Source organism: Onychomys torridus, chromosome 7, assembly GCF_903995425.1.
Source record: "Onychomys torridus chromosome 7, mOncTor1.1, whole genome shotgun sequence".
NCBI lineage: Eukaryota > Metazoa > Chordata > Mammalia > Rodentia > Cricetidae > Onychomys > Onychomys torridus.
Window position 1 is genome coordinate 89,558,110 of NC_050449.1, and position 144,179 is coordinate 89,702,288.

A 144,179-nucleotide genomic window follows, 5' to 3' on the forward strand; every position below is an offset into this window, starting at 1 on the left:
AATTGTAAAAACAAACAAAAACTACATTGAGAGTCCTGATCTTACCCACACTGGCATGTGTATTAATTAGGGTATCTATTGCTGTGAAGAAACACCATGACCAGGGCAACTCTTACAAATGAAAACATTAATTGGGGTGGCTTGCTTACCATTTCAGAGTTTCAGTCCATTATCATCATGACAGGGGACACCGCAGTGTGTGCAGGCAGACATGGTGCTGGAGATGTAGCTGGGAGTCCTATACCTTGCAGGCTACAGGAAGTCAACTGAGACACTGGACAGTATCCTAAGCATAGGAAACCTCAAAGCCCACCCCCACAGTGACTCACTTCCTCTAACAAGGCCAAACCCATTCCAACAAAGCCACACCTCCTATTAGTGCCACTCCCCATGAAATTATGGGAGCCAGTTACATTCAAACTACTGCAGAATGTTGTCAAGAAAACAAACAACAGATGCTAGCGAGGACCGGAAGACGAGAGGACCCTTACACACTGTGGGAATGTAAATCAGTCCAGTCACTATGGCAACCCATATGGAGGTTTCCCGAAACTCTAAAAACAGAACTACCATATGATCCAGCTATAACAATATTCCCAACTAAACCACCATATCACAGAGGCGCTTACACATTTCACTTATTATGGCCATGTCCCAGTGTGTTTCTGTTTCTGTGATTTAAAAAAAAAATCATGACTAAAAACAAATTTGAGCGGGAAAAGGTTTATTTCAGTTACAGTCCATCATGAAGGGAAGTCAGGGCAGACATTCAAGGCAGGAACAGAGGCAGAAACCATGGAAGAAAATGGCTTACTGGCTCGATCTCCATGGTTTGCTCAGCTGCTATTTTATACAACTGGGGACTACCTGACCATGAGTGTCATTGTCCACAGTGGGGTGGCCCTTCCCATATCAATCCCCAATCAAGAAATTGTTTATGCCCACAGGCCAATCTGATGGAGGCACTTTCTCCACTGAGGTCCCCTCTTCTCAGATGACTCTCGCTTGTGTCAAATTGTCAAACACACACACACACACACACACACACACACACACACACACACACACACACTAACCAGCACAGGTCATATTCACAATAGCTGAGTTATGGAATCGGCCCACATGTCCATCAAGAGCTGAAGGGCAAAGGAAATAGGATGGATACATCCAGAGTTTTATCTAGAAATAAATAAGAATGAAATTATGTCATTTCCGGGAAAATGAACAGAACTGGAGACCATCAGGTTAAATGAAATAACCCAGACCAAATATCATGTGTGTTCCCTCACATGCAGAGTCTGGATTTAGAAAACAAAACAAAACATGAACATAGAAAGGGGACTGACTATCTGGGAAGAGGAAGGGTCCATCAAGGCAGGGGTGAGGCAGAAAGATGAGGGAGTGGGGATTTGGGCAAAGCATATGGTACTCAAGTATATGCTCATTAAAAAAAAAAAAAAAGAAAACTAAACAAATACAGAAAGACCCTCAGAGAGTTTCCTCCCTTCTGTCATGAAGGGACATGGTGAGAACATGGGTGCCATAGTATGAAATTTTCAAACTAAAAACAAACAAAAACTATGTTGAGATTCCTGACTTCCCCTTAGTTAGGATAAGAACCATCTAGAAAACAGACAATAGATACTAATGAGGCTGTGGAACAAGGGAACCAGTTATACACTGGGGAATGTAAATTAGTCCAGCCACGTGGCGAATCTGCTAGCCGCTTGATCCTGACTTCTCGGTCTATGGAACTGTGGAATAAATTGAGCATACGCCAGCCAAGACATATATTTGCTATTCTTGGTGTTCTTATACAGATCTGAATTTCTATCTTGTATCATTTTCTTCCACCTAAAGGACTCTGTTGAATGCTTCTTGTATTGATTGGTTAAAAGAATGACAGTGTGAGGTCCCTCAATGCTGAGCCTTTTCTAACACCTGCCTCGCTTCTCTCCTGCTTTGACAGACTGCATGAGTTACCACGGTAACTGCATGGTAACCCACGGGTTACCAGTTCTGCTGGGGCACTAACCAGGCTGGTTCCCACCCCAGACCACTGGCTGAAATATACGTTTCATGCCCATGCAGAAACTTGTTTTCAGGAGCTAGGCTAAGACACAGGTAAGGAAAGAGAGGAGTCTTTTGAGCATGATTTAAGTAACCCTCTTTCTTAGACCATGCTGGGGTGGGTTTTAGTGATGAAGCTGTCTTTGAATCATTTCTGTCTTGTAAGTAAACCCAATAAAATGCAGAGGTTCACCAAGTTGGACTTGTTGGTAGCTGTACTTTGGTCTGTGGTCATCTCTGTCTGGGATGAGTAGACATGTATGTTGTGTCTGCCCAGGAAAAGTCTTGTCACCCAAGGAGAAACCTTCATGTCATTTCACATAGGGAGAATAGCAAAGGCTAACCTGGGTGGCTAAGCTGGGTGGTGGTGGTGCCACACACTTTCAATCCCAGCACTCTAGAGGCAGAGGCAGATGGATCTCTGAGTTCAAGGACAGCCTGGTCTACAGAGTGAGTTCCATGAGAGCCAGAACTACACACATAAACCCTGTTTTGGGGGGGGGGGGAGTAAAGGCTAAAAAAGTTGAGTGACATGCCTAAGGTGACCCAGCAATTTGTTGATTGAATTTATGTAAAATTGAGATAAACTGTGGTTTCCTGGTCCTGTCTGGGACAGATTGCCAGTACAGCCATTAGAAATCAGAATCATGAAGCCTATGCACTATGTGTCATGATTCTTCACCAGGGACCTTTGTGCAGGTCTCAGGTCCCCTGTGCAGGCTGACTCTATGTGACTCTTGCTGCTCAGAGTGGCTATGAGTTGTCATGGTAATGGGCTTGTCAGCTTCCCAGACAGTGATGCCCAAGTGCCCAGAGTGCCTTGTAGATGCTGAGGATCAGTGCGTGTCTTCGAATCGAGTTTCTGTTAATGAATGGCGACAGCGCCATCATGAATATTGATGGATTGAGACTCCAGCTCAGTCTGGACATGAAGCCAGGACTTCTGCCAAGGAAGGCAAAGAAGAATTCCCAATAAGGTGGATGCATTTGAACCCCTATGTACACAAATCTGTGATTGATTCGGGGCATGGGGTACCTCTCTGTTGTCATGGTGACTCTTAGGGGGAAAATGATTGTTCTTTAAAAGCATCCCAGACATCAGGACTCTGAAGTAATAGCCCTTTTAAAAATTGAATCATATTAATAAGCTCTACCCAAATGCACAGTGCCTTTTTTTTTTAGATGCATTATTAACTTGGCTAGCAATAAGACCTCATAAATGCAAAGTGGCCATCCAGTAAGAACACTGCTTCCAGTGTGGGATAGTAAAGATACATACCAGTCACTAATTCAGCAGTCTTGCTGTGTAAAGAGAGACCAAGGAAAGCAAATGTACATGAATCTCCCCCTCCCCCTTTATGGGCATCTTTTGAAGTTTCAAAGAGACCTCACCTCTCTCTGAGGTGGTGTGGTATATCCACCAGAAAAGACTACTCAGACACGGTTTAAGCCAACAGAAAATCTTCATCAGTCAGCCAGCGACTACACTGGGTGTTTGGGACGCCAGTGTAAGCCCTAAGCCTTTCTCAGGATGAGCTTTTAAGCACAAAAAAACCATGTTCTGGATTGACATACTTCAGCTAACAAGAACAGTTAGTCAGAAGCAGAACAGAACTACAAAAGCCAAAAAGCAACATTACTATGTTTTGAGACCTTCCCAGAACTTTCAATGGGTTAAATCTTTGTTTTGGTTTTGGTAGGTGATGTCTACATGCTAGGTTTTACAGCCTGTAAGGTACTTCCATCATGGAGTCAGTTGTGCTAAGGTCTGGGGGCCTACTAAGGTCTGAGGCTCAGTTTCAGAGAGACTATCAACAGCCGATGGTTGCTTGGGGGAAGGGTATAATTTTCCTTGGTAGTGTAACCACTGATAAGTTACCTATGCTCCAGTAAATAATGTCCCACCAGGGTCATGCAAGCGGGCCTCACTAAACTCAATGCATCACACACAGAGAGAGGTGGGAAAGTGCGAGAAGAGTGTTGGGAGGGTAATGAGATTTGATGTGAAGACAACAAAAATTCAGTATATATGTACAAAACTGTCAACAAGCAACAAAAAAAGTCATAAAAAGGAAAACTCGCCCTGCTCTCCATTCATCTCTTCTTCTACTCATTCATCCATTTATTCATTTGCCCATTCATCAAACAATCCATGTTTACCAGGCATTGAACATGATCAGATTCTGTAGTAGAAAACCATAGACAATTTGGATGTAGTGTCTGTCCTTATAGAGTCTAACCTTGGTTCTGCATTAATTTTGGTTCCTGCAATTAGTCACGGCTTGCTAGAGGAACAGAACTTATAGTGTGTGTGTGTGTGTGTGTGTGTGTGTGTGTGTGTGTGTGTGTGTGTATGGGAGTTACTGTGTACATGTACACATATGTACACTTATGTATATATAATCTATATGTGTGAAGGAAAGGCCAATTTCTCATATCTGGAAAGTGCAGTGAGAAGGAGATCTGGCCAACCCAGTGTGAATATGGATTGAGTAGGTGTCATCCAAGCTACCTAAAATGGACAGTGCCCAGGGGCTGATGAGATGGCTCAGAGGTAAAAAGCACCTGCTGCTCTTGCAGAGGACCTGAGTTCAGTTCCCAGCACTGATGTTGGGGATCTTACAACAGCTTGCAACTCCAGCTCCAGGGGGTCCAACACCCTCTCTGTCCCTCTTGAGCAACTCCACTCATGTGGTACACACTCACACACTCACACAGACACACAGACACACAGACACACAATAAAAATAAACACTTTTTAAAAGAAAATGGACAGTGCCTTTCAGAGTCACCAGCGCCTGACCAGGGGCTCAGCTCCCTCAGAATGATGCATTTTGGTGGTTGGCTCATTCTACACACAGTCACTTCAGTGGGGGGCCTGACTCACAGCCAGAGAGTCTTTTTGTTCTTCTCTAATCTCCCCTTCCCTAGGGACAATATGGGAGGAAGGTGAAGCCTTGCTCATTCAGCTGCTTAGGAAGCCTGGCCTAGAACCAGATAGTCCTAAGATGACTTCCCACCCATGGCAGAAATGCCTCGGTAGTGGCAAGACCTCAGACCAGGGCCATTCTTCCTCAAGTTATAGCATCTCTCTGAAGTCCAAGCGTTCTTCACGGCCCGCTTTTCTTCTTCTGCATGTTTCTGGGTCTGGGTTCATGTCCCTGAACCAACTACGGTCTCTTCATAGCTCCAGCCATACCAGGAGCCATCCTTGGTGAGTCTCGTCCACTGGAGCATAGAGTTCTGGGGACCTCACCCAAACCTAAGAGCTTGACTTCAGATAAGCTGAGTATCTTTACATGATCTTAGCCCCTGAGCTGCTGTGACACATTACTGTATACTGTCTGGCTTATAAATGACAACGACTAAGTCGGTCCCTCACAGTTCTAGAACTGGGACGTCCAAAATCAGGCTTCAGCAGCCTTGCTGTCTGGGAATGCCTGTGTCCTGGACATACAGCTTTCTCTTGTGTCCTCACTAGATCTCTTTAGTTCCAGTCAGGGCTCTAATCCATTCATGTAGGCCTTGTTGGCTCATCAGTTCCCAAGGGCAGGTTTCCACATATGTATTTGGAGAGGCTACAAATGTTCAGTCCGCACAACCCCCTTTGGGACATTGGAGTCCAAGCAGGAAAACAAAAGCAAAGGTGGAGCCCTGAGGAGATCAGGTTGGACCAGGATTCTAGTGTGAGCAACATCACAACTGGGGGCAGAAGTGGAGGAACAAAATCTAGAGAGAACCCTGTGTGTGTGTGTGTGTGTGTGTGTGTGTGTGTGTGTGTGTGTACATGCATGTTCATGTAGAGGCCAGCAGACAACCTTGGGTGTTGGTCCTCAGGTGCCATCCACAATTTTTCCTTTTCTTTTTAAATTTTGGACCATGGTCTCTCACTGGCCTGTAGCTCACCAAGTATGGTAGACTAGCTGGCCAATGAGTCCCGGGGATTTGCCTGCCTCTGCTTCTCCAGCACTCAGATTTTAAGCACATGCCATCATATCCATCTTTTTCACCTTTTTAAAAAAAAATTTTTTTTTTTGGCTTTTTAAGACAGAGTTTATCTGTGTAGCCCTGGCTGTCCTGGAACTTATTCTGTAGATCAGGCTGGCCTTGAACTCAGAGATCCTCCTGTCTCTGCCTCCAGAGTGCTGGGATTAAAGGTATGTGCCACCACTGCCGACCTTGGTACCCACCTTTTTGCATAGGTTCTAGGAATCCAACTTGGCTCCCCATGTTCAGCATTTTAACACCTGAAGGCCCTCCCCATACCTTACCACATAGTTCTGGGAACAGCATATTCATGAATCCTTCTAACATGTAGTCACTATTGAGCATGTTTGAAGTTTGCTCCAGAAGCATATTCATGAATCCTTCTAACATGTAGTCACTATTGAGCACGTTTGGAGTTTGCTCCAGAAGCCTTTGGCTGTGTGCATGCATATGTGGTTCAAAGAGTTGCCTGTGAAATATGTGGTGGAAAGCCTTTGGCTCAGCTGTGGGAGACTTTAGGTCACACATAGAGATTCAGGCTTATCAGCTGCAATGCTCTCCACCTCAGAGATGTGAAGGCGGGCCCTGTAAAGGGGGCATGCTTTGAGGAAGTCTTTGGGATTCCACTCCAGAATGAAGAGCAAGCCCTCTACCTGAACAGCCTGCCTCCATGTGCAGCTGCCTTAACCAGGTTCATGAGAAGTGAGGGGGGTGGTTTCTTGAGAAAGGGACCATGATGGCCATTCTTAGTTGTCAGCTTGACTACATCTAGAATTAATCAAAACTCAAGCAGCTGGGTATAGCTGTGAGGGACTTTTTTTTCTTACTTAAATCACTTGAAGTAGGACAATCCAGTTTTAATCTGGACCTTCTGAGATGGGAAGATCCATCTTTAATCTGGGCCATACCTTCTGCTGGCAGCCTTATAAAGGACATAGAAGAAGGAAGCCTGCTGTTCTCTTTGTCTGCTTGCTCTCACTCTCACTGGCAAGTCCATTCCTTCACTGGCATTAGAGCCTACTTCTTCGGGATTCTGTGTACTCAGGACCAGCTGAGACATCAGCCTTGTGTACTGAACAACTGCTAGATTCTTGGACTTTCCATTGTTCCAAGACAGCCATTGTTGGATTAGCTGGACCATAGCCTATAAGCCATTCTAATATATATAAAGTGAATATGAATATATATATACACACTTCTTGTGGGAGATGCCACTTCCATAGGTAAGGCTCCTATGTCATTTATCATTATTTACAAATTAAGTTAAAGTGGAATAATTTTTGAAAACTCAGTATTTATGAAAGTCTAACTGTGTGATTCAGAAATTCAATTTCTAGGTATATAATCAAGAGAAACAAGTAGATATATATGGCAAAAGACTGGTTTATGATTTCATCAAAACCTCTCCTACTATGGCCCCAAACTGACAGTAACCCAATGTCCATCAGTAGAGAACAGATTTTTGATTTTTGAAAGGAGAGATGAAGTAGTACGATACGCAGCAGCATGGACCAATCTTACAGATTTATGATCAGAAGTCGAACCCAAACAGCTACATATAAACAATATGCATATCATCCCACCCACATGACGAACAGGCTCAAATAACAGGGTCAAAGGTCAGAGTACAAGTGACATGACAGTGAATACGGGCTGGGAAGGGACATTTGAGACACATCCTGAGGCTGGGGACAGCCTGTAGCATGATCACATAAAGATGGTCATGTGATTGGCAGCTTGTTTATCCAGTGCTGGGGACAGAATCCAGAGCCTGGGATATGGTGGAAAGTGTCTGTCTGTGAGCTGGATCCTCAGTCCAAAGGGCCACATTTAATATTCATGTACTTTTATTTTTTTGCAGTTTACTGCAAGTTAGACTTTTTCAGCATTGAAAAAGAAATTAAAATAGGAAAGAGTTTAAAATGCATTTAACCCTGACCAAGAGATCAAGTGTGTTTAATTTTCATACAGCCTTACACAGATGGGCTGAATATGAAAGAACCCAGGGGAAGCCCAGTGGAACCTGCTGAGAAGTATGGATGCCAGAAGATTCTGCGCCCTTTGCTGTTCCTGCTCAGGACTCATTTCCCAGACCATGGCCTGAAATCCTTGGTGCATCTGACCAAACTGAGTTGGCTTCTGGCCCATCAAACTGTCCAGAGAAGCCATATCAGCTGCCACACACAGGATCTGCTCCACAGCAGTCCCTCCTCAAATATGTCCATGAGCTCCTTCCCTTTAGGTGGAGACCCTGATGCCACCTTTGCTTTGGCAAAGTGGTTCTCAACCTGTGGATCATGACCCCTACAAGGGTCAAATGACCCTTTCACAGGGATTGCATATCAGATATTTACATTATGATTCATAACAGTTATGAGATAGCAATGAAAATAATTTTATGGTTGGGAGTCACCACACCATGAGGAACTGTATTAAAGTGTGACAACATTAGGAAGGTTGAGAACCTGCTCGAGCTGGTCTCCAACAAAGTCTTTCATTCTTCGGATCCCAGCCCACTTTACTCATTCCTTCTTTCACGGAGTTCTGATTAGAACATCCAACCCCTAGTTCTTTCCGGCACTCTATAGCATTTGCCACTATCCATCTACCCACCTATCTGCTCATCTAGTCATCCACCCATTCACTTACCATTCACTCATCCACCCACTCTCCCATCCATCTACCCACCCATCTGCTCATTTAGTCACCCACCCACTCACCCATCCAGCTACCCACCCATCTGCTCATCTAGTCATCTACCCACTCACTTACCTGTTCGTTCAGCCACCCACTCACCCATCCATCTACCCACCCATTCACCCACCTGTTCATTCAACCATCCACCTACCCACTCTCCTGCTCATTCATACACTCACCCGCTTATTTGCATATCCATCTCTAGTCTGCTGTGTCTTAACCACAGGAGCAGAGGTCACTCATGAAAGTCAAGATCAGCTCTGGAACATTGTCTTCATGGCACTGGGAATAGCTTAACAATTCCTTCGACCATTCTCCACGCCCTGTGCCCTAATCCATCAAGACTTTTTATTTTCTCTGAAACTTAGTAATTCAGTTTGTGACAACTTAATCATTATGTTCAGTGTAATTTTTATCTTGTGAGAGAGGAGAACATCTACTCTGTTGGAGGTGCTTTAGATCCGTTATCTTAATTCAAGTAAAACTTCCAAATGGATATATGCCCATTTACCCATGAATAAAACAAACATTTGAGGGCGTTAAGCTAGTGAATGCTGGAGAGGGGAGTGAGGTCCAGCCATGACAATTTAAGTCATTTCCTAAGCACGCACTTCTTTTCTGGTCTACAAAATGCTAGAAGAAGACACTAGATGGCATTGTCAAGTAACTGCTAGCCTGGCTTCCTTGCTGGGATGATCGTGGAACGCTGAGCCTACGATCCCCATATTCACCACCAGGGGGCAGGCAAAGGAAATAAATGGCTTGGTGCCATCAAAGACCAGAAAGGAACCTCCCTCACCTGGAGGCTGAAGAAGGCTGCGGCCACTCTCTGATTCTATTACTGCAATGTTTTTTTTTCCTGAACACTACAGATTCCAGACATGGTTACTGAACTCTTCTTCACATGTACTAAAACACTGAACCTCAATTTCGGATCTTCCCTGTGACTTAATAAAGAATATAAGCACGGTAGGTAGAAAACACAGAATTCTGGCGTGGGCAACAAAGACCACCACCATCCATTACTTACGGCTGGACAGGTGCTCAGTGTGCATTGTCTCATTTCCCCCGTAGGGTCTTAAGAGATTCAGATGGTGAAGTAACTCACTCACATTTACAAAGGGAGCTAGGAAGTCCGTCCAATCTGCCTGACTTCAAACAGGCCTCTGGGGTCAAATGGGTCAAGTGGGCTTAGTCAAGATAGCCCGTCCCAGGGCTGACCTTGTACAAGTGTGGAGAGTGGCGTGCTCGTGGAGGAGAAAGGTCCCCAAGCACTGTCCCTTCTCCAGCACTGACAGCATTTTCCGTTCTGGTGACGTGTGCTTTCATGTCTATTTTCCACAGGCAAACATTTAGGTCCATATAGGGGGAAAGGATTGGGTTGAGCTCTCTAAACTCCCTAATTCATGAACTAAACAAATCCATCAAAGCCTGTGATCACAGATCAGTCCTGTGCTAGGCACTGTAACACAGGTGACTCCAGTATTGTCATTACCTTTAGGTGCTTGCCAGTTAGGGAAAGGACAGTGCCCTCATTTACCAGCGCCATGCATGTACTCACTAACTCACCCATGAATCCATCTGTCCATCATACACCCATCTATCCACCCACCTATCAGTTTACCCATCCATCCATTCACCCTTCCACCTACCATGTATCTATTTATGAGCAGTGTAGGCCCTCCATCCTGCAGGGGCCCTCCATCCTGCAGGGGGGGGGCTCCTTCCTGTAGGGAGGCCCTCCATCCTGTAGGGAGGCCCTCCTTCCTGAAGGGGCCCCTCCTCCTTCCTGCCGGGGTCCTGTCTTAGGGCATTTGTACTTCCCCACATCACACTGCTGATCCCTCTGGTCATGGTGCTCAGCCCTCTTTCTATATCTCCATCTCACAGAGAGATTGTGTCATGTGACAAAGCCTCCCTTGGGGAGACACAACACACATGCCTACTCACCCCACATAGAGAACCATGACAGACAGAGTACCAACTTGTTTGAATCACTGAGTTTTACTGGGGTTACTTACAGGACCATAGATTGGTAAAGGGTTACTTACAGGAGTGTGAGTGAGGGGTTACTTACAGGAGCAGAAAATTCAAAGACAGTTGCATCACCAAAGTCCACCCCAGCACGGGTGACAGCTCACAAAAGCTGGGATCCTGGAGCACACTGCACAGCCTGAAGACAGCTCAACAGGTTGGAGATTGACCTCCCCAAGTGACAAATCTCTTGCAGGAAGCTCTGTAAGTTTTTGCTTCTTCAAAGTAGCTAGCTGGTCTGTTCTCAGAGTCTTCTTTGCAGCTCAGCTTCCCTCAGTCAAAGGGGAACTCTCAGCTTTTACTCCTTATTCTGTCCAGGAGGGACCTAATGAATCTGGTCAGTTTCAGGGACTTCCTGAAGCTATTCTGAGTTGTTTATCTTCCTGCCTAAGGAGCTTCCCTGAAGGATGGAATGTTTCCATCTCAGAGGAAACTGTTACACAACAGCTCCCTGTGAGAAGGACACCAGTGCATGGGATGTGCTTAGTAAATGCTGTCATGCTCCTTGCCTTGATAGCGTAGACTCACCTTCTGAAATAGTAAGCTCCCAGAAGCTCTTTCTCCTGTAAGTTGCCTTGATCATGGTGTTCTGGGCACACCAATAGAAAAGTTAATTAAGATAGTTGTTAAATAGCAGTGAACATGAGCCGCCCTACTTTCTCTCGGACCTTGCTTTGATCCACATCCTGACAACATGATGGTTGGTTCAATAGGGGGCTTGGAGCCTGGCAGTGCTGAAGCTGACTGTAAGCTGCTATGAGTCAGCCTCATGAACTGGCTCAAGCTGGACTGGCCTGTGAGTGTTCCTAGTCTTGTGTATGAAGCACAGGGCCCAAAGTGGGTGCTGTGTGCTCAGTGTTCTGTAAAACAAGTCACCAGGTTGCTGGATGACACTTTTAAGAGCTACTCTTGCACTTAAATTTTAATTATATAACAAGCACATAATTATCCTCTTCTGCTATTTAATATTCAGAATGATAATGGCAGAGCATGTTGTAAATCCTGCATTGGCTTGGCTCCCAATGGATCTTGAGGAAAGGGTGGAGCTCTAGGCTGTGGAGGAACCGTCTTGGCCCCCATTCTTGTCTGCTGATTTCCATCAGCAACTGCAGAATGTCACTGATGTCAATTTTACAAAAATCAGATTTTCAAACATCAGAATCTTTGTGTAACTTTGTTAGCAGATACCCAGTGATAAAAGTTGTTACTTAATTGGTGGTGACGTACATTTAATATCATCCTCTGAACTGAATATCAAATGACACGTTCTGTTTAGCCAGACAAGAGGGGCAAAGCACAGAGGAAGACAAGGGACTTCAGATATAGGGTGCCTGGCCATCCTGCAGGCCAGGAGGCTGCTGGGCATCAGGCCCAGAGGCAGCTAGTTCAAATGGGCTGATGGAGGGAGGGTAGAGGTTGACTTGTTAACCAGCCTGACTAGTCAGAATGCATCAGTTAAAGCATGTCAGAGTTGGTTGGCATGGTGATTTGAATGTGAATGGCTTCAAAGGCTCAGGTTTGAATGATCCCCACTTGGTGGAACTGTTTGGGAAGGATGAGGAGGTGTGGCCTTGTTGGAGGAGGTGTGTCGCTGGGGGAAGGCTTTGAGGTTCCAAAAGCCCACCCCAACCATTCCCAGTTAGCTCTCTTGCACTCCCTCCCACTTCTGGATCAGGATGTAAGCTCTCAGCTACTGCTCCAGCACCATCCTCCCTGCATGCTGTCATGTTCCTTGCCTTGATAGCGTAGACTCACCTTCTGAAATAGTAAGCTCCCAGAAGCTCTTTCTCCTGTAAGTTGCCTTGATCATGGTGTTCTGGGCACACCAATAGAAAAGTTAATTAAGATAGTTGTTAAATAGCAGTGAACATGAGCCGCCCTACTTTCTCTCGGACCTTGCTTTGATCCACATCCTGACAACATGATGGTTGGTTCAATAGGGGGCTTGGAGCCTGGCAGTGCTGAAGCTGACTGTAAGCTGCTATGAGTCAGCCTCATGAACTGGCTCAAGCTGGACTAGCCTGTGAGTGTTCCTAGTCTTGTGTAGCTATTTCTTCCAAATGGAGACATTTCCTCCTGGAGGGAGATGAGATGCTCACAAAACTCAAGAAATCTGCTCACCAAATATGCAAGACTTGTGAGCCCCTCCCTGAGGTCAGATGAGCAGTAGCCAGCTGTTGGAGGACTCTTCAGTGGAGTTGCCTGCAAGGTACTCAGACAACTCCCATCCTGTGACTTTCGTGAGTGGCCACCCAGGCTAAAGGAGGCTTTTGTGTTTTGTTTTTTTGGAGACAAGATTTCTCTGTGTAACAACTTTGGCTCTTCTGGAACTCACTCTATAGCCCAGGCTGGCCTCGAACTCACAGAGATCTGCCTGCATCTGCCTCCCGAGTGCTGGGATTAAAGGCATGCAGCACCACTGCCCGGCTAAGGAAGGTTTTTGGTTAATGTTGTCTAAGTCACCCACACTCCTGTGAGTAACCCCAATAAACTAGACTTGGAGTCTAGTTTAACTATTTTGGTTGGCTGTCATCAGTCCCTGTCTGTTATCTGGTCACATCTTTGCAGGAAAAGCAAGCAGCACCTGTTTTGACTGGTGTTATGAAGAGCTAGAAAACAAAAGGATGATATGACATAAGTAAATAGCACAAAAGGGAAGGCAAATAGAAACTTCAGAAGAAACAAAAAGCTTGCAAGAGAGGCGTATGCCCACAGCACATTACAGTAGCTGGCTGAGCAGCCATGAATATCTGTCGGTACGACTGCACACTACTTTTTTTCTTCTTTTTATTTATTCTTCTCTCATATATTACATCCTGACAGAAGTTTCCCCTCCTTCCTCTCCTCTGTCTTTCCCCACCTCCCTCTCCTCCTCCTCCATTTCCTTTCAGAAAGAGCAGGCCTCCCAGGGAAACCCACTAAATATGGCATAACCAGTTACAATAAGACTAGACCCAAACCCTTATATCCAGGCTGGATGAGACATCCAGTAGGAAGAAAAGGGTCCCAAGAGCAGACAAAAGAGTCAGAGACACCCCTGCTACCACCGTTAGGAGTCCTACAAGAACACCAAGCTACACAAAAGCAAAAAGACCTACTCGGACATAACAGGGTCCCTGGTTGCCGTTCAGTCTCTGTGAACCCCTTTGAGCTCTGCTTAGGGATTCTGTGGGCCATGTTCTTGTGGTGTCCTTGACCCCTCTGGCTCCTACAATCCTTCTTCCCCATCTCTTGCAGGATTCCCCAAGCTCCGCCTCATGTTGGCTGGCACACTGCTTCTTGACCCTCAGCTGTTATACCAGCCTGCAAACAAAAAGCAGAAACTGATGTCGTGGTCCACTCATTGTTTCAAAAACGTAAAGTAAAGCTAAGGAGCACTGGAAGAAGGGAAACAGTCTACTTTGACCGAGGGAGTCAAGAGACCCATGAAAGGTCACATTTACATTTCTGAAGACACATTTTAATAATGTGCGTGATTATCTGGATTCAGACTAAGCAGGAAACTAACAGATGAAAATCATCATGTCTAAGACGTGTTAAACTCCTGTTGTTTGGAGCAATGACCAGAGGAAGAGAGGACATGGGTCCAGAGAGGCCCTGTTGGGGAAGGGGAAGTGATGGGAATGTCTTTCTGCATGCTGTGGATATATTCGGCTACAGGGAAGCCAGCCCTTGTCCCGTTAGCTGTTCTTTGCCCAGGCTTTCTAATTAGCCATGGGCGTGTGCTTAAACCTCAAAACCAAGAATGGTTTACTGGATTACAGTGAATGAGGTGGAGAATGTTTGATAGCACCCCACCTGCAGGCCGCTCCTGGAATCTTCTGGAAACTCAGACCCCAAGGGGCAGGAAGGACAGAGACAGGTACACAGAGGGTGAGCCACCCAGAGTGCTCCTGTAGGGCAGGGTTGCACAGGCCAGAGGACCAGGGAGAGGGGGTGGTTTAGTCGTGGGAGAGAAACGCTTCTCTAGAGAAGGTGCTGCCTAACCGGAGTTCTGAAGAGGTCAGGTGGGGGGAGAGGCTGCTCTAGATGAAGCTAATGGCATGTAAGAGGCAAACACCAAAGGAAGAATTGGCACACCACACTATCGTGAAACCAGAGGCTGCAGGAGCAAGGGGAGAGGCTGGTTTCTGCCACCCAAAGGTGGCCAGAGTGTTGACTGAAGAACAAATGGACAGTTTTCCTGTTCCCACTGGGCAGCCTCCTCTTGGCTGATTTCTCAAACTCATCTCTTGTGGCTTTCAGGCATTCTGACTTCTGCTTTTAGACACCCCATCCCTCCCCACCTCTGGGTTCAGGGATCCAGTTTGGATGCTGATGGTTCTACTTGCCAGCTTCCTTCTTATATCTGACTCTGAGCTTGGGAACAGGGATGGCCCTGAGCCCATGAAGTGGTTTTGTGTTTCTCTGCAAGAAGACAACATCTGCGGGAATTCACATAAATACGTGTTATTTGGCCTCAGTGGTGGCCTTTGTGAGGTGCTCAACCTCCACAGCCACTCAGGGTGACCCCGATGATATATGCTCAGAGGGTCCTTAAGAGCAGGGAGGGCACCGTACTCACTCATAACAGTTTAGGTCACTCAGTGGGGGTGGATGGATCCCTCACACTCCAACTGACAAAGAGAAAAGGACCCAGGAGTGCAAACTTGGCTTGCCCTACAGTACCAGGGACTCAGGCTGTTTCAGATCTGGGTACCCACCAGGACTGGCTCAGGCCATTGATGACCCCATCTCTGCCCTCAGGTGAGACCCAGCACGGTCAAGTGTCTGAGGGTAGAGAGGGAGTGGGCCTGTCAGATTCTTCTAGTTAAAGGAAGAACAAGTTATGTGTGGGGGTGTGGGGTGCGGGGGGCTCAATCGGGATTAAGCTTACCGAGGGAACGAATAATGAATAATGCAAACATGTAGATCACTTCAGGGCCAGACGGCACAGTCGAGCTTCCCAAATCCACCATGAGCGTGCCCACCAAGCTTCTACTGAGGCCCCTGGGAGTCTCGGGGAGCCCCAGATGCCTGCTACAAGCTTGAGGGTTCTTTGAAATTACCTGCTTCAACTTAAAAATTCATGAGAACTCTGTACTGTACTTCTGGACTCATTTCAATGTAACATTGATGTGTTAAATTACTTTCTGCTGAGACGCCTGGGTTTGCCTGGCTTCTGCCTCCTGCTGCCAGGGCTGAGGGGAGGAGGAGAATGCTGCTCTCTTGTTTTTCCCTGCCCCACCTCCATTCCCTTTCTGGTTGCTGGCCTCAGTTTCCCTTTGGGGGAAGCGGCTTTCTCTGCTCTGTATCCGCTGACAGTCATAATTTAGGTTCCTTTCTTCTGAGCACAGTGGCACCTACATGCTCCAGGCAGAGACTGTGAACATCAACTGGGGCTTTTCTTGCTCCTGGAGCAGAGAAGATCTACTCAGCTGAGATACTGGAAACTCCAAGGCCTTCTGGGAGAGAAAAGCTGCTCGAGAATAAACTGACCCAGAGGAAGCTGAGCTGCAAGAGGGAAAGAGGCAAAACTGCACGACCCTGGCTTTCCCTGAATTTCACGACACTTAGGGCCATAGCACTGAGGACCAAACCAGACACTGGACTGGATGTGCCTTATTCTCCTGGGAACTGACAGCGTGCTGACAATTCACGAGTGGACGCGGGCCCCAGCTTGGAGCACGCACTTAGTGGAAGAGGTTTGGATTTTGCTCAGGGAGTTGGCCGGCTGGATGGGGGTGTTGCTCCATCAGATGCTCCACATCTCACTGTGTGGTTTTAAGGATTGCATTAGGTGATCTTCAGGGTCTCTTTCGGCTTTAAGACTCCCCACCTGTAAGTTTTATAGAGACGTAAAGAAGGTTAAGTTTCCTGTTGGTGTAGAGAAAGATTCCAAGCTGCCCTTTGGAAGGGTCCCCGTAGGGCAGATGTGGGGACCTGTATTTTGAACACAGCAGCATGACTTTGATACACAGCCAGGTGTGGGAATGTATATTCTCCAGTTCGCCTTCCAATGTCAGCCACTCAAGAAGTCACGACAGGAATTTACTGATCACCTACTATGAGTCAGTGACACCTACCTCTGACAAAAACCTCCTTGTAGGGTAGAGAGAGTGACCTCCAGCCCATGCCAGACTTCCTGTCAAGTCCCAACTGCCAGCTCTGAGGAAAAACACACATTCCTGCAACTTCCTGTCACCATTCGATGGCCCCATAAGCGGTGTTTCAAACTTTTATTGATGAATAAGCCATTCAGCATCCAGTCGGCTCCCTTATAAACAGAGCGTAGATGAACGCCAGTCTTTATGTGGCGGTAACAGTTGATGTCTCATTTGGAACCTTAACAAGGCCGTGCCATGGTAACCGTAACTCACACATTGCTAGAATTCAAATGGCTTATTATCAAGATAAACATTTATGATATTAAGGTATGTGATATTAGTGTCATATTTTATACGTGCCTGCTTGTAGCATAGTTCAGCTTGGGGCCAACACCATATTGAATTATTTAAAGGCATCTCTCCCAGGCTTATTAAAAAGTTCAGTAAAATATATATTAGTATATAAAAGTTTAATACAGAGTTCACATTGCAGTGTTTGCAAGCTCTTGGCCTTTGGAAGGAAAAGCCAGGGCAGCGTAGCTGCAAACAGACAACGTCTTGGGAAAGGCAAGCATGTGGGGGAAGACACCACGCGCCCCTTCCCTGGGCCTCAGAGATCACTTCCCTCATTCCGTTTGTTACAGAATAAGGAGACTTGAGGGTCCTTCAGCCCAGTCAGTAATTGGACTCCTGAGCGCAGGGATGGTGGGGGACAATGGCCTTTGCTCTCTAGAACCTGTGTGGATTACTCTATCAGTTACTCATCACAGTGACAGAAATACCACAGGGAACAACACATGGGAGGAAAGGCTTATTGTGGCTTAGGATCTCAGGGACCAAAGTCCTTCATGGAGGGGAGCTCTTCCACCATGGAAGACGAAGCGTGTGTGAAGCCACGTGGCAGATGGCGAGGCAGAGGCAGCAAGAACTTGCTGAGAGGCTTCTCCATCATGGGGGGCCAGGGCTCAGAGAGCTCCGGCTAGAACCAAATCCTGACTCTAATGACCTACTTCCACAAGCCAGGCCCCACCTCCTAAGAGCTACACAGCTAGCTCCCTAGCACCAACAGCTTGGGCGAAAAATGCAAACACGACCTTGGTGGGGTGGGGTGTTCAAATCCAACCCAGGAAAGCAGTTCGTCTGAAGTGTCTCACACTGTTATCAAACCATTTCTCTTTTTAAAATATGTTAATTAATTTTTTTTAATGTGTAAGGGTTTTTGTCTGTATATCTGTCTGTGCACCGTATGTGGGCAGTGCCTGTGTAGGCCAGAAAGGGGCATTGGATCTCCTGGGATTGCAATTACAGATGGTTGTGAGCTGCTATGTGGGTGCTGAGACTTGAACCCTGGTCCTCTGAAAGAGCAACCAGTGCTCTTAACTGCTGAGCCATCTCCCCAGCCCCTCAATCCATTTCTTGAGTGTCCATCTGTCTTCTCCAGACTATACTTGCCCTGGAGGGGCTGGGTGGAGCTGCAGTACATGGATTTAAACATCCTAGCTGAGTTACGGACACCTTGCTTCCTTGCTTCAGTCCTTCTAGATGTGAGCTATAGCCAAGTCATCTCCCAGATATCTGGAGCTCCCAGAGAAGGGTGACCTTGCTGGCTGGTGATTGGTCACACAAAAGTTGCACTATGACCTTAATCTGGAACAAGTTACTACATTCCTGTTTCCCCCCACCAAGTACCTGAGGCTTATGAATGAGATGTGTGGACCCAACTAGGTTCCCCAAGGGCTCATTCCCACACCCTGGATGCTGGCTTCATCTCCTGGGACCCAGATCAGCACCAGCTCCCTACCCTCAACCCCTGCTTCATCCCCTCAAAGGTTAGAATCATGCATTTTTTTTTTCTGAGTCTGGACTCCTTGGCCTCTGGAGATATTGATAGTTTGGGGGTCTCAGCACCCGGAAATGGATGCCTCTAGGAATCCTTCTGTGTCACAGTCCTCAGAGCAGGCTGTAGGTTGAGCATTTGGGTCCTCTGACATGTCACCCTGAAGGCTCAGGTAGGGGAGAAGTGAGATCGGGAGGGAGGAATTTCAGATGGAAAACATGGGCAATGAAAGTCTCAGTGATGAAGACCAAAGATGCTCTCCCAAGGTTCAAGACTGTAGGTCGCATTGGCTGCCTGGAATACGAGCACATCTTTAACCACAAGTTAAACTGGACACTGCCTTGGTACACCAGATTGACCTTGACTCGGGGAGGAAGCAATGCGAGCTTCTTGAGTTTCTGTTGTGGAGCAAATACTAACCCAGTTCTGTAGGTGGAGATCACAGGACAATTCTTAGCATACACAAAGGGACCCTGAAGTGTGGGTACAACTCTGGAAGTGAGCTGCCCTCTGGAAGTCCTGAGGGGCCAGTCCAGGCATTGAACAAACAAGAATCATCTCTGCAGCAAGGGGAGAGAAGAGCAGGGGAGAGGGTGAGGGTGAGGGTGCGGGTGCATCAGAGAGTATTTTTGTTTTGGGGTTTTTGTTGTTGTTACTGCTTGAAACAGGTTTTCTCTGTGTAGCCCTGGCTGTCCTGGAACGTGCTCTGTAGACAAGGCTGGCCTTGAACTCAGAGATCTGCCTGCCTCTCTGCTTCTCCAGTGCTGGGATTAAAAGGATAGCACCATCACTGCTATCCAGCCAGAGGGCGGTTTTTAAAGTCACAATAATAGAAAGAAAACAAAATATTTCTCTTCAACCCTCAAAGATAGGGAGTGTGTGAAATCATTGGAAGGTGGAAAGTCGGCCTGGGATCTGGCGACAGGATCGAGACACATACAGCAACTTTCAGACACAGAGCCAGAAATCTCCATTCCTCCAGGGCCCTTGTCACTTAGAGCACAAGGCTGGGGATAGAGACAAGTGCGAGACAGTCTGGGAGGCCTTTACATTAGCAGTTAGCAGTTAGCAGAGGAGTGTGTTGATTCGGGAGGAGCAGGTTTAAGGAATCCATCTTTGAGGAAGGCCGTTACCCTTACAGAAGCACCAATCAGGGGGCTCTGTGAAAGGGAAGATCACTGCGTCCTGGGTGTCCAGAGCTAAGTACTGCCGAGTGTGCAGTAGGAGATACGAAAACCATACTGCCAGTTAACTCGGCTGTCTGCACTGTGCCTCGCACAAGTGGGATCCCGGAAGCCCCGCCCCCCTCTTTTTTTTCTTTCTCAAATACACGGTCCACTGGGGTAAATGAAGGTATTCCTGGAGGATGTCCACCTGGTATGTAAGAATAAATTTGTCAGTCTGTCGGGGACTCTGATTTATTAGCTTGTCAGACACAAGTCCATCCGTGTCTCAGCTAGCCCTGAGCTAACACGTTAACTCTTGCGTGGCAGAGGTGGTCTGATGTGTCTTTATGGAAGCAGATTCTTGGTGAGAATTGAGAGGACAGGGGGTGGAATCTTCCACCAGAGACAGAGATGAGGTGACAGACCACACACTTGCCGGGACACATTGCCTTGCTGTCTGGTAGAGGGTTCTCTTTATTCAACCTGTACATCCCCTATCAATGTGAAACGTCCCCCACAAACCCCTGGACTTGAACACTTGGTCCCAGCTGGTGGTTATGGGACTCTGAGGATGTGGAGCCTAACTAGAGGAAGTGGGTCACTAGGGGAGGACCTTCAGGTCATACTTTGGTCAGTGCTCCATGCGGCTCAGCCGTGATGTAAGAACAGAAGCCTCCTGCCCCCACCATCATGGGTAGAGCCTCTTCACTTGGCTTTCCCTGCCCTAATGGACTGTGACCCTCTCCTAAATGGCTTCTGCCAGGTCTTTTGTCACAGTGTGAGGAAAGGAACCCAGATCGGGCAGTTCATTTCTTCCAGAGGAAACCGTGAAGGGCAAGCACTCAGCATAGTCTTAGCCCTGGGTGCTCAGCTTCATTTCTCAGTGACTCTGAGCCTTGGCAAGCTTCTAAGCCTCCATTTCACTATGTGACAAGACTCAAGGCATCTGTCTGTAGAGATTGTGAAGGATAAATAAGGTGTCTGTGTACTTAGTGCCCAGCTCCTGGTGGACACCCAGCACACAGAAGCAGCTCTCACTAGAACAGTGGGAGAACATTAGGTTTGTCAGGTGGGGGAGGGCAATACCAGTGCAGGGGGGTGGTGGTGGGGGTAGGGGGGGGGGGTGCTATAAGCCTGAGCACTCCTTCCTGAGGGTCTTCCTTGGCATCAATTGGGCACACCAACTGGACATAGAAACTCCCTCTTGCCAATTTCTCCTTGGTTTCCACAGCTGAGGAGTGTCTGTGGACACCTTGATCCAGGTGCCTACAAGCGGTGAGGTTATTTCAGAATCTCGGGTTGCAGTAGATCTTGGGTCATTATTAAATCATGAAGTGCTGGCTGGCTCCTAGCATTTCCTCAAAGGTTGCAACAATCCACAGGGCTCCAAATGAGCAGGAATGATTAAAAACGACCCCGATTGTTAAGTTTTAAAGAGAGCTACTGTCGTTTTTGCTGTCATCTGTAGTGGGTAGCCATTCCAGCTTTGATCTGGAGGTTCCAACGCCCATTGAGGCTTTGGTAACTGTCACACCTACAAGGCAGGGTGAAGGGAGGACCCTGAAGACCCCAGACCCAGATGCACCAGCTCTCTTAGTTCCTGGACCCTGGACGCTGGAGGTAGACTGAGCAGAGTTCTCCAGAGAACACCGCCGGGCTGCGCCATACCTTTGCCAGACCCTGTAAGCTATCCCTTCACTTGTAAGGTACCCCACAAAATAAACCTCCCTTTTAACTACGTGCAGTGGTCTTAATCATTTCACCAATAGTCATCTGTTCACTTGTATTCAAAGAAACAGGCTTCTAGCCTACGGTAAAAGGAGAAGGTTCAAGAAGCCTGAGAGCATAGGATCAAGAAACAGCTGGGGCATCTGTCTACACAAACGGTGAGAATTCACCTCTTTCCATGATCAGGAGGCTGGGCCTATCTTTATGAGAGCAGAGAATCCGTAAAACACAAACTTGAGAAATACTTGGATATCCTACAGAAACCTTGGCTCTGGCCCAGGACCTGTGTGCTGCATCCCTTGCAGCTACTCTCAAATGGCAGAGTAGTCTGGTGGTTAAGAACAAATCTCCACTCCCGCTCACTCACTGCACATGACCTTGGGCAAGCTCTCTAATCTCCCAAGGTTTCTACTTCCTCACCTTCAAAATGAGGATGAAAATGGCATCTGTTTCATGGGGTTATTGTGGGGGTCAAATAAAAATGAGAGACATTTAGAATTGCACTTGGAGTATAGCAAGTCCTCATCAGATATCAACCATCCCTGCCACCACCACCACTACCATCATCAGGCTACTTCTGCCACCACCATCACCATTGCCACCACTGCCATCACCTTCAGCTCCACCATCATCATCTTCCCCTGATGCCATGGAATATGACTACACCACCAATGCCTGCTGGCCCTGAATGACAGGGCTAAGGCATTTCTTTCATTCATCCATTTGTTCTTCAGCATCTTTTAGACATAGGCCTCCTGTATACTGGTTCTGTCTGAGATGATGCATTCCAAAAAGTTCCTAATAGAAGAGAAAGAAATGAAACGTTTAGGGAGAGATGGCTCAGAGCCTTCTACATTTTTATCTTGCAATTAGTTGATGCATTGGTTAGACATTTGTAGCTTCGGCTGCCCATCAACAGAATCCTCTCCCTGTCTATAGAGAATCCTCTACCAGCAATACTTGGTAGGAAGAGCTTCCTTCAGCCTCAAAATCTTCAAAGATTGGATACTCTTGTCTGCCCACCGCATTCTGGGGCAAGAACCCTGAACGAAGCTCAGTTACTTAGATATTCCTACAAAGAATTTTGAATCTTTAGGAAATAAGGACAAGATACAGGGATGAACTTGGCATCCAGGAGCTGGTGGTATTGATATTAGTATTGACTGTGTTTAATGTTAGCTGAGCTCAGCCTCAATATAGGTCTTCCCTGTAGCAACTGGGGAGTCAGTAGGAGATGGAGCTCTTAGTGCTAAGGAGAAAGCTGGGCAGACAGGGTATGTCAGTTTCAACATTGTGTTCAGTGTGGACAGAGCTGTACAAATGATGTCAGAGAAACCCATAGGGTAGAGGGCAGAGAAGTGCTCCAGGACTGGGCAGGAAGTATGGGCACAAGCACTTCTGGGCACCTGGAGGCTTTACTCCCAAGATTCAGTGGTACTAGCACACAGACAAGGTCAAGTCACAGTGGACCTTATAAGCAGGTTGACTCATAATGTATCACTCCATGGTTTCAGTTAAACTGTTCATGTTGACATAACTGCAGATTCGTGTGCAGTTGTAAGAAATAATGGAGAGGGCCTGTGCTTCCTGGAGCCACTTGGGAAGCTGAAGTCTTCTGTCACCATCAACCTGACACAATACACTCAAGAGATGGAGCATCCCATCACACAGGATGCTGGATGGCACCTTCTGCAGCCACATCCACACACACGCCCACTGCCTACCTTCACCTTACCTCTCTCCTGTTTCTTTTATTTCTTACTTGTGATGCTGAAGATTGACCCAGGGCTCCAACACCCTAAGAAAGGGCCGAGATGCCTCCATGTTGTTGCTTTTGTTTGTTTTGTCTGTTGTTTGGAGACCAGGCTTTGCTACGTGGCTCAGGCAGGTCTAGAACTTGCAGGCCTCCAGCTCCTGCCTCCTTCCTGCTGGGGTCACAGACGTGCACCATCATGTCAAGCCGTTCTCTATTTGTATGACCTTGACATTTAACAATGTTATATACATAGAACTGTGTGTTACAGGACATTTAGGACCGCTGCTCCCACAGGGAAAATTCTCTGGAGAGTCATTCATGTTGCTGCAAGTGGTGGTGTACATTCCTGGTTTCATTGCTAGGTGGTATTCTAGGGCTGTGCCACAATTTGTTAAACCATTCAGTACCATAGGACCCTGGCTTACTTTCCCAACCAAAGCTGGTCTAGTGTTCATATTCAGGGTCTTTTGTTGGCTTGTTTGATTTGTTTGTGTTTTTGTCAGTGTTCAACTTTATTTCTCTGGAGTTAATAGTGCAGTTGCAATGCATTATGGAAGCTTTAGACATGGTTTTTGAGAGACTGCTAAATTGCAAAGAACTTTCATTTTATATTCAAGTTCCTCTACATTCTTTTTTTTTTTTTAAAAAAAAAAAAACAGGATTTTATTTATTTTTATTTTTATTTTTTTGAGACAGAGTTTCTCTGTAGCTTTGGAGCCTGTCCTGGATCTCGATCTGTAGACCAGACTGGCCTCAAACTCACAGAGATCCGCCTGCCTCTGCCTCCCAAGTGCTGGGATTACAGGGGAAAAAAAGGATTTATTTTTATTTTCTGTGTATGAGTTCTTGTCTGCACATATGTATGTGTGTGCCTGGTGCTACAGAAGCCACCAGAGGGCATCAGATTCCCTGGAAGTGAGTTTAGGGATGGTTGGGAGATACCACGTGGGTGCTGAGAACTGGAACTGGATCCTCTGCAAAGCTGCCAGTGCTCTTGCTGAGCATTCCTCCAGCCTCAGTTCCTCTTCATTATTATCAGCATTTGATACTGTTCACATTTTTTAAAGTTGTAGCCATTTTGACAGCTGTGTGGAGACATCTCACTGTGATTTTTACTTTACATGTTTATTTTACTCACTTCAGTGTAATTCTTGATTGATCTTTGTTACTATCGAACTTTTAGAGCTTTATACATATTTCCAAACATGAATCCTCTGTGTATTGTTTGAATATTCTCACTCTGGAGTCTCCTTTGATTCTTAAAAAGGGTTTTTAATAGAGTAAAAGTTTTAAATTCCCCTGAAATGCACTTTGTCAATGGTCCCATCTACAGATCCCACTTCACTGCTTTCCACTAGAGCCAACCAAGACATCCTGAGAACAAATAGGAAAAATGGGGACAAATCACCCTGTGAGGGCAAATCAAGACAAGTGATTACATACCCACAAGGCACTCTTATTGGCTCGTCCTGGGGTGTGAGGTAATGGGAAGTCCCAGAGGTAGATTTATGGAAAATAAACCTGGTGGAAGGAGCCTGTTGAGGGAAGAGGAGTTCTTATTCAGAGAGCTGCAGCGTGTTGAAGGAGGCCTAAGAAATGGCCTGTTTCACCCTCCCCAGTTTACTGATAAAGTATTGAGATCCGAGCCATTTGCTGGCTCAGCATGCAGTCGACATTCATATTCTTTGTATGCTTGAAACATATGTGAAGCTGCTGTTCAGTCTCAGCTCCTATATGTGCCTGTGTGTGCAGGTGCCAGCAGAGACCAGAAGATGGCTTCCAATCTCCTGGAGCTAGAGTTACAGGCAGTTGTGAGTGGTCTAATGTGAATGCTGGGGACTTGGATTCTCTGCAAGAGTAGCAATAGCACTTTAAAAAAAAAATTATTTATTGTGTATACAGTGTCCTGCCTGCATGTGTCCCTGCAGGCCAGAAGAGGGCACCAGATCTCATTACATGTGGTTGTGAGCCACCATGTGGTTGCTGGGAATTGAACTCAGGACCTCTGGAAGAATATTCAGTGCCCTTAACCGCTGAGCCATCTCTCCAGCCTGCAGCAATAGCTCTTAACTGCTGAATTTTCTCTCCAGCCCCCAAATTCTTCCAAGTAGAGTAGGAAATGAAACAAAACAAAACAAAAACCTCCAAAAATTACAATTGAGTTAATTTTGTATTGGTCATCTACTACTGGGCATGGGGCATGTCCTTAAGAGTGGTTGTATACCTGGTCAGACTCCACTGAGGAAAACTAGTTTTTCATCTGTGAGTGGTGGAGATAGCTTCAGGGTTAGGGATGTGGACTCCTGTCCACTTCCACTATCAGCACTGGGACCACATCAGGCCCAGACTGTACATGCTGCCACAGTCTCTGAGAGTTCATATGTGCATTAGTCCTGCAGTTTTTAGAAGGCCTTGTTTTCTTGGTGTTCTCTGTCCCACATTCTTATCAACTGGCTTGTCTTCCTGCACCCCAGAAGGAGATGGCTGACATCTCTCCAAGTGACCATGGCTCCTCTTTCCAGATCTCCAGTGTTCCCTCCTGTCTTTCAAAGGCCTGACATCAGGTATATACACATTTAGAAAATACCATGTGCAGATGGATTTTTTTCTTTGGGCCACCAGCTCACAAATAATGACACAGAGACTTATTATTAGTTGTGAAACTTGGCTTATAGCTTAGGCTTGTCCCATTAGCTCCTGTAACTTAAATTATCCCTTTCTATTTATCTCTGTGTTGTCACATGACTCGTGGCTTTTACCTCTCCTCCTGCATGCCTTCCTCCCTCTGTGTCTTGCTGGTGACTCTGCCTTTCTTCTTCCCCAAGATCTCTCTGCCCCCAGAAGTCCCACTTAACCTCTGCCTGCTTAGCTATTGGCCATTCAGCCCTTTATTAAACCAAGCACAGAGACACATCTTCACACAGTATAAAGGAATATTCCACAACATTCATATCTTTCTGATAAATGGCTTATTTTCCTCTAGGAAATATTCATTTTAGTCTCTGGTCACACACTTTGGTCAGAGACTTATATATTGCATGATATTGCCATATTTGTTTCCCTTTTGTTTCAAAAATTTATATTTATTAATTATTTTGGAAGGAGTGTGGATGCACAGCACAAACTTGTGGGTCAAAAGATGACTTGCAGGCATCAGGTCTCTGCCTCCATCATGTGGGTTCCAGGGATCAAATTCGGGTTATCAGGCTTCCTGGCAAGTCCCCTTACCCACAGAGCTGTCTCAACAGTCTCAAACCTTATGTTTGCTGTATGTGTGGCCTGTGTTCTATTTTCAGTTTCAATCTGTTTCTTCAAAGTGTGGATTTGGTTCTAGAAAATAATTAAATTGCCGTAAAGTCCCTTTCTGTTCTTTTTACTTTGAAAGTCCATTTGCTTTACTTTATGCCTGCTCCCTTTGTTCCCGTGTGTTTCCTTCTGGCAGACCCTTTTCATCTTGGCTAGATGTTATCGTCTACATATAAAACTTTATACACTGTTTTGGTTCCATTCTTTATCTGATTTGTTCTGGAGAGTGGGTTTCAGGTTTTCCCAGAGTCCTAGATCTTACTTTTTAGTTAGAGGGTTTGGCTCTTGTACTTTCCTATACCACAGATGAAAATGATGATCCCAGGAAGGTTAGAGATTTTTCTTAATTGGCTCTATTTGAGTCTATACACAATCGGGTGGGTCCATTTGAAGCACACACACACACACACACACACACACACACACACACATTAAGCCAACACCTTGATCAAGACCCAGAACATGTATGTCCCACCCCCACAACCCCACACTTCCTGGCAATGTGCCCACCAGGCACAGGCAATGGCCACAACTGTTTTTTGTCATTGTGGATTACTTTACATTTTCTATTAATCTCATATTGCGGGAACAATACAAAGTGATTTCCCTTTATATGTGTTTATGTGCATGATCCATATATGTATCGTGTATTTGTATGGTATGTGTATGCATGCACTCATGTGTGAGTGTGGTTACACATGTGTGGAATTTAGAGGGTGTCTTGGGTGTTGGCCCTTGGCTTCTGCCTTGAGACAGGTTCTCTTTGTTACTTACAGCTGTGTATGTCAGGCTAACTGGCTGGAAAGCTTCCAGAATGATCCTGTCTTCACATTCCATCTCAAGCATGGTGTTGGGAACATACACACATTCACTATATCACATGGTGTTGGGAACGTACATACACCCAGCTTTGTGAGGATTCTGGGGTTCAAACTCAGATTCTCACACTTGGGCAGCAAATGCTTTTACTCACTGAGACATCTTCCCATCTCCAAAATGACTTCCTGAGGTGTGATTTTCTTCATTCCACATTTTCTTGCATCAACACTATTTTTCCATCTTTATAGCTGAATAATAATTTTGAGGTTCACCAGTGTTGTCATATGTTATGAATAGTTTATTCATTTTTATTGCTGAGTAAAAATACATTCTATGGAAATATATTATGTATCCCTTGATCAATTAGCTTTTAAATTATTTCCATTTGAGACAAATTATAATTAAAGCTTATATTTGTAACATCTTTCATTTTTCATTTCTCTTCTTGAGAAAATACCTGGAAATTTGTATTAGTCAGTATTTGCTAGGGACAGAATTGACCAAATGAATATGTACTATAAAAGAGGATTTATTAGACTGGCTTACACAGTGGGGCTGAGTAGTCCCACAATGGATCTCTGCACAGCAGAGAGGCTGAGGATCCACTCGTTAGTTTGGATGCCTCAGCAGTTGCAATCTGTCACTGGTGGCCTAGAGTGCTTCGGTGGTCTTCAGTCCTTGTTGGACGCTGAAGAAGATGGGTTCTGGTATCTGTGGAGGATGGCAGCAGCAGAGGCAGCAACAGCACAGATGCACGTGCCAGTAAGGAGTGAAGGTAGGCCAGCAAAAGCAATGCTGTTTCCTCCTCATCTCTCGTTATATCTCCTCCACAGCTGGACAGTGGCACCCATTCTGGGGCCTTCTCTCTCAGCTAATCCTTCCTGGGAACAGCCCTGCAGCATCTGCTTGGAGACTGGTCTCTTACTCCCAACTCCACATTTAATCACATTGACAATTAAGAGAAACAATTACAGAGTTGAATAACTGGATTGTATACTGCCACATCTCACCAGCAGAGCTTAAGAATTTCAAATGTTCCCCATCTTCCCAATGCTAACTGGTTTTTGTAAGCATTCAGATTTTAGCCTTCCACACTGTGGTTTTAATGTACATACCCCAGGGACTAAAAATTAAAGTCCCTGTCAGTGTGTTGATCAGGGTTTTCCTGTGATATAAAGACAGAAGAGAACTGACTCACAAAATCGTGTTCTGACTTCTACATATACACCACAGCATGCTTACCCCATGTCAACATTAATGCACCTTCACGCACAACAATAATACAGAGTGAAAAGCTTAATCATTCTGAAGGGCTTATTTTGACTCACGATTTCAGAGGTTTCAGACCATCTAGAGAAAGCAGAGAGGCTCTCATAGTTGAAGTGGGGGGGGGGGGGGGGGAGGGAATGGGAATGAGGGAGGAGAGGGGAGCAGGGGGAGACTAGGAACCTGAGAGAGCACTACCACATTGCATTCTGTTTAAGAAAGTCTTAAACAGCAACTGAAAGTTCTTTTTATTTATTTATTTTATTTCTGTGCATTCTGGGACCTTTGTCGTTTCTGCTTGTCTATTGTGTTTAGGTTTACAGACAATTTCAATTTAATTTTTGTCTGTGGCGTAAGAGTGAAAGCTCATTTTATTTTCCACTGTGTGGATAGTCAATGAACCTAGCAACATTTCCTGAGAACATCTTTCTCCACTGACCTGCAGTGGCACCAGTAACTGAGCATCCAAGCACAGGGCTGTGTTTGGCCTCTGTCCTAGTCTCTGGACTGTTAATTTTTGCTGAAGCCAATATTGAAGCATCTCAATTATCATGTCTTTATTAGTGTTTAGTGTCTGGGAATGTGGGCCTTTATTTTCTTCTTATTTTCTAAGATGGCCAAAGCTATTTTAGTTCTTTTGCATTTCCAGATGAATTGAAAATCGATTGCCACAGCAAAACATTTTCCTCCATCAGTATTACTTTCCCATCTTTATGGCTGAATAATCTTCATCTTCACACACACACACACACACACACACACACACACACACACACTCACACATGTATGCACATGCACGTATACACATGCAAATGAACGCACATATATCCTTACCCACAGATGACTATATCAGTTGATTTCTTTAGGTGACCCCTGTGAACAGTGCTACCATAAACAAGGATGTGGCTGACGACATCCCATTTGCCAACTCCTGCTATTGTTTCGTGAGCTACCGGGGTTGTATTCAGGAAGTCATTGCTTCTGCCGTGCCCCAAAGCGTTTCCTCTATGTTTTCCTGTCTGTTCAGTTCTACATCTTTCATTGAGGTCTTTGATCCTCTGGGAGTTAATTGTTGTTTTTTGTTTTTTCTTTCTGGCTTTAAAGAGTCATCAATCTTTGTGACCTTTTCATTCATCTCTCTTGCCTTACTAGTCTGATTCAAATGTCAAGGACTATGAATGATAATCATGAGTGTGCACATCTTTGTCCCACTTCTGATTTTTTAAGAAATAATTTCAGTTATTCCACAATTTGGTCTGATGTTAGCTGTGGGTCTGTTGCATACAGCCTTTCCTGTGTTGAAGTATGATCCTTCTATGCCTGGATAGTCCTGCGATCTTTGTTTTTGATTCTATTTGAGTGCCCCATTAGGTTTATATATTTGTGAGGATTGATCATCCTTGGATCTCTGGAATGAAATCAAGTTGATCACATGATGTATGATCTTTGTAAATGAGCTGTTGGATTCAGTTTACAAGTAGTTCATTCAAAATCACCGCCTCTATGTTTATCAAGGAAATTATTCTACAGCGTTATTTTGTGAATTTTTTGTTTTTGCTTTATCTCTCTGTCTCTGTCTCTGTCTCTGTCTCTGTCTCTGTCTCTCTGTGTGTGTGTGTGTGTGTGTGTGTGTGTGTGTGTGTGTGTGTGAATGCAACGACCAGAACAGGTTGTCTGATCCTCCAGAGCTGGAGTCACAGGCAGTTGTAAGCTCCCTGTTTGGATGCTGGGAACTAAACTTAGGTCTTGTCCAAGAATGGCCTGAGCTGTTAACTGCCAAGTCATCTCCCCAACTCCTTATTGAGTGTTGATAACAGGGCAGTGATGACTTCATGGAATGACTTCCTTCTTGTTTTGAGGAATTGTTTGAGAAGCACTGGTGTTCACTCCTTAAAGATCTGGCAAAACTCAGCTGAGAATCCATCCAGCCCTGGACTCCTCTCTGTTGGGAGATGGTTTATTGCCACATCAATCTCATTATTAGTTATTGATTGTTTCAGGTTGTTCATATCCTCTTGCTTCAATTTTGGCAAGTTGGATGTTTTAGAGATTAACTGAATTATTTTTGATTTTCCAATGATTTACTGTTTGGTATATATTGTAGTTTCTTTTTGAAAAAAGATTTGTCTCTCTGTCTGTTGAGGGGGGGAGTGTGTGTGTGTGTGTGTGTGTGTGTACATGCACACATATGGAGGCCACAAGAGAACATCGGTTCCTTCTCTACCATGCTCTACCTCTTTCCTTTGAGGCCAGATCTCTCTCTAAACCTTGGACTCATGTGTTCTTGGCCATCCCCAGTGATCTTCCCGTGTCTTCCTACCCACTACCCAGGGAGTAGTATAGGAGGCATTTGTGACGACACTCAACTTATTATATAGGCACTAGGTTCTTAACTCCAGTCCTGATGATTCTGGCTCAAGTGCTCTTCACCAGCAAGCCATAATCTCTCTAGCCCAACACTGATGTTTGTTTATTGATATTTTGATTAGTGTTGGGATATTGAAATCTGTCCTAGTTTGATCTCCATTGTTACGATAAACACTATAACCAAAAGTAACTTGGGTTTATTTCACCTTACATCTCCAGGTAACAGCCCATCCCTGAGGGAAGTCAGGGCAGGAACCAAAGGCGGGAACCCGGAGGCAGAAAGTGAAACAGAAGACATGGGGGGTGATGCTTACTGACTTGTTTTCCATGGCTTGCACAGCCTGTTTTTTACACAACCCAGGATCACCTGACCTGGAGTGAGACTGCCCACAGAAAGCTGGGCCCTCTCACATCAGTCATTAATCAAGAAAATGCCCCCAAGACTTGCCTAGAAGCCAGTCTGATGGACACATTTTCTCAATTAAGATTTCTTCTTCCCAAATGACTCTAATTTGTATCAAATTGACAAAAACTAACCAGCACAAAGTCACTCACTGATATTGCATATGGGCTTCTTGTATATCGATTTTCTCTTAATTGAAATATGTCCTCCTGGAGAGAGGAGGGAGACTTGGTAAGACTCAGGAAGTTAATACAACTTAGAAGCCTCAGGAAGCTAATGGAATTTAGAAAGAAAGTCCCAAGAATTCCAAGGCCCCTCTGCAAGGTCATAAAGCAGTGAGCAGTGGCTGGGGCAGGGGAGCTCTCCAAATGGTGACACTAACCAAGGTTTTTCAAGGAGTTCTGTGGATGCACTCTAGTGAGTTGTTGACCACACTGGGAGGAATTTTTAATGATACAATTGCCTTTAAGTCCCCCATGCTCTTGTAAGTAACCAGTATAGTGATATTTTATTTGTATTGAAATGTGATTTTATTTGTATGTTAATAAAGTTGCCTTGAGGTCAGAGCAAGCCAGAGCAGAAGCTGGGCGGTAGTGGTGCACGCCTTTAATCCTAGCACTTGGGAGGCAGAGCTAGGTAGATCTCTGTGTGTTCAAGGACACAGCCAGCATGGCAGACACACACCTTTAATCTCAACACCAACCATAGAAGACCTGGAGGTCTGTACAAACAGGCAGTGACGAGGAGGTCATGTGGCTGGGTTTACAACCAATGAGAAAACAGAACAGAAAGTCTATAAATAGACAGGACACACAGCAGTAGGTCTCTTGCGGAGAGAACAGCAGAAGCAGTGAAGGGTAAGGTTTTCCGCTCTTGCTCTGACCTCGTGGTTTTTAACTCTGTAATTGGTTCTGTGTTTCTTATTTAACAAGACAGTTACATCTACAAACCGGTTACCTAGAACCTTTTAAATAATCCAATAATCTCACTGGTTCACTAAGCCGGACTGGGGTGGAATCGTTTCTTTGGTCTACCATCAGTATTCCCTGTAGGGTGAGTAGATATTTGTTCTTGTCTCCCGGGCAAAAGTAACACAACGCCAGCTGGTGCCTGAACACCAGAGACCAACAGAACCAAAGAGGAGTTGAGGGTGAGCAGCTCTATGACCCTGCCATGTTGCCTGAGACAGGCAACAAAGGTTGATTTGTTTGAAGTAGAGCATCTGTGGGGCTATCTTAATTTCTATCCCAACCTGATACAACCTAAAGTCACGTGGAAGGGGGAACACCAACTGAAGAATTGCCTTCATCGGATTGGTCTGTGGTTATGTGTCTGGGGCATCATCTTGATTGCTCATTGATGTAGGAGGGGTAGCCCAGTCTGGGCAGTACCGTTTCAAGGATGGCATGAGAAAACTAGCCAAGCAGATGCCATGGAGCCAGCCAGTAAACATCATACCACCATGGTCTCTGCTTCGGTTCCTGCCTTGACTCCCCACAGTAATGGACTGTGACCATTAAGACACATGAACCCTTTTCTCTCCTAAGTTGGTTTGGCCCAAGCATTTTTGTCAGAGCAACAGGGAAGCAAACTAGAACAGGGCATCCCTGTATGGCATGGGATGGTGAGCTTCTTAGGTGATAAAGCCTGTTACAAAGGCTAAGCCATCTGAGAGTGGAGTATCCTGGGCATGAGTCCTGGTCCACCTCATGAATAAGGAGACACTCTCAAAGTTTGATGGTCTAAGCCGGGCAGTGGTGGCATAGCCTTTAATCCCAGCACCTGGGAGGCAGAGGCAGGCAAATCTCAGTGAGTTCAAGTCCAGCCAGGACTGTTACACAGAGAAAATCTGTCTTATAAAACAAACAAAACAACAACAACAAAAGATTGATGGTCTAGATAATACTTTGCAATCCCTTTTTAAAAATCTACTTTTTAAAAAAGTAAACACGGGACAGGTTCATAAGCAGGCTTTGTCAACTTTTACTGGCTTTTGCTATGTGCAAAAAGAGATGCTACAGATGCTCAGCTGTCTGCCCATAAAGAGCTTGCCTATACCACAGGGAACCCGATCTGCAGATGCTGTCCTCTGCTGTGGCCTCTGATTGGTTAAGAAAAGTGGGACCTGGGAGGATGAGAAGGAGGGTTCAGTTTGTCATTTTATATAGTTGACAGGATGCAAAGGAGTGAGAACAAGCTAGCTGTGTGCTAAAGAGAGCTTCCTGGGATTTCAGAACCAGTGAGAGGATTCGGACAGTGGAGAGAGAGACAGAGACAGAGAGACAGAGACAGACAGACTGACAGAGAGACAGAGAGAAAGACAGAGACAGATGAGAGACAGACAGAGAGAGAGAGAGAGAGAGAGAGAGAGAGAGAGAGAGAGAGAGAGAGAACAAGCTAGCTATGTGCTAAAGAGCGCTTCCTGGGATTTTGGAACCAATGAGAGGATTCAGACAGTGTCGAGAGAGAGAACAAGGTAGATGTGATAGAAAATAACCTTTCATACAGAGGAAGAGAAAACCTAGATCAGCATGCAGAGCGAGCCCTAATAATGGCCAAGCACTGGAAACTGGGATAATCGAGGAATATCCCACATCTGAATGGCTTGAATGGGGAAAGCTGTTAAACAAGGAATAAAGATGCTTCTCACAGCCTGGCTTGTGCAGCTGTGCGATGGGAGGGCAGATGATATCAGTCTGAGTGCTTTGGAAGCAAAGAAACCAATAAAACTACTCCCCTCAAGCAGAATCTGCAGCAATACAGGGGAAATCAGTCCCTGATGTGCCGGCTCATAGAAGTCATTAAGAACACTCGGTTATTGCCAGTCACTGTGCATATCACGGACTGGAGGAGAATAAAGGAATGACAGGCATACGTGAAGTGACTGAGCATGAAAGATGATATATTTGATGTCCAGCTCACAAGGCCAGATAGGTGTGTGTCCACAAGAGAGTTAGAGATGGGCTGATTTAGCAGGGCCCTCAGGGCCAGCATGGGTTTGTCTCAGTCACTTTTCTGTTGCCGTGGCAAAACATCATGATGAAGACAACTTACAGAAGAGAGCATTTAATGGGGGCTTACCGTTTCAGAGGGTGAAGCCATTACCATCATGGTGGGGTGCACGGCAGCAGGCAGGCAGGCATGGTGCTGAACAGAAGTTGAGAGTTCACATCTGATCTACAAACACTAGGCAGAGAGAACTAACTGGGAATGGCACGGGATTTTGAAACCTCAAAGTCCACCCCACTGACACACCTCCTCTAATAAGGCCACACCTCCTAATCCTTCCCAAACAGTTCCACCAACTGGGAACCAATTATTCAAATATATGAGCCTATGGGGGCCATTCCCATTCAGACCACCACAGCATTTTAGTGACTTTGTTGAGCTCTAGGATAGGGCACAATTTTTACAATGTAGGAGAGGATATGACAGATCTGAGTATTTTAGACCAGCATATGGATTGTCCTTGTGAAGTGCTAAAGAAAGAAGAGCAAAGTGGAAAGAGGGTCTGTCCAGGGTCTCTCACTTGAAGGTGAATATGGCAAGATTCTCATGGAACTGGAATCCTTAGTGTAAAATTGAACAGAAAGCCAAATGCTATGCCGATGAAGCTGTACACTCCCAGGCATATCCAACCTTCAGACTGTCAGCTGCATGAGGCAAGGGACAGCAATGATATGGCCCCACACAAAAGTGTAAACTTCCTTAGACATTATATTTTTACAATAAAAAAAACCCAGTTGTGTGATTCTGGAGCATGAATTTTGTAGATGATTATGTTTAGGATATTTCTTATAAAAGCCTGAGCCACAGTTGAGAGAAGACAGGAAGGTTAAAACAGTGCAGGTGAAAAAGGTCATGACTGACTGTCTTAGGGTGGAGAGTTGTCCCCTCAGGGTATGTGGTGTTCTCTTCTTCCCTGAAAGGAAATGCACCAAGGTTTTGGATTGTTGATCTAGCCTGGGGTCTGTTTACCAGCCACCATGGAAAGGGAAGAGCCACAGGGCCAGCCAGCCTGGAGCTTGTCAGCCAGGGAACTGCCTCCAGTCACAGCATGGTAAGCTGGAGTGCAGCCCCCACACCTCCTATGGTCACGAGTTGGGTGGAGTAACACAAGCCTCCCCACCACTTCAGTCCATCACGGGTGGGGAGATGTGCAGGAGCCCCGCGGTAGAAGCAGAACCCCAGGATCCAGAGGCAGGTAGTACACAGGCAATGACGGTGAATTATGGAAAGATACCTGGATGTGGTGGTGTCTCCATTGTTGCTGGATTCAACATTTTACAAAGGGTTAAAAAAAAAAAAAAAAAAAAAAAAAAAAGAATGATCTGTCTCCTCTCACATCTAACTCCTGGTCAGGACTCAGTGTCTCCCTAGTGGCTTTTTGTGGTCTAGCTCCTAGCCCCTACCTCACCTCATCTCCTGCTTCAAACACCATAGTGCTTCTTTGCTTGGAGGTCATTGTATTATCCCCACCCTCCTGACCCCCGAGTGTAGTTGGAATCCTAAAAGTTCTTATTAATAAAACTCAAACCCGAGGCCAGTTATTGGGGTGATTGCTGGAAGATCAGAGACACAGAACGAGCCACAGCTATCTCACCTTGCTAGTTCCTCAGGTGATCCTGTTTCCTCAGGCTGGAAGCTTCTGAGTCCTCCTCCACATGAATCTCAGCTGAACTGTGTTGCTCCAAAGCTTAACTAACTACATGCTTTTTTCTCTTTAGTTCCTGCTCCTCACGCCTTATATACCTTTTTCTTTCTGCCCCCACTCCCTGGGATTAAAGGCGTGGTCACCATGCTTAGCTATTTCTAAAGTGGCCTTGAACTCAGAGATCTGGCTAGCTCTGCCTCCCAAGTGCTGGGATTAAAGGGTGTACCTCCACCGCCCAACTTCTGTTATGGCTTACTCTTCCCATTTTCTAGCCACCATTTCTGGCTCTGTTCTAGTGGCTGTCTGTTCTCTGACCCCAGATATGTTTATTTCGGGGAACACAATACCCACCACACCCGAGAGCCCGCACGCATGCGTGCGCGCGCGCGCGCGCGCGCGCACACACACACACACACACACACACACACACACACACACACACACACACACTTTAGACTGTGAGATCTGGCAGGGCTGGGCCAGATCTCACTTCAGGACAGTGCTGTAGGCATGGGCATGAGAAGGTAAGGGGTCCAGGAGTCCCCAGACATAAGTTTTCATCCTGGGGAGGATCTCTTCCCCATTTCAACACTTCCCTTGCAACTCCTATGGGTGTCCCGGATTGCACAGGGCGTCTGGCCCACCCTGCCCCTCTGAAGGCTTTTGCAAAGCTGTGTCTGATCTTCGATGATGTGGTAAGTACAGGCACAGGCCCTGTTCTCCAGAGACCCACAGCCTGTTGGGTACATGAGGACCCATTCCAGGTGCTCAGGATACAGTCCTTGGTACCAGGAGATACATACTCTGGAAGGGATTGAGGAACTAATAGCTCAGGGCATGAGACACTGGCTGACAGTTATAGGGTGTCTGGAGAAAGGCTGGTCTCATTAGATCATGAGAGGGTGAGGTAGGGGTGGGTAAGGTATTGGTGGAATAAGAGAAGCCACACCAATGAGCCTTAGGAACTGAAACAAGACAGCTGCATCCAAACTGGAAGATGGGATGGAGACTTAGACCCTAGGAGCTGGGAGAGGGAGGTCTTTAGGCAGTTACTGGCTACCTGGTCTAGCCCCTATGCCCAGAGGAGGAAGTGACTTACCCAAGGTCACTGTTACAAATGAGGAAGCCTGGGCTTCCTGACCCAGTGCCTGAGGTTGTGCTTTGGCAGGAAGCTGCCAGCAGTCAGGCAGGTTCCTAGGGCCTGCAGTCTGGGGATGCCTTTTCCTCCCCCATCTCCAGTCTTGAGGTGGGCAGACACTGTGTGTCTCACATCTGCTCTTCTAGCCACAAGAACCCATTCTTTCACGCCTCCCCTCCCCCACTTCCTGCTGAGCTTCTAAGGTCTTATAATAAACTGTAAATGTCTCCACTGGGCACAGAGACACCAACCACTCTGACACTGTCCTGGAGTCTGGTGTGATGTGGCATATCGGTGGCTGATGCTGCTCAATGAATCCTGTACTGGTCCTGACCCAGACCCCTTCCTAGCCCTACCTGCCAACCTGCTATACCAGCCCCAGCAGAGCCCAGCCCAGCTGCCCCTCACTCCACAGCAGTCTGCACTGCTCCCCGGTAGCCACATGCATTCAGCCCCAGCTCCAGGTCTGCTTGCCCTGGCTAGCCTTGGTCACCTTGGCGATCTAAGCTCCAGCCTCAGGGGATATGGCAGTCTTTCCAGAACCTGGGGACAGGGTGTCTTCTTCCGGATCAGGTCTCTGAAACATCTCTGGGGTGGGGCTCAAATGGGGACTGTGGACATTGAGGGACAATGTGTATGGAGAGGCACTCCCAGGTTCCATGACTGTGGATCTCAGGACAGACCGGCCAGGTTGATGGTGCTGTCTCCATACCCCTGAAAGAACACTTTGCACACAGCTCAAGGACAGAAAGACAAACTTTATTAGAAATGTTCCTTGCTTGTAGGTCACATTCACATTAAAGTGGAGGCTGCGCTGTCTGGCTCTGGTATCCCATGCTGTGACAATTTCCAGTTAAAAACCAGTCTGGGTGGAGAGTATCTGGAACACACCAAAGTTGCTGAATGGTGGTGCTGGCGGCGGTGGTGGGGGCGGTGGCGGCAGCGGCAGCAGCAGCAGCAGCATTCTGTGAGAGGATGGGTCTCAGGGCCTCAGACTGTGTGTCACACTCACCCTTCCTTTCCCAAGGCCACACCACGGACCCCAGCTGATAAATAAACAGCATGTCACACACATATTGGAAACAAGAAACAAACTGTGGAATTCCCCTAAAGTGAAAAAATAATTTGCTCAAAGAAAGCTCTGTGACAGCCAGGCTTCACCCTGAATGATGGTGGCCAGAGTCCTGGACACTCATGGTGTCTCAGACTTGGTGCCCCGAGGCCCCCATCCTCCTTAGCACCTTTGGGAGAAAGCCATCTTTACCACACTCCTCTTTCAAAATGCAAACGCTACCTAAAACAATCATACCAAGAACGAGCTCTGTCCCCGGGGCAAGTCATCAGACTAATGTCCCTGAATAGAGGGGTGGGGCCAGCCAAAGGACTCGATCCACAATGGAAGAGGGCAGGAAGGGGTGAGGAAGCCGGCTCAGAGAGGAAAGGCCAGGTTCTATGCACTGCTGTGGTCCCTGGTGACTTGTCTCTCAAAGTGGTACTAAGTCTTAAAATGGAAGCACAATCTCCCAGCCCTGGCCAGGGGCAGGCAGAGAAGAGACCATCAAGGACTTGCCTCCCTCTGTCATTCATTATTCAGAAGCTATTTTCTCTCCACTGGCCAATTTTCCTGGGCCTGTCTGCAGTGGGGACCAGGACGCTGTCTCCTGTCCAATGTTTTATTCATTCTCTTGAGGAAGAAATGGTCTCTACACTCTGGTGGACTAGGTGGTCTCCCGGTCCCGGTTGATGGTAGCAACAACTACCATGTAGCAACAGGTATTCCTTTTCCAAGTCAGTGACACATCCTGGTGCTCTGGAGCTAGGTGCTGTGTGACCACAGATGCCAGCAGGCCTTCAGCACTGCTCACTGGTACTGCAGATAGTTTTTGAGAGACTGAGGCAGGGGCAGGGAGCCGATGTCCCGCAGGCGCTGTCTGCCCAGGGCTGAGCGGATGGATCTCCGGCACAGGTCCATCAGCGGCAGGGGTTCGGCTGCAAAGACAGTAAAGTTTGAGTGCCCACACCTCCTTACTCCACCCAGGTTGCCCGCCACCTACCCTTGACCCTGACCTAGCTCTGGGCCCCCTGTTCCTAAAGAGCCATCCCTGCTTGCAGTAAGAAGTCCTTAGCAATGTTTATGAAAGGGGGAACAACAGCTGGTCAGAATAGAAGATTTGGAATAACCAATGGCAAATAGTGGCATTAAAGGATTAACAGTGGTATGTAACTTATCTATAGCAAGGATAAGTTCTGGTGTGGCGTGTGTGGCTCAAAAGTGTTGGAAAGTGTTGTCCCAGCTACTCAGAATGCTGAGACAGGAGGGTCATTGGAGCCCAAAAGTTCAAGGCCAGCCTGGGCAACACAGCCAGACCCCATCTTAAAACAAACAAGCAAACAGGTTAGATTCCACCAGCTTTTACAGTTCTTTCAAACCCTCACACTTTCCCTGCAGTGTCTATGATAGACAGTGGAAGGACACATTTTCTCACAGCACTTGACTTCTAGAAAAATCCATAAGTTAAAAGCCACCACTGGAAGGTGGCTCATGGGGTAAAAGTGCTTGCCACACCAGCCTGATGACGTGATATTGATCCTCAGGAGCCACTTAAAAAGCCAGATACAGCAGCAGTCACCTGAAGACCAGCACTCCTCTACCGAGATGGAAAACATACGAGAGACCCCCAACTCAACATGGTGGGGGGAGGGAACCCACTCTCCAAAGTCGCCCTCTGACCTCCACATGCACACCGTGGTATACTTACTCAACCCTGAAGAGTAAAAACAAACCACAGCAACCACACCTCGGGATACAGGATAGTTTACCAAGTTACAGACTCATACGAACATTTCTCTCTTCTAGGTTCTGTGGGTAACTGTCGGGGTACAGAGACAACTAAGCCAGGCGCAGAGCCAGCCTTGGGGTGAGCCTATAGTCTGGAAATTTCTCATGATCTGGGATTTTTAAGTTGTTGAGATTTTTGTTGTTATTGTTGTTTTTAATTTTGTGCACATGGGTGTTTTGCCTGCATGTATATCTGTGTACCATGTGTACGCCTTGTGCCTACAGAGGCCAGAAGAGGGTGTTGGATACATTGGAACTGTAGTTACAGATGGTTGTGAGCCACTGTGTTGGGTGCTGGGAATTGAACCCTGGTCCTCTGGCAGAGCAGCCAGTGCTCTCAACCTCTGAGCCATCTCTCCAGCCGCAGTAAGTGAATTATTCTAGAAGTGTTATACACAAGAGAGCTCCTGAGTGCACAGGGACAGGAACTGGTAACTGCCGGAAAGCTCCGAGCACAGGCCTCTGAATGGAATTGCAAGGATGAGCAGGAGTGTTCTGCACACGAGGCCGGGCAGTATGGTAAGCAGGGAGAACAGGCAAGGAGCAGGAAGATGAGGAAGCTGAGTAGAACTGGGCTGGCACTCACACAGGCCAGTGGAGAATGAGGAGGGCAGTAGTCCCATGTCACCTCATGTGGCTGACATGGGGCCGAGATGCTCACATTGCAACTGAGTGCTCTTTTGGTAACGGAACAGGTAGGATTTTTGAAGGCATTCTAAGGCATGGTCAAATCCCAAGTAACAAACACAAATATGTCAGCTGTATGGGAATGGTGTCAGGAGGGATGGGGACAATAGCAGCTGGGGTTTCCAGGGAACTTCTGCTAGAGATGCAGTGCTAATTAGAACCCAAATGGGACTCGCATGAGCGTCAGAGGCTAAGTCCAAAGACACCTCTTGCTATCCTTCGGGGAGGCCAGACTCGGGCACTAGCAGCCTTACTTCTTCCTTGTCTTTTGATCCTCATACAAAACAAGGCTAGCCAGGGGACTCTGGCCATGCATCCTGACCTGACCTGTCCCTCACAGGGTGCCCACCTCTATTGCAGCAGCACCGCCAACCCTCCCTGCCCCTTGTCCTTCACAGCACCAGTCTACACGGTGCCCTGCCCTGTCAATCAAGCCCCTGGTTTCATCCCTCTGCCTGGTCACTGAGCAAGGATTGTGAGGTATAAGATATGTGTGTAGCTGCTTTCTCCAGAAGGATTAGAATGTGACCATACACATACTAAGCTCTTGTGTGTGGGGGGCTCAATTCACGTGAACCCCTGGGGGCAATAAATATTATTATTATCATCTCTATTTTAAGGAGGCAGAAGCTGAAACAGTGCACAAGCCATTTACCTAAAGATGCTCAGCTGGTAAGTGGCAAAATCAGGAATCAAACTCACTGAACCAGAAGCGGGAACTTGCCTTCTATCTTACCCACATTTACCGCACATCTGCTTGACCTGTTGCTAGGCTGAGCGTATCTCACTGAGGTCCTAAAGCAGCCTTCTGAAGTCAATGTGGCTACTCATTCCTGTCTGAGAGAAGACGACACTGAGGCTGGGAGAGGAGAGACTTATCTAGAGTGGCAAAGCTTGCACATGGTGTCATATTGTCCCTCCCCTAAAAAATACTAAAAAAGGTGGACTTGAGGGCACAGTGAAGGTGACATCACCTGTCTTCTAGAGTCCTGGTAGACTGTGCCATAGTCTCAGGCTCTTACTGTCCATTCCCCTGCCCACGTCTCCCACATGACTGTTAACAGTGCCACCTGGAAGCAGCCAGGTGACTGCTGCTCACCAGTCGGGGGCCAAAATCAACCGCACCTGTTCACAGAATAGAAAACAAGCCGAGCGGTGGTGGCGCACGCCTTTAATCCCAGCACTCGGGAGACAGAGCCAGATGGATCTCTGTGAGTTCGAGGCCAGCCTGGTCTACTAAGTGAGTTCAGGAAAGGCGCAAAGCTACACAGAGAGACCTTGTCTCAAAAACAAAACACACACACACAAAAACCAAAAGAAAACAAATCAGCTCTAGTCATGGAGGGGGTCCCAAGTACACGTGGCTGCAGGGACGAGCCTCTCAAGCAGTTTCAAGTGAAAGAAAAGTGTGTTGTATGTGACTCCTGAAAACCCCGTAAAAGTAGCTGATGATGCCCAGGGTGGAGCGACGGGGTGGTGGTGATGGTGGACGGGTTACTTTCAGGTTTGTGTTTGACTCTCCTAGCCGCTTGCCTTGATCCCAGCAGGCAGCAGCTTGAGATCCGGGCACTTTCTTCCCCTGTTACTCTTCAAAAAGAAGTTAGATCTGAAATAAAGGAGCTACTCACGGAGTCAGGCCTTAGTCCCCTGGGGTAGCAGGCAGTGTAAACACACAAGTGCTGTGGGATGTCTTTCTGTGTGCTGTGAATACGTGTTGCTCTGAATGGTTGATAAATGAGGCTGCACTGGCCTAGGGCAGGGCAGGATGGAGCCAGGTGGGAAAATCCAAGGGAGACAGGAGAGAAGAAAGGAGAGTGTGGCAGACGCTGCCAGCCGCCGCCAGGAGAAGCAAGATGTAAAAGTACTGGTAAGCCACGCGCCACGTGGCAAGGTATAGATTTATAGACATGGGTTAATTTAAGATATAAGAGCTAGCTACCAAAAGCCTGCCATGGCCACAGTATGAAAATAGTATAAGCCTCTGTGTGTTTATTTGGGTCTCAAAAATAGGGCTGTGGGACTGGGTAGGACACAGAAAAACTTCCAGCCACACACACGCCAAGCTGAAAAGGGTAAAACTAGCGTGGAAGGCCAGCTCACACTCAGCCCTGCCAGCCAGAGGCAGCTGGCTCCTCTTCTCCCAGCCCCACATTTCTCATCTGTAAAATGGGATGGGATGATAACATCACATCACGGACTATACGGTGATGATGCCATGCCATAGCCTGCCCTTTGCCTTAACACGGTCCTTGCTGAAACACACCTTCAGACCATCAGCTCAAGAGGTATCTTTGAAAACAGTCACACTGTTGTTTGCACAGCATCCTTGAAAGCTGAACTTAAGAAGACATGGGTGCTATTTATTTTTCATAAAGGAAATGAGGAGATACACAGGTGTCATGCCTGCATGTGGGCTTGTGTACCACTTGTGCCCATGGAGGCCAGAAGGCACTGGGTACCCTGGAAATGGAATTGCAGACAACTGTGAACCACCATGTGGGTGCTGGGATTTGAACCCGGGCCCTCTGGAAGAGTAGTCCACGCTCTTAATTGCTGAGCCATCTCTCCAGCCCCATCCACTAGCATTATTCACGTGTGAGGATGCTGGGAGGAGAGGAGTAAGCTCTAGGGGGAAGCCTGGGCTCCATGTTGGTGCCCTTCCCAGCTGAAATGACAGAAAAGATGTGCACATGTTCCCTGTGTGTGTCTGAAGGACACCACATCAGAGCTGGAAACTAAGAGAGGCAGGGGCCGGCTAGACAGCTGGGCAGACTCTAGGAAGACAGTAGGAGGGTGACAGGATGGAGAAGCAGGTAACCTGACAGCACCGTCCACTAAGGGTGGAGGAAGGTTCAGAGAAGCCACAAGCTCCACAGAGCTGTAGCCCAACGCTTGGGGCAATGGTACGCCCATCACTGCCCCAGCAGGAGCTGAGCCTGCTGTCTATCTCAAGGGAAGTAGCCTTTAGGGAAAGCCTTGCTCAGTGTGGAGGGTCAGCTGAACAGAGCATGAGCAGCAGACCCCTCTCAGTGGATGGGGGGGGGGGGCGCGGAGGAAAGGAAGGCATTTCTATGCAGGTAAGAACCCAAGGGCCTGTGCTCTGCCCCCAGAGTGGCAGAGCAGCCTCGGTTTTCTCCCCCAGCTCTGGTGTCACTGTCAGAGCAGCAGGTGGCCTTGTATGACAGCCTAGGTGCCTTTATATGGGTGCAGTTTGGCAGGATGGAACCCACACTTGACTCCTGGCAGGGGAAAGCTTGACCGTATCACGTCAACTTAGGTTTCAGGGCAACAAATGCACAGGACAGAGTAAGGTGGGGAAGCCTGGGAGAGAAATGTTGGGTGGGCCTTGGAGACCAGGGCTGTGGGCACCAAGCCTCTAAGAGAGAAGACGCAGATATCCGAAGGAGGCCCCAGGGACAAGCTGGCTCGAGGTGATACTCATCAAAGGCAAGGCTGCTCAGAGAACACACTCAGCCTTCCACCCAAGGAAAATGTTAGCCACTGGTCTACAGTAGCATCCACAGAGGATCAGGGATCTATCTGCAGACCTGACTGTGCATCCCAGGCTCCTATCTGCAGACCTGACCCTATACCCCAGGCCTCCCATCTATAGACCTGAACCCATACCCCAGGCTTCCCATCTACAGACCCAACTCTGTACCCCAGGCTCCTATCTGTAGACCCGACCCTGTACCCCAGGCCTCCTATCTGTAGACCCGACTGTGCACCCCAGGCCTCCCATCTACAGACCTGACCCTGTACCCCAGGCTCCTATCTGCAGACCTGACCCTGTACCCCAGGCCTCCTATCTGTAGACCTGACCCTGTACCCCAGGCCTCCTATCTGCAGACCCGACCCTGTACCCCAGGCTTCCTATCTGTAGACCTGACTGTGCACCCCAGGCCTCCCATCTACAGACCTGACCCTGTACCCCAGGGTCCTATCTGCAGACCTGACCCTGTACCCCAGGCCTCTGTCCACAGGTCTTCTCTGCCTCCTGGCCAGGCTCTTGGGTGTTTGTCCACTTCTGGCTTTGCTGCATACCCAGCCCTGGTGGAGTCAGATGCTGGCTGGCTACTGAGCCTCTGCCAGCTCTAGTTGGTTCTGGGGACTGTAGCCATACCCTGTTGGCTGTGAGCTTAGCTCTGATGGGCCTTTGCAATAAGCAGACCTGTGTGTTTGGGTCGGGATGGGCAGACACAGGAAGGAATGCCTCATGACTTGTCTAGCCTCAGAGAGCTGGGCTGAGTATAGAGACCTGTCGTAGAGGCAAACTCCAGCTTAGCGTGACCTTGGTTCCTAGCCAAAGACAGACTCTTTCCACAGCCAACTTGAAATGTCACTAATAAAAAAAGATGCCATATATAACCCATGAAGAGACAGAACAAGCAGTTCTTGAAGAAAAATTCTAAACACACATATTTTCCCTTCCACCTTTCTGACCTGGGAGGAATGACGTCACATGTCCGTGGACGTTGTCAGAATCTAAGGGAAGTCACCTGTGCCAAGTGGATCCCTGACCCACACCTTCAGACATGCGCTGCATGTTTTTGTCTTTGAATGGCGCCCACTCCTAAGCCACTTTCCACCCACTTTCTAAGCACCTGGGTTCTCTATTAGCTTCTGTGTTCACTCTGAGCCCTTCCATGTCTTCCTGACTCCACCATGAAGCAGGCTCAGGTGTCCTCCTACCTCTCAAACAGCTCCAGCCTCCTCCCTGAACCCCTTGTGTCAGTGCTCAGCAAGGCCAGCATCATTATGGTGACCGAACCCAAGAATTAGAGACAAAACTCATTTGAAGAACTCCGCCCTATCCTCAGATCTTGTCCTAAGTAGGAGGTTGAGGGAAGGGGAATCCATGGTCCCTGTCCCAGGCTCCCAGCAAGTCCTGAGCTCCTGGGTCACTATCAAATCTCCTCCCCTGGGGACTGTGGCTCCCAAAGGAATGGGTGTCATCCCTGCAGCTTAGTCCTTCCTGGAAATTACAAGGTCAATGGGATGGAGACAGAAGCAGCTGGAGTGAGCCCTCCTCTCTACAAAAGGCACTGAAGCATTTCCAGGCAGGTAATGAGAACTAATAATAGAAAGGAGTCCTTTCCTGGGAGATGCTCAGTGGGTAAAGCACTCGACACACAAGAGGTCGGACCTGGGTCCAGATGTGCAGAACCCACGTAAAGCTGGAGGTGGGAGGCTGCATCTGCCATCCCAGCACTCCTACTGGGAAGTGGACATAAAAAGATGGCCAGAAGCTCACAGGTTCATTAGAAACCCCATCTCAAACAAGATGGAACATAGGCATACATGTACACACACACACACACACACACACACACACACACACACACATACACACAGAGGTGGGGGGAAAAGAGGGCAGATGGGAAGGAGATAGAGACACACAGAGATAGATAGATAGATAGATAGATAGATAGATAGATAGATAAACAGATAGAGTAAGTACTGCCCCTTTCATCCAGCCCTAAGCTGGCTGAAGAAACTTGTCAGAGCCCTTCCTTCCCTCTGACAAGCAGAATGGTACTGTACTGTGTTATGCCAGTTCTACAAACCGATACAGGGATGATCCTGACTCAGATGAAACAGTTAAACTTGGGTCCTGCCCCAGGAGCTGCAGGGTAAATGGATGTGCTGGCCTTGGGCAAGGACATCCCTAGCCACACAGGGCAGGGAAACTGCCCTCCTGGCTTCCTTCCTGATACAGCCCTGGGGTACCTGGTGCTCCGCAGATACTAAGATAAATATGCCCATCATGGGGCAGGGAGTCAAGGCCGTGCTTACAGAGCCAGCTGATGTGGGGGGGGGGGGCACCTCAGGAATAGGGTTCCTATTCCCAGGATGCGTCTTCTTCTAAAGATGAAGAGTGAGGTAGGTCTGTGGGGTGGTCAGACTTTCCACTAAATGGTAGGTTAGTCAATGAATCCAGGGTGGTCCTGGTTCAGGAAGAGGCAAATAGGCCAACTATCTTGTAGGTGTGTTCATGAATGCTGAAAATCAGTAAGGAAAAAAAGAGACAGACTAGGTATAGAGGTACTTGGTTGTCAATGTTCTGATCTTCCAGACGGGTGGTGGATTCAGGCGTGTGCATTAAATCTCAAACAAGTTAACAAACAAACAAATAAATCAGCAAGTTAGAACAAAAGAGAGCTGGGCAGGGGACTGGTGATGACTGGGTCATTAGTAAGGTCACAGCTAAGTGATGGAAACGGCCCTGCTGCTATCAGAAGTTGTTAAAAATAGAGACGAGGAACGAGCAAAATCGTACAAGAGAATTGGAGTCCCAGTCTAACTCAAACAAGAGCTTGGCCAGGAGACGAATTACAGCTAATTCTAGCTAATGAGTAATAATGAAGTCACTCTTGCCTGCACAGAACTCAGCGCGCCTCAGAGAGGCATTACTACAATGGAGAAACAGCCCTGACCTGGAGTCGAAGACCTAAGTTCAGGTCTGCCTTCCTAACAACTGGTTGCTTTTCTTCGGTAAAACGGGGAGACCCCCTGCTTCGTGAGGAACAGTGGAGGATGAGGTATGGGACAGAGTTCTTAGTGACGGTCCTGGCCTTTGTGGCACTCAACCAGTGACAGCTACTATTAATATCCCAGAGCAGCCGGTGTCCTTGGGAACAAAGAGAAAATGAGGCAAGTGGTGTAGAAGGAGGCTATGCCCGTGTTGAGAACCACAGGCGACTGACTCTAAACACATCTGAGCAGTCCAGAGCAGCTAATGTGCAGGAGACCCAGGACTCAGGAGCCCTGTGACTGGAGCTTCCTGCCCTATCCACCAGCCTGTTGGGGTTTTAGGATTCACCTTCCAGTTTTTCTATCAGATACAGAAGCACGGAGAAGCCCTGACTGTCGACATCTTCAGGGCCATTGGCTGGACTCTCGAACTCAATTTCTGGCCACAGTTACAATAAGAAGAGCTAGGACTCAACACTTCCAATGTTACGGAACATTCTAGTGTTTTATATTCCTCGCTGTTTTTTCCCTCTCACAACAACCGGATGAGGCAGTTGTCTACGTATGCCCATCTACAGGTGTGAGGAGACGGAGGCAAAGAGGGGCCGTGTAACTAGTTCAAGGCCACAACTGAGGGATGACAGCGGGATTGGTACTCAGGGCCTGATCTGGTGCGTGTGCGTGCGTGCGTGCGTGCGTGCGTGCGTGTGCGTGTGTGTGTGTGTGTGTGTGTGTGTGTGTGTGTGTTGTAGTGTTGTGTGTAAACACAGACTGCCTACCAGCTCTGAGGAGTCTGCTAACTGGTCAAGAGACCCCTCTGCCTTGCTTCTCCAACACCGCTTCATGCGGTGACATCATCTGGTGTGTTGTGCATAAGAGACCCCTGAAAGGACTGACCGACCCAGGCAAGCCCAGGCTGGCAGGAGAGCCGGGAGTTATGGGCCCCAGTAAAGGATTTTGCCCAGTGTTAGACAGTTCAATGGGTCCAGTTTGCCATATTCCACATGGGATTTGGATGCCATCTGTGGCACTGTTTCTACCTGGAGACCCAGCCACCAGAATTGCCACCTTCCTTCTGGAAGCAGCCTGGGTGCTGTTGCTCACAGCCACGAGGCTAGCTGGCACTGCCGCCTTCTGCTTTCAAATAGCCAAGGTCAGACAAACTTCCTTCCACTTGGGAAATGTAGCCATGTTAGCCTCTTACTAATCAGCCTAAACCCTGGGGGCTTAATACGAAGGCCTTCTAATGGATTCACTGTGTTTATTTGACCTTTCCAAGTGTGAACTCAGAAACTGGGCCCAGAGGAGATGGAGAGGTTTGTTTCCCTTACATTTTGCAAAAGTGATGAGTAAATTGAATTCTTGGATATGGTCCGCCTCATTCTCTCACCCTCCTTCCCTCCCCAGCCAAAGGATTCAATTAGGCTCAGGAGGAACCAGTATTTATGGGATAGATCACTCCAGGAGAAAGCGGTGTCTGCTCAGAAGTGGTGAGTGATTAAGTCTGTGCATAAGTGTATGCATCGCACAAGCACCATGATGCAGAACAAGAATCACCAAATTTGGAAGCGCTGACTCTGTTTCCCTTTCTGGCTTCAAGGCAAGTGATGTCTTGTGTTACTAATTTCAAAAATGTTAATGCCAAATGCATGGATGAGAGCAAACTCCAGTGGCACAAACATTGTAGACTGGAGTCTGCAAACTTCCACCCTCTGGGGCCAGGGATCTTCTAAGTGCACCCTGAAAAGCAGATGTGGAGAGAAGCAGCAGGCCCAGCAAACCAGGAGCAGACACCAGGGAACCAGCGGTTGGTTCCAAGCAGGACTGTGGGTCCTATGTTACCAGGTTCCTTCCAAATGGAGGTAAGAACTTTAAAACATAGGGGTCATGTGATTTCCAGGCTTACCTATCTTAGAAAGGGCAGAGAGAGCGCTTTTGGGCTCTGGGACCTGAACTCTACAAGACACCACTCAATGCTGAGAAAGATGATATATTTGATGTAAAATGCCTGCAACATCTGTTTTCTCACAGTCCCAAACATCTTATTTCTTATTTTACTACAGACAAGGTGTGGCAGACATTTAGGGTTTATGAGCCAAAATGTATTGGCAGGAAAAAAAATTGACAGAGAAAAATCAACTTTTTTTTAAAAAATGTACTACTTAGGTAGTGGCAAAACCAGGTTCCCAAAATTACACAGAATCCCATTGACGTTGGTTAATCATTGCCCAGGACCTGCAGCAGCTGCCCTTGAACCCTGCCAGCATACCACCACCCGGCCTGCCTTGCCTTATACTCTGCCTCTTCCTGGGTCCCACAGCTGTCCCTGACCCAGTACCACAGCCCTTCCTGACCACTCAGAGAATTGAGGAGAGCAGAATCTGGCACCTCCTAAACCCATGCAGGGTCACTGACAGGATGCTCAGGTGAGTGGGTGGAGGACACATCTGGGGATTCGGTTGCACAGTTCAGGGGTGAGAGACAGGGGCACTGGCTGTACCACAAGCTCACTGAGAGGAATAGAGCAGGAGTCAGATCCTCTAGTGTATCTGCCACAGCAGGGGCCACTTTAACCCTTTAGAAATGGACTTTTCTACTCTCCACACACCTTCAGTTCAGGTAAGGAAGGTCCTGTCTTGCCTCCACACCCAAGGAAACTCTGGGCTGCAGAGGAGTCCCTGGGAATGGCCATCCAGGAGGAAGTCTTCTACCCTGTGGAAGTTCTGGACTATGATTCTCCACCAGTGGAAAGGCTGGTGAGTCTCTTCTTCCACGGGAGAAAAAGAAAGCCTTCTTGACAATTTTAAGAGTCCAGAGCAGTGTAACATCTAAGGAGGAAGTGGCTTTGGACAGTGGAGTCCTAGGTTCCCACCATAAGGAAGGACCCCGAGGACTTCCAAGGAACAAGACGTTGGCTCTGCCTTGCCAGCTCCATGATGTGAGAAGTGAATGGAGACAGAGCTGAAGACTTGCCGAGGGGAAGACCACATTCTTGGTTTAGGTTTAATCAGTGTGAGAACACTGCAGTACTTATCCTTACAAAGTACTGTCTTTCCCAAGGACCTTTATAAACACTTCATTTACTGTGGGAGTGAATCATTCCAAAATCTCACTCAAGGAATAATAAGGCCCCAAAGAACCTCTCTACCTGAGGAAGGGACACTCAGGAAACTGGGAGAGCTGCTGACACCCCTCTTTGCTCTGGCTGCAGTTCCCGCAGCAACCTCCTACAGCCGGTGCTCCTTCCAGGCTCGTGGGCTCAGCCTGGGAGTCAAGGAGAACCAGGTTTTGAGCATTCACCATGCAATGGACACTATGTCCAGAAACTCTGACACAGCATTTTCCTTAATCTTCTTGTTACAGAGAAGTTGTGTAAAAACCGAAGTGAATACCACATACAAAGTTCTAAAATAGCACAGGGAATAGATGTCTGCTGACTTTCCTGATCCCAGACTCAGTCATAGGAAATTACTTAACTTGCTTTGTTTTAATGAGTGGACTGCGTTAACCCATCAAGTGCTAATGGAAAGGACTTTAAACAATCACAAAGATGCTGATGTTTCTTTAATATGTTCAAGCATATATGTCTCTCACTCCACCTTGGCTTTGATGGGGTAAACTGAGAAGAGGTGGTGGAGACTGGAAATAGAATGCTGGCCCTTAGATGGAGAGCCTCCTGAGAACTGATTCCCAATAGATCTGTGACAGGGCAGAACAAATATTCCCAAAGGCTGCACTGCAGAGGGCCAGGAAGGTTGGGAGGTTACTGAAGGTTGGGGAGCCAAAAAGGAGATGCTTCCCCTCAAGCAGGAGATGAGAGAATGAGGTTGGGGAGGAGTCTCTGTGATGAAAATGTTCGAGGCCGTGGGAGCTTGCATTAAGACCCCATTTAGCAACACCGATGAAGGAGCTATAAATAGCACCTGGCTTGTCTCGAAGGCCGTAAAACACACTTCCTTGCATTGCTCCCAGCCTTCAGCCTGCTCTGCTTAATTGAGGCTCAAAATAAAATACCTGGAAGTCCACTTTCTGACAGGGCACCCTTGTTGTCATAGTGACCAGTCATCGGGACCAAGATGAGCTAAGGCTTGATGAAGGGCTGCTGGGGTTTGGGGGTGGGGCAGCAGAAGAGGAGGAGGAAAGGGCTGTTTAAAAAACAAAATCACCACGGAAGCCTGAAATAACAACTCTACAATGAAAACTGTTGAGACATCAGACTATTGCCTGTAATACTTACAGAACACAGCAGCCTCACCTATCACCTCTTCTGACTCATGGGGAGTTCTGGCTAGGTCCTTGAATTGCCAGGTGACCTTGGGTGTGTGCCTCACCAGCTCCATACCTTCTACTGTGCAAGTGACCTTCCAGTACAAATGACAGGCTGAGGTCTCTGAGTTCCTGATGCACAGTTCAGGCTCTTAAACCGAAGGAACCGTTGAGGGCAAAAAACAGCAGGCAGTCTCTGGGTGCTGAGTCACTTCCAAGGTGCACAACGGGTGTGCCGTGGACCCCGCTGCCTGTGTCTTTGGTAAACACTTGAGGAGAATTTTGAAGAATCCAACTGCCTCAGTGGTGTCTGAGGAGGATGGCTGGACACAGAAGTGGGCAGACTTACCACTGTCATGTTTTAATTAAACCTCATGGATACATTTAAATAAAGAACAATTTTGGGGGGGGGGGGGGGTTTTCGAGACAAGGTTTCCATGTGTAGTTTTGGTGCCTATCCTGGATCTCACTCTGTAGACCAGGCTGGCCTCGAACTCACAGAGATCTACCTGGCTCTGCCTCCTGAGTACTAGGATTAAAGGCACACGCCACCACTGCCTAGCCTTAAATAAGAAAAATTTTAAAAATTAAGAAGACAAAAAAACAAAATCAAAACCCCAGGCGATTCCAAATTCCCAGGTTTCAGTGAGTAGAGTCAGTTACATTAGCAAGCTCAGCTTCTCTGAACTCCGGGGAGATCTTGCTGGGCTCTCCCTCCCACTACGATCCCTTGTTCAGATCTCTTGCACTCTGCAGTGTCTCTTTAAAGCCTCTACGCCTTTGTAGGCCTCTGTGCCTCTGCACACTCTGACCCCTCCTCTGAAATGCCTTTCACAGCTTCCCCCACTAGCAATCTCGTTAATGCTCACTCCGATATTCCTGCTGTGTGACCCTCCACAATTCCCTCTCCCGGGTCCAACCGGCCACTCTCTCTCCACTGTACTTCCTACCCTCTATTAGTGCTCACCTGACCAGTCATAATTTGGTGGCTGCTCCAGTGAGCTGGAGACACTTTGAGGCAGGTCGTCAGTTATGAGTATTAGTGGCCTCTGGACAGAAAGCTGCTCTCTACCATCCTCTGCACAGACAGGCCATTGTTAGTTGGTTTTCTTGTTGATTGTCCACCAAAACCCCGGGGTTCCTGCACTCATCCGACCTCTGGCCCCATTGGCACGCCAGGCTAGTTGATTATTAACATCTGGAGCAAAGCGCAGGGAAGAAGGGATACCCCCTCCAGGGGAAATAAAGCCAGTAGATACATGTGTGGGCTTCTCACTGCTCTGCCACCGGCGGGGGGGGGGGGGGGGGGGGGGCGGGGGGGCTGGCTGGCTAGCTCACTCTGTAGAAGATCCATGGAAAGGTGGAGTGTGGGTTTGCTTTGTGAATTCTAGGTATCTCTCCATCTAGTCAGATTGGCCATGCCGATCAGCCATCACAGGACTCGAAGTGACCTCAGGGGCCTAGGGACAGAGGACAGCAGAGGACCAGCCCAAGTGCACTGCTAGAGGAGGAAGTGTGACTTTTAGGAAGGGTTTGCAGACTCGTGAAAACCCTCCCCTGCCTTCATCCCCTGTGCCTCAAAACCCATCTGAGCATTTTTTTCTATATGTTCACTGCAACATGTTTAAAGGAAGACTCCAGAAAGATCAGTCTTCAGAGAGCTGTAGAACTAAGGATCTGCCACCCAGGAAGCTGAAGGGATAGGGTAGCCCCTCTCTGCTACTGTGGCTGGGGCACAACACTGGCTGGAACTCTGGGCTCCCACTTTCAAAGTGGATTCTCTCTCAGTGGCCCAAGGCTGATGTCCAGCTGCCTTTGCTCTTATTTACATTCCCTGTTAAGCAAACGTAGTGCCACCAGGTGGCAATGAGGAGTTACCTCGGGTGGTGTGGAATGCTGAGTGGGCACCATGGATTTGCTTTCACACAAATGAAGTTTGACTTGAGCTCAAAAGGAAACTAGAATATATGGCTACGATCAATTCGATTATCACTTCAGTAGCAAACCACTGAATTATTATAACTGGGACTACATACATGGTCTCTTCATCACTAATCTTCCTCTCCTGCTTTGGTGCTAGGCTACTGCACATGCTAGGCAAGCTAGGCACCAAGCTGCATTCCCAGTCCCTGCCTAGTGTTCCTCTTTCTAACCCTGCCCGATACTAGCTGTGTGTCCTTGGCAAGTCAGTTATCTCTGAGCTCAAAGTATACATCTGTCACGGCGGACTCCACACACCCTGCACAGGATTCTCAGGAAGCATCAGGAGGAGCCCAGTAAACCTCAGAAGAATTAATGCAGCGAGGTGCCTAGTGAAATACTCGGCATAATATTGGAAGCAACCAACAAACAACAGTTAAAGGTAAAAAGGGAACAGATCTCACCAATAGAATGATAGGCCACAGGCAGTGAGAAAGGGGACTTTGCAGGAGATGACAGGACCCCCTGGGAGGCCAGAAATCACAGTGCACGGGTGGCTGGCCACAGACTCACTGCAGGGGACTAATCCTTTTCAATTTCAGGTTAAAACACGCCCTCCCTGCTGGGTATTTTTTTGTGCCAAGGCCCTTCTAGAAGGCTCTCTACCTTGTGGCAGGATTGGCAGGAGCATTCCCACTCAGCCCTCTGTGGGCCTCGTTAATGGACCTCATCCATGGGAAAGCGGGCCTTGACAATATGACGCTAAAGTCTGCAGTTCCACATTTGATGTCGCCTCCAGCCTCATGGCCTCATTCTCTGTTCTCCATCGGCCGGTTGGACAGCAGTGTCCCTCCAGGGGTAGAATCATGAGTCTGCCTTTCCCCCTAGAGCCACAAGGCCTGGTCAAGGGGCACAGAATTCTCTGCAAGGGAGTGTTGGTTCACGTCAGACCTCCTCAACTGTAGCAGTACAAATTATGTGATGCTTTATTTTCCCCAGCTTGCAGGGGTAGAGGTAGCACCTCATAAAGTGACGCGGAAATATGTGGCTGGTTTCGTAAACCAGCACTACAAAGGCTCACTTGTGCTGGGCCAGCCACGCAGCCTGTGCTGGTTCCAAAGATGCTTCACAGGCCTGCCCAGGTCTGGGCAGCGAGGTCCACAGACAGCATGGCCCGCCCGACACCGGCCACCTGTGTGCAGGCCACGGGACCTGGCAGCCCCTCAACCTTGCCATGCCATCTCCTCTAACGGACCTGCGGGACCTCAGCCGCAAAAGCAATAGCCACCAGGGACAGGCAGAGAGATCCTTGGGCTGTGCTTGGGAGGCCTCAAAGAGGCTTTGGTGGCTGGTCAGAGGGAGCCACCCAGGAGCTGTCCACAGAGTGGCAGTGTCTGGGTCACCGGCCAGCTTGAGCAGGCTCCCCTCAAAGAATCCACCCACAACTTCCCTCCTGCCAGACTCCTATATTCCTTCCTCTCCCCTAAGAAGTGAAAGCTGTCTGGCCTCACAGCCATTGATCCTGCCTGGCCTGTCTAGAACATCTTCCCTCTGGACCATTCTTGCCTTTATGTACCAGCTCTGCATAAAGACCACCCCTGTAACTCTGCACCCACAGCGACTGATCTTACCCACAAGCTGACAGCCCTCACTGCCTGTACCCCTCATTCAACAGCTAATCATCCCCTTCTGGGTGAGGCTTACTATTTAATGCCAGGATTATTTATTTCATTGACACCTCACTTACTTAAAACTGCTGGAGAAAGAGCTCTTTCAACATTGGTGAATTTTCCTGATCAGCTCTCATCTTAAGTGAACGGTGTATTTTTAGTTTGATCTCTCTGGGTGGGAATTTTCTAAAATGCCTATGCCCTCGTCTTAGACCGATCACTCTAAATAACTGAATCCATTTTGGGATGGCTCAGAACTAGAAAAGAGGAAGGGTCACTTCTGGTACCGTGTCTTGCTCTGTGTGGCTTCTGAGGTTGGGGCAGTGTGCTGCTTCTCCAGAAGGGCCTTCCATGACAATGCTCAGAGGGTCCTTGCTGTCTGTCACTGCCCTTCCTGGAGGCAGGTAGTCAGACTGTGGGGCGGCAGCAGTTGGGCCCGCCTCTGGCTTCCCCTCTCACGTTCTGGTCAGAGGGAGCCACCCAGGAACTGTCCACAGAGTGGCAGTGTCCAGGTCACCGGCCAGCTAGAGCAGGCTCCCCTCAAAGAATCCACCCACAAGTTCACGGACAAGCTGGCTTCTATTCTGAGAATGAGAGGGAGGCAGCTTGTCTGTGAACTTCAGCCTGCCACTGGGAAGACCTTTCCTAGACTGCAGAGTGGAAGCATGCTCCTTTCAAGGCCTGGAAGAACTTTCCCAGACATTCTAGTAAGCACCAGTAAATAAATTTGTCCCTGTGTCCACACTTCCTTAGTTAGGGTCCCGCTGTGACCAGGAATCTGTCCTGAGTGACTTGCTTCAGGGGGTGTGGCTTCCACGGAGCCCTCCACTGTGGCATCCTGCTTAGGATTAATTGCATTTTGGAAGGGCACGCTGGACCAAGACTGGGTGGGATCAAAGCATGCACGCCCTGGCTCCCTCTGCCAGCTGCTGTCTTCAGAGGATGCCCTTGACACCTGTGGGGACCCTAAAGCTTGTAGCAGAGTGATCCCTGATCATGGAAAGGCAGAGATGTCAAGGAGACTTAGGTAACACGTAGGGCAGGCACAGACACTTGGGGCCATTTCTGGGTTCTGTATGTGACCACATCTGATACAGGCCAAGATGGAGTCCTCCTTCCATGTCCCAGTTGAGGGGCTAGGCCAAGAGGGGGGCCAGGGACAGTGAGCACACAGGCAGACAGGGTGCAGGGCCTTTGGGGAACCCACAGCTCAGGTGAGAGTCCTATGGCAGGAGACGGATGAGCTGTGCTAATTGGAGCACTCCTTGGTGACGCACTCCTTGGTGACGCTCTCCTTGGGTAGCCGCTCAGACAACAAGGCGCTTGGAGGTGCTGTGCCTGGTTCTAAGCAGCAATAATGATTACAATCCCGCTCTCCCGCAAAGTATCCTCACTGAAAATTCTTCCAAGCTGAAGGTTTTACTTCCTGCACGCTTGCTTTGACGTTTGGGAAGCCATACCTGCCTCCTCGGCCTCGTTCCTGCCATGTCCCCTGCGTGCCGCCCACTGCCGCCACTTCAGATCTTCCACTGTATGGGCCCCTTCTTACCCCAGGGCCTTTGCCCATGCTCATCTTTCTACTGTGAAAACCTTGTCTCCCCCCCCCCCCCCACCCCTCACCAGACTCTTACTAGTTAAATCCTCCACTGTGTCTCCCAGGGTCCCTCCGCTAGTGTTCTATGACCCTCAGGATAGATACTCTTCTGTCACACTCCCCTCACAGGCCTCTATTTCTCCCACATGCTACCCACCATAGAAGTAACTACACGATAATGTCTGCAGTTAGTTAAGGGATTTAGGTCCTCTGCTCTGTTTCCTCCTTGGGCTAGCATCCCCTCTCTCTGTTCCCTGCATCTTCATCAGTGACAGCAGGGCCTGACACCAAGCATGCATTGAGCGACATGTACTCTGCCAGCCAGTGACTGTACTTTTCAGTTGTCTGGGCCACTTCAACCTGTGCTCAAGCCCCATCCTAACTCTGATCCCGTGGTCATTCTAGACATGCCTTTTGTATTAGTTACTTTCCTAGTACAGCGGTAAAACCCCATGACCAAGGTGACTTAAAGAGAAGGTTGTTTGGGGTTTAGAGTTTGAGAGGATGAGGCCATCACTGCCACGGTGGGGAAGCGTGGCAGCAGGCAGGCATAGCAACTGGAACAGAAAGCTGAGAGCTCACATCTTAAACTACCAGCAGGAAGCAGACACCCGGACAAAGCCTGCCTCTAGCAATGTAATTCCTCCACCAAGGCCACACTTCCTAAACAGAGCCACTAACTGGAGACTATGGGGGGACACCTCATTCAAGCCGACACACATTCCCTGCCCAACTCTTGCCCTTTGAGGAAGGAAGAAGTAAATCAAATGAAGGCAAAGATGATTTAGAATGCCAGGTAATCCATGTGAAAGCCACAGGCGCCCTGCTGCCCAGCCGGCAAGACCCCAAGACATGCCTAGAAGAGGATCCGTGCACCCCAAGGCTCAGGGGTAGGCAGGTTGCCCGCCACAGTACAGCGAGTTGACAAGCATCCTCCTAAGCACTGGGAGAGATCCTGAAGTGTCTCTGGTGAGCCACGGCCAATGAGAGAAATGAAGTCCTCAGGGCTGACTTAAGACACACAATGGACTATTGACATACTCCATGTTTAGCAAGGTTAGCTTTTCTAGAAAGGTAAAGAATATTCATACAGTGCAAAGAACCAGGGGGTCCATCATTTGGGGAATTAGCAAGCAAGTTACAACAAGAGTCCTTAGCAGAGATCACTTCCATGTGTTTGTTGGCCCTGGGCTGGCCGTTTATACCTGTGACATTATTTGTGCCTCAGGAGAACTTGGGCAGGTGTAAGCTGTTGTTTCTACTTTAGAACTGAGACAGAGGCCTGCGATGGCTGAAGATTGGGCTAGGGTCCCAGAACTAGCATGGCTCAAGCTAGGCAACAAGCATGGCTCAAGCTAGGCAACTAACATGGCTCAATGAGGCAGTTGGACGCTCAAGCCTCTGTCACAGCTGCTAAATGAGATGTCGGGCAGCTAGCCTCAAGTCTGAAGGTGCATGTGCTGCCATAGAAACCAGGAGGCTAGTCTTTGGCCCTGACAAGCGTATTCCTCAGAGCCCTGGGTCAAATCTTCCCCAATGTCCCTGACCAGGGGTCTAGAGTGCTGAGGGGAGCCAAGGAAGGGTGGTCTCTTGGGCTACTTGGCCCTGGGTATTCCAGAACAGCAGGGGCAGCCAGGGGGGATGTGGCCATCTCCAAGGGACAAGGACTGTGTATCAGATTCACCTTCCCATCTACAAAGGAGCTCTTCTGGGTAGGATTTCTCTGGGTCAGTGCCCTTGACCTATAGGAAGCTGTTATAGTCAAAGGCTTTGGAGGAAGATACTCTTCACCCCCTGCTTGGCTATGCAGGATCTCCTCAGCTCAGCGGGAAGAGGGCCCAGACCACTTCACAGGGCCTTCCTTTGGGTTTGTACCAAAGTGTTCAGGGGCAGGCTACTATTGGCTGCTTTCCAAGTACCATGAGTACCCAGGGTACTTTCCCCTTATCTCTTTATCTATTTATCTCCTTATCCACTGGCCACAACTCAGGGCTACCAGGTCCCAGGCTTGAGGGACCCAGACCACAGACTCTCCTCCTTCTTCACTAATACCCGACCCCGGGTCTTATCTATTCTAGCCATTGTGTCCACCTATCTAACCCCTTTGCTTATAAGGTTGAGTGCCCGCCCCATTGGCTGGTTTCCTGACAATGTCAAAATAGTGTCACAGGCTGGTGCACATGAACATGAAATAACAGAAGTTTGTTCTGTTCCAGCTTTGGAGGCCCAAAGCCTAAGGTGAAGGCACAGCCAGGGATGGCATCTTTTGAGGGCTATGAGGGAGACCCTATAGTGCCTGGTCCCTAGCTTACAGTGCCTTACTAACCATGTTTAGTATAGCTTGGCTGGTGTATGCAAACTGCTGGTCTTTGGCCCGTCTTCAAGTTCACATGCATTACCCATGTGTGTCCAAGTTTCCCTGTCTCCTAAGGACACCAGTCACAGAAATTAAAGCCCTCCCAAGTGACCTTATCTTAATTCACTGCAACTACAATGACTTCATTTCTGAGGAAGGTCATTTTTTGAGATACTGAATGTTAGGGTTTCAACATGTGAAGTCAGGAAGAACTTCAGTTAAACTCCTAGCATCTCTGTCTAGGTGAAGCAAGAGGTCATGGAAGTGCATGGTTAGGCTGATAAGATACTTCCGACAAATCATGAAGAAAAGGAGGTAGGTGTACAGCTCGGAGGTGGCCACAGGAGCCGCCCACTGCTTGTGGTCAGCACAGCCGCAGGAGATGGTGGCTTCTTGAGCCTGGACTATGGAAGACATTGCTGGGCACATATCTGACTGCTGTGTAGTTAACACCTGTCCCTGGCAGAAGGGGACTCTTGGAAGGAGGTTGACCAGGGCTATGTGTTTTAGACCTCAGCTCAAGCAAAACCAGGAAGTCAGACTTGACCTTAGCATCAGTCAATTCTGATGCCATGCCTTGTTCTTAACTAAGTCTAAGTTCACAATAAAACCCCATTCCAACCAAGCAAACCTCACAAGGTTTAAATTCTCCTGGAAGGAGATATTTCCCAGTCCAGAGATTCTGTAGGAGACTAAGTACCATCTGACGCTCTGAAGTGTACACTTTAAATTATATTACAGAAAATCTTTTCTGGAAAATCAGGCGGCATTCAGTATTGACAATCTTAAAACAGCTCATGGGCTTTGGCTCATTATTTTTACTTCTAACAACTTTACATGCTGAGACAAAGTCAATAGAATGAACCGGAGCAAGAAAAGCATTCTGTGTAATGTTATTTATAAGCCAGAAAGTTAGGAACAACCTCAGTGTACAAAGGATAGGACAGTTAAGCTGTAGTACAACCAAAGAGTGACCTATTATTTAGTCACCAAAAACAACATGATACCATAAACACCACAATTACTGATCTCATTGTTGTAGAGTATCCAAACAATTAGGTAAGAAGAAGAGACAAAATTGTCATTAGCTATAGACAATGCAACAGTATGTCTGGACCACCCTAGAGACCCCTTAAGAGAGCTTTACTAAGGAAGTAAGGACTCAGTGAGGCCATTCATTACAGCCTGGTAAGATCTGCTTCCCTCTAAGATAAACAACATGTTAGGAAATATAATGGAAGATAGGACTCCTTTCATAATAAAAACACAAAGATGAACTACCTAGGGGTAAACATGACAAGAATGGCCGAAGACTCATGAGAGCAGAAATGTAAACACACTCCAGGCCATAAGAGAAAGCTTGGAAGATTTTATGGTATATTTTATGCTTGGATGGGCATCCCCAATGACTGGATACATCACCTACCCTGCCCCCAGAATAACATATAAATATAGTGTAATCTCAAAACTAAACAGGACTTTGGAGACCTTAACCATAACTGATTAAAGTTTTTCTGGAAAAGTAAACACAAAAAAAGAAGAAACAGAAAAATGCTCAGAGAAAGGAGGCAGGAGGGTTCGATCAGCTATTGAAACACGTACTCATGGCATTACAGTAATTAAAGCCGCTTGCTACTGAGCTCTGGACAGACTAACCAATGGAACCCAGCCTTTCTACAGGAACTGGTAAATACCTCTTGGCTGGTGTCAAGGTTTGAATGAAAATAGCCCTCCCAGGCACATATATTTGAATGTTTGGTTCCTATTTGGTTGACTGTTCAGGAAGGGTTAGGATGCTGCCTTGTTGGAGGAGGCGTGTCATCGGGGGTGGTCTTTGAGGTTTCAAAAGCCCAATCCAGACCCAGTCTTTCTCTCTGCCTGTTGCTCCAGCGCCATGTCTGCCTGCTCGATCTCATGCCCTCCACCATGAGGATCATGCTCTCACACTCTGAAACTATACGCAAGCCCCCAATTAAATGCTTCTTTTCATAGGTTGCCTTGGCCATGGTGTCTCTTCACAGCCATGGTAACTAAGACAGCTGGTAAGAGAATAACCTAATGAGGAAGAAAGGGCATGGTAGATTTGAGACCCAGCCCATGACCTGGGGCATCTCTGCTATCTGCTATTGTCTTATGTTTTATGAGGACTGCATAAGGGTCATGCATGTGAAGTGCTCAGAAGAGGCTCGGGAGTGGGCATTCACTGACAGTCACTGTTCTCATCAGTGTGTTCATTAAGACCCCAGAGGGTGCCTGCAGCCAAGAATAGAATGGAACCTAGATTAGCCATTTTTCTTGTTGCTAGGACCAAAACCCTGGCAAAAACAACCTTAGCAAGGAAGGTTTGTTTCTGTCTTGCAGTCTGAGGGGACAGTCCACCCCAGTGGGAAGGCATGGGGCCACTAGCTGTGCTGGAAGGAATGGGAGGCAGTTGGTTACATTTCCTCAGTTTCCTTTTCTTTTGGTACAGGACCCCAGCCCATGGGATGGTGTCTCCCACAGCTCATCCTCAGTTATCTCTCTCTGGGAACATTCTTACAGACCAAGACAAAGTTTTATTCTAAGTCCTGTTGCGTTGGCAGTTAAGATCAGCCATCACGCCGGGCTGTGTTAGCGCACACCTTTAATCCCAGCACTCGGGAGGCAGAGGCAGGTGGATCTCTGTGAGTTCAAGGCCAGCCTGGTCTACAAAGCGAGTTCCAGGAAAGGCGCAAAGCTGCACAGAGAAACCCCATCTTGAAAAACAAAAAACAAACAAACAAACAAACAAAAAAAAAAAAAAAGAAAAAGAAAGAAAAAAAAGACCAGCCATCACAGAACCCAATAATTTAATACCTTTCCCATCTCAACTGTCCGACTTTGGTAGTTGGAGGCAGTCAACCTAGCGGGGACTGCTTCCTTCTCTTCCACAGTTTTCCATAGGTTCATTCACACATCTTAGCAACCTCAGCACAGCGTTTGTGCTTCCTTCCTTATTCAGTTGAGCACAGCGCTCAAATCAAACTCAACACATTCTCTTCAGCAAATCCAAATAGCTGGCATCATCCTTCCGACTCTCTGGAGCCACTGTTCAGTGAAGTAAGCATCCCTTGAACACAGGTCCTGTTAGAGCTGATCTGATGATCTGACAGCGTCGGAGAGACTGGGGGTGGGGCGGTATAGAGCATGGAGATACCAGACAGAGGGCTAACTCGGGGTCCTGGGAGAGCTAGAGCAGACAGTGACAGATTTCATCACCCTACTCAGAGTGGCACGCAATTTAGAACGTAGAATTTATTTCCTGAATTTCGCATTTCACATTTTTGTACCATGGGTGGGGCTACTTATTTTTCAAAAAGTTATTTTAATTATCAAATATCATCAATTTGCCACTTGATTGGAGGCTTACTGGCCTGCTCTGTGGTACTAGGCATGTGTCGGCTCCTTATCTGGTCCTTCCTCCCACGTGTAGGCACCTGCTGATCCCAGAACCTACCATCCTTCATGTGACCGGGACGTCAGTCTGTGTCCTATGGACAAGTAGCTCAAAGTCAGAGGAGAGAATGGACAAGAGCCCTGGAAGCCTGAGCCTGGGATGAGAAACATGTCAGCAGCAGAAGCATCACTCCTGTGGTTTGGGGGCTATCACCACAGGTCTAGGGTGGTACAGTTCAGTCCCTTCTAGCCCCAGGCTAGTTAAGAATGAACAACAGAGAAAATGGAGACCCCTGCAAGGTGGGTCCCAGAATCTACAGAGGCCAAGGCTGACAGAAGTGATGGCCTCTGTGATGACAGAAAGACCCGGTTTTTCTCACACAGGAGCTGAGATCTGGGATGGAAAGACACTCCCTGCCCCCGCAGATAGCCTGGCTCCTGTCACCGTCACAGACATCAAGGGAGGCTGGAACCAAGAGAAATTTCAGGGTGATGAATCGGGAAGCCATTCACAGAAGACAAAAGACTAAGTGAGCATGGGAGAAGCAGACATGGAAAGATCAGTGGGGTTCAGCTGGCCAGGAGTCAGGGGCAAGTGCTGCCGCCCACCTCAACTACAAACCACTCCATGTACACACAGGCCCCATGTGACAACTTTGCCAGGACTTTGAAACCCAGTGAGACCGGGGGAGAATTGATGGGTTCAAAGCTACAGAGAGGAAGTTGCAAAGTTAAAATGAATATCTATTTAATATAGTTGTCTGCCTCCAAAGAGCTTATGTCGGGCAGTTCAGCACAAGTCCACATGACTAGATCCACTGAGCTCACACCCACTCTGCTCAGTCTGAAATATGCTAACACAGTTTCTATGCTGTCACCAATGTGTGAGGTGTGACAAAGCGCTGGTCTCTGGCCTCTGCCTTCATATTCACATGTTTGTCCAAGTTCCCCATCTCCTAATGACATCAGTCACAGAGGTTAAGGCCCACCCAAGTGACCGCATCTTAACTCACCATACAACCACAATGACTTCATTTTTAAATAAGGTCACTTTTTGAGATCCCACATATTAGGGCTTCAACAGAATTCAACAGAATTCAGTGCAAACTAGAATAGACAGAGAACACAAGGAACATAGAATCAGGAACCCAGTGCTCTCCAACCTCTAGGAAGTCTGACCCCGGGCCTAGATCAAATCCATTAGGGATTCCCAGGACTTGATTACAGACTGGAGGACAGACTGGCTTGCAGTAGTCCCCTGGCTGTCAACCAAGCGGACCCCAGATTAACACGAGGGTCACGTGACACGCCCTGGTCCCTCCCCGGGAACAGTGGCTCTTTGCCCTCAGGGCCAGCCCACAGGACCTCCTGCAGACCCAGCTGCCCTGCTCTGGGGATCTCCTGGAGGGGCTCTGCCTTGCATTACAGGTCCTAGCTGCTCTCAGGAAACTGGGGAGGCCCCAGCCCTGTTCGTCCACCACCACGTGCAGAGACAAGCAGCCTACCCGCACCCCGGGGCTGTTCCTCCTGGCAACGGGACCAGCAGAGGGTTTGTTTGACGGCTTGCAGTTTAGTGAAGCTGGGGGGCAGGCAGCAGGTGGGCAGGCAGGCCTGGGTGAGTTCACTGGAGCCCCTGGCCAGCCTCATACATTATGCATCTGTATTCACCGTAGCCATGGCATTCCAGGCAGTGGCCCAAACAATACAGAAGACACAGCTGTTGAGGAGCTTATGGTCTCACATTTTCCCCCTCAGAGCAGGCCGGAAATCCCTTCCTGAACATGCCAGTGTGAGACTCCCTCCCAGGGTGCAGTGCAGGTTTGATGGCATCCTCGTGACTGACATCAGACACGTGCCCTGCAGTAGTCCAGTCTTGTTCCTCATCTTGTCCCTCGCATACCTCGGTCCTGGCCCTGGCCCAACCTGCTCAGTTCCTCACCCTGTCCCCCACCTGCCTTAGCCTTTTCACCAGCATCAAAATCAAAGAGGAGCCACATAGTTCAGCCTCCCATGCTAGCTGGCTAGACCTTGGCTCCCTATCACCCCTCCCCTGTGATGAAATACTTTCCCATCTTTCCAGGACGGGGCAAACCCTTCAAAGGCCCCAAATTTTCTGAAGAACATCCCCTCATAAGAAGGCAGAAAGACAGACAAACACAGGCAGGGGTACCAGGACAGCTCTCAACAATGAATAGCTCATGCAATGAATTTAAGGACTGGGCCACTTAAGATGACGCCCTGAGGGGTAGGAGCTGGGGTATGGTCAACCCCACAGTGACCAAGGGACAATTAAGCTCTCAGGGACAATCAGTGATGAGGGAAAACCCGAAAACCTTAGGCCATGAAGTATGCGCTGGAGCCTGGCTACTGGGTGAGGAGGAGGATATGAGTTGGCATCAGGGGCCCAGGGATGAAAGAGCCAGCATCCTAGCCTGGCAGGTAACTAGCTTCCTCCTGGAGTGCCATCAAATGTTTTCTTTACAAGGCTTTGAGGGTAATTAAAAATCAAAAAGGTCTTGTAGCAAACACAAGCTAAAACCTGTCCTCATCAAGGCCCTCTCAAGAAGGGTCTTCCAGCAGCCTCCTGTTCACCAGCCATCCTCTGAACATGGATGGCTCTCCCTGGGAGATGGCGGGAGCCAGCACAGAGATGGATACAGCCAAGTTCATGTTCACCGATGCATTCAGCCACAGTTTCTCACATGCTTGCTCTGCTTACCCAGTGCTGGAGATCACAGGGGCAGCTCGGTAAGGCTCACAGTCAAGGCAGGGTAGGAACAGAACAGGGCAGCCCGCGGTAGTCGAGGAGGAGGAGGAGGAGGAGGAAGAAGAGGACAGAGGCAGTGCAGGCTGCAAGGGTGACCATAGAGACTGTGCCCAGTGGTGAGGCTGTGATAGACACTGCTCTGCAAGTACAGAGAACACACCCAGCTTCCAACCAAGAGCTGGGCAGGCCAGGATGGTACGGGTCACTTGCTAATTGCCTGTTGAGTTCTGTCTGTATCCTTTACGGACACAAGATAGTGGTCCTGCTCACCTCTACTGCCCAGAGAGGAAACTGAGGTACAGGACAGGGCTGTGACCAGAAGAGGAGCTGTGAGAGGACCTAATCATTTGGTCCAGGTTCAGCAAGGTCTGGCTTGGGCTCTGGATGGCAGGGGAAGTGGGCATAGACTCTTTGTGTCAGTCAACAAGGACATCCTGGCTTCTGGACTGTGCCTCTGCTCATAAAGCTATGTTCAGACCTGCGGAGTACACATGGGGAGGGCAGCACAGCCAGCCTGGTGGCAGGCACATGGCATCGTCCTGCAAGAGGATGGTGACTAATCCACTATGGTTCTTGAGCATTGTGGTCACCACAGATGGAGTGTTCTGAAGAAGCAAACTATCCCTCAAGTGAGCTGGATTTTGGAATATGGCCACCCTGGGTTTGGATCCTGACTCTGTTACTTATTCACTGGGTGACTTTGGGCTAGTAAGGTGTCCTCCCCCAGCCCGGGTGACCTTATCTGCAGAGTAAAAGAAAGGAACACTGGCCCTTACCTTGAAGCTTTGCTGGGAGATTGACAGCAAGCAAATGCTCCCTACAATCCCCAGCATCACTAGAGACATCATCACGGTCATCCCACCTTAGCTGGCATTTCTGGGCTTGGTTCTGGAAAGTCTTGATCCCTACAGACTCCATGAAAGGTAATTGTTCATCTCCCTGTATGATCTGAGTAAGTGTTCCCATTTCACCTTGGCTACACCCTGCCTTCAGCCTCTGTTGTAAAAAACGGCAGGAGAGAGACCTTTGTGGGTTGGAGCCGAGGAGCCCCATGCAAGTGAGAAAGAGACATGCCATGCAGACAGGGCAGGCGGTGGTCATGGCAGGTTGGAGCCTTGGGAAAGACATATCATGTAGGCATTCATATGAAAAGTTTTATTATTAAAGGGGAAGGGAAGGAGAGAGGGGGGGAGGTACGCACCTCATGGGAATAGAGATGAGACAGGGTGGGGGTTCATTTAAAGGGACTTTATGTACGATGATGTTGTCAGGATGCCGGGCAGGCCAGGGACCAGTCTGAATGCTCACAGCCTCTACGTTCCTCCTTGGGTGGGACTCTGGTTTCCTTTTTGCTTTAGGCAGTTTAAACTTGGCTCTACTGCCACCCCAAGCCCATGCCCAAGGTCTGTGCTGCAGGTGGTTGTGGTGATATTGTGTTCCCCAAAATATTGTGCGCCCTAATAAACTTATCTGGAGTCAGAGAACAGAACAGCCACTAGATACAGAGGCCAGAAAATGGTGGTACACACACCTCTAATCCCAGCATTCCAAAGGCAGACAGACATCTATCTGGATGGATGGATCTCTGTGAGTTCAAGGCCACACTGGAAACAGCCAGGCATGGTGCCACATGCCTTTAATCCCAGGAAGTGATGGCAAGAAGCAGAAAGGTATATAAGGTGTGCAAACCAGGAACTAGAAGCTTTTGGCTGGTTAAGCTTTTAGGCTTTTGAGCAGCAGTGCAGCTGAGATCCATTCGGATGAGGACTCAGAAGCTTCCAGTCTGAGGAAACAGGATCAGCTGAGGATTGGTGAGGTGAGGTAGCTGTGCCTTTTTCTGATCTTTCAGAATTCACCCCAATACCTGGCTTTGGGTTTGTTTTTATTAATAAGACCATCTAACAATTCGCGCTACAGGTGGTGAGCAGAACCTTGTGGGGGTGGATGGATAGAGCAGAGCTGGAGCATCAGACTGGCTTGGGAAGAGCGTGACCTTGGATGCCTCACTCCACCTCTCTGAGCCTCATAAAATGGGGAGAACAGCGGCCCTGTGCTGTGGTCAGGACAAAGCGGAGGTTAAAATACAGAGGGTGTGCTATGCTGGCACTTCTGGGCTCCCTTCCCTCTCCTTACCTTGGGACAATGCCTAGGCCATTCATTCTGTCTCAGTTTCTCTCCCTGCTCTCAGGTGCTCGAGATGTGGTCACCAACCCTAGGAGGCCACTGGAAACACTGCACACCCCACGGCAGGAGTTGGAGCCCTATACTGTGCTGGGCATTCCTCTGGAGGGCCAGATGCTACAGCAGAGCCTGGAAAGGGGCCTGATTACTCAGAATCACCCTTCAGTATCTGGCTGATCCCAGCCAAGTTTAAGGCTGGTACACAGGGGCATTTGGACCAGTTCCGTCACTAATGAAGGAGTCCATGTAGCAAGTTCTGACCAGGCCTCCTTGACCGGATCATCTGTCACTGGTAGAGAAAAACACACAGGCTGAGTGAAGGGAAAAGACCATGATGAATGAGCTCAGACTGATGACCTCCTTCCCTTGCCAATGATGTTAATACTGACGGCACTGATGGTCTCCACTATTTACCGGCCCCCGTCACTTCCAGTTCTCAAGCCATACGAAAGGACCCAGTGTTACCCTGGCACGCACTTGCATAAGAGGATGTTGAAGTGTACAGAGATGCAATAACTTGTCCTGGGTCCCCGACCCGGGGAGAAGGGACACTGAGGTCTGAACACAGTTCCATCTGTTTCAAAACTAATATCCAGCTTCCTGCAACCGCAGGCGTCACCTAACCCCTGCTGCTAGCTCTGGCTCCCTCAAGAATCCCCGAGTTCAGGGCCCTTAATGCTCGACACTCCACAGACTGGACTGCGAAGGGCCGACGTGCAGGGTGGAGCGGTCTGCAGGTCTGCTTTGGAAGAAGAAAGTGATGCAGAAGTCACTCTGCCCTGTCACCTTCTCCATGAGTCTCAGCCTGTGTCCCTCAGCCCTGGAGAATGACCCTGGCTCTTGGGCCACCTATGGTAGGTATGGCCACTGGGCATAACTGTCAGCAAAGCTCAGTCCACCCCTTTGCTGGTAAGTGGCACCTGCTATCCTTCAATGAAGCCATAGGTCAATGTTAACAGGTAGTGCAGGGACCAGAGGGACAGGAGAGGAGAACCAGCACCTCTGTCTCTCAACCAAAGCGTCTCACTGATTGGACGTGGGAGACTGTTATGTATTGTTGCTCCAGCAGGTTCGATGGTCAACAGTGTGGTAAGTGGGGTTCAAAGCCAGAAAGCTGAACTAGGAGGCAACATGCTTTCGAGATGGTAATTCCTCTCGTACATAGTAAACTTTGCTTATAGAACTCAGCTCGGAGCACTTATCATAACACTCACATGTACAGAGAGTCACAGTGACACTGAGGAGGTCTTGATTGGGCCTGTCCTTGTTTTGTAGGAGTAACTGAGACTTGGGTTAAGCACTGCTGTGCCCAAGGTCTCAGACCTGTGGCCTCATGTCTTCAGCAGAGCTATGGAGCCTCTTACATTGACCCTGTCCAGACCCAGCTCCTTTTGGGATGCCCGGTTGCCTCTTGACCCTCACGTGCGCCTGCCCAGCTCCTACAGCCACCCCGGCTCACAGTTCTCCATGGCGACTCCATGCGGTGGGTTGGGCCCCACGTCTGTGGTCAGCCTTGAGTCTTCTCTCACCACAGCCAATCCTTAGCCCTGCTTTCCTACCCAATCCAGCATCCGGTCCTTTGCTCCGGCTCTTGACCAGCCTCCGTGATCCTTACTGTATGGGAGCAGCCTCTGAGTTGGCCTCCCTGAGTCTCCACTGATCCTGCACCATATATTTATAATGTGACCCCCCCCCAAAAAAAAAACCCTTAATCTATATTGTCACTTCTCATCCCAAAAGTCTGTGGTGACCTCACATCCCACTCAGAGACACTGCACCTGATCTGCAGCTCAAGGTGCCCTGTCCCTCTCTGGCCCCATCCCTCATCCTCATGCCTCAGATCCTCTGTGCTTGCAGCATCTTCTGACACAATAGCCTTTTCCGGAGACAACTGTATGACTCATTTCCTCTCTTCAGTTTGGGTCCTTTACTCAAATGTACTTTCTCAGTGGGGCCTTCCTTACTTAACTACTTACTTAAAACTGCCAGTTCCAACAGCCCTCAGCTCTATTCCTCTCCCTGCCTTCTGTTATCGTTAGCTAACGTTTTGGTGTGTCTTTACACTGACTGCCTATCTCTACCAGTAACCTGGAAGCTTCCTGATGACAGGCAGTTGTGGCTGATGGGCACCCTGCTGGTCTGTATCCTCAGTGCTTGTCCTAGTACTTGGCACACAGAAAGTGCTCACCTAATATCTGCAGACAATCAGGTATCAGTTCTGTCTTAATTTACAGAATTCATGCAACACTTCTCAAGATTGCAATATCATATTTTCCTGAGTTAGACAGAACAATACAAGAACTCATACTGAGCCGCAAAAGACCAGAAATAGCCAAAGCAATCCTCAGGAGTAAGTACGCTGCTGGAGGTATTACAATGCCCAACGTCAAATTCTACTCCAGAGCTATAGTGGCAAGGACAGCCTGGTATTGGCATCAAACTAGACCAATGGAGTAGAATAGAGGACCCAGAAATAAACTAGCGAGCAAAGCGGTGCCCACTTAACTTTTGACAAAGGAGGCAAAAACGGACATCGGAGAAAAGAGAGCATATTCAACCATGGTGCTGGCAAACCTGCATTTCTACCTGCAGAGGAATGAAACCAGACATACATCTTTCACCTTGTGCAAAAATCAATTCAAAATGGAAAAGACCTTAAGTTGAAACTGGAAACACTGACACTTAGAAAACACAGGGGATACCCTCCAAGAGATTGGGGTAGGCAAGAGCCGTTTAAAAGAACACCAACAGCACAGGAACTAGCCCAAGCAATCAACAGATGGACTAGATGAAAATAAAAAGTTTCTGCACAGCAAAGGAAACAATCTAACGTACAGACAGCCCAGAGGACGGGAGAACATCTCTACCAGCGGCATGCCAGACAAGGGGTTAATGTCCAGAATTTACAAAGAATTGCAGACATTAAACATCAAGGAATAAAACTGCCAATCAACAAATGGGCAAATGAACTGAACAGACAGTTTTCAAAAGCAAAGAAACACAAACGGCCAATAACTGTTTTTACAAGAGCTCAACATCCCTAGCCATCAAGGACACGCAAATTAAAACTACTTTGAGATTCCCCAATGATGGTTGTCATCAACGAATCTGACACAAAAGTTGGAGAGGATGTGCAGAGAAAGGGGCCCATTGTTATGGTAAGAGTGTGAAAATGAATGTACTGTTGTGAAGATCAATTTGGAGATTTTTCCAAAAATTCAAAACAGAACTATTATATGTTCCAGCTACTTCACTCCTGGGCATATATCCCCTGAACACTGCCGTACCATAGAGGTGTTTGCACTCCCACGGGTTACTGCTGCTTTCGTCACTAAAGCAAAGAATTGAGATCAGCTTAGGGTCCACCAAAGGATGGACAGATAATGAAAATTTAGTATATATGTATACAAGTATGTATATATGTGTATATACATATATAAAAACAAACAAACAAATAAATAAATGGGATAATAGTCAGTGCTAAGGAAAAACAAAATTACAAAATTTGCCAAAATGGATGGATTTATAATATGCAATATTAAGAAGAGTTACACTGTCTCAGAAAGAAAAAACTATCATGCTTTCCCTCAAGTGGACTCTAGCCAATACCACATGTACAGATGTAAACACATGTGTGTGTGTGTGTGTGTGTGTGTGTGTGTGTGTGTGTGTGTGTGAGCACAGTAGAACATGTCCAAAGGAGAACAAGAAACAAAGCAGAAAGGGATGAGGTGAGATGAGGGTAGGTCATGGACACCAGTTTGAAAGAGGATATAAAGTGAATTGTTTGTCTAGTTCTGATTCTGTCGTAGATTTTCGGTTTGGGTGATGAATTGAGTGTATAAGAATATATTTCATAGTGAAATTATAAAATCCAGTGTGAAGCTCCATGGCTTCAGAATGCCTATTCTAACTGTATAGAAGTTCCCTGAGATGTAAAGACATTGGGTCTGGTTCATTTTGGTTTGTGGTGTTTATTTTATTTGCAATTCTTTTTTTTTTTTTTTTTAATACACAGAAAGTTCAGTCAGACAGTAGTGGTATACACCTTTAATCCTAGCACTTGAGAGGCACAGGAAGGCAGATCTCTATGAGTTCAAGGCCAGCCAAGTCTACAAAGTGAGTTCCAGGACAGCCAGGTCTATATAGAGAAATCCTGTCTCAAAAAAACAAAATAAAAAGTTTATTAAAAAAGAAAAGAAGCTGGGCGGTGGTGGCGCACACCTTTAATCCCAGCACTCGGGAGGTAGAGTCAGGCGGATCTCTGTGAGTTCAAGGCCAGCCTGGGCTACAGAGTGAGTTCCAGGAAAGGCACCAAAACTACATAGAGAAACCCTGTCTGAAAAACAAAAAACAAAAAAGAAAAAAGAAAAAAGAAAGAAAAGAACAAATGGGTAAAACCCAACCACACAATGGAATTGGTTGGTGGGAATAGGGTTGGGGGTTTAATTTTGGGCAGACCCCCCTCCCCTATGTGGGAGTCAGGGCAGAGGGTAGGATGGGAATTCCTGCTCAGCTTCTTCAGTTAGAAGCATTTGGCAGGGAGGCAGGTGTAGTGGCCAGTCCTGCTCACCTCTGCAGGGCGCATGCTTCTGGCCAGTCTGTCACTTTACAAGCAGCAAGAAGAGAGATCCCACAGCAGGGCCTGAAGGGACTCTCTCTCCCAAGGTCACAATGCTGATTAACAGCCGAGCTGTCAACACCCACAGATTCTAGACTGATTCCTGTGAAATCCCTGAAAATTGGTTTTTCAAAGATAACAAGCTTTTGACAAATTCCCCAGAAAATAAGGTAAAGCTTGGTCCAAACGCATCCATCCCTCATCTGGCTCCTGACCCTGAGGCTGCTAGCAGCCAGGGCTGTGGTGTTGGGGAGGTTGGAGTGACAGCCTGGCTGAGTGTCAGATTGCCGGCCTAGCATGTGAGTTCAGTCTCTCCATCCCCAGCATTGGGAAAGGGAAGAGGATTTCACTGTGGTCCAGGAAAGGACAGGCAAAGGAGTATCCAGACTTGCTCAGACTCACTCAGATCCCACCCGAGACTGCGCTTTCTGCAGCTACCTCACCCTCCTGCCAGCCCAGGCTCTTCCCTGGCAGCACGGCCAGCATCACCACCTCTGCCCACCCCACGCCTTCTCTCCTTTGGGAGTCCCCTTTCTGGGGTCTGAAGCACCTGGTATCCCTCTAGACTGTTCCGCTGGACATGTGGGCTGGACCAGGGCTGTGGATCTGGGCACTCTGTTCAGCCTTCATAAAAGTGGGGGGGAAACTTGATCAAGGCTGGGCTGACCTCCCAGAAGGGACAAGGATTCCTCACACTACCCCTCTCTTGACAGTCATCCTCTAGCTGGGCTGGCCTCAGCCATGGCATGCGAGGCCGAGGTTGTCAGAAAGGCCTGAGCACCAGCTTCCCAAGCTCCTACAGTGTCTCATTCAGCCACCCGGGAAGCAAGCTGCTGATGGGTGAGTCCAGCCTATGTGTGCCCTGAATACCAAGCATGGGTATGGGGACTGCCTCTATGCAGCTCTGTGGGAAATGGTTTCATGGGGCCGATCTTAGCTTGGATTACCTCCACAAAGATCTGGGGAAAGGTAGTTTGGGGGAAAGAATCTTAGGAGATAAAACTGAGTTGGGGAGACGGGAAAGGGAAGCAAGCAAGGGAGAGGGAATGAGCTGCCCACCATGGGCAGCAGGCCCTCCCTTATGGTCCCTTCGAGCCCTGATGCAGAATGTCCCTCAGAGCCGCTGTACAAGGGCCCCCTGTGTCCTGGGTTGGGGGACTATGGAGTGTTAACTTCTGCTAAGTCCAGGCTTCACCTTGTTGGTAAGGCACTGTCTACAGAAGATGCAGGCCACAGCAGGGCTGTAGCCACAGGGGTGAGGGCTGTGGTGTGGGCATAGAGAGTGTGCTCAGGACATTAGATGTCTTGCCTTTATATTACTTTGTACACATGGGTTGGAAAGTATTAAGAGCGTTTAGAGGGCCTGGGAAAATGGTTCAGCTGTTAGGCTCCCATGTGCATATAAATACACACACACACACTCAAGTGAAAAAGTAGAAAAGTCTACTTTCCTCCTGCTGCTGAAGACAGCCTTAGCTAACCTGTCTCAAGCCGAGTGGACGCCCTTACTCACAGTTTCATTTTCTTCAGGGTTATGTCCTCTTTGTCCAAAAATGTTCAACGGAAAACTCCAGAAGGGAACCATTCATCCATTTTCAGTAACACTACAGTGTCTTCTATATTATTACTTATTTTATTTTTTTGGTTTTTCGAGACAGGGTTTCTCTGTGTAGCTTTGTGCCTTTCCTGGAACTCACTCTGTAGTCCAGGCTGGCCTTGAACTAACAGAGATCTGCCTGGCTCTGCCTCCCGAGTGCGTGCGCCACCACTGCCAGGCTACTTATTTTATTTTGTCTACCTTTTGTTCTTGTGTTGGAACTACAGGTGGATACCATGACACCTGGCTCAGCTGTGTTGTTAATTCTCATGGCAACTATTTTATAATTTAAATTCTGTCATAAGCTTGTCTGCCTGGGAAAGAACACAGGACACACAAGGCCTGGTGTGGTCTGCGCATGTTGGCATGCTCCGGAATCTTGGGGTGCACCCCCCCAGCTCCCGTAGATAAGGAGGTCCCTAGATGGCCTGGTGGCAGGATTTTCTGTGACGTAAGCTTTTGTGGTCCCTGTCACTCTGTGTGCTTTTGTGTCCCCCAGTGGCCTGATGGCAACTTTCCTGAGCGCCAGCACTAACAGCAGGCAGTGTGAGTGTGAGAGCCCCCCCCACCCCCATTTCCAAGACAGGCCTTGGGGAGGGGTTTGGACCCTGAGGGCCTGCAAGCTGGGACACCAATGGGCCACTCCTGCCCCACAGCAGAAAGCAGGTTCAACCCCCCTGACACTGCTTCGGCCCTGGCTCTTCCTCAGTGGATAGATTAGCTTTAAATCTTAGCTCCAGGTCACTTCCATTTTCCTGCTCATTGAGCAGAACCAAACTTTTGCTTCTAAAGAAAAGCCTATCATTTAGAGCTGTAAGTACAAAAGTGTCCCGCCCCACCCTTGCCACAGACATGGCCAGAACCATCGTTCAGTGTGTCTAAGCAGGTGGCTGGAGACTGCCTGCCTCCAGACTTCTCCTACATGAAAGAAAAACAAACATCTAGTTTTGTTTAAACCTACACATTAGTGGTTTGGGTCATAAGCAACCAGACTCAATATCCACTGACACCCTTCCAAACTCCCAACAGCTTCCCGGCGAGCTGATCTCGAACTCCACCAGGCTGCCTCGCCAGGGCCTGGGCCCTCCACATGCTGTGTCTGCTGTCAGAATCCTCCATCTCCTTGGCAAATACCGCTGTGTGCACCCAGACCAGACCCTGCCTGGTGCAATGGCCACCCATTATCCCCGCACTAGGGAGAATGAGGCTGGAGCACTGCTGTGAGTTCTAGGGTCGCCTAGACAGCCTGGGATAGCGGTTTAGAGCTTGACTCAAAAAAAAAAACAAAACAACAACGAAGAGAGCCAGTCAACCTCAGGAAAGCTGCCCTGGATTCCAAGGCGGTGGGACATGTTCAGAGCTCCCACGCGCTTTGGGTCTCCAGGTCCCCCCAGCCCCATCACTGTTCCTAGAGTTATCCAATGTGCAGCTGTCTGTGAGAGTCCTAGGAACAAGGACACTGCCCAGCCCTCTCCGGGGCTCTGGCAGAAAGCAGAAGGTAAATGTTTATAGAAAGAATGAAGCATAGATGAAGACACACCCAGAGGGACCAGGGAGGGTGCAAGGCCAAGGAGAGCGTCCAGAAGGAGGAAAGCGGGCTGAACATGGGCCATGCCAGTTTGGTCAAGGAGCCCGGCCACTGACTGACATAGAAAGCCCACTTTCCAGACCCTTAGGGGATCTTTGCGGGACTTTATGAAGCATGTCCACAATGCCCCGGAGAATCTAAGAGTGGTCACGGCCCCCAGCCGCTGTTGGTGATCGACAGGGCAGCTGCTTACAGAACCCCAAACCCAGGGCAGGGAGGGGGGGTGACAAGCACTGTGGGCTGCTGAACTCAGCTTAAAGGATTGCCATCTGGTTTAGGTCAAAGGTCTCCAGAGACTGTTTTGATTTATAGGCTGGGGGCAGCCACCTAGGCGGCATGAGGGGCATGTGGAGAGAGCCTGTAAAGGGGGGGGGGAGGACTGTGAGGGGGTTGAGGGGGTAGAGAGGAGATGTAAGTTCTGAGCAACCACCTGCTTCTGAGTCTAGCTTCTAGCTGTTTTCAATACAGAACGTGGCAAAGGAAAGCACGGGTTTGAACAAACCAAGAGGAATTTACTGTGTGCCTACTGTCTACCTGGGTCAGTACTGGTGCTGGCACTGGGGAGAAGAAGCAAGCCACATGGGTTCTAGGTGGTAACACTTGGTCTTTCCTCCCCACAGCTCAGCCTCTCAGCCATGATTGCCATATGTGACAGACGATACCCAAGGGCTGAGTTCTACAGCTTGCACTGGCAGAGCTGAATGTCTGGCCCAGGCATCCTGCCCAGCTGCAGAACTTTCCTATGCCCTGAAGGGCCTCAAGAGAGCTGGCACTCATCGGAGAGGGGTATGAGTGACGGCTTAGTCCCACAAAGAGGGTGTCAGACCCCCTGGATCAACTGCAAATGTGTTCCGGCAGCTAGGCGGTATGGACTGGGTCATGAGAGAGAGCGTCATAAACATTATGCTGTCATCTCAGAGCCTCGAGGGAGGATGGTTTTAGAACAGATGGGGGAATGGGGTGACATCCAGGCAGGGAGTGGAGGCCAGGTTGGAGGAGGAGATCTGGGAGGCCATGCTCCTGTTATTATGGAGCCAGGGACATGGGCCCTGCTGAGGGAGACCACTCAAAGCACCCATCTCCCTGGGTCTTCTCAGAGGAAGCAGCAGAGCTTAGGCAAGGGCCTAAGCCCCTAGCCACCACCTTCTAGGAGCAGGAGGAGCTAAGGGCTGTAGCCTTTAGTGTGCACCCTGCTGGACATGTCCAGGAACCATGAGAACTACCCCCAGGATCATCTGGGATTGGGGAGTAGGAAGCATGGAGACAACAGAGATCCTCATGGAATTCTAAGCCAGCCTTGGGAGGATATGTACCTCTTAAACTCCCTGGATATGCAAAATAAGCCAGCCAATCCATTGTCCAGAGAGGCTCAGGGTTCCAGACCTAGCTCTCTGGTCATACAGGTCAGCTAAACACAGCCTTAAAGGTAAGTCCAGAGAAGCCCTGATTAGCATTCCAAGGCCAAAGCAGGGATGGATGCTGTGGAAGACACTGGGTAAGGAAGACTCATGGCCCAAAGTGGAGGATCAGACAGGCCAGAATCCAAATGTCAGTTCTGATTGGAGACGAGCTAGCATCTCATGGCCTGTGTTTTTGTCCATGAGATGGCATGTTAACACACTGAACCTGGAATTACAAGCACAGCATTGGTGGTCACTGACTGGTGTTGCTGGCTTAGTATTCCACTGGTTTCTCAGTTAACGTCCAAAAGTTAAACTCCCTGTTTTACCTATCTGTGGTAAGGACTTCAGGGAAACCAGCTCTAGACCTGAGCAATAAACTCGGCAGGGGGTTGTAGTATATCCAGTGCGTCAATAAATCAGGAAAACATGTCACCTCCCAACTAGGACCACAGATGCAAGGCCTATCTCAGAGTGGGGAGGGCAACAATGAAACCCAATTCCAGGCGCTTCCCATCAAGACATCCTAAGGGAAATGCTGGCAAGGCCCAGCTCTGGCCTCTGACCTCTGCCCCGGATTTGTTTATACAAGACAGGGTTGGAGATCAGAGCTGAGATGAACCATGGGCTTAGAAAATGACAACCAGACCCAGCCAGATGCTCAAATGTGTCACAGACAAGGGAAGCGTTCAGCAACTCTCAATCGTGAATCTGAGGCTGGAAGGCCACAGGGTCAAAGGGGAAGAAGAAAGGCAATATGTCTCCCTGGGCAGCGGCCGACCGTGCCCTCTGTTACGGTGGGACAGCATGGGCTGTGGGAGGCTGCTGGGTGTTCAGGGTTGTGAGGACAAAGGAATGTACTTGTCCCCTTCCCCAAACGGTCTTAAGCCCTACTGAAAAGTCAAGACAGATATTACTGAGCCTTAAAGTAGGACTACGTGTGTGACCACAGAATGAAGTATGGCGCTTTGCAGTGGCCTAACCATGCACACAGGACTCCTGCTGGGGTTTCCTCTTACTCTCATTCCAGAACCCATCCTTCTTACTCTTCTCCTCCCACCTCCAAGGACAAGAGGCTCAGTGGGCTTATGGACTTAAGGAAATTACAGAGCTAGGTGGGCTAGTGGCAAGTTCAACCTGGGTTCTGGGCAGTTGCAGCTCTATTACAGCTGGGGCCTCACTGCCCCAGGCTGCCTTGGAATTCCAGGCATTCCCCCTGTTGGCCTCCTCCCACCTAGTATATCCTCTAAGGTTTCCTGTCCCGACTCAAGAATCTTCTAACTCTGGTCTTCCTTCACTGGCTTGTGAGCCCTGAAAGAAGTCATGTGGGTGTGGCGTACCTAATGTCCACACTGTGCCTAGCAGACCCTAGGAAGCCCTTGCTCTGCCCATGAGCCTCCATCCTCCCCAGAATCTGGAACGACCCATATCTCCACGGTCTCATATGGTGGCTACCTCCTATGCATGTTGGAGGACGTCTGAATGTGAGCAGGACAGTCAAGGAACTAGAGGCCTGCTTTATTTAATTGTAGAAGCCACCTTTGATCAGTAGTCACTTTATCAGATGGCATGGGCCCGAGAAGTGTTTATCAAACAAGTCAAATAGTGCAGACAACCAACATCAGAGATGACAGTCCGGCAGAGACCCGTGAGGTCATCTTGTCCAAATTTCTTTCCTGTGATGGGAAAACTGAGTCCCAAACAGAGACCTTTTCTCCCAGCTGGAACCAGCTGACCAGTTTCCCAGTTCCCAACCCAGTATGCTTTCCAGGACCTACTCCACTTCTCCTTCTTCTATATCCAGCACAGACTCTGGGGAAGTCAAGTTAGTTCAGCTCAAGAGCACATTTCAATTTTCACACGTCTGTACAATCCATTTATCTTTACCAGTCAAGGAAAGTTGCCTGTGTCAGCCAAAGAGGAAGTAGAAGCTCTCAATCCACTAATTCCAACCTGGGTAGCTGGAGGTGAAAGACACCCAGCCTGTCCTTGGGTGTCTCATCTTGGGAGACACGAAGTACAGGTAGAGGTAGAAGTACAGGTAGAACCTTGCATTGGTACCGCCTTCCTAGGGTCTCTCTAAGAATGTAAAGGGTCAGGAGCATAGTAGACAGGGTTGGCTTTGCCTAGGCAACGGGGTGGGCTCCATGCCCTGCACCACCTGCCCACCGTTCCAGATGGGAGAAACTGAAATACAAGCCCTGACCAGAGAGAGAGCAGTGCCGAGTGTGGCTCACACTCGGGGACCCTCACTCACTCCGCAGGGGATTCTGTGGGCTGGATTCCCAGTCGGTTGTGAGCAAACGTAATGAACTTCATTAAAAACAAAACAAGACAAAGCCCGACTTTTGCTGGGAGTAGTACAAAGTGAGAACAATAATCAGGGTTTCAGATCTGCTCGGTGCCTCATGATGACCCTGACAAGGCTCTCAGCCACTGATTCTTTAACCAGTTGGTGGGTAAAACAGAGAATCAGCTGCACTTGGTTTGACCAAGGCAACTCCTCAACAGCCTTACCACAGGCAATCTGTAGACTCAGGAGGCAGGTGCAGGTGGAAGGGAGAGGGGAGACACCACTCTCAAATGAGATAATAAAACACCCTTCAATCAAACAGTGGACTAAAAGAAGTCCAAAAGGCAGTGTTAATCCCTGAGCCTCACGGTGCCCAGTGTGTCCAATGCTGTTGGCAACAGGCTCATCCTCACTGGGTTACTCTCCATATAACCTTTGCTGGTCACCCCCACCTCACCGTCCAGGTTCCTCTCAGGCCATCTCCCCAAGGAGTTCCCAGGTAACAGTTGTCAGTTGCCCCCTCTCCTGCTGTCCTCATGATCACTTTTCTCAATATCCAGATGGATCAGAAACACGCATCTATTTATGTAAGTGCCGTTCAGTCAGTTTCTTGCTCAAACTGGCATCACAATGTTCCCATCGCTGGACACATATCAGACAATGGAGGAAAGAGTCATGGAGTTGCTAAAGAAAACAACAAGAACAAAACCTGTTCTCATCTTGAGTCCAGGCTGGACAGTGGTGGAAACCAGGTCTACACAGCTCAGTGCAGCAGCCTGGATCTGGCTGGTGTCAGTATAAACACCAGTACGGGCAGATGATCATGTGCCAAGCCACTGGGCAGCAATGACTGCCCAGATCATATCTTTGAACCCATATCATGTTAGCAGCCATGTGTGGGGCACAACTAATGTAAACTTAGAATTCTTCACTAACTGGCAAGCTCTCCAGCTTCCTTCCCAGAAGCATCGGTGAGAAGTGTGTGTGCACTCCTGCTTCCTGAAAGTGCTGTGGAAAGGGATCCCCCCCCCACACACACAACCTGGTCAGGGGTGCTTTTCATACCACTGTCCCAGTTCTCAACTAGGTATCCAATCATGCAACTGGCACTTACTGCGAAGCCACCAAGTGTCAGAAACTGGGTCACAGGGCAACAGGAGGGCAAGAAGATGCATGGACCTGAGGGCCTAAGAATGTATCCACATGACCTTGAGGGTACAGAAGGACACACATGAGAATGGGATTGTTTCTGGGAACCTGGCTTTGGGCACACTGCCCATCAACCTAGAGGCCTTAAGGATGTCCTAAGGAGACAGAGGTGGAGTATGGACATCTTTCCAAACAATGGTACCCTACACTTCACTTGGGCAGCATACCTTCTCCCTTTGGAAAAGAAAGCAGCTGAACTCTGCTGTGGTTTGAAAGAAAATGGCCCCCAAAGAGAGTGGCACTATTAGAAGATGTAGCTTTGTTGGAGTAGGTATGGCCTTGTTGAAGGAAGCGTGTCACTGCAGAGGTGGGCTTTGAGATCTCATATGTGCTCAAGCCACACCCAATGTCTCAGTTCACTTCCTGTTGCCTTGGACCAAGATGTAGAATTCTCCAGCACCATGTCTGCCTGCACGCTAGCTGCCATGCTCCCTGCCATGATGATAATGGATTGAACCTCTGAAACTATAAGCCACCACCTCAATTAAATGTTTTCCTTTATAAGAGTTGCCATGGTCATGGTATCTCTTCACAGCAATGGAAACGCTAAGCCATCTACTAAGCATGTCTTTGGTCTCAGAGCTTTGGAAGCTGGACCTTCATTTCTGCCTTGTACAACATTCTCCAACCTGTTTCTAGAGACTCAGGATACCACTCCTTGCTCTGCCCTGCCCACACTCTCCCCATCTGTCCCTTATCTCAGCAGGGCATCCCAGATGGCTAGCTTCTAGCCAGTGCTGAACTTTTGGCATAAACGGACAGGGAAGCTTGTAACACACGTTCTGGGGCCACTGCATGATTCCTGATCAGGAAGGTGATATCTTGTACAGTATTTCAACTTCTCCAAGAAAGGTGCCAAGTGACTAACTTGAGGGTGCCCACACTACTTCCACAGGTGACAGACCAGCTGAGAGACCCTCCCATAGGAAGCCAGAGGGCTGCAGAGCCAGGATCGAGAACTTTAGGTCAAGACCCGAGAAATGATGAGTCACCTAGCACTTATTAAAGCTCTCAGGATACAAAGGAAGGGTCAAGATGATGGACAGCCAATGACACCCCAAATTATGAGGAAACACAGAAAAGTCACTGGCAAGCTTGGCAATGGGTATGGGGTATAGTCTAGAGCCAATGTGTAGCTGAGACTCTAACAGGATGGCAGAGCCCCTTCCAATCCTGTGCCCAGCACCACCACCATGCAATTCTAATGTGATTTTATGCTCATATCCCTAAGGTGACCGGGCTCTTCTGGGTTCTAGATTTCCAAAGAAGTCTTGACAGAAACATCCCATTTGACTCTTAGCACATGGCCTAAGTTCACGACTCTAGCCCTTCACTGCTAGCAAGGCCCAAGCCTCAGACAGGGGACTGTCCTCTACCTCACTAAACACCAGAAACAAATCTGCATCTGCCCTGGGACACCCCTGCAAAATGATTTTTGAAGGGCAAGTTCTGGAACTCAGTCTGGGTCCAAATGGAGCTACTCAAAAGCATGCACTGGGTTCTGGAGAGACAGCTCAGAGGTCAGGAGCATTTATTGCTTTTGCAGAGAATCTAGGTTCCCAGCACACACGTGGCAGCTCATGACCATCTGTAACTCCAGTTCCAGGGAATCACATGCCCTCTTCTGAACTCTGCAGACACTAGACATGAAGGTGGTGCATATGCATGCAGGCAACATACACACATGCACATCAAATAATCTTTTTTTTTTTAAAGCATGTTCTGAAAGGATTCTAAAGCTGGGAAAGGTTAAGTCTTAGTAGATCTGTCCTCTACTGTACCACAGTGGAGTTCCAAGCTTGGTGAGTAGGAGACAGGGGCCACGTGCTGGCCAGGTGTGGTCTCAAGGGCCTGTGGTGGGGCAGCCCTTGCCTGTCAGGGCTCCCAGCAGGCAGGTCACGAAGCAGGGTTCTCACAGCTCTATTTATAGAAGGTGGCCTCTGAACAGGATGAACCGGGAAAGCCAGCGAGGCAGTATTTTCCAAGCTCACACTGTCTTGGCTTAATTTCATCCTAGGCAAATAAATCATTAAGGAGGCCCTAAGCCCTGGAAGATCTGACGAAGAAGGCCATTACACAGCACAGCCTTCCCTTGAATTATGGAAGGCCTCCGACAGCAGCCTTATTAGTGTCTGGGCCAGACTGTAACTCATGCTAACCACCCCCTTGCTGTAACCAAAGGACGAGACAGGGCGAATCAGCTGGCTCCCTGATGGCAGGCAAAAAAAAAAAAAAATGCTGCCTCCAGCCTTGCAGGCTGCAGCTCTCCCCACTTACTGAAATAGCCCCTGAAAATATGCTTGCTCATTCATTGCTTTCCTAGCGCCTCCTACTCAGAATGGTCCCCACTGCCATGGGATGAGCTGAGAATCAGTGCAGTGGACTGCCCTGGGTTTAAGAGCACACAGGAACTGTGGCAGTGCAGGTGACTAGCACCAACTTCAGCATCTTCAGGAAGCACACTGTAGCCAAGGCCTAGCTGTTGCCAGGGAAAACTGGACATGGCCCTCGGTGTTCTAGTTTATGTATTACAGGTAAGTACTAGACAGCTCCATGAGCTGGCTTTTCATCATCCTGAGCCTCCAACATCCCATGTGCAAAATGGGCTTGTGGATGGGAGGGAAACATTCAAAGAAGTTCAGTGAGCCATCAAGCAGAGGGCCCTGAGCAGCCCTGGATGTGCTGGGGAGCTAAGCAGTTTGATCTGTGATGCTTCCCCAGTCAGCTCACAGCAAAGCTGCCATAATCATGTGGCAGACGGGGAGGGGGCACAAGATGGAAGGGAGCAGAACAGGAAAGGAGAAGATACGGAGGCCCTAGAGGGACAAAGTGCAAGGCCCAGGACCTGCCCTGGCATCAGCTGGCAGGAGAGACAATGGGTACAGGCAGACTGAGCAGCACCAGGCTTTGTTTTCATGGGCAAACATGCCATTTCCAACAGACCAGACTACCGAGGAAGTGTAGATGGGCCTGGCTGCAGGGTCACCTGGCAAGGAAGAGGTGGATGGGAGGTGGGGTTTCTGGAGACAACGTGGTGGTGAGGATTCCTGCTCTATTGCACACCTGCAGCATGTGGTACCTTGGGCATCAGCCCAGAGTTTGTTAGAAATGCAGACTCTTGGACCTCCACAGACCTAGTGGGTCACACATAATCTGCACTGTCAAAAGATCCCTGGGACAAATGTCATCACTACAGCCACACCCCTGATGAGGGCTCTGAGAAACACAGCGGTCAGGAAGCTGTACCTATGCTGCCCGCATGGTAAACAGTAGGGTTCTTTTTCCAAGTATCTGGTTCCAGTGTCTGTAGAGGCTCTGGGCAGGATCTTTCCGTGTGTGTCCGTGTGTGTCCGTGTGTGTCCGTGTGTGTGTGTTAAGAAGAGCAGGAAGGGAGTTGGGGATTTAGCTCAGTGGTAGAGAGCGCTTGCCTAGCAAGTGCAAGGCCCTGGATTCGGTCCTCAGCTCCGGCAAAAAAAAAAAAAAAAAAAAAGAAGAGCAGGAAGGGAGTGATGCAGGCCTAATCCCTTGCTCTGAGCCAAAGGCCTTCCTGGTCCTTGTAGTCCTCACTGATCTTGGCATCCCAACCTCCTCTATCCTGCCTCATATACCAGCTTTCCAGTCCAGAGCCATGAACCACACTGGTGATTCACTCTCTCATCTCTCGCCAGGAACATCTTCAAAGGCTTTGGAACCTGGGTTTTGACTCTGGTTCTGCTGCTAATTGGTAGATGACCTTGGCAAGTCCTCCCAGTCCTCTGCACCATTCCACAACCGCCTATACAATGTGGCTACCAATCGGCTGCAGTACCCCAGGTTTCCTCACCCTAATGCTTGGAGACACTCCGTCTCCTCCCCTCCCCCCCACAAATGTCCAGCAGCAGCTAGGCCCTCCACCTCGCATCTCCTCCTGAGGTACACACATGGCCACAGCAGGAGTGGTACCACTTGCTCACATGGCCCTGCTAAGTACGTGTTCACCAGGCCAGTTATCACTAGGAGACAGATCTTGGCAGAGAAACACTTGAACAAGACACTCAGAGGGAAACCTTCGAAACGGCTCATGGAGAAGGCTTCCCTGGTGTGAAATCCCTCTGATTTCAGTGTGGACCAAAGTTTACTAACAGCTGTTGTCCACAGTGATTTTCCAATCCATGGAACGAAATTAGCACTTTCGTGTGTCTACTACTTTGTGAGTCCCTGCCGTGTGCCAGAAACACATCATCCATGATTCTGACACTTCACGGCAGAATAAATCTCTCTTTCTCAGATGAACAAACTGAGCTTAGAGGTAAAATGACTTTCTCGGCTGCCAGCTAGGTAGAGCAACTCAGACCCCAGGGTGCCAGGAGATCCTGAGGCCAGAGCTACCTCCAGACCATACTGGCCCAGAGTGACATTAGTGTGACACCAGTCCCGCCCACACCCAATTCCAGAGATTGGCATCTGCATGTCCAAGCCCTTGGTGAAGGCAGGGCTGTGTGGGACTGCTCATGACTGTTAAATGTGGAAATTCCTTCAAAGCAGGGCTGTGGCAGCTGAGTAAGGCTCTGTCTCAGCTGAAAAATCTGCTCCTTTTGTGGCGAATAAAAGGTAGGGGGCCCGTTCCTGAATGCCAAGATCCTGAATGGAAGTGCCTGGCCTATCACACAAGCTCCAGCTGGTCTGTTTGTGGAGACAGATGTGCCCCACAAAGCACACAATGAGGAGTGGGGATGGGTCACAGGGGTCAGATTGCAAGAGGGCGGGCAGTGATCCCAGGCCAATTGTGACTCAGTCCCTGCTGTGAGAGAAAAAAGAAAAACCATTCAGGTAGTGGGAGGCTAATACATTCGTGCGTATACACAGCACACCTACTATGCCATCTGGGCATGGGCGCTCCAAAAGAGGAAGCTATGAAGAGTGACATGCAGCACCCTGTGCTTGTCCATGGGGTGCTATGCGGAGGGACAGACAGACGCATCTCCCTTCAGCGGCAGCACCACCACCAAACATACATACCATGGTCTATTCCGGGCAGGCAAGGATGCCAGGTTCTTATACGTTCGGATTGACTAGATTGGACAGCCGAAAAAATTCTCAGCGCAATAAGGTGTCTACAGCCTTCTTGGAATCAAAGCCATGTAACTCGACTGTACTGACAACTAGAAACCAAATCATCCACAGTGCCCACTGGGTGCCTGAGGTGAGCTCCGTGGAATGATGGGAAATGCAAAAGTGTGATGACAGTCTCCATGGGTACACCTGCAGTGGGCCACCTAAGTGCTGGGCCAGACTTCACTTTTCCATCACTTCTACAACACTTGGCAAAACCTTCCAAGTATTCCACTGCACAGATGGATAAACTGAGCGTTAAGAATGTTAAGTAGCGGGAAGGGGGAATAAGTGGAATTCAAATTAAGATTAAAAGTTTATTCTTACAGGAAATTGCCAGGTTGTACCAAAAAAAAAAAAAAAAAAAAAGGGATCTGAATAATTAAACCGTGAGACAACCGGTACTATGAAAATACATGCAACTGTTAATAAGAAATGAGGCCATTCTACCATAACTGATACTTAAATAATTGCCAAGATCCATTAAGATGGGGGAAGGAACTGTGATGCAGAGCTCTGCTTACAGTGTGGTCTAAAAATTCCCTGTCGTAAATATTTCTGGAAGGAAACACAAGAGACTGCTGATGGTGGCTGGTGGTAAGGATGGGGGGTGGGAGAGGGCTGGGACTAGAGAACGTGGTGGGGATGCTTCAGTGCACAACTGTGTGTACTGTTGACATCTTTACCTATTCCAAGGAAACACAAATGTATTAAGTCTTGACTCTCCACTTGTCACAGATGTCTCCCTGGCCAGCATCCCTGCCTGAGTACTTCTCCATTACTTAAAACCTCTGAGTGGGGTCTGGGGATACTCACTGATGGTGCAGAGACAGGGTCTCTCTGGTTGGCAGTGAGCTGGGATGACTACTGAGAGAAGATGGGGAGGTCAGACATGGACCTTGGTGGAGGAGCCACATCCCATCATCAGGGAAGTTGGGAGGTGCTCGCTGCCCATGCCAGACTCCTGAGTGTTGAGCAGGGAAGGCGGTGGGCTCAGCACAGAGCACGAATAAAGTCGGACAAGGGGAGGGTGTCCTTGCAGTCATCCTGTGGAAAACCTCTCTGGTCCCCATCAATAGCCGAAGCTTTGGCTGGCTACCAGCCTCCTCTGCTGCACTGTTGCACCAATAAATACTTGTTGGCAGATCGATTAAACCATCTAGGAATGACATCAAGAAATATCGCTTCTTCTGCTTGGCTCAAGTGGACGGGCCTTCAGAGCCAGCTAGTCTCAGGATACCATACCTGAGCTTCCACTCTCCATCCAAAGTCAGTCCTAAGCACCAGGGGGCCCTCTGTGCAGAACACCCCCAAAACAGCACAAACCAAACACCCCAGCAAAATGTTTAGCCTACGGTATAGCCCATGGGTTCCTCTGACAAACAGAACCATCAGTCCCCCTGTATCAAGGCTGTTGAGGCCCCGAGGCTGTTGGCCTCTATCTGGGGCTCCTTTCCTCCACCTGCGTCACTCACACCCCATTCACCATTCAGGAACTCCAAGACAATGCCCTTCTGTTAGCACTCAGCCACCAGCATGTGGAAAGAGGAGCCTTCAGGACAGGGAGCAATTCCAGACAAGGCCAGGCCACCCCAGAGGTGAGTGTCAGAGCAGATGGGGCATCTTCCGAGACACCATCTGCTTGGTGATGATGCATACCTGATTCCAAGCAGCAGCAGAGCCATCCTCTGCATCCAGCCTCGCTTTGCAGTGCGCTCTGCAGAGTTCTTTGAGGGCAGGGAAGGAAGCAGTGGAGGAGGAAAGAGCAAGAGGCAATATGGCAGGGTCTCAGCTGAGTTCACCACAAAGGACCACAGTCAGGTGGAGCAGACTCTCCTGAGTTGTTTTCCCCCTGCCTTATCTGCTAGGGCCCGGACAACCGTCCACACCATTTGCCTGAATCCAGGGTCCTCAGCTATGAATGGTGTGATTTTGAACACTTGCTCAAGCTCACTGCGCATCAATCCCTTCAGGGTGAATGAAAGATGACCATCCATATATCAGCTTAAAGAGTATTTCAATGATCAGTTTTATAAAGGGCTTAGAAAAGAGCCCAGCAGGACGAGATACTTCCAGCTAGTGTTATTATTGCTATGACTAGGTTGGCTCTAAACAACTGAGACAGCCTAGTCACGTGCCTGACTTGGCCTGCATACACCTCAGCTATACACTTCTCAGCTCTCTCAGTTGCAGAGCCCCGAGGGTCCTTCAGACCTTTGCAGTAAACTCCCAGATGCTAAACTGTATCATTCCACAGTGTAGCAAAAGAACAATTCTATCCACGAGAGGTTCCAGGCATGTGCATTTGCAGGAGGAAACCGCGTTGCCAGGAGCTCTTGTCCCATCAAGCACGTGCTTCCGAGTTCAGTGTGGTAAGACCTTTTAGGGCTTGCTTTTACAGTCATAAAAATCATAAATTGAAAAGGAGTTATCCATTAACAACTTCCATTGCATTAGCGGAAAATGCTTTACAGAGGCCGTTCTTTGTATTCCACTCACGACCCCGGACCTCTTTCAGCTCAGCTGGCTAACTGCAGCAATGGGTTCCAACTACTAGGTGTCTGCTCAGTGCTGCTTAGTTAAAGAGGGGACACTGAGGTTTTGAGGAAGGAGGTCTTTCAGGGAAGTAAACCCAAGGGGCAGCCCTTTTATGCCAAACTATGCTTTCATTCCAATCTCTCAACCCCAGACAGGTTACCATGTCTACAATCAACAAAGGCTCAGAATTCAACCCACAGATCTTCATGTTGGGCCACCTTCCCAACCCAGGGACTCTGGGGCCAAACTATTTTCTTCCCTGGGAATTCATGGTGGAATTCATCCCAGGTCACTCTCCACATATACAACATAGCTCTTTCCTAATCACTTCCCCAGCTCTGGAACGCCACTGTAGCCCAGGCTACCACATAGTCAGGGCTTGCCCCAAGCTGAGCATCCCTCTCTGCCATCATACCTCTACCCAAGGTAGAGGAGGCTACTCTTGTCTGGAGAAAAGGCTAGCACAAGGCCAGGCAAACTTACCTGGTCATCAAACAGGAGATGCTATAGGCTTGCATCGTGACATCCTACTCTACCATCACACCCTCTACCCTGTAATCTCCTCCACCTCCTGAATCCTGTTCCTGATTCTGCCAAGCTGAAGAACCCCAGCCACTGGAGAGGACAATGACACCATCCAAAGGGCCCATGAGGTCAAAATGCAACAAACACAGCTGCCTTTCCCACCCAGCCTCCTTCAGCAGTGCAGGAGACCCCTGACTCCAACAGCCACAAGAGAGCCAAGGGACAACATGTCCGTGCCTTCGTTTTGCTGTTGAAGACCAAGCAATAGACGGGAGTGGTCAATAACCAAAAGGAAATATTCTTCTTCAGGATTTCACAGCTCCCCCTGCTGTCGATTCAGACATTTGATCCTGGCTACCATTGACGCCAACACTCAAACTAAGAAAGGGATCCCATGTCCCATTTTACAGATGAGTAAAGTGGATCCTAGGGGATGAGAGTGACTCACTAGAGACAGAACCACTGAACTGGGGAATGTACAGAGGTACAGGACACACCAGCAGTAAACGTCTCATTGGACCTGCGTGCTCACTAATGCCATTATTTCCCCATGTCTATCTAAGAGGATTCCAGACACTTTCTACAAGGCACCATGACGGTCACCGTGCTCAGAGCAGACTGCCTCATCTGCTCTGGGGTTTTACAGTTAAACAAAAACCAGAGCATCATTCCACCATTAATCTTAGCCCAACGAGCACAGAAACAAACACCAGTGAAAACGCCCGCCAGTTATCCCAGGGCTGGGAGGGCCGGCCGCTCTTGTGTGGGTCTGCCACCCTCAAACTGTTGGCTCACAATTTGCTCAAGCAAACACACGAGTCAAGCCTTGCCTGGGTGTTACTCTTGGGCTCTCAACTGAAGAGGGTGAACATGGGGAAATGGTTGGTCTCAGAGGCCAACATACCTGGGCGGGCGGGGGTGCACTGCGCACACGCGCGGGGTGTGTGTGTGTGTGTGTGTGTGTGTGTTGGGGGGGGGGGGGGAGGTCGCTGTTTATGGTTCTGGAGTTCTGTGCTTCAAGTTTTTTGTTTGCCTCTCTGTTTTCGTTTTCTCTGTCTTTCAAAAAAGAAAAAGGGCTCTGGAATCAGCCACACTGGCTGGCAATTATATCTCTCATTTAAAATGAACCCTGGAATTGGGGCTGCAAGCACTCACTTCTGTAAGTTTCGGTAGGGGTGTGGGAGGAAGTCTACAGATGGGTGCTGGTGGACTGGTCCCTAAGACTCTTTTCTCACCGCTATGACCTGATGAGGAGGGACTTATGGGCAAGCTCATCCTGGCTTAGGCATAGGAAGGTATAAGGACCCCATGACAAGGGAAGGCTAACAAACAGGAGAAGGAGCAGGAGGCAACTGGTCACGTGACAGCTGCAGTCCAGGAAGCAGAGAGCTGACATAAAGTGGAGCCAGGCTCTAAAAACTCAAGATCCACCCTCCCCTCCCCTCCATGATCAACTTCCTCTCACGAGGCTCCACTTCCTGAAGGGGGTGAGAATTCAAACATGAGCCTATGGGGGACATTTCATGTTTAAATCACAATAGCTGGTATGCATGAGAAAGCCCAACAAAGCACTGGGATTCAAGATGGGCCATGTAGCTATGTGTGCCCTTCCTGGAGGCTGCCCTCCTCCCCCTGCCTCTGCCTCCCAAGTGCTAGGATTAAAGGCGTGTGCTGCCACCACCGCCTGGCATTATTGCGATTTTTAAACCGCCTCATAGGTTATGCATTTTGAAAAAAAGAGGACTTCATGTTGCTGGGGTAAAACCCAGCAGCCCACAGAGGGGTTTCACTTCAACCACAGTCTTTAGCAGTTGCTGGGACAGTTCACAGTATCTAGATTTCTGGTTGTCTGGAAAAAATGGCAAAATTCCATAGTCCAGGCCTTCATTTCCACATGGCTATAGCCAGCTGGAGGTAAGAGTAGTTTACCTCCTTTGACAGCTGCCAGAGGGAGCTGAGATTCGGGTGTTCAGACCCGCATACAGTAGGCGGCAATAAATGACAGTTGCTAACACTACCTCTTGTTTAATAGCTGGATTCCAACCCAGGAACTGGGCAGTGGTGAGATGCTCTCCAGCTGTGACCAGGTTGGGTCACTTCACAAATCTCTTTAGCACTCACAGGCTTTATCAAACACATTGACTGCTCTGAGCACACACATGATCCTACAGGACCCTCCGAAGTGCCCTGAGTTGGAGTGTGGCCATGTGACCCTCTTGAGTGCCCTGAGTTAGATTATGCCCATCGTGCCATTTACAGATGGGAAAATTGAGGCACGGCCTCCAAGCTGCCAAGCCTTCAGTGAAGACAGAATTCAAAACTACTCCCTGACCACTGCTAAAAACTGCAGGATTCCCCAACTGCGGCTCTACCTGCTCTGCTTCCCCTCTCCCCAACTCTCCTGGGGCAGGAAGCCTCTACACCCCATGCCACCTAGTCCAGCACACTTACGGTCAAGGCCATTGATGTAGCGCATGGTGACTTCGCAGTGGCCCCACACGGCACTCACCACCGGGTACAATTTCTTGCCCTTGAGGCCACGGAAGGCCACACCCAGGTACTGGCCATCCACGATGAAGCTAAGGGTGCCCTCGTCCATGTCCAGCACGACCAATAAGGAATCTGGCAGAGCGAAGGCCTCATCTGGGCCCAGGAAAGCAGGGTATGCCACCCCAGGCCGGTTCTTGCCATCATGATAGAGGCGGCTGCGGCCCAAGTCCCAGCCCCACGACTCGGAGTCGCTGCCCACCAGTGCGGTATAACCCACTGAGTGCAAGGGGGCACGGGCTGTGGCCACGCCCACCACAGCATGGGTGCCCCGCTGCCTAGCCGGCCAGTGGATCTGCCATGCATGCAGGCCCCGGGCATGGCCCACCTTGCCACGGATGCCATCTGTGCTCTGGGCCACCGGGTGGCGGTGGAAGGTGAGGCGGTCATCGTCCTTGACGAAGACATTAAGTGAGCGGTCCTCGGGGTTCCATGCGTGTCTCAGCTGCACAGCCAGACCTGCTGCCGGCATGTCCAGCAGCTGATCTAGCCGCCCTGGCCGCCCGGGCTCTGAGCCTCGAAGCTCCCGCTTGGCTGGCCGAAGTGTTGGTTCTCGTACCTCCACGGACTTGAGGCTCCCAGAGAGCTTCTGACCCATGGCTCACTATGGGGAGGGGACCGCTGCGGGCCACTGCTACCTCGCCAGAGCCTCCACTGCCCGCAGCCAGGGATGGACCCCGAGGCTGAGAACCAGGCTTCCTGATGGTTGATCTCCACAGCCTCTGCTGGGCTGTGGCAGAGGCCCAAGCTCCTAGAAGGAAGCAAAGGGCACAGGTTAAGACAGAATCATCAACAGTCAGCTACTCATCCCTTCATTTATACCCAGGCCTTGGTAGGGCCCTTTGCAAGGCCCTACCGCATAATTAATGTGCATAATAATTAATGATACTTCATATCTGGTACTTTCCAAGTATATGAGATATGGCAGACACTGCCCTCAGTGATTAAGGTTTCTCCATTCATCTAAATCTTAAAGAGGTCAGTGATTAGCCAGTCTCACAGGTCCTTTGCTCTCAGAGTCTCAGAGTCTGTTCTGGGCACCAGAGCAACCACTGGAAATCACTGTCGCTATAAGAACTGAACCCCAAGACATGGGAGTGCCGAGACATGGGGCCATACACACTTAGCATGTGGCTCATGGATGGGTTTGGAGTTCCAGTTGTCTGGAGCTTTAAAAAAAAAACATCTTAAAATGTAACCAGGTTTGGGAAGCAAGACACAGAGCAAGTGTCCAGCAGGGTCACCCAGGGACAAGGATTCCAGCAACTATTTGAGGATGGTGTGTTGTCACTATGGGAAAAGAAATGGCAGAGAAAGAGGAAAAGAGAGCTGGTCGGTCCAAACCGTGGAGCCAGACAACACTGATACAAATCCCTCTCTATCTGAAGCCTCTCCTGAACTCTACTTTCCTCCTCTGTAAGATGGGATGAAACACCTCCCTCCAGGTGGCATGAGATACTGAAAGATGATACAATAAAAGCTCAGATCTGGGACTCTAGAGGCAGGCATCCCACAGGGAATTATTTCTCTTGGATACACCCATGTTTTCCCTGGGTATAGAAACATCATTGATAACATTAATCCCAGTCAGTATCCCTTAGTGCAAGACGGTGGTTTTCCAGGAGGAGGAGGAGGAGGAGGAACTGGCCTCAGTAAGGACACTCAGGCTCCTGGGATCTTGGGGTGCTTAGATGGCCCTAAATATGGGAAGAGGAAGGTTGCTCTTTGCCCCACCTGACTCCCACAGCTGGCAGAGGACAGGGTTGTGCCTTCTTCTTCCCTAGCCTGAGAACAGCTTGACTCAGGATGACTTGCCCAAGACAAACAAGAAGACAGGATGCTGCCATGTTCTGTCTAGCCTATCTATAACTTCCTAGTCAGTCTTCACTGTCAACTTAAGAAGCACCTATGAGATTAGTGAAGCTCACCTCTGGGTTATATCTGAACCAGGACATTTCCAGAAAGAGTTAACAGAAGGTGGAATGCCCACCCTAAATGTGGGCAGCACCATTCCATAGGCTGGCGATTCAGATGGAATAAAAGGGGGAAGAGAAAGCTACCTACTGTAGGCACATTCTCTCCCCGACCTTCCTGGCCACTATCCCACAATGTGAGCGAGCTGCTGTGCGGGGCCATGCCCTTTTCTCCATATTAATCAGAAACCTCTGCAATTGCAAAGAAAATAAATCCTTTCCTTTTTTTTTCTATTTTTATTTTATCTGCGTTGGTATTTTGCCTGTTTGTACATCTGTGTGAGGGTCTCGGGTCTCTTGGAACTGGAGTTACACCAGTTGTGAGCTGCCACGTGGGTGCTGGGAATTGAACCCAGATCCTCTGAAAGAGCAGTCAGTACTCTTAACTGCTGAGCCATCTCTCCAGCCCCTAAAATCCTTTCTTCTTTAAGTCATTCCCTCGGGCATTTTGTCATAGCACAAAGGATGACAAATGCAGAGAACTAAGGCTGAGATGCAGTTGATACTGTGACTGTACCTGACCATGTGGTACAGAAACATGCGGAACTAGTTTGTCGGGAGAATTCAGAAAAGTTTGCAGAAGCCAGCCAGAGATATCCTAGAATGCTATAAGCACAGCTTAATGAGTGATTCTGAGACCTTAGGACACCAGGGTGCTGAGAGGAATGCCAATGAACAGTAAAGGCATCTCATCCAGTTCCAGGCAGAAACAATGTCTCGTGGGAACTGAACCGAGGCCATCTGTGTTACTCTCTGGCCAAGAAGCTGTGCACATTTTGCCCATGTCCTGAGACTTCACAGAGGCTGAATTTAAAGGTGAAGAATGAATGAATTTGGGGGAGGGAGTCTCAGAGCAGCCCCGTGTTCAGGCTATGACTAAGTTTGGCTCTTCGGCCAGATTCACAGTGAGGTCTGGGAGCAAAATACACAGTGAGAAGATCCTAACACTTAAAAAGACACTGGGATGGGTACTACTGACTATCAACTTGGCAAGACCCAGGGCCACCTAGGAGACCAACCTCTGCTCGTGCTGTGGGGGTTTCTGGGCTGGCTTGGAGTAGGAAGACTTACTCTCAAATGTGGGCAGCACCATCCCATAAGCTGGGGCCCTGGCCTGAAAAAAAGGTGAGCTGAGCCAGCATTCATCCCTTGCTCATCTCTCACCATGGGTGTGATCTCCCCACAGTCCTGCCGTCCAGCTTTCTCCGCCATGACCAACTGCATCAAGCTGCAACAAACCCTTCCCTTAAGGTGCTTCCATCAGGGTTTCCATAGCAATGAGAAAAATAACAAATACAGAAGCCACAGCAGTGTGGCCTCTAAAGAGATCAGAGCAGTGGTTCTCAACCTTCCTAATGCTGCGACCCTTTAAAACAGTTTATCATGTTGTGGTGACCCCCCCCCCCCCCAAAAAAAAAACCATTTCCATTGCTACTTCATAACTGTAATCTTGCTACTGTTACAAAGTAACAAAAGTAAATATCTGATATGCAGGATATCTGATACACGACCCCTGCAGGAAAGGCGTCGCAACCCACAGATTGAGAAACACTGGGTTAGCGCCATTATAGAGGGGCATCAGGACAACTAGAAAGATGCCTTGAGAGCATCTAGGGAATTGGCTCAAGAGTGTGAAGGTTTTCACTTATTTGGAAGACTCTGCCCCAAGAAGAGAACTCCAGGATACCCTGCCTGTACCAGGCACCTAGGAAATAGTCTCTGTTTTCAATCATCAAGGCACTCAGGCCACTTCAGTCATGACCCAAGATGCTCTCTGGCTATTGCTTGAGGAGGTGGCAAATCCAGCATTATCCGCCATGCTGGTTTTGCAGGCATGCTGAATGCAACAACTACTGCATCATGGAGGCTTAAACCTAAACTGCAAAGGAAGCCAAGGTGGCTGGACAGTCTGTGACAGAAGTGGAGTCCCTGCAGGAGAGGGGGTCCCAGGAAAAGTCAATGACTCTTCCAAGGGGGGTGCATGAAACTGTGAAGGTGAAGAAGCCAGAGACTGCAGGAAGGTGGGATGTCTGCTGAAGAAGGCAGTGGGCAGTGAGCAGAGACAGCCAACAGAGAAGCCAGGTGATAGACAAAGGACAAGGTCAAGGGTGCTGGGGCCTTCCAGAGCTGACATCATGATGCCCCGTGCCCCTAAGAGGTTTCAGTCTTGTTTTGGTTCTGTCCTTCCCATTCCCCAGCGCTGTCTATTGAAATGGGGATGTTTGGTCTGGGTTATCGTATCTTGGAAGCATGTGACTTGTTTTTGATTTTGCAGGGGCCCACCGCTGAATGTGTGCATGGATGTTTGGAGGATAAGCTGGACTTGAACAATGTTGCAACTGTTGAGACTTTGGGGACACACAAGAGCGACTAAATGCACTTTAGGACATTATAAGATAGAACTGGGCCTTTAGGGAGCCAGAGGTGAAATGTTGTAGCTTGCATGTTAATTGATAAGAGGTGAACTTATGATAGTTAATTCTTTTTCTTGAATGTATGTACATGCAGGTGTGTGTGTGTGTGTGTGTGTGTGTGTGTGTGTGTGTGTGTGTGTAGGTACAGGTGCATGTGTGTATGCGGGTGCATATGCACGTATGTGTGTAAGTGACCCATAGGTAACCCTGAATGTATTCTTTGGGTGCCATCTGCCTTAGTTTTTAAATAAGGGTCTCTCAATGGCCTGGAACTCACTGAACAGGCTAAGCTGGCTGACTAACAAATCCCAGGGATCCATCACCTTTTCCAATTCCCCAGGGCTGGAATTACATGTTCAAACCACCATGCCTGGCTTTTGTACATAGCTTCTGGGGATTACGCTCAGGTCCTTGTGTTTGTATGGCAAACACTTTACCACCGGAGCCATCTCCACCCACGACAATCTTGAGTGTCAACTTGACTGGACTGAGAAGTGCCCGGGAGGGTGGACAGGTGCACCTCCCATACTACCACAGGCATTCCCTGTGTGCTCCCGGCCTCCGCCATCAGATCTGCCACAAGGTACTGAAACTCTGGCACTGTGAGCCAAAACAAATCCTTCTCCCCTTAGGCTGTTTTCTCAGGTGTTTTGACACAGACAGGAAAGTCTAATACCCCACCCAGACAGAAGCACACCCCAACCAAAGGGCAGAAGGGAAGGAAGGACCCCCGCTGCCACCTAGCATAGACACACATGTTTTGGATTTCTTTGTTAACGCTCTGGTTTTAGTCTCGGCCCCCATGTTCCTCTCTTTCTTTGTCAGGCCTCCACTGAAACTGGTATTAACTCTGTTTGGAAAAGTTCTGGGTAATGTTTCATCTGAGAGAATACTCGATCACAAAAATTCCCACCACTCCATAGTTTAAAGGCGGCAGAATAAAACTGCTCATGTTCTTATCTGGAATCACCCAAAATCAAGGAGAAAGAGAACTGGAAATGCAAAGGTCCTCTTCTGCAAAACCGGACACATTTGTAACCCAAACCCCAGCTTAGGAGGGAAAGGCTGCCAAACACAGTCAGAGGCAGCCCGAGCAGCCAAGATCAAAGCTGGTCCAAAACACCTCGAGAAGGCACCTTGCGGGTCAGGGCTGTGGGAAAGCCTGCAGAGCAGGCCAGCAGCTGGGATTCCTGAAGGAAGAATCCAATGGTCTAAGTCAAGAGCGTTGGGCACAGGATGTGCAGTCTGGTGTCAGGAGCTGCCTTTGGCCTCTCAGGGAATGGCACACAACCTGCCTTCTTCACGGGCAGCAGAGGGGAGGCAGGGCAGGGAGGAGAGAAGCTCAAAGCTACAGCTCTCTGCTGACTGAAAAGAAGCAACTTCCAAAAGAAATCATCACCCAGTGAACTGAGCAATCTGCATCCTTGTTGTAATTGTTGTATGTGCACTTCTTCTGCAAATACCGTCTGCAAAATCCTGATCCAGGACAGCGGGCCTCCATCAGTGAGAACCATACCCGGATGTAGGGAAGGAGCTATCAAAAGGCGGCTCAGCCAGTAGGGAGCTTCTCGCCAAGTGTGAAGACCTGAGTTTGACCCCAAGACCCATGGTAGATGGAAGAGAACCAATTCCCAAGTTGTTCTCTGACCTCTGCATGCACAATGTGGCACTCACACCCTTCCCCCAACCCCATGCTCACCCTTCCCTCACCCCACAAACACAAAATAAGTAAATGTCATTTAAAAATGCTAAGATCCTATCAGAGAAACAAAGGAGAAAAAAAGGAAAAAAAGGCAACTCAAGAAAAGCCATGTCATTTAAAAATGTTAAGATCCTATCAGAGAAACAAAGGAGAAAAAAAAAAGTCAAAAAAGGCAAGTCAAGAGAAGCCGTCATCTAAAGCAGCTGCCGTAAAGCAGCTAGAAACTGTGATCGAATCGGTAAACAATCTTTGCAGTTACTCATTTTAGAAGGCAGGCAGTCTAAACAAAAGATTAAATTCATTCTACATAGTTATTCTAAAGATAACTTCCCCAACTAACAATAAAGCACAAACCTTCTAAACTGTCAGAAGGGAGGCGGCACAAAGTAAAACAGACCGTACCCCGGAGGGCTTTGTTTTAAAAAGCTATTGAAGCAAGAAGACAGAAAGACATAAAGATGTGATAGTAAAACCAAGACCAAAGTAGTAGCCATGTCAACGAATAGCCATAACAATCCACTCAAAGGCAAAGACTGAAACTAGGAACCAGACACAATCCCCTGCCACAGACAACACAGGAGAGCCATCCCCAAACAAAGTGAGTCAGAGCCAGAAACAGTGGAAGGACGGACACACAGCCAGCTCGGTGGAAGTGCATACCCAGAACAGCCTCAGCACGAGCCAAGTAAAGTGGATTTCAAAGCAAAAGTTTTAAATGAAGCGAAGGAGAATGTTTTGCAGTAATAAAGGAACATGATCCACAGCTGAAGATCGCACACATCAGATGGAGCCCATAATTCAGAGCAAAGCTAGAGGGACTCCAGGACAGGTGATTTTAATTCCCATCTTCCAGCTCATGAGTGGGCAGGTGAGCAAATGTAATATAGACAACGAAGAGGCAAAGCCTGCGTCATACGCTAGATCTAGTTGATGTGGGGATTTGTGTACTGTGTCTCAAAAGCAAAGAATGCACGTTCTTTCAGGTGTTCATGGAACCACCAAAAACTCCTGCTTGGCAGCTCATAACTGCCTATAATTCCACTTTCAGGGGTCTGACACTTTCACAAAGACATATATACCAGTAAAACATGAATGCACATGAAATAAAGTATTAAAAAAAAACCTTTCCTGCATATTAGGCCACAAATAAAGCCTCAGAAAGTGAATATGGCAGTATCTAGTAACAGAGGTGGCATGAGGGACATCACAAAATCTGATCACTGAGCATTTTTTAGATTTTTCTTTAAACAATTCAGATTTTAAAGTTTCATATACAAATGCATGGTCTCTAGACAAAAAAAAAATCCATCTATTAAATCTGTGGGATGTCTCTGACACAAGGAAGAAAAAGCCATAGATAATGTGCTTACAGTAACAATTTTTTTTTACAGTTTTTTATTTATTTTGGGGTGAGGGGCATGCTCGCCAAGGTGAGAATGTGGGGATGAGAGGGCAACTTATGGGAATCAGTTCTCTCCTTCCACCACCTAGGTCCTGGGATTGAACTCAGGTCATCTCCACTTTCTGGGTGAGCCATCTCACCACACCCCTCACCAGAGTTAGGTAGAAAAATAACAGGATTAAGAGAAAATCCAAGAGCTAGTTCTCTTTTGTGGAGAGAGGGGCAGATATCAGAAAACTAAAAGTAAACCAGTAACTAATCCAGTGTAATCATACTGTCTTTTCTACTAGCAATATTACCTCTTACACTAGCCTGTCACATTGCCCTCAACGTGCAAAATGAAGTGGCATTTTCTCTGTGGTTCCTTCTCCCCAACACAGAAACACATTCTAATCGTAAAGATAACAGAACAAATTCTAATTGGTGGGGCAGGGGGCCCCAGATGCCCAACCAGCCAGCATTCCTCTGAACTGTCAAGGTCACTGAAAACAAGAAAAGGTCAAGAGTCTGTGACAAGCCAAGAGGAACCCAAGGGGACATAAGGGCCAAACATAGGATGGGTTCCCTGGTGGGATACCGGAACCAAAAAAAGGACTGTAGAAAAACCAAAAATCATTTGGATAACAATAATGTAGCAATATTGGTTTGTTGATTGTGATGAATCTGTAATACCAGTGTAAGAGTTAACTGTAAAGAGGGACTATGTATGTGGGGTCAGTGAGTGAAACCTCTCTGTATGTTGGTTGAATCCTCCCCTCCCCCACACCGCTTTCTCTCTCCTTTCCTCCCATGTTGAAGATTGAACCGGGGCCTCATGCAGCTTGGTAAGTATTGGTTTGGTTTTTCTATAAGTCTAAAATTATTCAGAAAGTAAAACTTGTAGTTAAATCTTAAATCGGTTTCTCAATTTGAGGAATACCAAAAATGTACACTAACCAAACTTAACCACTTACCTTATGAGCTCCTCATCTAACACATTTAGATGCATTTCATTGTTGTTGTTGTTTTGTTTTTTGAGACAGGGTTTCTCTGTGTGACAGTCCTGGCTGTCCAGGAACTTGATTTGTAGACCAAGCTGGCCTCAAACTCACTGAGAACTGCCCGTCTCTGCCTCCCAAGTACTGGGATTACCACCACCCAGCAAGAAACAACTTTTAACTGCTGTGGAGAGCCATTTTTTTTAAATCTATCAGATTATTAAGATCCAGAAGATGAATGGCTCCTTGCAGGAGGTGTAGAAAAGCTGACAGCCTGTACATCACGGAACTGAATGTATCGTTGTCAACTCAGCGTGGTAAATTAACTCCATCTTTCAAAATGGCAAATGTACTTAATCTAACCATTTCACTTTCCCCATTTATTTAGCTATATTCTCAATTGTGCACAACATTTTACACATTTGTTTCAACAGTAAAATATTGGAGAAAAGCAAATAGAAGACAGATAAAACTAATGATCAATCTACCTGCTGTGGCTTGAATGTGAAATGTCCCCCATAGGGGGACATTCCTGTGTGTGCACTTGAGTCCCAGGCAGCCCTAATTGGGAAATATGGTGATATTGTGTTCCCCCAAATACTGTGTACCCTAATAAACTTATCTGGGGTCAGAGAACAGAATAGCCACTAGATATAGAGGCCAGAAAATGGTGGCACACGCACCTTTAATCCTAGCATTCCAGAAGCAGAGATCTGCCTGGATCTCTGGAAGTTCAAGGCCACACTGGAAACAGCCAGGTGTGGTAACAAGAACCTTTAATCCCAGGAAGTGATGGCAGGAAACAGAAAGGTATTTAAGGCGTGAGGACGAGGATCTAGAGCCTTGTTAAGCTTTTAGGCTTTGAGCAGCACAGTTCAGCTGAGATTCATTTGGATGAGGACTCAGAAGCTTCCAGTCTGAGGAAACAGGATCAGCTGAGGAGTTGGCAAGGTGAGGTAGCTGTGGCTTGTTCTGCTTCTCTGAGCTCCCAGCATTCACCCCAATACTGGCTCAGGTTTGTTTTTATTAATAAGACCTGTTAAGATTTGTGCTACAGGGAAGTCTGTGGAATCTTTAGGAGATAGAACCCTTTGGAGAAAATGAGCCTCCGGAGGTGGGTTTTGAGGTTTTACAGCCCAGTTCCACTTCCTGTCCACTCTGCTTCACCACTACAGATGCCAGGTGACCTGCTGGCTTCCTGTTCCCGACTTCTCCAGTGTGACAGACTGTATCCTTTTGAACTGTAAGCCAAATTGAACTTTTCCTCCATTAAGTCGATTCTTGTTAAGTGTTTTGCCATACCACGACAAAGCGTAGCTAATCCAGGACACTGGCTGTGGGAAGTGAGGCCACTGCCATGACAAATCTGGCCATGTGATGAATCACACAAATTTTGGGTTTGTCTGAAGGAGAAATGCAGAAGAGTTTGGAACACTGGGTTACAAAGAAACTCCAGAACACTGTAAGCAGAACTTAGCAAAGTATTCTGGTAGGAGTTTGAAAGGCCAGAATCCAGGGAGAAATGTGAGCTGTGGAGGCCCAGCTCCTAAGGTGTCAGGGCAGAACAAGGACCCTATTGAGATCTGGGTTAGAAGCCACATGTGTGCTATTCTAGCAAAGAACATGGCTTCGCCCTGCCCCTGTCCAGAGAACTTGAGTGAGGCTGATTTTAAAGTAACGAACTAATGCATTGGGCAGAGGAAACCTTGAGGGGAGGTAATGCTCTGGCTGTGGACCCGTCACTACTAACTAACCAGTATTATCCAGGTCTGCAATGAAAGTTAGCATCTATGGATTAGAAAAATAGTTTTCAAATGTGCCATCTGGCTAGTAAGTGAGTGAGTACGGTAGTTTGAATGGAAATGGCTCCCATAGGCCCATATATTGGAATGCTTTGCCTACCCTCCCACCCCCAATTGCTGGAACTGTTAGGGAAGGATTAGAGGTGTGGCCTTGTTGGAGGAAGTATGTCACTGGGAGCTGGCTTTGAGGTTTAAAAAATCCCTGCCATTCCCAGTCTCTTCCTCTTTTGGCCTGCTGCTTATAAATCAGAGGTCAGCTCTCATCTACTGCTCCATTGCCATGCCTGCCTGCCTGTTGCCATGCTTCCTGCCATAATGAACATGAACTCTAACTTTCAAGAACTGAGAATACCCAAATTAAATGCTTCCTTTCCTTCTTCTTCTTCTTCTTCTTCTTCTTCTTCTTCTTCTTCTTCTTCTTCTTCTTCTTCTTTTTTTAATTTTTCGAGACAGGGTTTCTCTGTCCAGGCTGTCCTGGAACTTGCTTTGTAGACCAGGTGGGCCTCAAACTCACTGAGATCCACCTTCCTCTGCCTCCCAAGTGCTGAGATTAAAGGCATGTGCCACTACCGCTAGCTAAATGCTTCCCTTTAGTCATGGAGTTTGGTCACTGCAATCGAAAAGAAACTAAGACAATGAGGAGGTTGGATGTTGCTTACCAGGCAGATGCAGAAGGCGAGGCTGTCATCATCGTGAATCACGAGGTTCACCCCGTGAATGAGGTTCACCCCATTAGAGAGAAATCCCCTGCATCTAAAGGGATTCCCTAATCCAAACAACTTCCTAGGAAAGCAGTTCCAGATCTCACAAGGCATTACAGAGGTCGCTTCAGCTGTGACCAAGGTGACCAGGCTACATCTCAAGTTGGCGGCAGTATTATTTGATTCGTGAGGTACTAGTTTTTCAGGCATTGAAGAACATAGAGGCTTGCTCTATGGTTCCAGAGAGCCACTGAAACCAGGCAACGCACAGGAGAGTCTGAGTTCCCGAAAGGAGGCCCTGGGAGTTCACTACCATGAAGCCTCCAAGGTAAAAATCTATGCTGCACTGGAGAACCCAGGATGTTAGAGATGTCAGAATTATGGGACATCTGCTGAGGAAAGCTGCAGGTGCAGAGTAGATCTGGCCTGGAAGAGAGGCTGTGTGCATTGAGGTGGCAGATCTGGAGGGCTGGGCTACCTAAGCTCTTTGGAGCCCAGCTGATTTCACTGTGAGTTCCAGGGGCCATGCCTGGAGCTATACGATTTGGCATCTTCCTGCTCTTTCCTTGATATTTTCCCATTTCTCTCCATGTCTCTACTTCCTGGCTGCTGATGCAAAGTAACCAGCCCCTCTCCACTCCTGCACCCTACTCTTCCCCACCATGCTGCACTGTGTCCCCTTGAACAAGAACCTCAAATAAACTCTCCCTCAAGTTCCTTGTCAAGTATTGTCACAGCACTGAGAAAAAAGAAGTGTGCACATCTTACAGAACACTATGAGGAAAAGGAACGGGAGACTCAGGAGACAGATGGAATCTAACGGACAAGGAATATTATTGTGGAGCAGAGTTCAAGGAGGGGAAATGGGATTAAAGATGAGCCCAAATGCAGCAAAGTGGATATCCCAGGGCAATTTTAGAAGCCAGATTGTTTTTAAGTTGTCTGTGCCTCCTGCCAATGCTGTAGCATTCTGCTATGGAGTGAATGTCTGTTCTGAATGCTCAGAATTCACAGTGTGGAGGTGTTTGGAGGCTGGGTCCTAGCATGCAGACTTCTTCCACCTCTTTCAGGAAACCTGCCCCGGTCCTGCAAGTCTCTAGAGGCTTGCTCCAACTTCTATGCACCCCAGACTAGTCCAGAGGGACATCTTTTTGGACCTGGTTATCTGCTTTTTGCTAAGGCCACCAACCCAGAAACAAAAGCTGTCTCTACACTTCTGTGTCCTCCAAGAAGCACCTCCTGTCTTGAGAAATGCAGGGACCACACACAGGGCAGGAACACAGGTAGGCTGTTGTGAGGAGGCACCCAGCTCAGAGAGGCTCTCTCAGAGAATGGAGCAAGGGAAGAGCCAGGGAGGGCACCAGTGAGGACACGGAGCACAGTACATGCCATCTTCTCCGAACAGCTGGTTCTTGACTATAATCTGCTGGTCTCCTCCACAGATACTGCTCTACACCTCCTCTGCTTCCTTTATTCATTCAACGAACACTTAGGAAATGCCCAGTGTGTGCCAGGCACTCTGTAGCAGAGAGCTGGGGACACAACAATGACTCTGCCATGCTTAGTCCCTCCTCCCTCCCTCCAGCCAACCACATTTGTTCTCTCTTTCCTAGTGCAGCGTGTGGCCCATGGCCAGGCACACAGGACGTAACCATAGAACCTAACTTCCTGATGGGAATAAACCCAATAAGCAGCAGGCACACTAAATCACACCAAAGAGTACCGAATCCACTTCCCAAACCAAACTGAATGTTTATGCCATGCTCCGATGGCGATGCTTAAAGACATTATCTAGAGCATCTGCTTCTTCATTCGGAGGCTTCAATCATGACCAAGCAGGAAAACAAAACTCAGATTGCTGATGGCCCTTCCAGGGACCCTGGTGGGTGTTACTACTCAGTGGGGCAATGAGGCACCCTGTGAAGCAGCCTTCCCACACTGCTTCAAAGGCCTCAGTGCTTTGCATATTATATCACACTTTCCATGGTCAAGTCTGTCTCCAAAGGTCTGGCTGGCTGGGCTTAAGAGGGAGAGGTCTGTATCTGTCTACAAGGACCCTGATGACCGTAGGCATTCGATGCTGGCTGAGTGATGTGCCCTCCCTTCAGTGTGGCCTTGGGGTTTAGCTCTGCTGAGGTCAGGGACCAGGGCAAGTTTCATACCTTCCTTTAACTAGTGGTAATGATGTCCCCCTAGGGATCCACAGCTAGAGAAATGCATGCAATCCAATTACTCCCCTCTAGGGAAATGCACCCCAGAGGGGTCAGAACCAGTGACAGCTGTGAATAATGACAGGGACTGAAAGAAGGAGGTGGTTTGACACCACTGAACTTCCTTTAGTAGATGGTAAGTTTCATTCATAATAACAAACAAGACTGGACCACACTCTCTGCTTACACCCTCCTAAGGATTTTAAGAGACAGTTCACACTTTCACCCTTCTAGGATGTTCAACAGTACCTTCCCAGCCCACAACCCTCACCGAACCCCTCTCTCCATCTCACTGCCTGGGTGCCAACTGTACCCCCCTGTCTCTGCACACCTCCCCCATGTGCTATCTGAGAAATTCCACTCGGCTTGGCTATCCACAACTCTCAGACAAACACCTCCCCGGACTGGCTCCAGGCTCTCAGAGGCCCTCCTTGTGCTTGTCCCCACCACAGCACCTAGCACGAGGAGCCGGACTGGGACACCTGGAGAACAGGAGCTGAGTTGCCCAGATTGAGCTCCCAGGACTTCATCTACAAGGGTCTGGTAGAGAGAAAATGGTGGGTGAATGACTTGGCAATTGCAATGTAAATAAATGAGTAAGGCATCATGCTACCTCAGATTCTTCCAGACGGCCACCTCAGGGTGAATGAGACCTGCCTGGTCCAGGAGCCTATCTATGGACTACTTGTAAGCTTTTCTTGCTACAGACACTAAATTGGATAGGTATTTTATTAAAAGATGATCACTCAGAATGAACCTACCAGCAGCGAATAAACTATGGAACCCCCAGGGTTTTAATCACAGATGTCCACCAGATTTTCCCATAATGCACACAGGGAGCTCACTCTACAACTGGTGAGGCCAGCCTTTCTCCCCCAACACTCACAAAAGCAGCCATCTGTCCAGTCCAGGTGACTCCTGACTCCCGCCGCTCCCATCTTCCTAGAGCTCAATCAATGAGGCTTCCCCAGCCTCCCCTCCTCCTGGGGTTTCCATGGGAATCCTCCTCCTACACAGTCAGAGGCTCCTGGGATAAAAGCTCAGCTGTCAGCCAGCAAGAAGAGCAGGCGCTGGGAGGCAGGAGGCTGGCTGGGTGACCAGGCCAACATGCTCTCCAAGGTCATTTGAAAGAGACATAGGTCAGATCCAGTGGGACCATGTGCAGTACCGGTCAGTGGTATAGCTGCCCTGGGTACCCGTGGTTTGGTTTTGTAATACAGCTGTCCTCTGTGAGGCCCAGCATTGGTTCAAGCTGGGACAAAGCATGACAAGAGGCCGAGGAAGGGCTGCCAGGGGAACCCTCTAGGAAAACATCTATTAAAAGAACCCAGTAGTCTGCGTGTCCAACCTCTCATTTATCCCCTAAGATGAGCGTAACCCACTGGACATAAGCGCTTGTCTGAAATCAGGTTTCCTGAAAGAAAAGCAGGACCATTCAAGCATCAGGGTTAATCTAGAGGACTGCAGTGGGGGCTTGTGAACTCCTCTGGTAAGCCTGGGGCATCCTTTTGGGTGTGCTGCATACACCAGGCTTGGAAAGAAGGGTTTGAGGAGAAGGCGGACAGGAGGGCCCTGCCTGTGAGAAGCGCTCCATCTCTAGGACTCTTAACATTTCCTCACGTATTGCACAGACTATGGCTAACAGGTGGGATGTCTTTATGGACCAGCTAACTGGGCCGCGCTCACGCTTTTCTGGAAAAGGCAGAGGTGCGGTCCATTATAAACACAATTCACAGGATCATAACCCATGAAGACAATGCTGGCACTGCTCAGCACCACTCCTGCATGTAATGCGTGGCACTCAGCGAGGTAGTGTGTCCACACCAACTGTCCCGCCTGCCTGATAAATGTGCAACACCTCAAGGCAGCATCTTAGACTCTCTCTGTGCATCCTTTCTTAAAATGTGTCCTTCCATCCCTCTGCAGAAGTCTCTAGGCCTGCTGCCCTCCCTCCCCTAGCCTCTGGCCATTCTAGATGCTCCTTTGGGTGACTCCATGGTGCTTGAGCTTTCCACATGTCCACCTTCCCAACACTGTGGCACATCTGCCAATCACATGTCCTGGGCTGAGCTCAGCCTCTTCCATCTCCACAATCCAGGTTCCTCTCTGCCTGTCGCTCCCACTCAATGCCTTCTACTTCCCCTTGGTTTCCTTCCACCTTAGCGGGATTCCTGGAGCAGTGTCCAAGGGAGGGCCTGTGATGATTCTCATCTCCCTGTGATTCTCATCTTGGAACTCTAACCCACCCACCTTGCTGCCAAGAGGCTAAATCCAATCAAGCTGCCCATCACCTGCTCATCCGAACATGCACCCCTTGAGCTGAAAGCCAAGGGCTTCACAGTCAGTCAGCCCCTCCTGGTAGTCTTTCTCCAGCCAGTGACACCAGGCTCTTCAGTCAGGTTCTTACTCCAAGCTTCCAGGACTCACTCACCTACACTGCCTACTGACATTCTCTCACTCCTCTGTGCACCCACCATGGCACCCTCCCTCCATCTCTCTGTCCCACGATGTCATCCTAACAATCTAGTCCCACGGATGTCTCCTGCAACATATGCTACTTTCTAGAAGGCTAACCAGTGACCAGCTCATTGCCCTCCCCACAACCCCCCCCCCTCCCAACCCCCCCCACACCCCGTCTTCTAGTGTCCTGTGCACACTATCTGTCTGCATTAAGAAGAACCTGTCAGAGCCAGGTGCAATGGCACACACCTGGAGGGGTCTGGAAGATTGAGAGTTTGGGGCCAGCCTAGGCTACATACACTATGAGTTAGTCCAGCATGGGCTGTAAGGCTAGAGAGAAAAAAATTAGAAGAAATAGTTGTTGGACTGAATAATTTGTGTTTTTACCAACAAGATTTTTTTTTTCCCACAACTGGCATATACATTTAAAATGTGGATTAAGTTTCACATTCAACCTGTGAAACAAGAATCTCATGCAATCAGCGCTCCACAAAGTTTACGACAGCTCATTTGGGGTCTTTCCCAAAGGATGGGCCAGACAGCTGCTTCCTGCAGCCTCTGAACAGACGCCTGAAACTGAGCAGCAGCAGGAAAGCCAGTCAGCTCATGTAGGGACCATGTTTTATTTAAATGTGCTGCTAGATTTTTAATTTTTTATTATTGATCGTTTTGCCAAGTATGAATGATCATGCTCACACAAGTTAAGTGCATACATTAAGTGTTTTTTTAAAAAAATGATTACCAGGAAAGATTACCTAGGAGCTTAGACCTAGGTCCTTCTACCCTCCTGATTTTCCACATCCAGTTTCTTGTTCTATCTAGGGAGCTCCTGGAGATCTTTTGTTACTGCGCCAACAGAAAAGGGCTCTTTCAGGAGCACCGATGTATGGCAATGAGCCAGACAGCTTAGAAAAAAGTTAACAAACTGGAGCACGGTGAATTGCACTGGGCCTTCTCCTCCAGGGGCAAAGACCTTGCCTCAGGCCTGAGCCATAGCCACAGCCACATCCAGGGACATGAATGAAGTCTCCAGGACAGGCTTCCATGAAGGATGGCTAGGTTCCGGTCCTGTGACCAACTGGGGTGGGGTCAGGAAAGGAATAAATCCTGGGAGTGTTGGAGCAAAACCAAGATCTTAGGCCAAGGTCTCGGGGTGGGGGGAGACAAAAGATGAAAAAGAAGGTGGAGTTGGTGGTAGCCAGGCCTGGAGGGCATTCTCACCCTTCACTTTTGGCAGCCTTGAGGAAGTTCTAACTAGGGAGGAATTTGGTCTGTTTACATTTTTAAGGATAAAAGCTTCTTCCTGGGGAATGGTTCTTACTATCTGCTGATCTGATGTCTGAACCATTGAATTGTGAGGCTTTCCGCACACGTTTTCTTAGTGAGTGAGGTAAGGCATAAAGGTTTAAGTGTGGTTTCTCTTTCGCTCTCTGGGTGTGAACGGTCTGTAGTCTTTGTCCTTGGGACGCTTCCTTGTCTTGAAGATTCTTTACACATTTGGGGCTGAGGCTGTAGCTCAGGGGTGGAGCACTTGTCTCGCATGCACAAAGCCCTGGGTTACATTCCCAGCACACACCCCAAATCTGTTCCAAATTGGAAGATATGAAGCCACTTCAATAAGCAACGACTCTTTCCCCAGTCTGTCTCATCTTTGGACTGCTTCTGGCAGGCGCTTTTCCTTGCAGATTTTATTTCTTTATCACTGGATGCATCAGTCTTTAAAATCAAAGAGAAGTGCAAGCTGAAGAGACATTTGAGTGGCCTGACTGGTGACGCTAATTATGTTTACAGGTGGCAAAGGCCTACTTTTTTTTTTTTTTAACTGCCCTTGCTATGGAAGTTTAAACACAGAGTTGGGGTGTGTGTCTCAAGAACTTGAGGCCTCAGTTGGGTGGTGGTGGCTCACACCTTTCATCCCAGCACTCAGGAGGCAGAGACAGGTGGATCTCTGAGAGTTCGAGGCCAGCCTGGTCTACAGAGCGAGATCCAGGAAAAGACGCAAAGCTGTACAGAGAAACCCTGTCTTGAAAATCCAAAAACAACAACAAAAAACCGTGGCCTCCTGTAACATATACTTATATTATACTCTTGACTTTTTTTCTTCCTACAAAGTGGGTTTATTTGCAGTCCTAAGCCAATATTCAATGGTTTGGGAAAGGAATTGGAGGGAAGAGTTTGAAGGGTCCTCCATCAGCCAGGGTAACAGAAACTGCAGGTTTTAGTTGAAACACAAAGGTGCCAAAGTGAGGAAACAGACTGGAAGCCTCAGAGGTGAGGGCACAACCGCTTCCCACAGGGCAGGGTAGGAAGAGTGAACTTTTCCCTTCCCTACTTCATCTCTTCCAGATCCAGACAGGCTCAACAACTGTTGGGGGCAGAAGAATGGGAAGAGGAGGAGTTCACACCCAAACCCTGGAGGAGGGGAAGGGAGGGGGAGAGAGGAGAGTAGGGAGAGAAGGCACAGAAGAGCTGCGGATCTTAGAGAACCCGCTCAAGGTCACACTCGCGGGCTGGTGCTGGCAGCAGAATTCGAATCCAAGCCCAGGACAGCAGCACCGAGAGTTCTAGAGACAGCGGTACAAACGTGCCCTCTTCTCTCTTCTTGGCTCAGCAGCCCACGCTTGGACGCCGGGCGATGGGAGCCACACTTCCTGGGCCTCACCAACCAGAGGTTTGGGGTCCCTTGTTTTTCCTGGTTCAACCAGGATGGGCATATTTGTCATACTCAGGGCTTTGGCTTCCTCCCTGCTTCCCATAGCCCTGCGCCCAGGGCCCTCTGAGCCCCCTATTCTCTCCAAGTTTGTCTCCCAGTCAGGCTGGGGACCGGCCGAGAGCCGGCTCTCATCTGGCCGAGCAGTCTTCGCTCGGAGATAAACCATACTAATAATCACCACCAGCGCCTAGAGAGTGCGAGGCGCTTTACTTCCGCAGACCCCCAGAAATTACTGTCCTCGTCACACAGATGAGACAGCTGCTGCAGCCCTGGGAAGTTGGATGATGTGCTGGAGCTCACAAGGCTAATATTAACGCTAGCTAATGCCTGACTGAGTGCTTCCTGAGTGCCAGGCGCAGGTCTCCGCACCGCCCTGCAGTTCCTTCCAACACACTAGTAAAAGGGGCACAGTTATCACCCCCATCTTCCGGATGAGGAGACCGAGGTTGTGGTGCTTGGCCCAAGGTCACCCCAGAGAGTGACGGATGTAAGACTGAAACATAGCCGGGTGACTCTGGGAGTAATTTTTTGTGTTGTCTCCACTACACGGAGAAGCAGCGGGTTTCAAACCTACAGTAGCAGAGGCTGGCCTCAATGCCCCGGCTCAAACCAAACCAGCTTGGATTATCACTGTTCGCAGAGACATTCCCCCGGACCGCGACCAGAGGGACCCCAAGAGCACCGGGTGGGACGGGTGCCGGCCGGCAATCACCCTTTAGCAGGAGCTGGAGAACACTTACCATAAACGAGAGGGCGAGCGCCTGCCCGGGAGGAATCCCCAGCGCTGGCAAGTCCAGAACTCCCGGGAGAGAGGTCTGCTGCCGCTGCTGCCCACTCAGGGGCGCCCGAGCGACCCCGCGGATACTGGCTTCTCGGCCAGCGGTGCGTCCTCTCGGCTTGTGCCCGGCAGCAGCGCCCTCTCTCCCCGCAGGGTGCCCTGGAGTTAGGGACGTTCTTGGCGAAGTTGGCGCTCAGGCGCGGCAAGAGGGCTCGGAGGTGGTGAAGCGCCCGACTGCGCCGATCTCAGGGGGGCGCGGAAGCACGCGCCCTGGCCGCCCCGAAGCTTGGCGCCTGACCTGGAGGGCGGCGAGTCCCGCGCTTAGGGCGCACGGGCCGCACCTCGGCCGCCGGTCCCCGGAGCACCAGGTTTCTTCCCCAGCGCCCCGGACGCACGCCGCGATGGCTGCAGCGGTGGCGGGGGGCCGGGCTGCGGTGCGCTCATCGCCTTCCCCAGGGACTGGGCGCCTTTGTGCGCGGGGCGCGCCGACTGCCAGGGCCAGCTCTGGATGCTGCAGCCGCTGCCTCCCCCTCCTCCTCCACGGCCGCCCGCTCCCCGCCTTCCCGGCCGGCCCGGAGGCTGCAGCTGAAAGCCGATCCGGCTGAGCTCATCCCTGAAGGCCACTAATCCAATAGCCGCGGAAGGCGCGGCCGCCGGGAACGCCCCTTCCCCCACCATCCCGCGCCCGGGCCGTCCCAGCTCGGGCCGCTGCCGGCTCTGCCACCTTCTGGAGGCCACCAGCTGGCGGGAGTGGGAAGTGGAACCCGCGCCCGCGCCCTTGGGCCGGAGTGGCGCGGACGCCATTCACTCATCCGCCGGCTGGCGGGCCTGGACACTCGCTTACACACTCGCTCATTCATGCTCACGGGTCCTCCCCCATTCATTCAAGCGTGCCTGGTGAGCCAGGGTGGGTGTCTCTAGGGGTGGGGGATGAAGAGAGGAGACACCACCGTCACCAGATAGCTTTAGTGTCTGTGCTTAAGGCGTGTAGGAAACAGCGACGGGGAAAGAGAATGCTTTAATATAACCCCTTGCCTTAGGCACATACACGTCCACTTTACTTCCGAAGCCAGACTCCAACTGGTCTTTCAAAGCCAATTTCAAGCCGCACCTGCTCCACGGTGCCTTTCCCCGCCCACCTGAAGCTAGAGGGAAGGGTCGTTGCTTAGAGGGCTACAGGCACTGATGGTGGGCTGCTCCTTAACTAGCTTGAGCTCAGAGATCAGGAAGAGGGTGTGGCCAAAGCGAGGGACGCTGTACTTCTCGCTTTCGTTATTTTTGAGGAAAGCTAAGGTTCCTGGCCAGGGCAACCTGCTTGCAATACCAGAGTTGCCCTTAGGTCCACTCCACAGTCCTAGCTGACCTCACTTCTCTCTGATGAGTTTCGAGCAAAGATTCTAGATCAGATAGTGTCCATTTTTTTAGATGGACAAGCACCTGCAATCCAATCCTGTGAGGGAAATGTGTTGACCCGGACTCCAGAGTTCTTTTCCCAGATTGGAGAGGGCAATTTGAGAATGTTTCCTTGTGGAAGTGGCTGTATGAATTAGCTGCTGGACACAGAAGGCATCATAGTCTTACGTAGGTACTAGTAACAGCCTGTGTGGTATGACTGGACCCCAAACAGGAGGTAAGATGAAATGGGAGGGTACTTAGGGTCTTGCAGACAATCCAAAAGGCTTGGCTTTTCGCCAAGATCAGTTAGGCAAGCCTTTTGACCTTGACAGATTTGCTGTCCAGAAAGATAGTCCAGTGGCAGAGTGAATAGATGGATGAATAGCACAGGCCAGTTTGGAAGCTGCTACAGAGGTCTGAGCAACGAAGGATGCTTTACCAATCAGGACAGCTCAGTGGTAAGGCAAAGGTATACTGAGCGAGTATTTATGGTGGTTATGATTTTGCTTACACTGCTTCAGCTGTTTGCAGGTCTGTCTGTCTGTCTGTCTGTACCTGTATGTCTCTGGATGCTCTGGTGACTGCACAGAAGAACGACTGAAGGAATGTGACCCATGGACACGCTTGCTTGCTAACCCCTCCCCCTTCAGGATGTTTGTGGAGCATCTGCTCTGCCAGCTGCTGTGGTCCTGACAGAACTGGATAGCATGAGATGAAAACAGGAAAACTCAGAAGCAAAGGGAACTTTAGCAAGTCGGAGAGATGACTCAGATGGTCAAGAATACTTGTTGCTCTTGAAGAGGACCAGGGTTCAGTTCCTAGCACCCACGCGGTGGTTCACAGTCATTCAGAACTCCAGTTCCAGGGGATTAGATGCCTTCTTCTGACTTCTGTGGGCTCCAGGCATGCACATGGTACACATTCATTCATGCAGGCAAAACACTTATGCACTTAAAATAAAATAAACCTGAAAACAACAGCAAAATACCCAAGACTTTCCAGCTGATGTTTCCTCTATCTAGAAATGGCCAGCACTCATTTCTAATCTTCCTTGCTGGAGGACTTCACAACCGCTTAAGAGCAAGATGGGGAGGGGTCAGCAGCTACAAAATGAAAAACTACTGCCCCCTCCCCCCATAAACACACACTTGTGTGCCAGATAGGTTCACTACACAAGCCTTTACAAATGTGACTGTGCCTCAGGCATCAAGAAATGGGTACAAGAGCACCCCCAGGTGTCACTGAAGTTCCCCAATCCTCCGGCCCCTGAAGAGCATGGACATGGTTTGTCCCCAGGTTTGAAATGGGAACAAAAGTCTGTTCATTCCAGATAGGGTATCAATGACAGACCAGGGAAGTAATTCCACCACCCCACCCCACCACCCCACCTAGTTTGGGGGACCAGTAAATTGATTGAAGTTACTAATAGGAGCATGGGAGCCACAAAGCTGTTACTAAAGAACCCACTCCCATATGGATGACAACTCAGGAAAGCTGTATCGCTGGGGGGGGGGGGGGGTCCCTGCACAGCATGCGGTCGGAAGAGTTTCTATGCCCCAGCTTTTACAAGCTTGAGAAGGGGCCTTGTGAATCTTGTAACTTTCATGAGCTTTCTGAGCCTTCTAAGTTTTATTAGCTTCTGGAGTCTTATTATACCTCTCTCCTCCCTCCTGGAGTTTCTACTCAGAGGAAACAGCCACACAGGAAGAGGAAACAGTTCGCCATTTGGGGAAATTAGCTTGGATATCCTGATCAATCTTTAAACTGAAAGTCTGCAGCCTATAAACTGCCCTCTGGTGACCCCTGGCTTTGGATAGCCTCATCCTGCCCCTTTTCCTCTGAAGTGTAAGCTGGACTTGCTGTCCCGCTTTTCACAAATAGAACACAGTAGGGCAGACAGGATGTCCCCTCCCTGGATTGGGTAATAAAAAGACCATCTGCGCTAGACCCTCATTGTCTTTCTGGCTCTTTTGGCATTGCCCCCTGAAGGAAGCCAGGTGTTGTGCTGTGAGGAAACCTGCTGAGGGACTGACTGAGCTCAGCCTACCACCATGGGAGCCTTCCCATCAGGCTTTTTGATATCTTGACTACAACTCAAATATACCCAACACAGTGGTACAAACTAGGCTGCGCTGATTCTTGATGGGCAGAAACACTAAGAAAATGTTGGTGGTTTTAAGCCTCTGAATTTTGGAATTGTTTGTTAATCAGCATCAGGTAACTAATAAAAGATATTCCTAATTACCAGGGAATGGATCTAAAATAAATCCTTGATGAACTTGGCATAGAATACACAATATGGACATACAGCCAAGTAGCCAGGGGCTTAAATCTCAATCTAGAGATATTTACTTTTAGCCTTCTCATTTGAAAAACAGGGACAGAAGAATTTCTTCTCCATTTGGTTTTATATCATAGCATATTACAAAGTAGGTGTCCAGTACATTTTTCCTATGCTTCCTATCAGGGAACCAAAAATCTACATCATTCTTAGAATTTTTGAATGAAGAAGAGTCATGTATGTGTGGGGCAGAAGATCTATGAGATGATGTCCAAAACATTTCTTTTTTAGCTTTTCAATCATACAGATTTATGTAGGACAATGTTGTAAGTGGACACATGAAAACCATAAATTGGCCTTCTTCTCTCCCCTCTGTTTCTCCGGCTATGGTTTGTGACCTGCTTCTCAGCTGTCAACTGTCAAACCTGAGACTCTCGGTCTTGCAGAAGTACTCACTATGGTTTCACAGCGGCTGAGAAAAAGTTGTGAGTTCTGTGACATTTGGAGTGCAGAGCTTGCTGGAATGAGGTTTGTGGGCAGGGCAGGAGAAAAGGAGTGTAAGTCTGCCTGTCTTCAACAGGAATAGGCTTCTCAACTTGTTCTACAGTATGGTATGACACCGATGGGGGTGGGGTGTGTGTTCAACATTTAGATCCTATTCTCTTCAGCTTGGGTGCCATTATCTCTACTAGAAGTCTGGGCAGTCTTCACAAAAGAAATATTCTGACACATCCTTCAAGGCCATTGGCATGACCCACTGGATGGTCTTTCTACTTCTTAGTGGGGTCTGTGTCTGCCCAGTCATCTAGTTTTACCTCTTTTCATCTGGCCCTGGACAGAGCATAATGAACCACGGAACTCCTGAAGTGTATCCTGATCCTTCTCCCCAACGCTGGCCTTGGTACATGTTGACCCTTCTGTGAACTTAGCCCAGGTTGCTCTAACTTGCCTTCTGGCCTGCATGCCCGGCATCTCCTCCAGGAAGCTTTCTGTGCCCCAGGTGACAGATGTCCTCCAGTGTGTGTCTTCTGTCTTTCCCACCCTAACAGCTGCTCTTGCAGCTTCTCATGCTCACTCTAAGACAGGAGCCCTTCAAGATGTCTTTTTCATCTTTATACCTTTTGTAACAACCTACATTTTCTTTTTGTTAATTTCTCAAGGTACAATGCTCTATATTTTTCCTTAGTAGCCCTGGCTGGGTGAGGGGCCTCTTCTTTGAAAATTCCACAGCACTTGGTTCTGACATCTTCTGGGATTTGTCAGATCATATTCTGGCACTTGGCAGTGACTCTTTTCTTTTAAAAAAAATGAAAATAACAAAAACCAGATTAGCTGAAACAATATTTGTAAATATTTATGGCCTACATCAGGATAATTCAATAAGGTCTAACCTCTTCAGCCAGCTTGGCTGTTTTCTGCTGCTTCCAGGCAACTTGTCTGGTCTCAGAGTCTTTTTTGCCTCTTTTGCTCTTCTGAGATTCTTCTTTGCAGCTTGGTTTCAATCATCTGAGGGGAATTCTCAGATTTTATTGCTTACTCTGGCTGGGAGGGGTTTAGTGAATCTGTTGAGTTTCAGGGACTTCCTGAAGCTATTTTGAGTTGTTTACCTTTTGGTTTAAGGAGCTTCCTACAGGATGGACTGTTTCACAACAAGGCTTTAAACAAAGCTTATCCAGTCCTTCCTGTGGGAGTCTGGAAGACCAGAATAATGACAAAAATTTGAACAGTGAAGGTCCAGCTTGTGAGGTTTCTGAGGGGAACAAGGTCTCCACCAGGAACTGGTGGAGAAGCCATTTAAGTTATATTCTGAAAAGACTCTGGTTCCATTCCTGCCACTGCCCTAAGATGTGACTGAGAGTGGGTCTGAAAGGGAAGGAGTGCTGTGTTTGGCAGAGGAAATTGCGGGGCGGACTGGCAGGCTGTCAGACTGGCAGTGCTCAGTGCTATTATTTAGGTTTAGAGTGAGAAAGAGCAGGGAGTTGAAAACTATAAATTCCTGTTTTAGGAACAGCAAGAAAGGTGTGCTGAGGGTAAAACCCCACCTACCAAAGGCTCAGACTTGTGAAAATGCAGTCATTTGAGAAGAGAAAGCAGAAACTGAGAGTTCATGCCTTTGAAGGATTTTCTAGAAAGCAATCCCCTGGGGAAGTGTCCTCCCTCCCACCCCGACTCCAGGTTTAGCACACAGGCTGCCACACCTGTAGTCTACATCTCAAGCTACCTGAAACACTTGGCAGTATTGGCTTTACAAGAATGAAAGATGCAAGAGTGAGTGAGTCATGGAGGCTTGCATCAAAGTCCCCAGAAGCTGGTCGGGCCAGGCAATGTGTGGCAGGGTTGGAGCCCTTGTGATAAGACCCTAAGGGACTAAGAGTGAATCTGGGAAGGTAAAATCTAAATCACAGAAGACACCCTAAGATGATGCCAAGATCATGCACAAGGAACTCACCCCCAAAGACAGGCTCTGTGTACTGCAGGTGGCCTGAGTTGGAGGGTAAAGATAGCCAAGCCTACTGGAGCCCATATGGTGTCTTCAGGAGCCCTAGATACTGGGCATAGAGTGAAGAGAGTTGGAGTTTTCCCTGTCTTCTTGTTGGACCTTCCTTTGCTATGCCCCTATTTCTCTATGGGAATGCTGATTCTGGTCCACTGCTTTACAAAATCTCACAGTTAAGAGATTGCCTTAAGTCTGCAAAGAGAGTTCGTGAGGTCCAGAGGTCTCAGCATCTAAGAAGGACTTTGGGAACACCTGAGCTGGTCTCCTGTAAGAAAGACCGGCGAGGTTCAGTGACAGAGGTACCCATTCATCAGTGAGCAATGAACTTGATGTGGGTTGTATGCCCAAATCTACATACGCACTAGAGCATTCACACACATAGAGGCCTGGGGACACTGGGATGTGGTGTCAGGGTGTGGGCTGACCAGAGAGGGTGGCACAGGATATTCAGATTTGATCTTCTAGCACTTTCGTTTTTCTCTTACATAAAATGGAGGTGACAATACCCACCACATGGAGTTGAGAGGATTAAAGGCGATCTATCTAATGACTTGCCTGGTGTTTCTTCTTCAAGCAGTGATCTTGCATGGTATCAAATGTCTAGGAAGCTCAAATTGCAGCCCACAGAATGGAACTCATAGGTGTCCCCTCTCCGTGACATTTGTCACTTCTATTTTTTTTCCAAGACAGGGCTTCTCTGTAGCTTTGGAGTCTTTCCTGGAACTCACTTTGTAGACCAGGCTGGCCTCGAACCAGAGATCCACCTGCCTCTGCCCCCCCCCCCCAAGTGCTGGGATTACAGGTGTGCGCCACCACCACCCAGCGACATTAGTCACTTTTGCACATAGGACAGCTGAACTGGCCTCCTGGACTTACAGGATTCCCTGCTGCTACCACACTGTTCAGTCTTTCTGGCAGTTTGGCCAGCCGGAACTTCCCTCTTGGGTCTTTGAAGCTGGAACCAGCTATTCTACAAACCCAGGATATGAATGAATCCATTTTGATGGAGACAGGGTTGGCAATGTCCTCTCTCATTAGCAGTGACGTCTGTCTCCAGTGACCCGAGGCCAGGGTTGGCAATGGCAGTGCTGCCCTCAACACAACAGGTTGGCCTTGAGTTATGATGGTAGTTGTAGTTCTGTGCTCTGAATTGCTGTCCCTGTCTCCCCCTTCCCCATCTATTTCTCCAACCCTCTCAAATGGTCCATGATTTCCTCAATTTCCTTTCTTTCTGAGTCTGCTCACAGAGTGAATCGCACTGATTGAGTTTTGAATGTGGAAGTCGTTTTCGGTTTCTGCTGTAAATCCCACTTAGTCATGAGGCATTCATCCTTTTTTTTTTTTTTTTCCTTAAACTTGAAAAAAAATTGAGAATTTTCATGCAGGAATATTTGCATCATTTCCATCCTTCCTTCTCAACCCCTCTTTAACATCTCTTCTGCCCCTCCCTCCCTCTCAAACTCATGACCCCTCCTTCTGTATTATTACTGTTTGTGTATATACATACAACGTAGGAGATCCTTTGCTGCATTGTTGGACTCCATTTGCCTGCTCATGAGGTTTTATGAGTTGGTTTTTCCGCTCTGCTTTTCTGGTAACATCTTGTCCAGAGACGGCACCAACCCAGACTGTCATTAAAAAATGAATATTCCTTTTTCCTTCTATTTTCTGGAAAAAAATTGTGTAGAATTGATGGTATTTGTTCCTTAAATGTCTCATAGTCTGGACGTGGTGGCCCATACCTTTACCTCTAGCACACAGGAGGCAGAGGCCCACAGAAGGCCAGCCTGGTCTCTATATCTGGGTCTAGGCCATCATGGCTACATAGTGAGACCTTGTCCAAAAAAGAAAAAGGTTCATAGATTTACTAGTAAAATAATTTGACCTTGGAGGTCTTCTTTATGGGTCTTCTTCCTTTTAAAATAGAAGGAAATTAGTTTTAAAAAGATAGATTATAGCTATTCTGGTTATCCATTTGTTAGGGAGCAAACTGTGGTAATTTATATTTTCCAAGAAATCGCTCCATTTCATGTCATTATAAAAAATATTAACATCAAGCCAGGCTTATGATTTCTTATTATCTTTTAAATACATGCAGAATCGGCAGCCATACCATTTCTCTCATTCCTGACTTTGGTAATTTGGCCTCCTCCTCCTCTTCCTCCCCAGCCCTCCTCCTCCTCTCCCCTCTCCAGGCTCATTAGAAGCTCATCAGTTGTATCGACCTTTTCAAAGAATCGGGTTTTCCTATACTGTGTCTTCTGTTTTCCTTGTTTCCATTCCATTAACTTTGAAGCAGCGATCACTGATTTGAGACTATTTTTCTTGTCTAATGTAAGCACTTAGTTAAACAAATTTCCTTCTAAGTGTGATGTTCCTTCTAAGTGTGATGTTAGCTGCATCCCACAAATTTTATGCTGTTTTCATTTTCTTTACATTGAAAATATTCCAAAATGTATTCTCTGGCTCCCAGTTGCTTAGAGTTGTGTTGTTTTATTTTAAAACATTTGTAGAGTCCCCAGAGAGCAGTGCATCATCTTTTCTTTCTTTTTGAGACAGGGTTTCTCTGTGTAGTTTTGGTGCCTGTCCTGGATCTCTGTAGACCAGGCTGGCCTCGAACTCACAGAGATCTGCCTGGCTCTGCCTCCTGAGTGCTAGGATGAAAGGCGTGTGCCACCACTGCCCGGCCTGCAGTATCTTTTCTAACTGAACTCTGTCGTCCTCAGAGAACATCTTTGTATGACCAGAATGGTCCTGAGTTTTACACTTCCGGTTTGTTATGTAACTTTATGATATGATCCCCTTTGTGTCAGATATTATTCATCACTCTAAAGTCTACCTGGTTTAATATTAACATATCTATCCCAGGTGATTTTTGAAATTAGATTAGCATGGTATATCTTTTTCAGTATGTTGGCTGTGGGTTTACATGGGTTCTTATTTAATTTAAAATAAATTTAATAGCTCAGAGCTATGATTTGTTTTACTGTTTGTGTAGTGTCTGTCTTGTCAAGGGTGTTTAGAAGATTACATTTAATGAGACTGTCAATTATTGGGATAAAATAATTGCTATTTGTTTAGTGTTTATGCATTAGTTCTTTGTTATTTTCCATCCTGACTTTTCCTTTTTCTTTCTTTCTTTTTTTTCAGTTTCATGTAGACTAGGATGGCCTTAAACTTGCTGGTTAACCAAGGGTGGCCTCCCACCTCCATCTCCTTCTAAGTGTTGAGACCAGTGGTGCTCAACCTTCCTAACGCTGCGACCCTTTAATACAGTTCTTCATGGTGTGGGGATCCTCCCAAACATAATGTTATTTTTGTTGTTACTTTATTACTCTAATTTTGCTACTGTTATGAATCATAATATAGGCAACCCCTGTAAAAGGGGTCTCGACCCACAGACATGACTTAATTTTTAAAAATATCCCATTTATCTTTGAGTGTTTTTGTTTGAATGTATATCTGTGTACCAAATTTGTGCTTGCTGTCCTTGGAGTTCAGAAGAGGGCACTGGGTCCCCTGGAACTTGGAGTTACAGATGAGCTGCCTTATGGGTGCTGGGAATTGAATCCAAGTCCTCTTAACTGAAAAACCACCTCTCCAGGCCCTGACCCTTGCTGCCTTTAACATTAGTTCTACTCACAGTGGTTCGGTGTGTTTCATGTAGTTGTATGTGTTTCTTATTTGGGGGTTTCATTGAGCATTTTGGTTCTCTGAGAAAACAGTTTTCATTTCAATGGGAATCTTCTTTTTTTTTTTGGACAAGGTCCCACTGTAGCCCTGGCTGTCCTGGAACTCACTATGTAGACCAGGCTGTGGCCTTGAACTCACAGAGATCTGCCTGCTGCTGCCTCTGCTGGGATTAAGGGTGCATGCCACTGTGCCCGGCTTCCTTGGGAATTTTTGTGGTGGGCATTATTTTTTCTGCCCACTCCATTAACATCAAAGAACTGTGATGACCCTCATAGGCTGCCTGGAGTTGCCCACAGCTGTTAATCTGCCTTGTCATCCTTTTCTATGTGGGCTTCATTTTCAATTGTTTCTATGTTTGTGTCTTCAAGTCCGCTTCTTGCTTCTGCAAATCTAGTCTTCGTTAATCCCATCCTCTGTATTTTTCATCTTATGGCCTTGGTTCAGTTCAACTTGGGTCTTTATTGCATCTTTGTGTCTTTACTTAACACATGCTTGGTTCTCCTTCTAGCTTCTGGAATGTCTGGTATATAGTTCCAATACTATTTTCTATGACATTGTCTACTAATTCTACTCTCTATGCCATCTGGAAATCAGTTTCAGTAGTTGGGTTTTCTCTTCATTTGGGGTTCTATATGCCTGCTTCTTTGTGCGGTTAATAATCTTGTCCCCCTGAGGTACCTTGATTATTCATTTTACCCAAGGTCCAGTCTTGCTGGTGAGAGCTTTTCTGTCTTTAGACCTATTTGAGTTCCAGATCGATCCTCTGAGCTTCTTGGTCACTGCTCTCCAGGCCTTTGGTACTACTGATCTATACTGATTGGCTGACTCCTCCTGGAGACCTCTTGTTAATCTCTATGGCCCCCAAGTGGCTTTTTCCTTCCTGGTATTCTCCTTTGCAAATGAAGTTACCTTGGCCTTCCTGCTCTGTGTTCTATATTCTCAAGTCAAGGACATAGCTGAGTTGGTCTGGCTTCCCCTATGACTTGCAGATACTCTGTGCACAGTAGGTTGTGGTCAGTGTCGAAGTCATCATGGTCGTTTTGTATCTCAGATCTGTCTCACTGCCTATTATCTAACAGTTCAAGGACAATGGCATCATATATTTTATTGGCTTTCCTTTTTTTTTTCCACATAGAGAGGCACATTTAGATTCTATTATTGTCTTGGTTGGAGGCAGAAGCTGTCCTTTTGGAAAGCCTGAGTAACTTTCTGATGATTACCTTGGAGAAGCTAAAATGAAGTTTACATGAAAAAATGTGAAGAATAAATGACAGATCACATACAGAATGCTTGGGAGGGTCCCCACACTGGGCTAGTGTTTGATGAATGTGGATGATGTGCTAGTCTGCTTTTGCTGTGGTAACAGACCACCTCCACATCTCAGTGTTTACAATAACAAACATTTCTAATTTGCTGCATCTGCCAGCAAAGCTCTACATAGTTTGCACCCAAGCACCAGGATTTCTCATTCTGGGACTCAGGTTGATAGTAGCATCGTCCAAGACACACTGTTCCTGTGGTATGAGACAGAGCACGGAGCCAGATAAGCTGTGAAATTCACTTAATGGTTTTGCCCCATGGGGCATGTGTTGTGTTCTTTTGTATGCCACTGCCTAAAGTAGGTTACATGTAGTCCTGACAATTTGTGGGAATCTGTTGCACTCCACCCAGAGAGATTTCTGGAAGGAAAAAGGGTGTACACACAAAAGAGATGAGAATTGGGAGGAATAGTACATCTACATGCTACTAACAGATGTTTCTACAAGTAAATTTCCCTACACATTCTTAAAAATAGCTGTTCTTCATTATGAGTACCAGAGCAAAGCTTTGTCCACTGGGCTCTTCTTAGTCTCAGGCATATAGTAATCAGCCCTGTACCTGATCTCTTATTGCCCAATGGTCTCTGTGGACCTATTCTGCTGTGGAAAGATGATTCACCTAGAATCGGCTGAAAGGCTACCCCAAAAGGTGGGTGGTGGGAACGCAGCTTGAGGAAGACAGCGTCTGTGGTCTGAACATGGTGAGAAGACAGAGCTACATTATTTAGTGTTCACTGTGGCCCTTCAATCATGTGCCTGAGCCTTTACCTTTTACTATGGGTGCAGAGAAGGAGCATGGGGCCAAGACTTCTGTGTTGCACCTGAAAAAAATCATCCCATCCCAGGAGGATGCCAGGTACTTCCTTTGCCATCCAGTCATCCCTCTGCCTCCTCCAGCGTGAGTGGCTCTGCCCTATACTCAATTCTTAGAGCCTTGTTTTGGATGGCATGTCACTTGGCAGTGAATTACAGGCTGTCTTGTAATAGGTCTCCTGTTATATTATTTAACTGCTGTGTGGCTTGATGATGAAGGAGCTCAGATTTTCCAAGTGCTTGCTCTGTGCCAGGTCTCTAACATGAGTGGCAATTTAAAGCTCACCATGGCAGGGGGACCAGCGGCTCTATTTCTGCATGGGCTTGGAGAGGCTAAGTGGTTGTTCAAGGCTGCAGGAGAGTAAATGGCAGAGCTGGAATTTAACACAGTTCTGTTGGCTTGGCATTGTGATCGAGGGCAGTTTTAGTTCTTAGAAAGCAGGAACCAAAGATTCATATCCTTTAAAAAAAATATCACTAACAGAATCCAATAAAGGAGACTGGGAACTGGGTGGGTATCTAAAAGCACTTGTTAATTTTTCTTTACAGAGAGAGAAGCAGGTGGCTCAACGTTCCCTGAGTCTTGAAAAATACACTGAGCATGAGGTTAGGGAAAAGTATAGTTCTTCTTGGCTCTTGTTCTCTGCTGATCTGATCCTCAGCTGGCTGATGAGACTGAAGTCATCACAAGGTGAAGAAATACATGGATATATATATATATGACTCTAAAATCTGGAATGCAGCTGATACATCCTGCATAGCACTGCCTTGATGGGAGGAAGTTAGGTCATGTCCTCAGTGAGGAAGGCTTGAGTTGAGAACATTAGGAAATAATAACAGAATGTATTCCACTGACAGTAATCCAGTCATCCACACCACACTATTACAACCTGAGATCTTTTTCTGCCAGCTATTACCTGAGAGGCAGTCAAACATTTTGTCTATTTCATTGAATTATCATTGATGTCCTTGACGTTGTCTTTCATTCTCTCCAAAACACCCAAATGGCCTAAGGAGAAAGCTGTGGGGTCAGTGCCATCCACTCAAAGGTCTGTGAATGCGTAATCGTCAATTAAAGGAAAGCATGCTATACTGGCCAAAGCCACCGAGCAGGGGTAAATTTGGAATAATCATTTGGGCAACAGCATAGACGGGTCCACGTGCTTTCTCCTGGAGCCATAGTGGCCCCTGTGAGGCTCAGAGAAGTGGACAGTCTGTTCAAGGCCACACATCTAGTACTCTCCAAAAATGAAGGGTGCACATTTGAAATGTCTATCCATGAAGCTGGCATGGGTGAATTTGTCAGGGGCTGGAAGGACTGAGCTGGCTTCATGTCTCCAGTGGGCTCTCCTAGACCAGATATTTCCCCTACAGCTTGGGAGGCTCTCTCCTCTCTTCCCGGCCTTCTTACTCTTTCCTCCAGTGTTCTCCAAACACTATCCAGTGTTACATGACAAGTACCCCTGGCTAGCCACTGAAAAGCTTCCCCCATCTCTTATATTAATAGAACAATAGCTTTCCATTTCATCCCATAGCAGGCCACTGAACCCCAGGAGACAAATCCTGAGGATCTCAGACATCCCTGCCTACATTTCTCTCCGCCAGTGATTGATCTAGACGCAGACAAATGGCCAGTGAAATTGGTCAGTGAAATTGAAGAGGAAGTCTCCTGGGGCCTCCCGAGGAAGATTTTTCTCTCGTGATAGAAGGGAGAGGGGGAACTTCACCTACTTATGCCCTTTCCTTCCAATATGAGACTTTACCTTGAAACAATGATGATTGAAGCCATAGACCTTCCTCAACTATGAAGTCAAGGTGGGGAGACTCGAGATGCCAGTTCAGTACCCTAACCATATTGAGCCAAAGTCGGCCATGGCTATGTTGCCTCTGCAGCACGCACCTCTCTTTGCACTAAGGACATGTCAAGGGACATCAACGACTTTCAACTTCATAGAGTTTAGACACTGGGAGGGAGGGCTAGACAATCAGCATTACGTAAGGGGAAACCATGAAACGAGCACAGAAGGACAGGGAAGAATGAGGGAGACTGCGAATACTGGGACATCTTAGAGAAGGTGACGCTGAAGCAAAATCCTAAATGAGGTCACTGAGTGAGCCACTGGGTAACTGGGGCACAGGGTGGCCTTCCAGGGGGCTAAGGTGAGGCCCTGTTTCGGGACTGTGCCAGTGTGTTTGACAGGGATGGGACCAGTGTGGCTGGCCAGTCTACTGGGACGTTGAACCACACAGCATGGTGGAAACAAAGCCATGTTGTTACTACAGCCAGGGTTCCAGTTATTGTGTGCTTACAATACAAGAAGCAGTTACAGTTTCCTGCCTCAGCCATTAACAGGACTGATTGGCTGCTTGATGTCAACAGATCCCCAATCATGGCCATGATCTTGCCGATGCATGATCCTTCCATATAGCTGCCTTGCAGAAAATTGAAAACAAAACAAAATTTCTCAGGTGGCTTCCCATTGAATAAAATACAAACTTCCTGACACAACATAAAGATCCTCGATGAATGAATGAATTCCCTGCCCCTGACTTAATGCCTTCACTCGATTCTCTTGAATCCCAAGTAGAGAGACTGTCCTGCCTGCATATTGCAGAATTTGGCTTTAAAGAAACCTTGGCGTGTTTATTTTAAAAAGGACTCTGAGGTCAAGGGTCATTGCCATCACTCTCATACATCCCGGGCAGGAATACAGCTAGCAGCACCCAATGGAAGAGAAATGTGTAACGTCTAACAAAACTTCATAGCATTCACCCTTTGAAACAGATCATCTTTTAAAAAAATGTACCCCAGAGATAATGCACCTCAAATGGTGTGAAGACATAACTGCACACAATCATGTTGTAAGCTTTTTTACTGCGAACTTTGAGAAACTGCCAAAATGTTAGGACTTGGATTGAGTAAACTGAGACACATCCACACAATAAAGCATGATACAGCTGTAAAAGAAGAACTCAGGAGAGCTTTATAAACTCATAAAAGACAAAACGTTATCAGGAGGAGAGGCTCACAAGAGTGTGCCGCCTTTAAGCAAGATGAAGGGGCAAAAAGAGACTATCCACGTATCTGCTTACAGTAGAAAGGGGCTGGGGGATGGCACCATGATTAAGAGTGCATACTGCTCTTGCAGATTGGTTCCCACCACATACATAGGAGGCTCACAACTGCCTGTAACTCCAGCTCCGGGAAATCCTGATGCCCTCTTCTGGTCTCCACAGGCACCTGCATTCACATGTACATACCCCCCCCCCCCACCTCCGCATTCATGTAATTAAAAAGAATAGAAAAGAAATGTTTTTAAAAAGCAACATAGCAAAAGTAAGTAGAAACAATTGATGCTGGTTACTTACCCAGGTCAGTGGGCAGGAATAGAAAAGGACAGAACACAGTGGGGGGGAGGGTTGACCCTTCACTTGAGTTTAACATTTTATATAGTTTGGGAAGTGGGATAGTATTTAATATTTTTAAATTAACTCTACATATTGGGGACAATAAAGTGGAATTTAAAAAAAATTGTACTTTGTAGCAGGAATCCTAAAAATTCTTATTAATAAAATCAAATCCGAGGACAGTTATTGGGGTGAAGGCTGGAAGATCAGAGACACAGAACAAGCCACAGCTTCCTCACCTCGCCAGTTCCTCAGCTGACCCTGTTTCCTCAGACTGGAAGCTTCTGAGTCCTCATCCAAATGAATCTCAGCTGAACTGTTGCTCCAAAGCCTGAATGCTTAACCAGCCAAATATTAACCAGCCAAATGCGTGTGTCTCCATGCCTGGCTGTTTCCATCCTGGCTCTGCCTCCCAAGTGCTGGGATTAAAGGCTTGCACCACCACCGCCCAGCTTCTGCTATGGCTTGCTCTGACCCATTTTCTAGCCACTATTTTTGGCTCTGTATCTAGTGGCTGTCTGTTCTTTGACCCCAGATAAATTTATTAGGGTGCACAATATTTTGGGGAACACAATACCAGCATAGTACTTCAAAAGAACAAATATAGTAAAGGAGAAAAAGAGCTAATTTCAGCTAAAAAATTATAAAAATGGTTTTTGTTTTGTTTTTGTTGTTGTTGTTTGTTTTTTGTTTTTCAAGACAGGGTTTCTCTGTGTAGCTTTGCGCTTTTCTTGGAACTCGCTTTGTAGACCAGGCTGGCCTCGAATTCACAGAGATCCACCTGGCTCTGCCTCCTGCATGCTGGGTTTTAATGAACTTGTAAACAAGTTCTATTAAAAATCTATTTTAAAATAAACACAGTATCCCCAGGCATATATGTTTACAGTGACAGCATCTATGCAAGCAACATATATAATACATACATATATACACGTTCAGTTGTAAGATGTTAAGTAACCTTCTGTGACAAATACGCATACTTTTTGATACAGGGTCTTACTGTCTATTCATAGATGATCTAGAACTCCTGGTGTAGCCCAGGCTGGCTTCAAACCATGGTGATCCTTTTACTCCAGTCTCCCTTGTGCTGGCATTACAGAGGTGCCCTACAACACCCAGCTTCACATTCTAGTTAACCCAGAGTCCTAAGGATGCCTGATTATCACTCAGTTTTTCTTAGGCCTTCACTTTAGATGTCCACCTACAGGAAAGTGAGCAGTGTCTTTCCTATACTCGGATACCAGAACCTCTGGCTGCCTCCAGATCTGCTGGCTTACAGACAAGAACCCAAATATTTAAAGAATGTTTTACATGGATGCTGTGGGCCACAGGAATATATCATAAGAATTCAGCTGGTTATGGCAAAGTCACTACCTGAAGGGATCAGGGAATTCCTCCAGAGGAAGCCAAATTCCAAGGAGTTTTTGGTGTTACTTGGCTTGTTATATATCAGATGTATTCTGCTATAAAAATCATGTGTGCCTTCATAGTTTTCCCAATTGACTTTTCCCTAAGAAGGGCTAACAGTGTGGACTAATCACTCTTTGGACATATACATTCCAGGTATTTGGAGAACAGCCTCAGGAAAGGCTTCCTCTGGAATCAGATATCTCCCTTAGCCACTTTCAAGGACTACAGGAAGCACCGCCCAGGTGGGCGCCCAACTTTCAAGGACTAACAGTGATAACAGCCCATGTTCAAGTCTCCTGACTTAAGGTAAATTCCACAAGGGGACACAGCCTAGGTCAGGTGGACATTAAGTAATAGCTTTACACAATTTAGCTTGGACACTCCCTTTTTATACCGGGACTTCCAGGACAGAGAACAGAGAAGAGAAAAGAGAATGGAAGAACTGGATGGGTAAGAACGAGAGGAACTAACAGACGGGACAGAACTAGATGAAGGAATGAAGATAGAACCTAGAGGGGACAGTAGATAAATATAGAGAGAAATCAGCTAGACATGAGAGCAGAATAGAAGCTGTGTGGAGAGAAAACTATCACAGAATAATAAAGAGTATGAACTAAGGAGTTTCGTGTACATAGATTCATTTCTTTTCATCAAAGATTAATTATCAGCTGGTTGTAGATTCTTCCCGGACCCTGGGAGGGGACTATCAAGGGGCTGGACCCCCATAGTCCCCGATACATGAACAATTTGCAAACTCCAGGGAGGAAAAGAAACTGTAAGAAGGCACACTTGTGAGTGCTCCCAGCTGTCACGAGTGTGGCAAAAGACTGGCCCTCCACTCTTCTGAAATGAGATCTCAAGTCAGTATGAACCATTTTAACTAAAAGCCACAGCATGTGCACAGTTTCTTTATCAATCTGTGTCTGTGTAGCAGTAATTCAGTTAACTTGTCTACTTGAAAAAACAGGGTTTTCTATACTAGAAAGCACACTGCATTTCACAGTGTTCACAAACACAGCTACAACTCAGGGTATGGCATTGTCAGTGCTGCCCGGAGCAGTTGAGACTAGAGGAAGTTCCACACACCAGCTGAATGCTGTCTGCATCTGCTGGCACGTGTACATGTGAGCTAAAATCTCTAGATCTGGACAGACACAAATGCCTGCTTTCTGCTCTGCTTTCTAGGTTGCTCTGATCATGCTTGGAAACAGTCATGTTCTCTTGGTTTGCTCACTTTGCTCGCCTGTGGGCGTCTGCACCTGCTGATCCTGGGCACAGGAAGAGGCTGCCCGAAGTGATTTCTGCTTTTACACTGTCTAACCAATGTGTGATCATACTAGTGGCTCAGGATCCTATTAAGCATGTGGAAGGGCTGCATCACACACATAAACTGTAGCTCATCATAAACAACAGTTTGCAGGAGACCTCTGCAGGAAACCCCTTATGCGGAACTTCACTGGGAGCAGAAATCTTCCCATTGCCCTTCCCTGAATATTGGTGAAATTATTAAGGTCATTCCATGTAGTTAAAAGGGAGGTTTATTGGCTGGGCGGTGGTGGTGCACGCCTGTAATCCCAGCACTCTGGAGGCAGAGGCAGGTGGATCTCTGTGAGTTCGAGGCCAGCCTGGTCTACAGAGCTAGTCCAGGAGAGGCTCCAAAGCTACAGAGAAACCCTGTCTCAACCTCCCCCCCCCCAAAAAAAGAGGTTTATTTTGTGGGGTAACTTACAAGTGAAGGAATAGGTAACAGGATATGGGGAAGGTGTGGCACAGTCCAGTGGTGTTCTCTGGAGAATTCTGCTCGGTCTACCTCCAGCATCCAGGGTCCAGGAACCAAGAGAGCTCATGCATCCGGATCTCAGATCTTCAGCGCCCTCTCTCAGCTCCGCCTTGTAGGCATGACCGTTACCGAAGCCCAATGGGGGTTGGAACTTCCAGGTTAAAGCTGGAATGGCTACCCATTACATCTTCCCCTTTTATCTAAATAAGAAGGTTCTAACCTAATACAAGACAATATACAAAGGAATGGTTATCAAATATTGTCCAGGAATAATGAGGGATAATGTCCTAGATGATATGGAACTATAATCAATGTGAACAATATCAAGCAAGAAACATACTAAAATCCAGAGAAGTCTAGAGCGTGGGTAAATGGCATGTTACGAAGATCATTCCAAAAGGTGTCCTATCCTAAAGAACCTGAATCTAATATTTAATATGTTCTATCTAAGACATTATATATATATACTAAGTTGTAACTATAACTGCTAGTCTTCAACCTCATCAAAGACCTGAGAAGGAGTATAATGGTACCTGAGAAATGGAAGATGGATGCAAGCAACTTTTGGGAATCTTGCAAAAGTAGACAGAGACAGCTGGCAGCCTGGAGGGTCACCTGGAGGTCAGCATTGTTGGTGCATTCAAATTCTCTATAGGCCTAGAGTATCTGACAGACCATTTTCAGAAGCAGAAATTCTGAAAGACCATCTTACCCTGTCTTGGCAAAGTATAGTGGTCGCTTTCCTTGTGTCCCGCTTGTCCAGAAGGACAGCATTTGTACTGTCAGCAGTTGAGGCAAGGGCAGTTCTTTGTCCAGTAGGCCATTTTGTGGCCTACTTCCAAATGGAAATGTCTTAGAAGCCCAACATTCTCTCAGGATCAAATTGGTGCTGCCAGGAGCAATTGTGTCTCATGTCAACAGAATTCTAAGTTATTTAAATGTCATATTCTCTATGTCTATGAAGTGTTTGAAGATTACCTGTCCATCTGACCTATGTATCTGTAAATCTGGATAACCTAACTAACATAACTATAGAGATGACAAGCATAGGTGACTACAAATCTGTAAGTCTTATCTACCTAAATAACCTAAGGACTAAGGCTTCATGTAAACAAGGTAAACAGTCTATAAGCAAATGTAAGAATGTATAGTGCAATATGCAATATGACAATAATCTTAAATATATATCAGTATACAAATACAAATATTTCAAATAAGAGTAAAAATATGTGTACATTATAACAAATATAGTTCTGTATTTGTATCAATATACAAATTATTTTAAACAGGAATATAAAAATAGTTTATATTTGTATCAACATATAAGAATTCATAACAGTGCAAATTACAATGTAAATTATCTAAGGCTGCTATTTTACTAAATTTGTTAACTAGTGTATACAATAATCTACCATAATATCTTATACCTATCCATTCCATTTCTTCTTTTCCTTTTTTTTTTTTTTGAGACTTTTTTTTAAAGGAGAATACTGAGTTTAATAGTTTCTTCCACCCACAACCCTATAACCATCATCCATAACCCTGAGAAATATGAAACCTTAGGGAGAAGGGGCATCAGGTTTGATCCTTTCATTCTACCCTTACCGTGTCCTTATCAAGGCAGGCTGCTTCTAATAACGCACATCCAAGCATGTCGTAATGACTCCATGTCATCTTAGCCACTCTGCTGAGTACCAGGCTGAGCACTGGTGCTAACATATCCCACAGTGCCCATGAGGTATTTATCTTCTCCGTACCATGCACATTGTCTCATCTTGTTATCCGTGTGCTCTTGGGGCCAAACCAAAGTCAAAAAGGAATTATTTACTACAGAGATTTCCAGTTCCTATCAGGTTTACTGTCTCTGGGCATCAAATTCTCTGTATCCATATATTCACTTCTACTGATCATCTGGCCAGCTAACCTAATTTCAGTTTCAACTGTAAATCTTTCTGAACAAATACTGAAGAGGTCTTTAAGGGTGTTTCCTAGGAGATCCATGACTAACTAACTCATTACAATCTTTTTTTCCCCCTATCCATTTCGTGGTCCATCCATACCACCTTAAAGAATCTCACATGGCTGGTAAGCAGTTGTCATTGTGGTTGAGAAGAGAACTCAATGAACAAGGTAAGCAAACCTAACGGTGCAGCATGGACAGATGGACACCAGTGTTTCTGGTCTGGTCCAGTGGAAGGGCCCCAAACAACTGATGCCATTGTGGCAATGAGCACATACCAGCACACAATCCCTGGTTTCTAAAAAACAGTCTTCTCTGCTCTGAGGAACCAGGAATTCTGGGAGAAACAGATGGTGCAAGGATGGGACACAACAGACACAAGACAAGCACTGGGCATCATGGTGGAACAAATACTAACAGCATGCATGCCCTATGACAAAGGGGACCCCTGAAAGCACTGAGCACCCAAATACATGAATAGATCTAAGCCAACTGAGCTCATTCAGGATTCATATCGGGGCTGGAGACACGGCTTAGTGGTTAAGAGAGTGTATGCTCTTACAGAGGAGCCAAGTTTGGTTCCCAGCACCCATATCAGGTCGCTCATAACTGCCCGACTTCTGCTCCAGGAAACCCAACATCTCTGGCTTCTGCAGGCACTGCACACATGTGCACATACCCTACGTATATATAATTAGAAAGCAATAAAAAGAAATCTTTAAAAAGAATTTGCATCTACACAAATACACACATACGTGGAGGCCAGCTCTCCCTTACCGTAGAACACCAGCTAATAAGTACATGGTATTAATAAGCCAACATTCATTGTCATCCTAGTTGTAGATGCAGACAAGTACTGCCAAGGGAGCCAGCTGTGCTGACACTCTCCTACAATCTAACCTTGCCTCCTGAGATGTGGGCCCTTCAGACCATGTCACTTTCATGCTGGAACCATCCAAAACTTCCGTTTTGCTCTTAGACATCCTTTAGGATGCCATGAAGGAAGTTTAAAATTAAACTAGGAAAAAGTGTGTCAAACTCTGTAAGGCTGAAAACAAATCAATTGGAGGGGAAGAATATTTATAACTCCACATGATTGAGGACTGTTCACTTTATCACATAAAGAGACCTCGTAAGTCAGTAAGAAAAGAAGCTGGGCAGCAGTGGGTGCACACCTGTAATCCCAGCACTCAGGAGGCAGAGGCAGGTAGATCTCTGTGAGTTTGAGGCCAGCCTGGTCTACAAAGTGAGACCAGGACATCCAAGATTGTTACACAGAGAACCTCTGTTTTGAAAAACAAAACAAACAGAAGAAGGAGGAGGAGGAGGAAGAAGAAGGAAAAGAAGAAGAAAACAGTCAACATGCAGTAACAAATTCCAATATGATGGAGAAACGTGGCACATAAGTACATAGAAGCACTCAGTTGTCCTCATAATTAAATATGAAACTGAAAAAACCAAGCAAAACATTTGCTCATAATATGGGTGTAGGTTGAAACTTTTAAGAATATGCACCATGATGAGGATCTAAGATTCTAGCAATTTCCTGTGTGTTTGGTACAATTGAGGCCTTTCAAGATACTTCTGAGTCCTAGGCTCCCTTACTTTTGGAAATGAGCTCCTATGTGATATAAAATATATATCCATTCACATTAAGTATAATTTTCACTAATATTGAAATATTGAAAGAGTTTTTCCAATTTTACTTTTAGAAATGTCTACAAGTAATTCTCATGATAGTCTATTTAATTTATTATAAGCTCTGTAATTTATAATAGACTACTTGATTTATGATGGGCTATTGCTGAGCAGTCATATATACTTGTGAATTCTTATGAAGTGAACAAAATATAACCTACAAATTGTTTTTTAATATAATAAATTTTCTATGAATAATAACATTAGAAGTAATACATTGTAGAGACACTTAATTAAATATTTATTGATCTCAAATGCTCAGTTTCTGTTTGAGTGGAAAGCTAATATATACTGTTCAGTGACTGAGCATGCTCACAGACTGTTGATGACAAATTGTGCCTGTGGAGGGAAAAGGCCATGCATAAGCATGTCATGGAGCACAATTAGGCAGTGTCTATCAAAGTTGTAAATGTTCACATTTTTCACTAGGAAATTCTAGTGAAATAAATTTATCTCATGCATGTACTCACACATGTGAACAAACACGTCTTTTACAAGAGAATTCATCTTCACAGCATGGTTTGTAGCAACAAAAAATAAAAGAAACTTTAATAACCCATCCCTGGGAAATTGGGTAAGGAAGTCATGGCACATGCCTGTATTGGAGGCCTGAGTGTTGTCTGGGAATCATGGCGTCTCTCTAACTCTGGTGATGTAGAAGTCCACACATATCATCTAGTGAGAAAAATGAAATGACACTGTCCATGGAATCCCAAACCCTTCCCCACACACACGACAGCTCTGTTCTGTTTTAAGAAGCAGTTACACACTTTTTACATGTGCTTGTGTTTGTGAAATAGTTCTACAGTTACACACAAGAAACCTCAGTGGCCATTGTCTCTATTGTGTGAAACAGGAACCAGGGAGGAGAAGCCAGTGAGTTCTCTATGAGTTAAACCTATGAATTATTCTCATAATAATTTAACCAAGAAACAAGAGGCAGAGGAAGAGGAGATGGAGGAGGGGAGGCTGGAGGAGACAGCTTAGTGGTTAAAAGCACTTGTTCTTGTCCAGGGTCCAAGATTGGTTCCCAACACCCACATCAGCTGTTTCATGACCACCTGTGATGCCAGCTCCAGGCAATCTGACATCCTCTTCTGGCCTCCAAGGGCAAGTTCCTCCACATATACATAAATAAAAATGAAAAGAAACTTAAAAAATATAGCAGGCAAATAACCACTATCATAAAACCAGTGTTCATATTAGTGACAGTAATAGACTTCAAGATAGAAGTACTAAGATAAAAAGATATAATTATTAAATAATTATAAAGGAGGCATTAATCAGTTAGACATATCAATGATAAGTATACATATGCTTAACATCATGGCTTTAACATTTATGGGGCAAAAGTATTAATGAAGAGAAAATATCAACAATTTTAAGGTTATAATCCAAGGTTTTAGCACCACCTCTTATCACATTTATGAAAGAGTCACTGAGTGTACATGGTCCCAGTGGAGCGCGACCTGGGGGATTGGTAATCTGGGTCAGAACGAGGAAGCTTACAAAATGGTTGGAACAAAATGACTTCATCAGCTGAGTGGTGGTGGTGGTGGTGGTGGTGGTGGCGGCGCACGCCTGTAATCCCAGCACTCGGGAGGCAGAGCCAGGTGGATCTCTGTGAGTTCGAGGCCAGCCTGGTCTACAGAGCTAGTCCAGGACAGACTCCAAAGCTACAGAGAAACCCTGTCTCGAAAAACAAAAACAAAAACAACAAAAATAACTTCATCAAGTCTAGAATTTAACTTCTGAGGGAGAAAAGAGATCTAATCAATACTATTGGCAATATTGATCTGGGGATAGCTATAGAATGACTGCAGAATATGTGTTTCTTCTTTTAAATTTTGTAACATTTATTTATTATGTGTTTGCAAATGCACATGTGCTCTTATGGGCCCCAGGGATTTGATTCAGGTCACAAGGCTTGGCAGTAGGTGCCTTTACCCACTGAGCAATCTCACCCATCCAATGCATGCTTTTTCAAGTCTGTAGAGTGTGTTCATCAAGACAGAATACAAAGGCCTTCCAATAAACTTAAAATACTTTGAAATCACACAGGTCAACCAACATTTAATTCTACCTTCAAAGAGCAGAGCATACATGCTAAGTGGACCTAGAAAATGAAAGTAGGCCATACAGTGAGTCCTGAGACTAATCCAATCATGTTTAAAAGAGGCTACATGACGCAAAGTCAGATCACGTGGGAGTGACAAAATTAAACCAGAAACCACTAACTGGAGGATGCCTGGGGCATGTACGATTTGGAAAATGAAGCAACAAACCTCTTCATATCTCACTAGTTAAAGAGACAGGAAAATTAAATTTATTTTCATTTGAATGATAGGAAAAATAACATAGGGAATGGAGAGATAGCTCAGTAGTTAAGATACCAGAGAAATAATAAACAAGTGTTGTCCAGAAGAAAAAAAATTAAGCAAGATAATAATATAAATTAGTGAACATGAAACCAATAAATATTTAAATCAATGAAACATCAGGGGTTTTTTTAAAAAGAGAAATAAAATGGATACAATTCTGGCCAAACTAATCAAGAAAAATTATCACTCTCAGAAATGAAAGAAGAGATGCTATACTAATTACTAAGACCTATAAGCATTCTAAGGATAATAATGGAAAACTTTTTATACCTCTGTTACTTATGTTCTGAATATGAAATGCTCCCTTGTATGAATTTTTTCTTTGTAAACAGAGGGCTATCAACCCAATAAGGTGTCAACAATGGACAGGAAACAGCTGAAACAGGTGCCATCTTGCATAGTGACTCAGTGAGCTTATTGAGAATCCTTATAGGACTTCAGTGAGAGGTTATTTACAGGGATGGATGTGAGGTTAGCTGCAGCTGCATCACTGGAAAGCTCACCCAGTATATGGTGCTGACTCACAGAAGATGTGTCCCTGGAGGGCCCTGAATGGCTGAGCCCAGCTTCTCTCTGCAGAAATGTATGTAACTTGTGAAGCTTGTAATGTCTGTTAGTTTCCTGGGGCTTGTAAGTTTTGTGATCTTCCTGAACCTCCTGAGCTTCTATCTGGGAGAGAGCATTTAATTTTGGGAAAACAGTTACACAACACCCCTGCAGACTCATATGTTGAAAGTGTGGTCCCCACCTATAGAGCTATTAAGGAAGGTGATAGAAATTTTGGGAGGTGGAGCCTGGCTAGAGGAAACAGATTTGGAGGCACTTCCTTGGGGCCACATCTTGCTCTAGGCTGTCTTTGTCTGCCTGTCTGTCTGTGCTTAGCTGCCATGAGGCTTTGCTCCACCATAGCCTTCCACCATGATGGAAGGTCCTGCAGGCCCCACAGGCCCAAAACAATGGAGACAGAAACACTGGGCTGAAAGATTTGAAACCGTGAAAATAAATCTTCTGTCCTTTAAAATGTTCCTCTCAGGTAATCGTCGCACCAGAGAAAGGCTAACATATGACCCTACCAACCCTATGTGTATTTGACAACTCGAAAGAAATAGCAAAGTGCCTTGAAAGACACCAGTGAGCCCAACTCCATCAGTAAGAAGCATAGATTTGAATTCTGAGTTAAAAATATTTCCACAAAAACTATTCCAGTTCCTGCTGGGTGGTGGTGGCGCATGCCTGTAATCCCAGCACTCTGGAGGCAGGAGGCAGGTGGATCTCTGTGAGTTCGAGGCCAGCCTGGGCTACAGAGCTAGTCCAGGACAGGCTCCAAAGCTACAGAGAAACTCTGTCTGGGAAAAAAAAAAATTTCCAGTTCCAGATAGTTACAGTTATATTTTCAACTAAACCTTTATGGAGGAAATAATGCCAGCTCTACATAGACTCTTCCAGAAAACAGAAAATGAAGGAAGTCCTCCCGATTCACTCAGAAAGCTGGAGACACCATAAGAAAAGGAAAACACAGACTGTTGTGAACACAGATGCAAATATCCTTTATAAAATTAGCATATTAGGGGCTCAGTGCTTAAGAGCACTTGTTGTTCTTGTGAGGACCCAGATCTTGTTCCCAGAACCCACATGACAACTCACAACTGTCTATAACTCCAATTCCAGGGGATCTAATGCCCTCTTCTGGCCTCTGTAGGCACCAGGCACACACGTGGTATATAGACATACATGCAGGCAAAGCATTCATATATATAAAATGAAAATCATTTTTTAATTAGCAAATTTAATCCTCCAGTGTATGTTAAAAGATAGTAATACAACATGACCAAGTAAGATTTAGCCATCAGTGCAAGATTAAGTCAACATTCAGAAATCAACCAATGTAATTCAGAATACCAACCTTCGAAAAAAGAACTCTAATTATCTCATAACTGCAAAGAAAAACATTTAATAAAATTCATTTTCCACTTGAGATTTTTGAAAACTAAGAATAAAAGTAATCAAGAGCAAAATTCTCCACTTGATAAATGACAGCCACCAGGAAACTAGAAATACACTAATAGTAATGATGAAAGGCTGAAGACTCCCTCCAGAGCGTGGAAGAGCAACGATCAGTCTTGGCATACCCATTCAGTACCATGCTAGAGACACTTGTAAGTGAAATCAGACCGTTTGTGTGTGTATGCATGTGAATTTATGTACATGTTATGTTTGTGTGTGTATGTATGTGTGCATGTGTGTATGCATGTACATATATGTGTATATTGTATGTGTGTGATTGTCTGCATGTATGTGGATTGTGTATGTGTGTGTATGTCTGCATTGTAGCCAGAAGGTTTCTCTGGTCCTGCCCAGCCCCACAGTCCCTCAGCTGCTTATAAAATAACCAATCAGAGGCTAAATATTAATTATCAACTGTATGGCCTTTGGCAGGCTTCTTGGTGGCTAGCTCTTATAACTTAACTCAACCCATAACTATTCATCTATGTTTCGTCACATGTTCCGTGACTTTACCTGCGTCCCATTACATGCTGCTCCTTTGCAGACTGACTAGAGTATCTCTAGACCCCGTCTTTCTATTTCCAGTTTCTCTCCTTGGATTTCCCACCTGTCTTGAAGCTATCTTGCCATAGGCCAAAGCAGCTTATTTATTAACCAATGGGAACAACATATATTCACAGTGTACAGAAAGACATCCCCCAGCAGTGTGTTTCCTTTACTCTTACTCTGTCTCCAAGGTTCTGGTCATTCTTCTCCTTCCTGTTAGTATCTCTTCATTTCCTCCTCTTCACTGTGTGGCCTGTTTTCCTCTCCTAGGAACTATCGGTCAGCCTGCTGCTCTCTGGGCCAGAGTTGTCCCATGCTTCCTTTCTCCACCAGAATTTACATCAAGAATACTAGGCTATCATCCATATCAAAACATCTCACTTAAGGCTCAAAATCACCTTGAATGATCGAATGTGTGGTGCACCCACCTTACAGGGAAGAAGATTGAAGCCAAGTGTGCCTGCTACCCTGAGGCATACAGGGGGTTCCTGAGCAAGCAATGAGCACCCCATCATAGGGAACTGGTGCCTGCTGAGGTGAACAGAGGCTTCCGAGCCAGACAAACTGGGCCTGAGTCAGCGCCCACCACCTGCCACCTGTGTGATTGTGGGCAATTCCCTTGCCTTCCCTGAGGCTCCATTTCCTGTTCTTTGCTGCAGAAGAAGCTGTTTGCCTCATAGGGCTGTCAGTGACAATCAGATGTATAAAGTCTGCAGCAATCTTCTACAAAGCACTCATTTGATTTTTCTCAGGAAGGCAAATTTGCTTAATGATTTTTGGTGTGTGTCTTTCTTCACTTGTTTGAACTTGAAACAGTAATGCCTGAGTGTTCAAAGTCTTTTTTTTTTTTTTTTTTTTTTTTTGGTTTTTCAAGACAGGGTTTTTCTGTAGCTTTGCACCTTTCCTGGATCTTGCTCGGTAGATCAAGCTGGCCTCGAACTCACAGAGATCCACCTGGCTCTGCCTCCCGAGTGCTGGGATTAAAGGCGTGCGCCACCACCGCCCGGCTCAAAGTCTTATATGTGCATATAAATTCACACAGAAATGACCACTTGCGGTGTTTAAAACCATTCTTTCCTCTCATGTTTCTATTTCCCTTCTTCCCCTCATCTTCCTTGTCCCCTGTACATACACACTCCATTGTGGTGTTGTGTTCCCCAAAATATTGTGCACCCTAATAAATTTATCTAGGGTCAGAAAACAGACAGCCACTAGATACAGAGGCTAGAAAATGGTGGCACTCACACCTTTAGTGCTAGAAATTCAGAGACACAAATCCCTCTGGATCTCTGTGAGTTCAAGGCCACATTGGAAACATCCAGGCATGGAGACACACGCCTTTAATCCCAAGAAGAGAGCCTTTAATCCCAGGGAGTGATGGCAGAACCAGAAAGATATATAAGGCGTGAAGACCAGAAACTAGAAGCATTTGGCTGGTTAAGCATTCAGACTTTTGAGCAGCAGTTCAGCCGAGAGCCATTGGGATGAGGACACAGAAACTTCCAGTCTTAGGAAACAGGATCAGCTGAGGAACTGGCGAGGTGCGGTAGCTGTGGCTTGTTCTGCTTCTCTGATCTTCCAGCATTCACCCCAATACCTGGCCTCAGGTGTGATTTTATTAATAAGAACTTTTTAAGATTCCTGCTACACTCCATTCCACAAGTTCTCCTTGGACAGAGCCTCATCCTGTTACTGCAGGAGTCAAGAAACTCCCCAATGAATAGCCCTAATCACAATGTACAGTTGATGTCTAGCAAGGAGGACAGAGACTAGCTGGAAGGAAACAGAACAAGCTGTGTGTGAAGTGGATCCCAACACACATGGGTCAGTCCCCACATGTGGTTAGAACGACCCTGTAAGCAAACATTGCCAAGCCCTGAGCTCAACAGCAGGTCAAGGGAAGGGGAGTCCAGGCCACTGTGGCAATGCCTGCTCTCTGTCGTCTCCCACACCCCTTCATGCGGGTCCATCTGGGCTGGGCTCTGAGGCAGAGAGACCCAGAGCCATATGCAAAGCCCAGTCATCCTGGACAGTATTTTGAAGGAGGCCCTGCCCAGCCCCCAGCCTGGTAGTGGTGGAGCAGGCTAAGCTCCTGTGGCAGCTGGCCTTGGCTCACTGGACAGATGGTGAACAAAAGGTACACACAAAGGAGGTAAGTCACACAGCTCAGTCCCCACAGGGAGTCCTGCCCTGCTGTCCTCAGAGGCACACTATACCCCGGAAACAATGGCCCACAGAAGGGAGGGGAAATGGCCATTGTGGGAAAATCTGATGTCTCCATTTAATCACCACAGCCAAATTCTACCCCCCTTTTATAGATGTGGATACTGGGTCTCAGAAATGCTTAGCACACTCAGGATTTAAAGCAGGAGGTCTGTTTCCTAAGCCCTACATGTCTCATTTACTTCACCAGATTATTTCTAGATGGCGAATGTTAAGCTAGGAGCTTCTTGTATACAATTTAGATCCAAAGAAAGGCAAAATGCTAAAAGTCCCTTACCCTGCGATATCCAAAGTGGGGACAAATGAAGGCAGATGTCACATTATTTGACTAGCCCCAGTCACATCATAATAGAAATATGTTTTAAAAAAATTTTTAAAAGAGTTTTGACCAAGCATACTTGGATTGAAGTAGAGCCAATCTGCCAGGTCCACTGGATGAATTCTGCAAACACCTTATGGTGGCCTCCTCAATTTCCATGTAGCAAGAATACATCAGCCTCCTAATTTTATTGATATTTATTACTGCCAATTCTAGGGCTCCCTGACGCCAGTGGCGGAGAAAATGGTGACATACCATGGCTGTTCCAATGCATGCATGTGCACGCTTCAGGAGACTCTGAAGTCTAAGGTCTCTGTCCACAAAAGGGAATGGACATAAGCTCACCAGAAAGAGTGGAGGAGAACAGCTCCGGTCATCACAGGCTTGACTGAGAGATCCCACGGAGACCTCAGGTAGGCAGCAGCACCTGCATTTATAGCAGAGGCCATGGAGACAGGTGGTGAAGCCATAGAGTGGCCTCTCATGTCTTCTTTGTCAAGGCTCAAGTCCTTTCCACCCCCCACCATCCTGTCTGGTAGCAATGGCAGGTGTTACTGACCCACTCATAGCCTGTTTTGGTTCAGGGGATGCTGCTAGCTCCTGGGATGGATGACTGACCAAGCTACCCTCTCACAGTATTCAATCCCTGAATCACAGGGATAGGCTCAGAGCGTACAGGTTGACTGAGTCAGCCAAGGGCATGGCGTTTCTGGGATTGCTGCTAGCACACGGGAAAGGAAAGCTCACTGGATCAGAAAAATGACAGAGAGGTAGCGGCCTCTGGAGGTTCGGCTTCCCGATGAATAACTTCACAAAGTCGGGGTGAGAGATCCGTGTGCTCAGTTGGAGGGCTTTTTAGCAATCCAGTTTTGGATAAGCCCACCAGCCTTCTTTTCCCACTTGCTTTTCCTTTGTTTCCCAGAGCCACCTTCTGTTCTTTATAACCTCCAGGAGGTGGGAGGGCTCATCGTATTCCTCAGTCATGACCCTTGATCATCAGGCCCAGGAAGGCCTTGGAGGATCTGAGCACAGGTGTGCAGGCCGCTTCCCACCTCCCCAGTGGGAGGTTGTGCCCGACTTCCGGGTGCTTCTTTATCTTTCTTCTATTCTCTCGCTCTTTGTTTCTCTGGAGCATTTTAAGTGAACCCACACATCACATTGGTTCACTTCCAACAAAGACTTCAAAAAGAAACGAATGAGATTGGCCTGATAACACCACCAGTTGACATGCCATTGTGGACAGGGCAAATTTCCCATGGTCCTACCTCTAGATAAAGAGCTACAGGTGGCCAGTGGCTGCTGAGAGGGAAGAACAGTTTCCTCCAGGGCTAGTGCCCACATAGGTGTTGTCCAGTCCCAAGTGGTCAGTCATGGACACATGTGCATATGAACAACACTAAATGCATGCAGTAGGCTGTGTATTCACATAACAGTAACAGAGAAGATAACATGAATTTGGAATTTGAAGGGGGAGCACACAGAGGATTTTGGGGTTTGGGGGTGGTGTAGATGCATCATTCATGTGAAGGTCTCAATAAAATAATATAACTTGGATAAATCTATATTTAAAAATAAAGGGCCAGGCGGTGGTGGCACACACCTTTAATCCCAGCACTGGGGAGGCAGAGGCAGGTGGATCTCTGTGAGTTCGAGGCCAGCCTGGGCTACAGAGTGAGTTCCAGGAAAGGCGCAAAACTACACAGAGAAACCCTGCCTCAAAAGAAAAAGTGGGGGGAGGGTGTTGGGGATTTAGCTCAGTGGTAGAGCGCTTGCCTAGCAAGCACAAGGCCCTGGGTTCGGTCCTCAGCTCCAGGGGAAAAAAAATAAAGGAAAACATTAGAAAATATCATTACTGAACTTCACATTATGGTGATCTATTAAAGTCATCTCCTGTTCATCCCATGTTCGTGTTCCCCCTTTGTCTTCACTGTCTTTCTGCTGTTGGTTTTCCCAAACCACAGTCTAGTTATTCTCCTTCTCTGGCATAGGGCTTAGATGTCCTTAGTGCCTCCTACAAATTTCTTAATCTTCATCAGCATCCTCCCCCACTTCTCACCCCACCCATCTACAAACTGAAGGAACAGATCCATTTTACCTGCAGATGCTCCAGCCCCCAGGACCTGAAGGTTATGTTCCCACACTATTTCTTAGTATGTTCTTTCATCCCTGTGGAGGTATGACTGGAAGGCCTGGTCTCTATCAGGTTAAAATACTGTCTGGAGGATTGTTTTTCCCTGGGGTGCTGCATATTTTGGGTGCCCACTCACCTAGAAGCATGTGACGCCAGGACAGTGTACTTTTGTCAATGTTAGCACTGATCAAAGCTCCCAGCTTTCATTTCTCCATCATTGGATGCCCTCACCCTTCACCTTACTGCTTCAGAACATGAATGACTGTGGCTTAGATCCATGATGCCAACAGGGCTTGCAAAAAATGGAGAGCCAGAGAGTTCTGATTCAACCAAGTATCAGCTACAAATTTGCACATAAGCCAATGAAATATAAATGAGTAAAGGTTTAACATAAAGAATGAAAAAAAAAAACAGAGGTTAAGAACTTCTTAAACAGGGAGTGTGTGTTGTCTAGTCTGGGTTGTCATCTTCATTACCTCTGGAATTAACTAAACGCCAGAGGTCAAGTATACCTGTGAGGGATTTTTCTTGATTGAATCATTTGAGGTAGGAGGACCCAATCTGAACCTTGTTCTTTAGAGGTGGAAAGATCCCCAACACAGCAGGAGAAGGAAGGTGTTGGTACATGCACCTCAGCCTTTGGGAGGTGGAGACAGTCAATCAGAAGTCCACTATCCTCACCACATAGTGTGTTTTGGGCCAGTTGGGTTGGGTACATGACACTCTTGCTGAAAAGAAATGCTGAAAGTATTTCTAAAGTCCTTAGAGTACTTTGAGGAATAAAGAGGAGAAGGGACAGAGCCAGCAAGAGGAGAGGGTCATGGGACATGAATGAAATCAAGGTCTATTTTACACTTGTATGAGAATGTCCTAAGAAAACCCAGTATTTTATATAGTTGTTAGGAGGAGGAGAGAAACAGAAGTAGGGAAGACTTTTGGGAGAACTTTTCCAAGAAGATCTCTCAGCAGGGCAGACATAGCATCACATTTCTTCCTCTCAGTTAGCAGTGTTTTCCACGGATAGCCAGAGTGCCAAGTAGTAGATTCATTGATATACTATATAAAAGGTAAGAACCATCCCATGGTGGTGCATGCCTTTAATCTCAGCACTTGGGAGGCAGTCAGAGGGATCTCTGTGAGTTCCAGGCCAGCCTGGTCTACAGAGCGAGATCCAGGACAGGCGCCAAAACTACACAGAGAAATCCTGTCTCAAAAAACCAAAATAAAGAAAGAAAGAAAAAGATCTGGGCAGTGGTGGCACATGCCTGTAATCCCAGCCCTCTGGAGGCAGAGGCAGGTGGATCTCTGTGAGAAAGAAAAAGAAACATTCAATAGATATGCAAAGGAAAAAGCATGGTATCCTCATCCATCAGGATCTTAGGCCTACATCTTGAGTAGGCCAGATGGACTACCTGTTAGATATAAACAAAGAAATAAGTAGATAAGTAAGTAAGTAAATAACCAAAGGAACAAACAGGCCCACTAAGGAGCTGGGCTTGGCCCTTAGCTCTAGTGCTTGTCTGGCATGTGTGAGGATGAGCTCCTCCAATAGGGAAGGGAAAAGAGAGAAGGAGGGAAGACAGGGAGAGAGTCATAAAGAGTAACACTGGTGTCAAGTGTCAAACACAGAACATGACAAAATAATAGAACAAGAAAAACAAATCAAAGATGCCACTTATCAATTAAGCTGACTATGCTTAATTTCCATTTTTAACACAAACGAAGAAGGTTTTAATTTTGAAAGATTTATTTTCCACCCCTGATGACCTTTGAGGAAAAACTAATCATGTCTTAGAGACATGGTTTCATGGATCCAACCTAGCCTGGAATTCGCCTTTTCCACAGACTGGCCTAGTACTCCCCATGCATCTGGCTGACCTTGAACTCCTGATCTTGCTGTCCTTGTCTCCCAACTTCTGGGGTTTTGGATGTTCTAAAGTACTCACACCAATACTATTTTAAATCTCTTTCTGGGGATTGAACCCATTGGCGTCCAGTATGTGAGACAAACACTCTAACCTTGGGGTATTTTCTTAGATCAAGTCTTTGCACGTGATACCATATAAATCTGATATCCATTTTTTATTAAATTAAAAAATAGCCATATACAAAAATTTAGCCACTTTTTTTTTTAAACCAACCTTGACCTCCAATGAACAACTGAAGTTTCACTTTGTTAATTTCCATTTCCATTTTATTTTGGGAATGAAGAAAACTTCTAGGACCTGGTAGGTGGAAATGGAAGAAGAATTCATGAGACTGTAGGAGGGGGTTGGGAAAATGGTTTTCCTGTTTCTG

At 47.4% G+C, this 144,179-nt stretch overlaps 1 protein-coding gene across 1 annotated transcript; it reads right to left on the reverse strand.

The window, feature by feature from the left end:
* Positions 1 to 38,052: 38,052 nt before the first annotated feature.
* Spsb4 (splA/ryanodine receptor domain and SOCS box containing 4) lies at positions 38,053 to 110,720 on the reverse strand. Its single transcript, XM_036193012.1, has 3 exons — positions 109,986 to 110,720; positions 90,796 to 91,642; positions 38,053 to 39,303 (listed from the first exon to the last, which is right to left on the reverse strand). Exons 2-3 carry the CDS (start codon positions 91,487 to 91,489, stop codon positions 39,176 to 39,178), a joined length of 822 nt encoding a protein of 273 aa, XP_036048905.1. The 5' UTR covers positions 91,490 to 91,642; positions 109,986 to 110,720; the 3' UTR covers positions 38,053 to 39,175.
* Between the last annotated feature and the right edge of the window lie 33,459 nt (positions 110,721 to 144,179).

What these genes read in the sequence shown, in the direction of transcription:
- Spsb4 (XM_036193012.1), bottom strand. Translation starts at nt 91,489, where the DNA reads ATGGGTCAGAAGCTCTCTGGGAGCCTCAAGTCCGTGGAGGTACGAGAA. An exon ending in CTACATCAATGGCCTTGACC is followed by an intron (nt 39,304 to 90,795) that starts GTAAGTGTGCTG and finishes CTGTCTTTGCAG; the next exon opens with CCGAACCCCTGCCGCTGATG.